Source organism: Aotus nancymaae, unplaced genomic scaffold, assembly GCF_030222135.1.
Source record: "Aotus nancymaae isolate 86718 unplaced genomic scaffold, 86718_ANA_hifiasm-v0.15.2.pri h1tg000008l, whole genome shotgun sequence".
NCBI classification, from domain to species: domain Eukaryota; kingdom Metazoa; phylum Chordata; class Mammalia; order Primates; family Aotidae; genus Aotus; species Aotus nancymaae.
The window spans coordinates 2019737-2157159 of record NW_026988419.1 but is presented as its reverse complement, the minus strand read 5'-3'; the positions used below and the strand labels follow the sequence as shown (position 1 = coordinate 2157159).

The 137423-nt window shown below is 53.1% G+C and overlaps 6 protein-coding genes across 11 annotated transcripts; 5 read left to right on the top strand and 1 right to left on the bottom strand.

Moving 5' to 3' along the window:
- Positions 1–11409: 11409 nt before the first annotated feature.
- ALPI (alkaline phosphatase, intestinal) lies at positions 11410–14501 on the top strand. Its single transcript, XM_064372792.1, has 12 exons — positions 11410–11476; positions 11557–11673; positions 11785–11900; positions 12104–12278; positions 12355–12527; positions 12767–12901; positions 12996–13068; positions 13199–13333; positions 13423–13614; positions 13838–13954; positions 14077–14315; positions 14442–14501. The coding sequence occupies exons 1-12, from the start codon at positions 11410–11412 to the stop codon at positions 14499–14501; spliced, it is 1599 nt and encodes a 532-aa protein (XP_064228862.1).
- A 23375-nt stretch (positions 14502–37876) lies between these two features.
- ECEL1 (endothelin converting enzyme like 1) lies at positions 37877–45856 on the bottom strand. 2 transcript variants are annotated; one of them, XM_064372790.1, is made up of 18 exons: positions 45741–45856; positions 43905–44791; positions 43224–43292; positions 43006–43116; positions 42828–42920; positions 42538–42662; positions 42067–42289; positions 41472–41570; positions 41127–41201; positions 40874–40977; positions 40575–40633; positions 40443–40494; positions 39819–39886; positions 39537–39661; positions 39123–39188; positions 38759–38854; positions 38443–38519; positions 37877–38300 (listed from the first exon to the last, which is right to left on the bottom strand). In XM_064372790.1, exons 2-18 carry the CDS (start codon positions 44688–44690, stop codon positions 38201–38203), a joined length of 2328 nt encoding a protein of 775 aa, XP_064228860.1. In that variant the 5' UTR covers positions 44691–44791; positions 45741–45856; the 3' UTR covers positions 37877–38200. The 2 variants fall into 2 exon arrangements, with proteins under 2 accessions (XP_064228860.1, XP_064228861.1); XM_064372791.1 differs by having other exon boundaries at positions 40880–40977.
- A 31001-nt stretch (positions 45857–76857) lies between these two features.
- On the top strand, positions 76858–82150 carry PRSS56 (serine protease 56). Of its 2 annotated transcripts, none has more exons than XM_012434049.2 (13): positions 76858–77165; positions 77810–77917; positions 78265–78315; positions 78420–78609; positions 78980–79079; positions 79166–79325; positions 79524–79666; positions 79889–80051; positions 80244–80417; positions 80511–80675; positions 80790–80852; positions 81205–81311; positions 81667–82150. In XM_012434049.2, the coding sequence occupies exons 1-13, from the start codon at positions 77069–77071 to the stop codon at positions 81955–81957; spliced, it is 1812 nt and encodes a 603-aa protein (XP_012289472.1). In that variant the 5' UTR covers positions 76858–77068; the 3' UTR covers positions 81958–82150. The 2 variants fall into 2 exon arrangements, with proteins under 2 accessions (XP_012289472.1, XP_064228859.1); XM_064372789.1 differs by having other exon boundaries at positions 76934–77165; positions 80241–80417.
- A 430-nt stretch (positions 82151–82580) lies between these two features.
- On the top strand, positions 82581–93071 carry CHRND (cholinergic receptor nicotinic delta subunit). Its single transcript, XM_012434040.2, has 12 exons — positions 82581–82687; positions 82948–83093; positions 83811–83855; positions 84257–84366; positions 84703–84858; positions 85065–85174; positions 86126–86326; positions 87471–87582; positions 87660–87774; positions 90294–90498; positions 90586–90704; positions 91559–93071. The coding sequence occupies exons 1-12, from the start codon at positions 82636–82638 to the stop codon at positions 91739–91741; spliced, it is 1554 nt and encodes a 517-aa protein (XP_012289463.2). The 5' UTR covers positions 82581–82635; the 3' UTR covers positions 91742–93071.
- A 4310-nt stretch (positions 93072–97381) lies between these two features.
- On the top strand, positions 97382–103400 carry CHRNG (cholinergic receptor nicotinic gamma subunit). The gene is made up of 12 exons (XM_012434047.2): positions 97382–97436; positions 97627–97766; positions 98012–98056; positions 98233–98342; positions 98889–99044; positions 100221–100318; positions 100680–100880; positions 101073–101187; positions 101381–101495; positions 102123–102336; positions 102526–102656; positions 103227–103400. The coding sequence occupies exons 1-12, from the start codon at positions 97382–97384 to the stop codon at positions 103398–103400; spliced, it is 1554 nt and encodes a 517-aa protein (XP_012289470.1).
- Positions 103401–108260: 4860 nt separating this feature from the next.
- On the top strand, positions 108261–136824 carry EIF4E2 (eukaryotic translation initiation factor 4E family member 2). 4 transcript variants are annotated; one of them, XM_012434169.2, is made up of 8 exons: positions 108261–108343; positions 114328–114442; positions 115479–115613; positions 120127–120231; positions 122356–122508; positions 122605–122741; positions 129720–129798; positions 136301–136824. In XM_012434169.2, exons 1-7 carry the CDS (start codon positions 108324–108326, stop codon positions 129763–129765), a joined length of 711 nt encoding a protein of 236 aa, XP_012289592.1. In that variant the 5' UTR covers positions 108261–108323; the 3' UTR covers positions 129766–129798; positions 136301–136824. The 4 variants fall into 4 exon arrangements, with proteins under 4 accessions (XP_012289592.1, XP_012289593.1, XP_012289591.1 ...); XM_012434170.2 differs by lacking the exon at positions 129720–129798; XM_012434168.2 differs by lacking the exons at positions 129720–129798; positions 136301–136824 and adding an exon at positions 124455–124720.
- Positions 136825–137423: the final 599 nt, after the last annotated feature.

Sequence of the window (137423 nt, the reverse complement as noted above, 5' to 3'; positions counted from 1 at the left end):
CCACAGTCCCCACCCATCCCACCTGACCCTGAGCACCTCCAGCAGCCAGGAGGGGCCCTTCGTCATCCTCACCCAGGTCATCGGGGAACTGGGCCACCACTGAGAACAAAGCCCAAATGTGTCTGGGCGTAGAGGCTGCGCCCACCTCCCCCGGAGACTTGCCCCAGACTTAACCCAGGGCCCAGCAGGGGCTGGAAGGGAAGCAGAGTTAGGGAGCTGAGCAGGTCACCACTAGCTGCACCCTGGATTCCAGGGCCCATGTGCACAGAGTAACAGGAGCCGGCTGTCTGGCCAAGGCCACGGGAGGGTGTGAGTGTGCACAGCAGCCAGGGAGCAAGGGAGCCAGCAAGACGCACGGGTGTGACCTTGGACTTCTACAAGGAACCGGTTCACTCGCTCCCAGGCAGCAGCACTGGCCTTGGCCCCCAGCCCTGAAAGCTCGAGGACTGCAGGATAAGCAGCTTGAGGGGCTGTGGCCCCAGCTGGGCCGGGCTCTGTGCTGGTCACTAGAGACTCTGGGTATCTCCTGCCCAGCACAAGGGCCTGTGGGACTCAGACCTCTGTGTGTCAGCCCCTGGGAGGGTCAGGTGGTTGGGGATGAGAAGGGCCGAGGCTGGCAGGCTGGAAACTGCCTCCCTTGGCTGCTGTGGAGGACTGGGGGGCACAGAGGTGCTAGGGTGAAGCGCAGCTTGAGCTGGGCAGTGTCAGTGCCAGAGGGGATGAGGTCGGTCTCAACCAAAAGTGGGCATGGGCTGGAGAGGAAGCGCCAGGAGCCCGAGGCTTGAGTCACACAGGGCAGGGATGGCATCCTGGGCTTTCTCTCCCACCACCCACTCTGGCCAGATAGAGCAATGGACTTAGCCTTGGCCTCCTTGAACAAAGACCCGCAGGCTCCTCAGCTTCCGTGTGTGTCTCCAGCAGACAGTGTCTGCAGCCCCTGGTCATACATGGCCGCAGGCTTCTCCCTCCTCCTTCCTGGGCCAGAGTGGCAGCCCCAGCCCCCTGCTGGGGAGGGACCAGAGACCGTTCCCTCCTGGTGGTGCCCAGCAGCGACAGTACATGTCTGGGCCATTCTCAGTGCTGCCACCTTGAGGGCATTTTTGAGGCCCAAGCAGGCCAGATTTGTCTCCTAGAGAGAAGCATGGGCACTCTTGGGCTCTGCCTAGCCTCCTGGCCTCCCCTTGGGTCCCTTTGTGGAGAAAGGGCCCCCTGCCCCGGTCCTCCCTGGCTTCGCTCAGCAGCCGGCAGCCTGTCTGTTCTGTGCACACCAAGGCTGCAATGGCGAGGCTGTGGGTGGTGTGGGCCCTCCCAGCCTGGCTGGGCAGCTCTGGCCCACCCAGCAGATGGCACTGTACTTGTGCTCGGGGCTTCTGTGGGACCTGGCGCAGTTCAGGCACTATGCGCTCAACGTGGCCCTGTACACACACTTCCCCCACAGCAGGTGCTGGGTGGCCCAAGACTGCTCTGCGGTGATGGCAGAGGTCCAACAGTTGGGACCCAAGTGCAGGGGAGCCCGGCCTGAGAACTCTCCCTACAGGCCAGTGCTGCAGAAGCTGCAGGGGGCCCACAGCCAGCCCAGGACATAGTGGGGAGGAGGGCACTGACCTCAGAGGTCTGCTTTCTGCTGCCCTGAGAGCTGGGTGCTGGGGTCCTAATCTGTCACCTGGCGCAGAGCACCATGCAGCCCATCCCCCATCCATCGCCCTTCCCCACTCCCCACCCTCATGCTCCATACAGCTCCTGCCATGACCCCGCCCCCTCTTCCCAGGCTATCGGGAGCGACTAGACTTGGCGCCCGATACCCTGCAGAAGCAGGCAGACCACTGCAACGACCGCCGCATGGCCTCCAAGCACGTGCAGGAGCTCAGCACCGGCCTCTTCTTTGCCGTTCTGGTCAAGGTGAGCCTTCCAGCCTGGTGCCCCTCACCTCCCTCTGGCTCCCAACCCTCCTGGCCACCAACTCACCAGGAGGCTTCAAGGAGCCCAGGGCAGTGCCAGGAGGTGCCATGGCTGTAGCACTGTCCCTGCAGGAGAGTGGCCCCCTGGAGTCAGAAGCCATGGTGATGGGCGTCCTGAACCAAGCCTTTGATGTGCTGGTGCTGCGCTACGGCGTGCAGAAGCGCATCTACTGCAATGTGAGTGCCCTGGGAGAGCCCGGGGCGGGCAGGGCAGCCCAAGCCGTCCCACACTGCAGGGGTGCAGGCTGTGATGGGTCCCACTCCACCCCTCGCTCCCCCAGCCCTAGCACAAAGCCTACCTGATGGGCCTTGCTGAGACGCCCACCTCTCCCACCTGGGATGGCGGCTCCAGGCCCAGGGTCGGGCCTGGCCCCCTTTCCCAAGGACCCAGGAACCAGAAAGCAGGCCCCTCCATGGGCAGTACAGCTCGGCAGGGTGTGCGGGCTTTGGGGACTGTGCTTATGAGGAACGTGAAGGAATGAAAGGCCAGTGAATGGAAACTGTGTCCCCTGAAGACAAGGGGGAGTACTGTCCCTGACATGGCTACCTCGCTGGGTGACTTGATTCACAGTCTCCAAGGGGACGTGGACCTGTCCTAATGCCGCCTTAGGGGCTTGGCTGCAGCTGGCCCTGGGGTCCTCAGGTCACCACCTGGCCCCTGTGCCTGGCTTGGAATTTCCTAATATCCAGAGTGCCCGGGGAGTGCAGCGTCCAGCCCATTGTGCACAGCAAATGTGGTGCTCATAACCTGGAGCCGGGCAGAAGAGTAAGCACGGAGTCCACCTGCAGAGCCTTGGGGCTCTCTGTCCTGAAGTTCAAGTCTAGGTCACCCTGCAGTGGGCCCAGCCCCGCCTGCACCGACAGATGGCACCAGCAGGGGGCGCAGCACTCCGCCGCCACCGTTCTCTGTTCCCACCTCAGTGCAGTGAGCCCTGGGCCCATTAGCACACACAGCCACGGGCCTCCAAGCCCCCGCCCTTGGCCCGTGGTTACTCTCACCTGCTGCCTCAGCCAGAGGTGGCCTGGCAGGGCCTCCCTGAAGCTCCCTCCAGCCAGGCAGGGGTGGGCCAGGATGGAGGGCCAAGGGCCGCCTCTAAGCAGTGAAGCCCTCCAGAGTGGAAGGGCAGGTGGCCCCCTGTGTGTCCTGTCTCCCCAAGTCCTGGCGAGCCCTCCCCTGCCTCCTGCAGCGCCCCCTTTCCTTCCTCTGTGTCCCCTGGGCTCCCCCAGCATTACAGCCTCCTGGGTGGGGTTTTGGGGCCCCCAGGCCCCCCTAGCTCACCCAGACCCCCTTCTGAGGGCCCTGCTTTCTGGTACCACCTTCCCTTCCTTGGGGACAACCACAGTTGAGAGAGGCGGGGCTCTGCCCTGACCCAGAGCGTTCATCCTGGAGCAGACCAGAGGCCGAGGGAGGGACCTGGGGTCCTGCTGCAGGGGTCAAGGTGGAGCTTCACGTCGACATCAGGCCCTGCCGTCCTTGTCCCCTCACGGCCGGGCTCTGCACAGGTCATCACCATCTTTAGCCTGGTGGAGGGGATCCTACGGGCGGTCATGGCCCTCTAGTATAGTGCTGTTCTGAAGCTGCCGGGCACCCAGGGCCTCCTGGGCCCTGAGGAGGAGGAGGAGGAGGAGGTCAAGTGTGACGAGGAACCTGAGGGCTGATCCTGCTGGCCGAGCTCAGCCCACCCTCCTGCCCCACCCCACTAGCTTTAGGAATAGGACCTGTTGACACCAGGGGGATTTTTAATTTGGATTTTAACAACTCAAAGGCTTGCTTTGGTTTTACTTTAGCATTTTCTTTAATGTTTGCAGCTCAGTTTTTAAACAAACTGCAAGGGAGAGGATGGGCTGGAAGGAAGGCTGAGACCCAGCCAGCAATGAGCCCAGCTCCCCTTCTGCCCTGGCCCCACTGCCCCCTCCAGCCCAGGGAATGGAGCCTTTTCTGCAAACCAGTGTCAGGGAATAAAATCAAGTGTGGAGTGCTGTCTGGTGTGTGGGGTGCCTCTGGGAAGCCTGGGCATGGAATGCCCCTTGCACCCAGGACACGGGACCCAGCTCAGGCTCCACCCCTCGCTGCTGAGCCGATGTCACCACCTGGAGCCTTCCTGTCAGTTCCAGCATGATTCAGAGCCAACCGCCTGGCAGATTGATGCCGGAGTCTCATTCTGCCTGATTAAAAATGTAATTAGTATGCAGGACTGAGAGCGCCCCCGTCACCCTGACGCATGTGGCCATGTCCAACCCTGTCCCCGCTTCCTCTCTGCACCAGCTCCACAGGGCCTGGTGGGGGTCATGGGTTCTGCAACACCCCCTCCCCCATTTTCTTGGCCAGCACTCTGAATGGCCCTGTCTATACCCTGGGTCTGAGTCAGTGCCCTGGCAGCTCCAGATCCGACCCTGTGCTCTGGGGACAGAAGCAGGTCTAGGCCTGGGGGAAGGAAGGAAGCCCTTCCCAACCAGGAGGGGAAACCAGCTCCTGGTGACACAGCCTGGCCCCATCCCACACCCAGTGTTCCGAGCACCCACGGATCCCACCTGCCTTGGGTCCCAGGCAGAGCTGGCTGCCACTGGGCAGTCCCTTCCCCAGCCAGCCGGAGCCCAGCCTGCTCTCCTTCCAGTCTCAGTGAGGGAAGCTCCCTGGCTTGGCTTCCCCGAGAGCTGCCAGAAACTAGGATGAAAGCCACGGTGAGCCCGGCCTCTGCTCCCCGCACCATTTCCTGGGGTGTCGGGATTAACAAGCTCATTTGATCTGGTTACAGTGAATTTTCTTCAAAGAAACGCTCAATAGGGTCCCTTGTCAGAGCCTCGCAGTGCCTGGACCACAGTGACTGGGCACGGCTGCCTTTGTTCTGCCACCATCAAATGGGGCTGGCTGTGGGAGGGGACCAAAGACATCCCACACCTGCCCTCGGTGCCTTCCCTCCTCCAGGGCTCAGCCGCCTCAGGTGGCCTCAGTCTGTGTGTCCTCACACCCCCGAGATGTCCCAGAGGCCACAGTCACCACATCTGTTCCTGTCCCTAGAGCCTTCTCCTGGAGCCAAGTATGTGCAGGGACAGGCGAGCATCTGAGGGTTTGGTGTTGGGGTGAAGGCTGTGTGTGGGGTGCTGCCAGGACCCAGGCAGCCTGTGAGAGCCCCAAAGAGGAGACACCCCAGCCCCCTCCCCTCTACACTCCCCACCCTCTGAGGAGACACCCCAGCCCCTCCCTTCCCCTCCCCTCTGGGCTGCCCACCGTCTGAGGAGCAGTGACCAAGTTCCTCTCTGAGCCTCTCAGGCCAGGCTGGTCCTGCTGTCCCCCAGGGCTTCTCACGGAGCCTGGGAGCTGCTCCTTTGCAGGCAGCACAGACCCAGACGGACACCTGTTCCTACATCCCAGCACCCCCAGGCCCTGGTGAGGAGTAGCCAGGGGAGTCAGCAAGGGGGCTCTCTGCTGCCTGGACTTGCTTGGGAGGCAGATGCTGGGCTCAAACCTTCTCCGGACAGCCTCGCCTCCCCTGCTGGCCCCAGAACATGGCGATTCCCTGGAGGCCATGTCAGACCCAGCCCACCCCATCCAATCTGGGGGAAGTGGAAACTGTATCCGAGAGGGTCAGGTCAGGTCTCTGCCTACAGTGACCTGGCAAGGCTGTGCCCAGGCTGCCCCCACACCCCCCCACCTTGGAGCTCAGAACAGACAGCCCAGCCTTCTCTCCACGCCACTCACATTCAGGCCCTGTCTGCGTTCCCTCCTTTAAGTAACATGGTTGACTCAGCCCGATGCCGCACATTGGCAAGACAGCTCTCCATGGTCCACTGGGGACCCAGCCTCTTATGTGGCCCCTCGCTGAAAGGACTCAACAGAAAGGGTGGGCAGGCACCGATCCTCACCTAAAGGAGGATTTGGCCACTCCCTGAGCTGTCCCGCAGCACCTGCCAGCCAGTGCCCGGCGCACAGAGGGAGACTCTGCCTTTTCCTCAAGGAGACACCATAGGGGAGGGAGGGAGCTGTACTCACCACCGATCTCCTTCTGTGACCAGGGACTGGCGGTGCTCAGAGGACAGGGAGTGTGTTCCCCACCCTGATGGGTCAGTGCTCGTCCCTGGGTCCAGGGGAAGATGGTGCAGGCAGTGGCCCGGCCTGGGGAAGGAGCTGAGGCTCCCAAAGCTTGCATCCACCTTCCTGGAGAGAAACTGACGTCTCCCCAGTTCCTGTTAGGAAGGACCTCAGGAAGGAACTGGGATCACGCAGCCTGGGGTGGCAGCCTCCTGGCCCCTAAGGAGGATGTCAGGCCGCAGAAGGGAGGGATGGGCATGAAGCTTGGGAATTGGGCACTAGAGGAGGCGAGGCCTGTGCAGAGGCACCACCAGATGCCACTCCAGCGGCTCTACCACCCAGCAGCGCCGCCATGAGGCAGGAAGCAGGAGGCCAGGCAGGAGGGGCTGTGATCACTCAGGTGCCAGGAGGAAGGCCTGAGGGGATAGTGCAGCTGTCCAGAGAGGCCTGGTGGGGACAGGCTGCAAAAGTCACAGGTGGGGATGGGCTTTCTCCAGAGAGGTCTGCAGCGCAGATGGTGCTGCTGGCCTGGCCATGGGCAGCTCTGCACATGAACCTGCCCCAGTCCTTGCTGGCCACAGACCAGAGTGGTTCGTAGGTTGGAATCACAGAATTCAGAGGCTGACGGCAGTCGGTATGGGAGTTGGGAGAGCTGAAGTGAATTAAAGATGTGAGCCCTGGTGGAGGCAACAGGATGTGATGCCTTTCACATTAAAGAACGTTCTGGAGAAGGGGGTGATTCTTGGAATGATGAGTATCAATTTGCACAGGCCTGGGTCTGGGTTCCGAATTTCGAACCATATTGTAAGACCATCTCTTTGAACCTTCTCTGTAATTGTGGGTTTTTATGGTTTGGAGGAAATTTTGCTTATTTATGTTGTTGGTTTTTTGGCTTTTGTTTTTTTGAGACAGGATCTCCCTCTGTTGACCAGGCTGGAGTTTGGAGGCTGGAGTGCTGTGGAGCAATCAGGGCCCACTGAGACCTGCACCTCCCTGGCTCAAGAGATCCTCCTGCCTCAGCCTCCCAACTAGGTGGGAATACAAGCGAGTACCGCCATATCCAGCTAGTTTCAAAAATTTGTTGTAGTGATGGGGTCTTACTACGTTGCCCAGGCTGGTCTCAAACTCCTGGGCTCAGGTGATCCTTCCATCTCAGCCTCCCAACATGTTAGGATTATAGTTATGAGCCACCATGCCCAGCCTATTTATTTTTTCATAGATAGAAAGTCATTTGAGGGGGAAACTGATCCATTTTAATAATTTATTTTACTTAAAACCAGTTTTTCTCAACCTCGTTCATGAGCTGTGTTGCATTCTCTAATGTGTATCAATAGTACATTGCTCAGTTCTGGAAAGCACTTAGCCAGATATTTAAAAAACAGCAGAATAGAAGATGGAACAAAAACTCTCCAATAGTGTATTCAGCTTAACAAGTTTTCAGCTCACCAGGGTGCTATTGGAATACAATCGTCCTCCGGGTTCCTGCGAGGCAAGATCAAAGTTAAACCACTAAACACAATCACAGCACCCTTGACTTCAACACATCCTTATACACGCCCGAAGCACCTTTCAGGGCAGAGCTGTCTTCTGTCCCTCACTCTCAAGGGACAACGGTGCACCAGGACCCACCTGCCAGCCACCCCTGCCACTGTCACTACTGCCAGGGGGTGAAGGGGTGGCCAGATCAGGGCTCGGGTGCCTGGCAGAGCTCCCCTTTCGCTGAGCCAAGCCCGTTCCTGTGCCCCAGTTTCCTGCAGGCTGATGCCCCAGGCCCTGCTCGTGCTGCTGTGGGGGCTCCACGGCCTGTTGAGAGACCTCCCAGGAAGCACATGGGGAGGAGGTGGCTGTGTCTTCTGCCTTGGGGGTGGGACAGTCCCTTCTGGTTCCCACCTCAGGTACCTGACCCAAGTTCTCCTGTGGGTGAGGAGTGCCTGCGTGTCTCTCCCTGGTAGGTGGGATGCGCCAGAGGGAGGTTCTGACTACACAGTCCTTAATTAAGAATTGAAGAGATTTGTGCTCTAGGAAGGAGTTACTTCCGTGACCATTTGGCCAACTGTGTGGTGTGCAGACCCTCAGCTTGGAAACGGGGTTTCAAGGATGTTCAGGACTTGCCTTGTGTTAATAAAGGTCAGGGTTTGCCTCTTCCCCCCTCTCCCCCTGCTAACTCTCCAGCAGGCCCTGCACTAATCAAGCCCCACAACGGCCTGGAGACCCAGGCTCTGTGAAAGTTTTCAGAACCAGAAAGAAGTCACTTTTGTCCACCCCTAAGAGCAACAACAAAATAATGCAGGCGGGGGGTTATGAAGGAGGAAGGAACTGGGATCACGCAGCCTGGGGTGGCGGCCTCCTGGCCCCTAAGGAGGATGTCAGGCCGCAGAAGGGAGGGACGGGCATGAAGCTTGGGAATTGGGCACTAGCGGAGTACCCTACGATCAGTGCCCTTATGAAGCCTCTGGGAAGGGCTCTGAGGCACAGATGCCTGTTAACAAGACCTTTTTCCAGGACTTTGCAGCTGGCTACGTGACTCACAAGGACGGCCAGCCGGATATATAGGAACACCTGCCTGATACGCTGTGTCTGCCCGTGAACCGATGTCCGCTCCTGGGATAAGCCCCTGGAACCTGGGCTCTCTTCCTTTCAAAACAACTGTGTAGCAGGACGCAGTGGTGAGTGCCTGTAATCCCAGCTACTCAGGAGGCTGAGGCAGGAGAATTGCTTGAACCCGGGAGGCAGAGGATGCAGTGAGCTGAGATCGCGCCGTTGCACTCCAGCCTGGGCAACAGAGTGATTGAAAAAAAAAAAAAAAACAGAAACAAAAAAAGACAAAAACACAAAACCGACCATGCACTGCTCCTTGTGCCTTTCAAAGCCCCCTTGCCTCCCCTCCGCCGACGCGCCCCTGGTTTATGAGGCCGGGGCTCCGCGTGCGGGGCTGCTGCTGATTCCCTATTAAACTCCATCGTTTCGGAGAGCCTCCCTCTGTTTCTTGAGGTTGACAAGACTCTCACGCTTCCCGTTCCCACATGAGGGAATTAAGGCTTGGAGAGGTTCCGTTCTGAAGGACACCCAGTGAGTGGTGGAGAGAGCGATTCAGCTCAGACCCAAAGGCTATTTAATTTATTTCTTTTAAATCCATGCTTCTCAGCACTCAGCTAGTCACGTATCACCTTGACAGCATTTTGCCATAGCCACTTACTGCCTATGGTATTATTTACTGAACATTTTTTGCTCCATAAGCTCAGTTTTTCCTTAAATCTATTAGAAAAGGAAGCTTGTAACTACAAAACACGGAAGACCCCCATCTCTTGCCATAAACGGAAGGCAACTGTGTGTTCCCAACAAACCGAAGCCACGTTCACAGTGTCCTTAGACGCTTTGAGCTTTATCTTGTTAAAGGGGAGATACCAGAGTGAGGGTGGTAGTGAAACTAAGCAACGTCCACAAGGCATTTCTTTTTCTTTTTCTTTGTTCTGAGATGGAGTCTCACTCTGTTGCCCAGGCTGGAGTACTGTGGTCGGGTGTCAACTCACTATAACCTCTGCTTTCCAAGTTCAAGAGATTCTCCTGCCTCAGCCCCCTGAGTAGCTGGGATTACAGGTGTCTGCCACCATGCCAGGCTAATTTTTTATATTTTTTTGTAGAGACGGGGGTTCCGTAGTGTTAGCCAAGATGGTCTCAATCTCCTGACCTCGTGATCTCCCAAAGTGCTGAGATTACAGGCATGAGCCACCACATCTGGCTTGTATTATTTCTTATAACTACATGTGAATCTGTAGTTCTGTCAAAAATTCCAACTTAAACATGAAACTCAGGGTGGCTGTAACGCCTCCTGACTCACCTTGACTTTGGAATGAATCAATGAATTAATTAATTGCCTGCCCAGTAGTGAGTCTCCTCTGACCTTTAGCCAAGGATGTTCCTGACTCAGCAAGATGAAGCAGGAGGTATTGGGAACTAGGAGGGCAACTACCAGAGGGCAGGAAGGCCCCACGAGGGCGACATCTTCCCTGAGAGCCCCAGGACGACAGTGGGAAGCCAGGCGAGCTGCAGGGAGGAGGACTCCAGAAAGCTCGGCCTGAGGGGAGGCGCATGGCTTGGTGGGGAGTGGGGTGGGACAGGCAGAGGCTGGGCAGCAGGTGAGGTCCCCTGGGCTCTGGGGACCAAGCCTGGGGCTCGGGGTGAACAGGCCTGAGCGGAGGAGGGCTGCTGTGGTTGAGCTGGGGCGGGTGGAGCTGGAGGAGCCTTTTCTACTCAGACCAATTTCTGGATTGGGCTACAAGACACAGTACATCACATTTACCTCCTTCACCATCGCCAAGTGTACGGGGCGGCCGTGCTGAGTACACGCGCATTGCTGTGCAGCTGATCTCCAGAACGTTCTCACCCTGCAGCCCTGAAGCTCTGTCCCCGTTAAACTCCAGCTCTAACCCTAACCCCAACCCCAGCCCTAACCCGCTGCCCCTCCCCCAGTCCCAGGTAACCTCCCTCCGCTTCTGTCTCTATGAATTTGACTCCGCTGGGGACCTCAGAGAAGTGTGTTCATGAGTATTTGTCCTTTGGCACTGTGCATTTCACTGAGCATAATGTCCTCAAGTTCATCCACGTTGTAGCAGGTGTCAGCGCTCCTTCCTCTTCAAGGCTGCGTGGTACTCCACTGGACACGGGTCCCTGTTTGGTTTCTGCATCCCTCCATTGATGGACACGGGTTGCTTCCAGCTCTTGGCTGCTGTGGATGCTGGGAGCATGTCCCCGGCTCGCATTCCTTTGGCTACACACTCAGAGTGGGATGTCTGGACTGGAGCAATACTTTTGAACTCAGCCTGAGGTTACCAAACTCTCAGAGCCCCACGTGAGAGGCCACAGTTCTGGGTGTGCCCTGGGCCCATGGAAAACAGACTCGCCCCAGCTCCGTCTACCTGTGCAGGGAACAGGGGTCAACCTCAAGTGCACAAGCTGCTCTGGAGACACAGCCCAGGCCTGGCTGGCCCGGGGCGCTGGCCCTTCCCTGCACCCCGCATCCTCACGACATAGGTGTGGGCACCCACACACACCAAGTGGGTTCCAGGGCAGCCAGGCCACCGAATGTGCCTCCTTTCATGCTCCTCTGGGGCTCGTGGGCTGTGTGTTCCCAGTCTCACCTCTCTTCACACCAGAACAGAGCCAGGCAGTAACTGGGAAATATGAACCAATGACGCAAAGGAAGGAGTGGCACTGTGAGCCACACCCTGTCCCTTCCCTTCAGCAAGCTTGGCTTCAGGTCACAGGACTGGGCGGGGTCAAGATGGACACCAGGGGCATGAGGAGAGACGTGGAGCATTTATAGCCAGGGGCAAAGTCCTCCCCTGATTTAAACCCAGATAGCCTGCACTGTAGCTGGTATCTGGTGTCCCCACCTCGCCTCCCTCCTGCTGCCCCCAAGACATGCAGGGGCTGTGGGTGCTGCTGCTGCTGGGCCTGAGGCTGCAGCTCTCCCTGGGCATCATCCCAGGTAATGAGGCTCCCCTGCTGTTCTGCACACAGGGCTTCCGCTCACCATGCTGACCTGATCTCTACTCTCCCCCTGGCCAGTTGAGGAGGAGAACCCGGCCTTTTGGAACCGCCAGGCAGCTGAGGCCCTGGATGCTGCCAAGAAGCTTCAGCCCATCCAGAGGGTCGCCAAGAACCTCATCCTCTTCCTGGGCGACGGTGAGTGAGCAAGGCTGTCCAGCCCGCAGCCCTCACAGCCCCGGCACCCGGACCGTTGGTGGTTCCAGGACAGCCCTGGGGCCCAAGCCTCACACATTTCTGCTCCTTCAGGGATGGGGGTACCCACAGTGACAGCCACCAGGATCCTAAAGGGGCAGAATAATGGCAAACTGGGGCCTGAGACGCCCCTGACCATGGACCGCTTCCCATACGTGGCTCTGTCCAAGGTGAGGCCTGAGCCACCTCGGAGTCCTCCAAGTAGAGGGGAGGGGTCAAGGATATGGGGGGTGGCAGGAGGGAGCGACTCCAGACAGCTGGGGCCTGAGTTAGGAGCTGGGGGCAGTTAGGATTCCAGAGGACCAGAACCAGGGCTCTGCTTGGGGTCTGTGTATCTGCCCCAAAGTAGAGCTCAGGGTGTCTCCGTCCCCAGACGTATAATGTGGACAGACAGGTGCCAGACAGCGCAGCCACAGCCACGGCCTACCTGTGTGGGGTCAAGGCCAATTACAAGACTATTGGCTTGAGCGCAGCCGCCCGCTTTGACCAGTGCAACACGACCCGCGGCAACGAGGTCGTCTCCGTGATGAACCGGGCCAAGAAGGCAGGTGAGCTGGGGCCCGCTGTGGGGTCAGGGCCAGGTCACAGACCTCTGTCGCATATCCTGACCTCTGTCACCCTCAGGGAAGTCAGTGGGAGTGGTGACCACCACACGGGTGCAGCACGCCTCGCCAGCCGGTACCTACGCACACACGGTGAACCGCAACTGGTACTCAGATGCTGACATGCCTGCCTCGGCCCGCCAGGAGGGCTGCCAGGACATCGCCACGCAGCTCATCTCCAACGTGGACATTGACGTGAGACCCCAAGGCCAAGGGCTGGGGCTGGGCAGAGGGGAGGGTGGGAACACAGGCTCAGATCCAGGCAACCAACAGCCTGATGGGGCCAGCAGGGTCTGGAGGTTGGAGACCTGGAAGGTGCAGCACCGGCGGGGCCCTTCCCACAGCCCTGGGGAGGGAAGCCAAGGGCTGTGCATGAGGAGGGGGCACGGGGCCAGCCAGACCCCAAACCCACCTGCCCCATCCTCTGTGCCCAGGTGATCCTGGGCGGAGGCCGAAAGTACATGTTTCCCACGGGGACCCCAGACCCTGAGTACCCAAGTGATGCCAGCCAGAATGGAATCAGGCTGGATGGGAAGAATCTGGTGCAGGAATGGCTGGCGAAGTACCAGGTGAGGGGGCTGGTGGGTGTGGGGGGCACAGCAGGGGGAACGCAGGGGTGTGGGGATCGGAGCTGTGGGCTGAGGCCTGGCTGTGTCCCTGCAGGGTGCCCGGTACGTGTGGAACCTCACTGAGCTCATGCAGGCTTCCCTGGACCCGTCTGTGACCCACCTCATGGGTAATGACCCCCTTCCTGCCCTGGCACCCTTTGGACAGCCTCAGATGGCACCTTCTGAGCCTGTGTGCACATCTGCCAGCACCCTCCCACCCCCAGCCTGCCAGTCACCACCGAGCCCCTTGTCCCACAGGCCTCTTTGAGCCCGGAGACACGAAATATGAGATTCACCGAGACCCCGCACGAGACCCCTCCTTGATGGAGATGACGGAGGCCGCCCTACGCCTGCTGAGCAGGAATCCCCTTGGCTTCTACCTCTTCGTGGAGGGTGTGTGGTGTCCCCTGGGGAGTGGAGCAAGGCGGGGCAGGGCAGGACAGGGCAGGTTCAAGCATCACGCCGTTCTGGCCTTCCTGCAGGCGGCCGCATCGACCATGGTCATCATGAGGGCATAGCTTATCGTGCGCTGACGGAGGCGGTCATGTTCGACGACACCATTGAGAGGGCGGGCCAGCTCACCAGCGAGGAGGACACGCTGACCCTCGTCACCGCTGACCACTCCCACGTCTTCTCCTTTGGTGGATACACCTTGCGAGGGAGCTCTGTCTTCGGTAGGCCTGGGCAGAGGGGCAGGTGCTGCTGCATCAATTACGTGGGTGAAGTCGGAGTCTCGGTTTTCTCCTTTGTCAAATATGCGTAATGCTGGCACCTGCTTTGTAGAGATCTTGTGAGGACCGAACCCCTGAACAGGAAAAAAGTGGCGATGCCTGGCACTTGGGAGGCACTCCCACAGCTGCGTTCAGCTCAACCAGAGAGACCCCCATCTCCCTACAGGGCTGGCCCCCAGCAAGGCTCAGGACAGCAAAGCCTACACGTCCATCCTGTATGGCAATGGCCCAGGCTATGCGTTCAGCTCAAGCGTGCGACCAGACGTGAATGACAGCGAGAGCGGTGAGTGGGGCTGGATGGCGGCTCGGCTCGGGTTGCCAGGGGGCCAGGGGGCCAGGGATGGGGGCATTCTCGGGAGGGGGACGCCACCCGCCTTCCCTGAACTGCACTCACCCTCCTACCAGGAAGCCCCGATTACAAGCAGCAGGCGGCGGTGCCCCTGTCGTCCGAGACACACGGAGGCGAAGACGTGGCGGTGTTCGCGCGCGGCCCGCAGGCGCACCTGGTGCACGGCGTGCAGGAGCAGAGCTTCGTAGCACACGTCATGGCCTTCGCCGCCTGCCTGGAGCCCTACGCGGCCTGCGACCTGGCGCCCCCTGCCGGCACCACCAACGCCGCCCCTCCCGCCGGCACCACCAACGCCGCCCCTCCCGCCGGCACCACCAACTCCGCGCCTCCCGCCGGCACCACCAACGCCGCCTCTCCTGCCGGCACCACCAACTCCGCGCCTCCCGCCGACACCACCAACGCCGCCCACCTGGCTCCCCAGTCGCTGCCTCTGCTGGCCGGGACCCTGCTGCTGCTGCTGGGGACTGCCGCTGTTCCCTGAACGCCCCACCCTGGAGTTCTCCTGCTCCCCACCTCCAGGGGTCCTGCCCTGGTCCCCGTCCCCAGCTGCCACTCCCAGAGATCACACACCGGTGTCCTGCCACTGGACCTTCACCTCCTAGAGATAAAGCAGCCTCAACTGGTGCGGCGCTGCCCTTCTTCGCTCCGTATCCCCTCCAGGGAGCAGAAGCACAGGGAGCCGGGGGAGCTGAGCCTGGAATTCCCAGGACCAACCTCCCCTCCACCCCGCCCCCAGCTGCTCTCCGATTCTTCCTCCCAACCCCAGAGACTGCAGATTTGTGCCGTGCGGCTGCCACCCAGCCCCCACCCCGCCTCTAGCCTGAGGAGGACCAAGCAGGCATGGACCCAGAGATGTCCTCCCAGCCGGGACACGACACACTCAGACCGTGTGCCCCACCGTTCTTAGCTTCAGTCCTGGCAGCTAAGGACTTGAGTGCATCAGGATACCTGGAGAAGAGCAGCTTCCCACCACCCTGCAACCCACCTTCTAACCCTGTAACCCACCCAAGGAGGCTCTGGGGTGGGGGATCCCCGGAGGACCTTGACGCAGTCCTCTGCTGTCTCCCCACTGGGATCATTCCACAACCCTGCACCTGACCAGGGGACCAATGAGGCAGATGCTTGTCCCAAGTCGAGGCCACTCAGATGCTCCCAGCCCCACATGCCCATTCCAGTTAAGGAGATCCAAGGAGCACTTGGGGAGCTCTGGGTGCAGGGCAGCAGCCCAGACCCAGAGCCCATGGCCCCTCCCAGGACATCTGAACTCTGGGCATAGATTTCTCAACAAGGAAGACTCCCTGCCTCCTCAAGGCCTCCATTCTCCTGGGAGACAAAGCAATAAATAATAAAAGGGAGTGTTAGACAATGCAATGCCAGTACTACTTCCTAGGAGAAAAATCATGAGTGCCTGTGGGCACGGTGTCTGGAGGAGTGGATAACGCAGGCCAGGAGGGGCTGCTGAGGAGCAGACGGCTGAGCAAGAGACCTGCACAGAGTGGGGGCTTGAGCAAGGCGGCACGGCAGTGCCAAGGCCCCGGGGCAGCACCAGCAGGTGCTCTGGGAGGCCGGTAGCTGGATCAGAGTAGGTGAGTGGGTAGGTGGGTAGAAGGGGGGAAAGCCTGTGGGTCAGGAGAGTGGGGGGCATAGGGGACCGTGAAGTCTGGGTGGAGGGGGGTGGTTGGAGGTCTTTGAGGGGGCTGTGGCCCTCCCTGGTTGGGAAATGAGCGCTCTGGCTGCTGCCAGAAGAAGGGTCTGGTCTTTTGGGTGGAGGGTGTGGGTGGTAGAGGGTAGAGGGCAGAGGTGAGAGCTGGTGAAGGAGCAGACTCTGGTGTTTCTGACCTGCCTCCGAAAGCATTCTGGAGCACCCATCCCAGTATACCCATACTTAGTACCACACCTGCCCCAAGAGAACACTGAAAAGAATTAAATAAAGGTGAAATCAACCACATATTCCAGCAAATTCTACAGTATTACAAATGTATTTGTACATTTACAGAGGTGTGAAAAAGCATCTTGCTTTTGCAAGAAATAGTACCATGATTCAATATGATCTCTTATTTACTAAAACCTTGAAATAAAATTGTAAAACATCAGTTTGAAGATCTGGCTCTCAGGGTAGTTTTCTTAATCCTTGGTTTTAGTGGCTGTCACAAAAATATTGGAGCTGATTGGAGGAGCCCTGATCGCACGTGTGAACAGCTGTAGGACTACAGCCTGGGAAACGAGAATCTATGTCTAAAAAACAAAATAAAATCATTAATTTTATGGTATGGAAATTACATCTAAATTTTTAAAAACAGATTCGAATATATAATCTGCTTTCAAGTTTTTTTAAATGTGTGGGGCTGAGGATTTTATCAGACACATACATTTTTGACCACAAAATTCATATATCAATGAAAACACTCTCAAACTTCTGTTCTAAAAAAATGCTCTTTCCTTGGCATGAGTTTTCATTCCAAGATGATTACTTTCTCATTTTTTTCATTGAAAGGACATCTTTACCTTGGAGCAGATGCAAGAAAATACATTTATTTTTCAAGCTTTTTCCTGATTGCCTAAAACAAGTAGCTCTTGTCATCTCAAAAGTGTAAGCACTTTGGTCTTTAGGAATGAGGAAGGCTGGGCACGGTGGCTCACACCTGTAATCCTAACACTTTGGGAGGCCAATGGGGACAGATCATTCGAGGTCAGGAGTTTGAGACCAGCCTGGTCAACATGGTGAAACTACATCTCTACTAAAAATACAAAAATTAGGCGCAGGCACCTGTAATCCCAGCTACTCAGGAGGAGGCTGAGACAGGAGAATCACTTGAACCCAGGAGGCAGAGGTTGTAGTGAGCTGAGATCATGCCACTGCCTCCAGCCTAGGTGACAGAGGGAGACTCCCTTTCAAAAAAAAAAAAAGAAGGAGGGAGGTGGGAGTGGGGGCGAGGGTTGAAAAGTTACCTATCAGGTGCAAGTTCACTTTATGGGTATTGGGTTCACTAGAAGCCTAATCCCTACCAGTATGCAGTCTACCCATGTAATGAACCAGCACATGTACCCCTGAATCTAAAATTTAAAAAAGAATATTCACAAGGAAAAAAAGACTCAATCACAGGGAAACAGAAACAGAGACATACATTAAAATTTACTGATAAATTTTTTAAAAAATAAGGGGGGAAGGAAAGTTAAGCAGAGAGGGAGGGAAACTTGGGACAACCCTCTTCAGTATTTTGCCATAAAGATAGGTCATTCTGTGTGTCTGGAAAGTTTTCATGGTCACACCTAATCTCCTTACTAAGTATAGTAAAGATTCTACTCTAACACTACAGGCTTGGCTTTATAAAATTAGCCCACTGATGGCCTCCTGCAAAATTCTATGTGCCCTTCAGGCTTCCACTTCCTCCCTACACCGATTAGACTGGGGACGAGCCAACAAGTGAGGGGTAAGGACGAACCTACCCCTGCACCCTGATTCGTATCCAGAATCCTTTTTGAAAAAATCCTTTCTGAGTAGGTATTCCATCCATGGTTGCATTTTTACCGTTTCCCATATGACACTGCTTTTTGTTTAAAGAAGACATTTACTATCGGCAATATATCTTGTCTGCTGTATCTTCCCTCTAATGGCTCATGAAAAAAAAAGCAAAGAAAGAAAAGAAAGCAGCAGCATGTGTATTTCATTATCGGAACAGAACCTGGCAAATACCTTCAGCTGAGCCACGTTGGGAACATCTGTGCTTTCAGCCCACTGCAAAGCAAACCTCCCACACTGCGTAATTTGCTCTAACACGAGTTTCTTCCAATCTTCGGCAGTGTTTTCTCTACATCTTCCAAGGTGTTTGCTGACAAAGAAATACCTTTCGGTTTGTCAGCAGATCATTTACTGCTCATTGTTTCTGCCATGTTTCCCGCAGCAGAAAGAGTAAGTGTCTGCTTGGTGGTAGGTGTTTTTAGTCTCATGCTATCAGGCAAAAACTTTAAAAGAGCTTTCCAAATATTCATCATTGCTTAGGGAAATACTAAGAAGTACTGGGCTGAACTGTACAGAACTTTAAACATTGCTGGGAAAAAACTGCACAGGTTTCTCTTCGGTTCTGAAAGCTTAGTTTTAGACACCTTGCCAACCACGAGGATTTCACACTGCTGAAGACCAATCCTCCAGGCACAAGGCACCCGTGGCAGACTTCAGCAGCAACCAGAGTGGGAGAAATTCAAAGAGTTGTGTTGCTTATTTTATTTATTAGGGGCCAACTTCTGTTCAGGGCTGTGCCCTGAGCTCAGCCAGGAGTAATGCGGAGTTCTCAGCTCTCCCTTCTGCTGTGGTTCACCTGCTCTGGGTTTTTCGTGCTAGTTGCAGATTCCTTACAGTAATCTTGTGTGAGCCACTTGGCCATTTTGGAGGATGAGTTCAGTTAAAACTAGATCATATAATCCGTCAATCCACTTAGACAGACACACTAAACTCTAATAATCCTTCGCAATCCGCTGAAAGCGTGCAATCCAGAGTGGGTACTGTGTCAACCCCTGGCCTGGGGCACCCAACTCCCTTCCTCCGGGACACCCGAGAACTGTGTGGAGTGGGTGCCTGCTTGAAGGGTGAAGGTGCCAGCACACAGCTCGATATTAAGCATGAGCTCTTGGGGCACCCACAGCCCAGGGCTGTGGCAAGGCATGTGGTGAGCTCAGCAAACAGTAAGCACTCAGGAGGGCCTGACACCCCTTAACCAAACCCCAAGGTCCAGGTTAGTTCTGAAGTGCTTGAGTATTGGGCAGGATGCTCAGGCTGAGCAACTCCCTGTGAGCAGGGGCGTCTCACTCCCTGCAGAGCACAGACTCCAGAAGGCACTACAGGTTCAGTCCCCACCAGACTCAGAGCCCCCTGCCCATTGAGTTCCCTAGAGCCCCTGCCCCAGTGATTGGCACAGGAAGCCTCGTGATCTAGGGAGAGGAGCACACTCCCTGTAGCCTCTTGGGAGGACTCAAGGGGAATCCCAGCTGAGCCCTTCTGGCCTGGGTGCTGATGTTGCATCTGATTGTGACCTGGCCCCACTGGTTCCAGGAACAAGCCTCCCCACCAGGTAAGCAGCTGTGTAGCTGGCTTTGCCCCTAAAGGAAGCCTCCCTGAATCTCAGTCTCCCAGAGGGGCTCCAGAGGCCTGCAGGGAACTGTGTGGGATTTGCAGTTGCACCCCTTCATCTAAGGCAGCCCAGGGTGTGCTGACCCCAGCTGACCCCAGCTTCCCCATTTGCTGCCAGTGCACACACCAGACCCCTACACCAGCAAGCAGCTGGAAGCTCCCCTTGAGAGAACCTTGCCACTAGAGATGCCAGTCTTTGCCAATGCACTTGGCATGGTGCCTGGGAACCAGTCACGTGGCTCTTGACCTACCCTTCAAGGAGGAAGCACCAGCCCCCTGTCAAAAGATGAGGCCACTACCCACCCTTAACAGGGAGGTGGCCAGGCCCTGGTGCCCTGTTCTGGCCCTTGCTTTGTTCACTAGATTTGCAAATTTGTTGTTATCAGCCAGCATGGTTTCCCCACCTCCACCCACCCTGTCTGGGCTCCTTAGAGAAAAGGAAAATTCTCCCCAAGGAGCTACCTTCAGACCTCTCCACACAGATTCCTGACAGCAGTCCCTGCAATGGTTTGGTTCCACAGGATGGAAGGAGCTTTTTAAAATTATTATTTATGCAAAATCTAGACAAGGAAAGATGCGATTTGACTGCACCATGTGACTGCTTCTTGGGGATTTGAGCTGCCTGCTGATCCCATGAATCAGCCATGAGCTTCTGCCAGAGGCTGCGGGATCCTGGGTGGCAGCTGAGGTCGGGGAAGCCAGGAAACATCTCACTCCCTTGCAACCTGATGAGCTCATGCTGGGCACAGGCCCAGCTTGGGACGGAACCATGCAGCCCTCTGGGCACCTTGAACCTTGCAGCAGGGTAGTAGGGAGGCTGGGGAGGAGGCATTCTGCTTTATGTGTGGATGTGTTTATAGATTTTATTTTATTTTACTTTATTTTGTGTGTGTGTGTGTGTGTGTGTGTGTGTTTTTCTTTTTTATTTTTGAGACAGGGCCTAGCTCTGTCTCCCAGGCAAGATCTCGGCTCTGTAACCTCTGCTTCCTGGGCTCAAGTGACCCTTCCACCTCAGCCTCCCAAGTAGCTGGGATTACAGGTGCACATCATCAGGCCTGGCTAATTTTTGTACTGTTTGTAGAGACGGAGTTTTGCCATGTTGCGAAGGCTGGTCTTGAACTCCTGGGCTCAAGCAATGCATCTGCCTTAGTCTCCCAAAGGGCTGGGACTGCAGGCATGAGCCACCACGCCATGGCCAGTTTTATTTTATTTTTAATTGATAAATAATAATTGCATATATTTATGGGGTACAATGTGATGTTTCAATACATATATACATTGTGGAATGATCAAGTCAGGCTACTTAGCATATCCACCACCTCAAATATTTATTATTCCTTTGTGATGAGAACATTCAAAATCCCATCTTTGGCTGGGCTTGGTGGTTCATGCTTGTAATCTCAGCACTTTGGGAGGCCAAGGATGGGGAGTCACCTGAGGTCAGGAGTTCAAGACCAGCCTGACCAACACGGTGAAACCCCATCTCTAATAAAAATACGAAAATTAGCTAGGCGTGATGGCACATGCCTGTAATCCCAGCTACATGGCAGGCTAAGACAGGACAATTGTTTGAACCCAGGAGGTGGAGGTTGCAGTGAGCTGAGATCATGCCACTGCACTCCAGCATGGGCAACAAAAGCAAAACTCTGTCTCAAAAAAAAAAAAAGTAAAATCCCATCTTTCAGCTGTTTTTAAATACGTCATAATTATTATTAACTATAGTCACCTTGCTATGCAGTAGAGCACCAGAACTTATTCCTCCTACTAACTGTAACTTTGTACCTGTTGACCAACCTCTCCCCTTCCCCATTCACCTCCCCTTGCGCCTGGCTTGTTTCACTTAATATCCTCTTGGTTCATCCATGTTTTTGAAAATGACAGAATTTCAGCTGGGCACGGTGGCTCACACCTGTAAATCCAGCACTTTGGGAGGCCGAGTCGGGTGGATCAAGAGGTCAGATCAAGACCATCCTGGCCAACATGGTGAACCCCCATCTCTACTAAAAATATAACAAATAGCCAGGGGTGGCGGCGTGCACCTGTAATCCCAGCTACTCAGGAGGCTAAAGCAGAAGAATTGCTTAAACCTGGGAGGTGGAGGTTGCAGTGAGCCGAGATCGCACCACTGCACTTCAGCCTGGGTGACAGAGTGAGACTCCGTCTCAAAAAAAAAAAAAGAAGAAGGAAAGAAAATGACAGAATTTCCTGTTTTTATAAGGCTGACTGGTGTTCCGTTATGTAAATACACCACATTTTAAAAATCAATTTATCCATTTAGGAACACGGGTTATTTCCATATCTTGACTATTGTGAATAAATCTGCAATGAACATGACAGTGCAGACACCTCTTCTGCATACAGATTTCAATCCTTTGAGTATGTACCCAGTAGTGGGGTTGCTGGATTATACGATACACGTAATTAATTCTCTTTTTTTTGGAGATAGAGTCTCACTATGTTGTCCAGGTTGGTCTTGAACTGCTGGTCTGAAGTGGTCCTTCCCGCTTGGCCTCCCAGAGTAGAGTGCTGAGTTTACAGGAACAGGCCACAACACTTAGCCCTCCAGGTAATTCTATTTTTCTTGAAAAATCTTCAAACTGTTATCCAAAATGGCTGTACTAATTTACAACGCTACCAACAATGTATGATGGTTCCTTTTCTCCATATCCTTGTCAACAGTTACTATCTTTCATCTCCTTTGTAACAGCCAATCTAACGGCTGTGAAGGGATATCTCATGTGGTTTTAATTTTCATTTCTCTGATGATTAGTGATATTGAGCACTTTTTAATCTATCTGCTGGCCATTTGTACATCTTGTTTTGAGAAATGTCTGTTCAAGTCCTTTGCCCTTTTTTAAATAGAGTTATTTGTTTTTTTTTATTGAGTCACTTGAGTTCCTTGTATGTTTTGGATATTAGCCCTTTACCGTGTGTGATTTGCAAATATCTTCTCCCAGTCTTCGAGTTGTCTATTCACCCTATCAACTGTTTCCTTCGCTGTGCAGAAGCTTCTTAGTTCGATGCAATACAATTTGTCTATTTTTGCTTTTGTTGCCTGTGCTTTTGGGGTCATATCCAAGACATCTCTGCTCAGAACAATGGCATGGAGCCTTTCCCTATGTTTCTTCTAGTACTTTTATGGTTTCAGGTCTTGCACTTAAGTCTTTATTTTGAGTTGATTTTTGCATAAAAAGTGAGATAAAGGCCCATTTTCATTCTTCTGTAAGTGGAGATCTAGTTTTCCCAAAACCATTTATTAAGAGAGAGACTGTCCCTTCCCCATTGTCCAAGACCAGGTAAGTTAGCTCATGCCTATAATCCCAGCCCTCTGAGAGGCCAAGGTGGGAGGATCACTTGAGACCAGGAGTTTGAGACCAGCCTGGGCAACATAGCAAGCCCTGTTTCTACAAAAAAAAAAAAAAAAAAAAATTTAATTAGCTTGGCGTAGTGGCATACACCTGTAGTCCTGGCTACTCGGGAAGCTGAGGCATGAGGATTGCTTGAGCACAAGAGTTCAAGGTTACAGTGAGCTATGATTGCATCACTGCCCTCCAACCTTTTTTTTTTTTTTTCTTTTGAGACAGAGTCTCACTCTGTCATCAGGCTGGAGTGCAATGGTGTGATCTCGGCTCACTGTAACCTCTGCCTCCTGGGTTCAGGCAATTCTCCTGCCTCAGCCTCCCAAGTAGCTAGGACTACAGACGCATGCCACCACACCCAGCTAACTTTTGTATTTTTAGTAGAAACGGAGTTTCACCATGTTGGCCAGGATGGTCTCGAACTCCTGAACTCATGATCTACCCACCTCGGCTTCCCAAAGTGCTAGATTTACAGACGTGAGCCACTGCATCTGGCCACACTCCAACCTTTTTTACAGTCTCGTAAGTGGGATTGTTTTCTTAATTTCTTTTTCAGACACTTAGTTGTTAGTATAAAGAAACAATACTGCTTTTTCTAAGTTGATTTTGTATCCTGCAACTTTACTGAATTTATTAGTTCTAACAGTTTTTTGGGGGAAATCTTTAGGATTTTTATATATAAGATCATGTCAGCAAACAGACAATTTCACTTCATCCCTTCCTATTAGGATGCCTTTTATTTCTTTTTCTTGCCTAATTGCTCTGGCTATGACTTCCAGTAGAACAAAAATGGTGACAGCAGGCATCCTTGCCTTGTTCCGGATCTTAGAGGAGAAGATTTCATCTTTTCACTGTTCAGTATGATGTTAGCGATGGACTTGTCATGCATGACCTTCACTGAGTTGAGGAACGTTCCTTGCATACCTACTTTGTTGAGAGTTTTTTTACCATGAAAGGATCGAACTCTGTCAAATGCTTTTTCTTCATCTATTGAGAGGAATATATGAATTCTTGTCCTTCATTCTGCTAATATGGTGACTGACATTGATTTGTATAGGTTGAACCAAACTTGTATCTCAGAGATAAATAATCTTTTTCTTCCTTTTATTTTTATTTTTTTTGAGACAGAGTCTCACCCTGTCATCCAGGCTGGAGTACAGTGGCATGATCTTGGCTGACTGCAACTTCTGCCTCCTGGGTTCAAGCAATTCTGGGACTTCAGGTATGTGCCACCACACCTGGCTAATTTTTGTATTTTTAGTACAGACAGGATTTTGCCATATTGTCTAGGCTGGTCTTGAACTGCTAGGCTCAAGTGATCCATCCACCTCAACATCATGCTGGGATCACAGGCGTGAGCCATCACACCTGGCCCATGGTGAATGATCTTTTTAATGTACTGGTGAATAGGTTTACCTAGTATTTTCTTGAGGATTTTTACATGCATGTTCATCCATGATAGAGCCTGTACTTATTCCTTTTTGTTGTGTCTTTGTCTGGCTTGGTATCGGAGTAAGCTGGCCTTGTAGAATGAATTTGAAAGTATTCTTTCCTCTTCAATTTTTGGGAAGGGCTTGATAAGAATTGGTATTAGCTCTTCTTTAAATATTTAGTAGAATTAACCATGAAGTCATCTCATCCTGGGATTTTTTTGTTGTTGTTGGTAGACCTTCAATTACTGATTCGATCTCCTTATTAGTTATCAGTCTGTTCAGATTCCCAGTTTTTTCATGATCCAGTATTTAGGTTATATTTCTAGGAATTTATCCGCTTCTTATAAGTGTGCAATTTGTTGGTGTACAATCGCTTATAGTAATCTCTCATGATCCTTTGTACTTCTGTTATCAAGGTAACTACTCTCCTTTCATCTCGGATTTTATTTGAGCCTTCTCTCTTTTTTCTTTATTAGTCTAGCTAAGGGTTTGTCAATTCTGTTCAGCTTTTTAAAAACCAGCTCTTAGTTTGGTTGATCTAGTATTGTTTTTCTAGTCTCTATTTCACTGGTTTCTGCTCTGATCTTTGGATCTTTGTTATTTCCTTCCTTCTGCTAATTTTCACCTGAGTTTGATCTTTTTTTTTTTTTCTTAGATCAAATTTTGCTCTTGTTGCCCAGGCTGGAGTGCAATGGCACAATCTCGGCTCATTACAACCCCCACCTCCTGGGTTCAAGCGATTTTCCTGCCTTAGCCTGCCGAGTAGCTGGGATTACAGATGCCCACCACCACGCCTGGCTATTTTTTTTTTTTTTTTAGTAAAGATGGGGTTTCACCATGTTGGCCAGGCTAGTCTTGAACTCCTGACCTCAGATGATCCACCTGCCTCAGTCTCCCAAAGTGCTGGGATTAGAGGTGTGAGCCATCACACCCGGCCTAGTTTGTTCTTCTTTTTCTAGTTCCTTGAGGCATAACATTAGGCTGTTTATTTGAGATTTTTCTTCTTTTTTGATGTAGGCATTTATTGCTATAATCTTCCGTCTTAGAACTTCCCTACTTAATCCTTTTTAGGAATACCTTTTTAGACTGGGCATGGTGGCTCATATTTGTAATCCCAACATTTTGGGAGGCTGAGGTGAGAGGATTGCTTGAGGCCAGGAGTTTGAAACCAGCCTCGTCAACATAATAAGACTCCATCTCTACAAAAATAAAAAGTAAAAAATTAGCCAGGTGTGGTGGCACCTGCCTGTAGTCCCAGCTACTTGGGAGGCTGAGGTGGGAGAATTGCTTGAGCCCAGGAGTTCAAGGTTACAGTGAGCAGTAATCGTGCTGCTGCACTCTAGCCTGGACAACAGAGACTCTATCTCAAAAAAACAAAACCAAACAATGCTGCTTTTGCTGCATCCCACAAGTTTTGGCATATTGTGCTTCTGTTTTTGTTTGTCACAAGATATTTTTTAATTTACCCTTTAATTTCTTCTTTGACCCAATAGTTGTTCAGAAAAGCTTATTGTTTAATTTCTACATATTTGTTAATTTCCCATAGTTCCTTCTGTTACTGATTCTAGTTTCATACCAGTGTGGTTGGAAAAGATACTTGATATGATCTGAATCTTTTTCTGGTTTTTTGAACAACCCAGGCTGGAATGCAGCGGCACTGATCACACTCACTACAACCTGCAACTCCCAGGCTCAAGTGATCCTCCTGACTCAGCCTCCCTAGGAGCTGGGACTACAGTCATGCACTACCACATCCAGGTAATTTTTTAAATTTTTTGTAGAGACAGGGTCTCCCTAAGTTGCCCAGGCTTGTCTCAAACTCCTGGGCTCAAGTGATCCTCACGCCTCAGCCTTCCAAAATGTTGTGATTGTAGGAGTGAGCCACTGCGCCCAGCCAATTTCAATCTTCTTAAATTTAAGACTTGTTTTGTAGGCTAATATATATGCCTTGAAGAATGTTTTATGTTCACTTGAGAAGAGTGTGTGTTATGTTGCTTTTAGGTGAACTGTTCTTTATGTATATCTATTAGGTCCATTTGGTCTACAGTGTAGTTCGAATCCATTGTTTTCCTTATTGACTTTCTGTTTGGATCTGTCCAATGCCGTAAGTGAGGAATTGCAATTCACTGCTATTACTGTGTTGTGGTCTGTGTCTTCCTTCAGATCTCTTAAGGTTTGATTGCTCGGTTGCTTGATTGACTGGTTATAGGGATGAGGTTTTGCTATGGTACCCGGGCTGGTTTCAAATTCCAGGCCTCAAGCAATCCTCCCTCCTTGGCCTCTCAAAGTGCTAAGATTGCAGGCATACTTCATATATGTAGGTGCTCCAAAGTTGGGTGCATATATATTTGTACTCGTTATACCTTCTTGATGAATTCACCACTATAGAATGGCACTATACAATGATTTTGTCTCTTTTTACAATTTTTTATCTAAAGTATATTTTGTCTGGGCCAGGCACTGTGGCTCACAACTATAGTCTCAGCACTTTGGGAGGCTGAGGTGGGGAGATCACCTGAGGTCAGGAGTTCGAGACCAGCCTGGCCAACATGGTGAAACCCTGTCTCTACTAAAAATAAAAAATTAGCCAGGCATGGTGGCACACAACTGTAATCCCAGCTACTTGGGAGACTGAAGCAGGAGAATTGCTTGAACCTGGGAGGCAGAAGTTGCAGTGAGCTGAGATCGCATCACTGAATCACAGCCTGGGTGACAGAGCAAGACTCTCTCTCTCTCTCTCTCCGTATATTTTGTCTGAAATAAGTAAAGCTACCTCTCTTCTCTTTTTTAATCCTATTTGCATAGACTATCTTTTTCCATCCTTTCACTTTCAGTCTGTAAGTGTCCTTTAAGGTGAAGTGAGTCTTGTGTAAGCAGTATATGTTGGTTCTTGTTATTTTATCCATTTAGCTACTCTGTGCCTTTTAATTGGATAATTTAACCATTTACATTCAAACTAATTATGGATAGGTGAGGACTTACTAGTACCATTTTGTTCATTGTTTTCTGGCTGTTTATAGATCTTTTGTTCTTTTCTTCCTCTAGTTTTTTTTCCTTTGTGATTTGATGGCTTTTTATACTGCTATGCTTGGGATCTGTTCTTTTTTATCTGTTGTGTATCTATTATAGCTTTTGCTTTGTGGCTATTATACTTAAACCATTTTACATAAGCCATTTTATACTTAACTGGCTATTTTAGGTTGACAAACTTAACTTTGATTTGCATATATAAACTCTACGCTTTTACTTTTCCTTATTTTATGTTTTTGATGTCACACTTTACATCTTTTTATAATTTGTATCTTTTAACAAATCACTGTAGCTCTAGTTGATTTTAATAGTTTTAACTTTTGTACTGGAGATTTAAATGATTTACCTACTGCCATTATAGTATTAGAGTGTTTTGGATTTGACAACGTACTTACTTTTACCAATGAGTTTTATACTTTCATATGATTTCATATTACTAATTAACATCCTCTTCCTTCAGCTTAAAAAACTCCTTTTAGCGTTTCTTGTAAAGCAGGTCTAAAACAAAAACTCTCTCAGTTTTGTCTGAGAAAGTCTTTGTCACCCCTTTATTTTTGAAAAACAGGATTACTGGGTATAGTATTATTGGTTGACTTTTTTTTTTCCCTTCAGGATTTTGAATGTATTATCCCACTCCCTTCTGGCTTGCAAGGTTTCTGTTGAGAAGTATGCTGATAGTCATATGGAGATTCCCTTATACATGATGATTCACTTTTCCCTTGCTGCTTTCAACACTCTTTTTAACTACTGACAATTTGATTACAATGTGTCTTGTTGTGGATCTTTTTGGATTCATCTTAACTGGCGTCCTTTGGGCTTCCTGGATCTGGCTTTCTATTTCATTCCCCAGGCTTGCAACGTTTTCTGCCATTGTTTTCTATCCCTTTCTCTTTCTTCTCCTTCTGGCATGTCAATAATGCATAAGTTGTGAGCCTCTTAAGCTATCTCCAATCCTTTTCATTCTTTTTGCTTCTCATATTAGATGATTTCCAGTGGGCTGTCTTTGGATTTATAGATTCTTTCTTCTGCATGATCTAGTCTGCTGTTGATCCTTTTTCAGTTTAGTTATAGTCTTCTTCAAAGCTATGATTTCTGTTTAGTGCTTTAAAACAATTTCTGTCTCTTTGTTGAAATTCTTGGTTTGTTTTTGTATTGCTCTCCTGACCTTGGTGAGTATCTCTATGACTGTTATTTTGAATTCCCTGTCAGTTAAATCATGTATCTGCACTTCACTTGGATTGGTTCTTCACCAGAGATTTATATTGTTCTTTTATTTAGAATATCATCTCCTGTTTCTTCATTTTCCTTGACTCTCTGTGTTGGTCTCTTTGAATTAGATAGGACAACTACTTCCCTCAGTCTTGTGAGAATGTAGAAAAATCTCAGCAATCTATCTAACCAGAGATTTTAAGATGTCCCTCAAATCTTTGTGTTTGTCCAGACTGCTGTCTCTGTTTGTGGTGGCCCCATAGAGCTTAGGATGTACTACATCATGTTAGTACCCCAGTACCAGTAAGATGGGAGCCAGACTCTCTAGATATAGCTGGAAGGGTTGGGTATTGGATACGGGTTCCAGTTCCTTCTATCTTTACAGTGAAGCTGAGTGCAGGCATTTGTCTTCCACTTTCTCTGCATTAATCTGGGGATAAACTCTGTGGCAAATCCCTGTACAGGCATTTGTACAGGCTGCACTCTCTGATCCTGGGGCGATAGCTGCTGACATTGGGTCCACCTCTTTGTTTTTTTGTGGTCTAGGGCCACTCAGGAATGCAAAGCCCCATTGAGTCCCAGAGCTGGTAATTAAAAACACAGTCCCTTAGGTGGGAGCTATAGAAGTTCTGGCTCTTGGCACGTGGCCAAACTCCTTTCATGAAGAATGGGTAAGCCTGGATTTATCACCAGCATGAGCCTGAGGGAAGGCTTATGAAGCTCCAAGCTCTCGTTCCAGCTGTCAAAGGGCTCCTGTTCTCTTCCATTGCCCAGTTAACTGGTTTATGCAAGTTCATTTAGAAGCCAGGCCATCAAGTAGCCACTGGAAGTGTGTGCGAAGAGCCTCTTCTGGAAAGCAAATGGGAACTGCACATTCCTGCCTCTTTCTGCACTGCTCCAAGGGGGTGTAGCCCATGAAAGTGTTTACACACTCATTTAAAACCACTTCTTTGTTCTGTGATCCAAGGAGACTCACATATGCCTGGTCCCTTCTGTTCACAGAGCTAAGAGGTTTAGGATGGAGTCCTTTGGGAGGTAGCTGTAAAAGTTGGAGAACTCAATTTTTGGTATAACCCCTTTCCAGGGACAAAGAGGGGGCTGTATTTTTTAAGCCCCTTCTCTGTGCTACTTCTGGGGGATGAAGACCCTGGAAGTGCTTGTGCACCTGTATAAAACTGCTGCTTTTTTCCTGTGGTCTAGAGAGACACATTCGTGCCAGTCCCCTTTGCCCCCAGAGCTAGGGGGTTTAGGATGCAGTCTTTCCAATGGAAGCTGTGAAAGCGGGGGTGCTCTATCTGAGGAAGAAACAGGGGGCTGTTCTTTTTAAGCCCCTTCTCTGTACTGTTCCCAGAGGATAAAGCCCCTGGAAGTGCTTGTATGCCCGTATAAAACTGCTGCTTTGTTCCTGTGGTCTAGAGAGACTCAGAGGCATCTAATCCTCTCTGCTCCCAGAGCTGGTGAAATAAGAGGCAAACTGTGGGGAACTTTAGAGTTAGGGTGCTATATTTAAGGTCCAAACCCTCCTCTCCACAGGGAGAAGGAAGCTGGGGTGATTCCTTCCCAGCTAGGTGGTGAGGTGCCCTGGGCCATGCCCGAATGTGCCTCCACTCTCCTAACCATTCAAAGTGGCTTTCTCTGTTGCTCAATGGGTAGGAGTCTCCACTGGTCTCTGACTTTCTCTTGAGGAAACTGACCTGTGAACAGACCAATCTGGTGCATTTGTGATCGGGGGAGAGTCAGGAGCTTCCTATTCTACCATGCTGCTTGGGGTTGGTTCATTTCTGCTGCAGCAGACTGTACCAGTTGTCAGGGAGTGGGGTGGCCTGAGTCAGTGACAGAGAGTAAAATAAGCCACACTTGATAGTCAGGGAGTAGGAACGGCCAGGGGAACATGTGGGACAGCACCTCTAAGATGGGCTGCAAACAAGTGAGGGCTGAGAACCCCCAACCCAGGCAGATGGAAAGGAGGCCCCAGAGAGAAGCCCCAACATGAGCTACAACCCATGTCACATGAACAGCAGTAGGGACAAAAAGGGGTGTTTGCCTAGACAGGAGAAGGACCTGTGACTCACCTTGGACCATGTGAAGAGGAGTCACGGTGCAGGGACCCGCACGAGGACACTAAGGTATGGATTCCTGCTCATTATAAGGACTCCGCAGGAAAGGCCAGGTCAGGACACAGCTAAGGTTTTCCCCAAGGGGAAGGGGTCTTGAGAAATGGTGGTTCCTGCCCCTGATGGTTTTTTAGACAAAGCTGAGTGACCGCCTGATGGAGGCTGCAGAGAAGAGCTGCTCTTCTCAGATGAGGATGAAGAGCACAGCCACCAAGGGCGCAGTCAGTTAGTGTCTTCCAAATCCGTGGACTCTAAAAGGCAGCGACAAGTGAGCTTACAGAGCACCGGCTTCCTTGGGGTGCATGAGCTGAGTTTTCCATTGTCCCGAACCCTTATATAAGCAATGGGAAGGAACTATATATAGCGTGATTGGTGGCCTGGGTTCTTCTCCATAAGATCCTCTCAAGGACAGCCTCTTATGGATCAATTGCTATGCGGTGACTTAGACCTGGGAGGGCCAGCAGCTGACTCCAAAGCCCAAAGGGTCTCAGCTTCTTGGTGGCTCATGCCTGTAATCTCAGCACTTTGGGAGGCCGAGATGGGAGGATCATCTGAGGTCAGAAGTTCGAGACCAGCCTGGCTAACATGGTGAAACCCCGTTTCTACTAAAAATACAAAAAATTAGCTGGGTGTGGTGGCACGCACCTGAAATCCCAGGTACTTGGGAGGCTGAGGCAGGAGAATTGCTTGAACCTGGGAGGCAGAGGTTACAGTGAGCCGAGATCATGCCATTGCACTCCAGCCTGGGCAGCAAGAGCAAGAAACTCCATCTCAAAAACAAACAAACAAATAAACCAAGAAGCCCCTTTCACCCCCTGCAGGCTACAGGTAGCTGATGAACGTGTCCTGTGGCCCCTTGTAAAGGCAGCAGGAAGGGAAAGATACTAATTGAAATAAAAACAGATTCTAGTCCCTTCTAGAATCTGCTTCTTTTTTTTGTTTCTTTGTTTTTTGTTTTTGAGATGGTATTTCACTCTTGTCACCCAGGCTGGAGTGCAATGGTGCAATCTCAGCTCACCACAACATCCGCCTCCCGGGTTCAAGCGATTCTTCTTCCTCAGCCTCCTGAGTAGCTGAGACTACAGGTGCCCGCCACCACACCCAGCTAATTTTTTGTATTTTTATTTTTTTTTAAAAAAAAGGAAGACAAAAGAGAGAAAGAAAAAAAAATGAAGGAGAGGAAGAAAAAGGAAGAGAAAGAGGGAGAGAGAATGAGAGTATTGCTTTATTGCCCAGGCTAGAATGCAGTCTAAAAATGGGAATTGAAAACCTCTTTTATGCCAATAATTGTGCTTGACAATGGAGACAGGAAGGAATAAGGGAAGAAAATAACAAACAAGCAGCCAACCAATATTTCATTTAAACCTATGAAGTGCTATGCAATTATTGAGGAGTGATTTACTTCCAATTATGTAGTCACTTTTGGAATAGGTGTGATGTGGTACTGATAAGAATGTACGTTTTGTGTATTTGAAGTGGAGAGTTCTATAAATGTTTATTAAGTTTACTTGTTCCGGGTCTGAGTTCAAGTCCTGGATATCCTTATTAATTTTCTATCTCGTTGATCAGTCTAATATTGACAATGTGATGTTACAGTCTCCCACTATTATTGTGTGGGAGTCTAAGTCTCTTTGTAAGTCATTAAGAACTTGTCTTATGTATCTGGGTGCTCCTGTATTGGGTGTGCATACATTTAGGATTGTTAGCTCTTCTTGTTGCATTGATCCTTTTACCATTATGTAATGTCCTTCTTTGCCTCTTTTGATCTTTGTTGCTTTAAAGTCTATTCTATCAGAGGTGAGAATTGCAACTCCTGCTTTTTATTTATTTATTTATTTTTGCTCTCCATTTGGCTGGTAAATCTTCCTCCATCTCTTTGTTTTGAGTCTTTGTGTATTGTTGCATGTGAGATGGGTCTGAATGCAGCATACCGATGGGTTTCGGCTTTTTATCCAGTTTGCCTGTCTGTATCTTTCGATTTGGGGATGTAGTCGATTTAAATTTAGGATTAATAATAATATATGTGAGTTTAACACTGCCATTTGATGCTAGCTGGCTGTTTTGCCCATTAGTTGATGTAAATTCTTCATTATGTTAATACTCTTTACTTTTTAATATATTTTTGGAAAGGCTGATACTGGTTGTTCATTTATATGTGTAGTGCCTCTTTCAGAAGCTCTTGTAAAGCAGGCCTGGTGGTGGTGAAATCTCTAAGTACTTGCTTGTTTGCAAAAGATTTTATTTTTCCTTCACTTGTGAAGCTTAGTCTGGCTGGATATGAAATTCTAGGTTGAAAGTTCTTTTCTTTAAGGATGTTGAATATTGGCCCCCACTCTTTTCTGGCTTGTAGGATTTCTGCTGAGAGATCTGCTGTAAGTCTGATAGGCTTCCCTTTGTGGGTAACCTGACCTTTCTCTCTGGCTGCCCTTAGTATTTTCTCCTTCATTTCAACCCTAATGAATCTGACGATTATGTGCCTTGGGGTTGGTCTTCTTGAAGAATATCTTTGTGGTGTTCTCTGTATTACCTGGAGTTGAATATTGTCCTGACTTACTAGGTTGGGGAAGTTTTCCTGAATAATATCCTGAAGAGTATTTTCCAACTTGGGTTCATTCTCTTCGTCACATTCAGGTACACCTATCAAACGTAGATTAGGTCTTTTCACATAGTCTCATATTTCTTGGAGACTTTGCTCATTCCTTTTTATCCTTTTTTCTCTAATCTTGTCTTCTCATTTTATTTCATTAAGTTGGTCTTCAACCTCTGATATCCTTTCTTCTGCTTGATCAATTCGACTGTTTAAACTTGTGCATACTTCACGGAGTTCTCCTGTTGTGTTTTTCAGCTCCATCAATTCACTTATATTCCTCTCTAAATTGTCTATTCTCGTTAGCATTTCATCAGACCTTTTTTCAAGGTTCTTAGTTTCTTTGCATTGGGTTAGAACAAGTTCTTTTAATTCACAGAAGTTTCTTATCATCCACCTTCTGAAGCCTACTTCTGTTAATGGAATGCACTCATTCTCCATCAGGCCTTGTTCCGTTGCTGATGAGAAATTGTGATCCCCTGTATAGGGAGAGGCATTCTGATTTGGGGTATTCTCAGCCTTTTTATGCTGCTTTCTTCCCATCATTGTGAATTTATCCACCTGTCGTCTTTGTAATTACCGACTTTCAAATTATGTCTCTGAGTGGACGTCCAACTTGTTGATTCCCAGCGCCAAAATCTGAGCAATCCACTGCGCTGCCAAAACAATGGTGTTAAGATTGATGGTGCTTTTCTGCCCGGGAATCTCCGGTCTGGCTCCCTTCTTGAGTCCGTCCTTCAATCAGCTGAATAGGTGACTCTGCCTTCCCAGAGCTCCAAACAACATCGGCCAAAAGGGGACCCAGTCCCACTTACTCTGCACCAACAACCGCTGCGCCGGCCACAAGAGTCGTGCTGGCCACCTGTGGGGCTCCTCCGCTGGGAATCCCCTAGTCCATGAGCAACAAAAATTCGTCTGAAAGTGTGGTGTCCTCTCATTCTCTGCGCTTTCACTGGGAGCTACAATCCCGAGCTGCTAGTGATCAGCCATCTTGGATCTCTCTCCAATTTTTTGTATATTTAGTAAAGAGGTTTCACCATGTTAGCCATGATGGTCTTGATCTCCTGACCTCGTGATTCACCCACCTTGGCCTCCCCAAGTGCTGAGATTACAGGCATGAACCACTGCACCTGGCCGTCCCTTCTGCTTCTTGATGGATGGTAGACAGTGAAATTCATATCTGTAAAAATAACCCCCTGCAGTCTCACTGGTACAGAGGCCATGGGGATGGAAGAACGAAAGCTGGACCTGAGCCCTGTCCTGCCCTGTCCTGCCCCTGAATGTCCCTGAAAGCCCACCCACGGGGACAGAGACAGTGCTCAGGCTCTGGACAAGTCTGGAGCAGGCAGGGGGAAGGGGAAACTACTCTTCATAATCAATGCTGGGAAAGTGGGTTCCTCCAATCAGCTCGGCAGGGGGAGGGAGGAGAGAAAGACAGCAGATCTCAGCAGCTAATGGGTTGCACCCACTCTGGTGTCCTGAAACTTCAGCAAAGCCTGTGACTCCACCCAGGATTGTGTGGGTGGGACCTGGGGAAGGAAGGAATCAGGATGCTGCCGGCATAGGGGGCATGAAGTAGGAAAGAACCGGCCCACCCAAGGGGCCATGTGGAGAAACCCAATCTCCTCCCACCCCGGAACCTGTCCCCCAGAGGCATTTGCATATGAAAGACTCTGGGCTTCCAACATATTTGCAAATTTAAAAATGTTCAGCCATTTAAAAATACTGCATCTGTGGCACTTACCAGCTGGGCCCCATAGGGTGCTGGACATCAGGGTCAGCACAGAAGCAGCCATAGGAGCTGTGGGAACTTAAATCTGGGCTCCCTGGAGATAGTTAGAATGGCCTGGGGCTCAGGGTTGCTCAGTGGCACCAGATGCCTTGTGCACCGTCCTGGGATCCCAGAAATCCCAGGGCCACTAAGCTGGAGCTGGGCTCAACCCCCACATTCACCAATGTCCCCTTTTTGGCTCTAGGGTGGGAAGCTTGGGCACAAACGCCCCTCTCTGCTGGCTTCAAATCCTTCCCAAATCTGCACAGCAGAGGCACCCACAGGGCCCCTGGGGCTGAGAGTCCCCCCCCACTGACATCCTAGGCCCTGAGAACTCTGAGGCAAGTTCATGTGTTGCAGCCAAGGCGGGGGAGCTGTGTAGACCTGGGAAGGCAGGAGTGAGGCAGGCATGCCGACCCTTCATTGTAGCAGCTGCAAGCCAGGGCTTGGGCACCCCTTATCTCTTGCTTTTGATGGCAACGCTGGGGCCCACAGAGGGCTCCTCCCTTGCCAGGTCACCCGGCAGTAAACCCCTGGGCTCAAGGCCTACTCACAAAGCTGTGGATGGCAGAACCCGGACCTGGTGCGGAGGCCCAGCCAGCCCCTGAGGACACTGCTAGGGACAGCATCGCCCTCTGAACTTGGGTACACAGGTGGAGACCTGGAAGATTTTTTTGTTTTTCTGGATTTTTGTTTGTTTGTTTGTTTTTGAGACAGGATCTCACTCTCACCCAGGCTGGAGTGCAGTAGCACGACCATGGCTCACTGCAACCTCTGCCTCCCGGGCTCAAGTGATTCTCCCACCTCAGCCTCTCAAGTAGGTGAGATATCGGGGGCATACCACCATGCCCAGCTAATTTTTGTATTTTTTGTAGAGACAGGTTTTGCCCATATTGCCTGGGCTGATATCTAACTCCTGGACTCAAGTGATCCACCTGCCTCAGCCTCCCAAAGTGCTGGGATTACGGGCCTGAGCCGCCTCACTGGGCCAGACGTCTGGAAGTTTAAGCACAGCTATAAAGCATCCCAGCTCCTTTATTTCTCTGCTCTTAAGTGCTTGGCCGAAGATTGTCTTCTGTCATCCCAGGGAGCTGTGCTCGCTGTGTGGGAGAACCCACCCAAGGGGGTGGATGGAGCCAGTCCAGCAATGACACACCCCTCAGCCACTTCTAGAATTGCCCGGGAAGGGCCTTCGCAGCCGGGCTGATGTCCCCTCACTGAACACAAGGGAAATGGAAGCCAAGTGCGTAGCTGTGCTGAGCTCATTCACACTCCTCAACCCCAGCAGGATCACAGTCAGTGACAGCCCAATGCAGATCCTAGGACAGGGCCTAGTAGACCAAGAAATGGCTGGGACGACGCCACATGCCTGGTCTCCCAGCAGAACGGGTGATGCACCCATCCCAACACCTGCTGGCACCCGAGCTCCACAAGACCTTGACATCATGAACAGTGTGACCTTGGGGGTGGCACGTGGCCCATCTGTTAAAGGGGCTGTCCCTGCCTCTCTGTCCACCTCACTGGGTCGCAGTGGGAATGCCCCTAGGGCCTGTCTGAAAAAGCAGTTTGGGAACTAACGGGTGGCACACGGTGTTGCTGGGCATCAGGCCACTTGCTCTGGACCAGCCAGGAAGCCAGGAAGCCAGGAACCTCATGTCCTGTCCCAGGCCCCTCCCGGCACCCATCCTCACTGCATCCTCAGCGGGGCACAGAGGCAAGCAGCCTGGCCCCAGGAGGGTCCTGGCCTCACTGCATTTCCTGAGCCGGGCAGAGGGGACCCCTGTCTGATGGCTCTGCTGGACACTCACCCCACAGGCTCCCCTGATGCCGAGGCCTCCCCTAAGCTGGTGTAGAGACAGGAGGGATTGGTCATGGTAGATCTGGGAATCTGGGGGGCCCTGGGATGACGGCAAGAGGGGCTGGGCCTGCAGAGCCCTGTTCTAACCAAAAACCCAGGTCAGAGGGACAGGGTGGGCCTCAGGGTATGGAGGGTCCCAGACACCAGGCCCCACCCAGGAGGGTGGCAGAAAGATGACTGTCTTTCTGCTCCAGCTACCCAAGAAACATGTGTGTGCCCAGCTCAGGAGGCAAGGTCTGGAAACAGCACCAACATGGGGCCTGGGGTCCTCCGCAGAGCATACCGTGAAGAAGCCCTCGACAGGCAGCTCCGAGCCAGGCCCGGTGACCAGGACCGAGCCTCTGCAGTCTTCCCTGACACCTTGGAACCAGTGCCAGCCACCTGCAAACTGGGAGGAAGGGCTCCATCCCATCCCGGACCTGCCACGCCCCTAGGTGTCCTCAGTTCCCGCCTCTTCCGCAGGGCCACGCGTGGTTGTCCTGCCCAAGGCTCGGGTAACAAGGACTTTTTAAAGCTCTCTCAAGGCTAGGGACAGGGCACAGGCAGGCACTGTCTAGGCAGAATGACAAGAGCTGGGCTGGCAAGAGATTCGCCACTTCAATTCAAGAGATGGGGATGGCCACATCGGGCGGTGCTCAGGGAGGGTTAACCCCTCTAGGCCACCCCCAAAGGAAGGAAAACAGACCTGGGAGGAAGGGCAGGTGCCCACTGGCACCCTTCAATGCAGACTCAGGATCCTTGAATGGGGCTGCCCAGTAGGAGAGTCTCCCCTTCCCCTGCCGCCTCTTCTTGGTCAGGCCAGGCCAGCCGGTGGCCTCCAGCCTGGGCAGCACTCCCCGCCTCAGTCCACCCTTGTCATGCCAGAAGCCTACCATTCCTACTAGACTTCTCCTTTCTACACCCCAGGAGCCCACCTCCACGCTGGAGGAGAGGCCGAGATGTCCTGTGGCTCGGCCCCACCTCCGTGTAAGCGTGGGTCACAATCCCCCTCTCCAGGGAAGCTGAGGTCAAGGGCCAGGCCAAGACAAGGCAGAAGCTTCTCCCATTTCAGACTTGCAGGGGACATGAGTCCCAGCATCACCTTGGAATGTGGGTCACCAGGCCATGAGGCTGATCTAGGGGTGTTCCAGAACTGGGCAGGAAGCCCTGGGCAAGGCTTTGGGGGAAGGCGGCCGGGCCAGGGAAGTAATGGTGGAAAACAGAAAACGTAGAGGAGCAGGGGCCGGGGGGCGGGGGCTGGACACAGGCGGCCGAGGAGGAGACGAGCAGGTCCTCTCCACAGTCCGGGTCGTGCTAAGCGCCCCAGCCTCCCTGCAGAGGGCTCTCTACAGCTCCGCCTGCCCTGGGGACCCGTGAAGAGGCCAAGGCAGCAGTACAGTGATTTATTGACCAGACTTTGCAGCAAGAACACAGCAAAGGTGGGGCCCGTACAGTCCAGCCTGGCAGAGGGTCTGGCCTCCTTAGAGCAGAATCTGGGGACCCCAGCATATCTCCCCCACAGCCCCCAGAGTCCAACCTCACCCCTGCTCCAGGCACCTCCTGAAGTGAGGGGCAGCAGGGCGGCTGGGTCCTGGAGGGGCTGGAAGGCAGGTGGTACCCAGAGCGGGGCTGGCACCGGGTGCATGCTTGCCCTGGTAGCCGGCAGGAGGCGATCCGTGCAGGGGCAGTGGGAGTGTGCAGGTGGGCAGCCAGGCTCACCACACGGAGCACTTGTGGGCAGGGTTCATGGGCGAGTCCTTGGGACAGTGGAAAGCCCGGCCGAACTCCTCAAACTGGGACACGCTGCCCAGCACCCTGGGGTGGGGAGAGACCCACACAGTGTGGGGCCCTGCAGCCACCCCGACCCCAGCCACCGGGGGTGACTTCTGTTCCTTCCCATGCTCTCGTCCCACCCAAATAGAGGGAGTGGACGAGGCCAGGCTGGCAGGTGGCATACCTGTAGTGCTCAGGGGCGTGCTTGTCAGTCAGCACCTGCAGGTAGATGGACTGCGACCGTCGCTTGATGCACCAGTTCTGGATCCAGGAGTGGGATGGAGGGAGGAGGGGGAGATGAAGCCAGGCACCACCCCCAGCCCCCCACCCAGCACGCAAGGCCTCAGGCCCCCTCAGCGCCACAGGGCCATTACCTTTGAGGGGACAGGTGATGAGAGACAGGCTGGCCATGCGAGGCCTGGGCAAGGCAGGGCTGGGACCGACCCTGGATGCCATGTCCCCACCCCGAGGCTCCCAGTCCAATCCCACACCTGGCCCACCTGGGCAAAGGCGATGAAGAAGAGCTGGTCATGTGTGTACTTGAGCCGGGGCAGCGGGTGCTCTGGGCCATGCTCCCGCACCCACTTCTGATAGGCCTGGGGACAGACAGAGCATGAACCTGTGCCCACCCGCCCTGGGCACTGCTCCCTCTGTCCTCCATCCAGGCAGCCCTTCCCGCTCTCCCTGTGAAGCGGGGCCTGTGAATACCTCCTCTTCCACTGGATGGTATCCCCAGCACATGCCTGCCCCGCCCCAGGCCAGAGCTCTGCAGGGTGGGCAGGGAGGGGCAGCTCTGTCCCTCCTGGAGTCCTGATCCACCCCGCCCCTCCCACAGCAGGGGTGGAGCACAGGCAGGCTGCTCACGTGGTAGGCCAGCTTGAGGCCGCCCATGTCTGCAATGTTCTCCCCAAGTGTGTGTTTCCCATTCACCTGCCAGGAAGAGAAGAGGCCGGGGGCTGCTTGGGGCCCGGGTGGCCTCGCTCAGGCATTGATACCCTGGGCCCTAGCCCCTAATTCCCACCATCCTTCTCCTTCCTTTGCCCAGAGTTTGAGGGGGGCTCCAACCCTCCTCTTTCCCCCCGATGCCCTGGTGCTCCATAAGTCTGCGCACACTCATCATGTATCCACGTGAGTGTGCGTGGGAACTGAGTGTGTGTGCAGGGTCCTGGGCACGTGTTTTATTTGGACACGTGCATGTGTGCAAGGGTGTGTGCGATGCTCCCAGCCCGTGCCCCACCAGGCCTGAGGGCCACAAGGGGCAGGTGGAGTCTCACCCACCCGCTGGTTGTAGACAGTGAAGTTGTCATAGAGACGGACGATGCACTCGGCCTTTCGCAGGAAGCGGCTGTAGGAGGCCTCTGTCCACCAGTGCAGCAGGTTCCCTGAGCGATCGTACTGGCCCCCTGTGGGCAGTGCAGCCGGCTGAGACCCACCATCACCCTGACCTCCCTCCCCTCCCCTCCCCACCCATCAGCCCCAGTTAACTCATCCCCCACCCTGCCTCTCCACTGCCTGTCCTGCCCCCTCCCGGCCATCCATGTGGGCCCCAACAGGCCTCACCCCAGTCATCGTAGCCGTGGGTCAGCTCGTGTCCAATGATGGTGCCGATGCCCCCATAGTTGAGAGACCTGGGCCCACGGCAGCAGCATTAGGTCCAGCCCTCACCACCCTCTGAGAGCCCCATGCTGCTGCCCAGGACCCAGATATCCCCTGGCCAGGCCAGAAGGGGGCCCAGGGAGGCCACAGAGGCATCCGTGTGGTCCAGGGGCACTTGTGCCTCTGCTTCCTCATGGGCTATATGATTGCCAGTGGAACCTAGCCAGCTGCCTTTTAGGAAATCACATGTAACAGAGCTGACTGGGCGGTAACACAGAGCTGGAGGATACAGGAGGGAAACGGAGGCACCCACGTGGGGTTTAGCCTCCTACCTCATCATGAGTGTTGCCCCACCTTTGAAACATCTAAACAAGCCTCATACAAGTAAGGAAGACCCCAGGAAGTTACAAGTGACAAACCTAAATAACCAAGGATGCAGTGGGGAGCCAGGGTCCGCAACTGTCCTGACTCTTGAACCCAGCTGGGTCTGGGGCGGTCGTAGCCACAGTACGCTGGCACACACCGGGTAGACAAGGTCTGCATGCCAGCCCTGCCCTCAGCCACAAACAGGGCAAGCTATGTACTCACTGTGGGAAGTCAGGGTCGTACAGGGTGGGCTGCAGGATGCCCGCGGGAAACACTATAAGAAGGGGGTGCTCAGTGGGAGACCCACCCACTTTCAGAGCCTGCCCCGCCCGGCGTAGGGACACATTCTCTTACCCATCTGGTTCTTGTTGGGTAGATAGTAGGCGTTGAGCGCCTGTGGGGGGAGCAGCCAGCTGTGGAGGGAGGCTGGGGTGAACAGGGGCACACACTCCCTCCCCATGACCCTCACATCACAGCTTCCTCATCAGCCATCTCCTGACAGTCTGGGGGTCACCCTTCCACCCCCACCCCATGCCCTGTGCTGGCCCATGCACCCACCCACATCTGCATGGCTGTGAGGTGATGTGCCCCACCAGCTCCTGCCCTCTCCCCACAACCCTTCTCTGACCCCCAGCTCTGGGTCAAGCACCCACGTGGACTTGTCCACCTCCTGCCGAATCTTCTTGACTGACAGCTGGATGCTGAAGCGGATGCTGTTCAAGATGTTCTTGAAGTAGGTCTTCTCGTGGACCTCAAACTGCGGGAGGCGGGGCAGCACTCAGCGGCAGGCGGGGCGGGGCTACCTGCAGACCGGGCCACAGCCTGGCCATGCAGGACACCTGCCCTCCTGAGAGCCATTAGTAGAGGGGCCGTGGACAGGCTGGGCAGGCAGGGTCAGGGCCCCACCTCATACTCCTTGTCCACAGCATCGGGTTTCAGCAGGAAGTCTGGGTAGCCGACCATCACCATCATGTACTGGAGCTGCAGGCCGAGGGCAGGTGAGGGTGGCATGGGCCCTCGGGATACAGCACTTCCCCGACCCCCCAACCAAGAAAGGGACGGCACCCCCCCCACCCCCACCAAGAAAGGGAGCACTAGGCCAGCCTGGGAGTGGGCTTCACCGTGGGCTTCACAGTGGAGGCAGGCCTGGTCAATTCCTCAAAGCCTCTTTGCTCCTTTTGTCCTCTTTCATTGGCACACAGCAGGTGCTCAATGTGTGTGGGACCGACACATGGCACTGAGTTCCCTCACCTTGGCCCGAGCGGCAGCCCTGGTCTCAGCGTCCATCCAGTCCAGCTCCTCCAGGCGCTGGCCCAGGATGTACTTGATGTCTTCCACCAGCTGCTGCACCTGCAGGGTCAGGGGTCAGGGAGCAAGGGTCAACTCAGCCATCTTTCACTCTGGTCCATCACTCCTGGCAGGAGGGGTACCCCCATCTTTAAGCAGCACTTTCTAAGCCCAAATCTCAGTGCTGGGCACCAAGAGGACACCTTGGAGGTGTGGATCCAGGCCTTGCACCCCCAACAATGAGCTCACAGGATAGAAGAGGAAACTGCCCCAGCAATGACCACAGACATCCCTGAGGCCACGCCTCCTGAGCACTGCTGAGGAGGGCTGGGGCCTGGCAGGGAGGTCCACCTGCAGTTCATAGTCCACATGAGCTTCCTGGAGGAGGAGGCTTGCGGAGGAGCAGTCTAATGCCTCAGAATGGGTTGAGTCCTTAGCAAGGCCTGGTGCCCCTGCCTGCAGGGGGACAAGTGGGGCTCCCCATGCTAGGACCATGGCCTCAGGAGGGGTCCACCCTCAGTTCAGCACCATCCTCCCCACCCAAACTAGGTCAGCCCACCTTGGCTTTGCTGGCAGCTGAGAAGTGCTCATGTACAAAGAGGGCACCAAGTGCCATGCCAAAGTGGCGGTTGGCCTGGCCCAGGCAGACCCGGGCCAGCTCCTGTGGCTTGTCGCTGCCCTCCATCTCCCGTGCCAGCTCGTGCAGCGCCTCACGGAATGGCGGGGACAGGTGCTCACTCAGGACCACCACCACGCGCCACACCAGGTAGTTGTGCAGGACCCTGGGGGACAGATGAAGCCAGTGGGTGTCCAGACAGATGTTCATATGAGCCATCAAGGGCACCACCCCCACCTGTTCCCCCCAACCTGCGGCTGGACCCAGCACCCAGACAACCACACAAAGATGGGGCAGGAGGTCATCCCAGATATGCAGAGCAGAAAATTTAAAGCCCACCCAGCAGATAGGTCCAGGGTGCAGGGGAGGGACCTAGTGGCCGCTGGGCAGAAAATGCCAGATCTGCAGCCATACCGGCGGGGTGTGGAGCGGATGAGCTGGGACACCTGCTGCATGTAGTCTGTTGCCAGCAGCACCACCTCCTCTTCCTCTGAGAAGTCCTCCTGGAAGATCTGGTCTAGCAGCCACTTCCACTGCAACTGTGAGGCCAAGGACAGGGACAGTGAGGCTGGGAGTGGCAGGGGCCACAGAAGATGGGGGAAGGCAGAGAGAGGCAATGAGGGAACATGAGAGTCCATGGCCAGGGAAGGGCTTGTCCAACTGCCCCCAACCCTGCCTGCCCACAAGGACTAGGCCACACTCACGTGGGGGGTGATCTTCTGCAGCTGCCCCAGCGTCACTTTGTTGTACATGGAGCTGACATCTCGCCGTAGGTCATCATACTCTGACACAGTGATCTGGGAGAAAGATCACAGCTGACCCAGCCCTGCTCCATGGTGGCCTCCCCCCAGTCCAGGGCAGCCGCCAACCCCGCCTGCTCACATTGGCCAGCCGCTGCTCCACCTGCAGGATCTCCTGGGCCTTCTGCTCCACAGCGTCTGCACCCAGGAGGCTAAGCACTCGCTCCATGAACACCCTGTATGCTGCCAGGATCTATACCAGGGGAGGGGGCTCATCCAGGGACAGGGACAGGCCTAGCCTGGGTCCACCCCTCCTGGGGCCCCAGGCCTTCCCTCCCTCCCCATCCCACGCCCCCGCACCTTCTCACTCTCCTCATCCTGAGCTAGGTACAGGGTCCTCTCTGGCAGAGTGAGCCCATCCTGGTCAATCTGAGGAGGGAGACAGGGGCCAGAGGTCAGAGGTCCATGCCATCAATTTCCCTAAACAGAGGGAATTCCCCCCTCAATGCCCAGAGTGCACTCAGACATCCATGGGTACAGCCCCAGAAGCACGCAGACCCCAACCCCTCTTTCCACCCAGATTAAATGGCCAAAGCCCCCATCCCTGACTGTTCCAGCCTGGGGACGCCTAATCTTACCCCTGTACTCCTGCATTTTCCTTATCTGTCGGAGACATTCGTAGATCCTCCACTGACTGTTGGGACCCCTAGCTTTGGGGCCAGCCCCAGCCCTCACCGAGATGTCCACCCAGCCCGCCGGCGCGCCCCTCCCTCCTGGCCCTCACTGCCTGCCAGAGGGCTGGGAAATTGCGGCTCCCGCGGCTCCGCTAAACCCCGCAATTACCCCAGGGAAATTACTTGCGCCCTCCTCCCGCGCTCTGCCGCTGTGAGCTCCCCTCCCCTCCCCTGCTCTTTTCTCCCCTAGTCTCCTCTCGCGCACCCGCCTCCCGCGCGCAAGAACCCCTGGGCAAGGCCACTACGCCCCGGGTCTGCGGCCGCTGGCGGTGAGCTGGGCGTGTGGGGGGGGGGGGGGCGCACTCACGCGGATGACGTAGCGCGAGGAGTTCCTGTCGTCCAGGCTGACCGTGAGCGAGAAGAGTGCGGCGGCGCTGTACTCGCCCTGTGCCTTGTACAGCAGTCGGTTGAGGTCCCATCGCGCCGAGACCCCCGGGCGCTCCGCCGCGCCGCCCAGGTCCCAGCCTCCGCAGTCCTCGATGACCTCCAGCATGGGCCGCGGGCCCAGTCGCTCGATCTCGCGCATGTCGAGGCAGGAGCGGAAGAAAGCGCGCACCTTGCGCTGGGCCGCGCCGCCAGGTCCACCCCCGGGCCGCGCCAGCAAGCGCCGGAGGCGCTCCTCGTTCTGCTCGCCGATGGCCGCTATGGTGCCATAGGTGAGCTTGTCGTCGGGGATGGCGTGGCGCCGCAGCCAGCCGCCGCAGGCGAACGAGTAGAAGTCCTGGCATGGGTCGATGCTGGCGTCCAGGTTGGCGGCCAGAAAGCGAGCGGCGCGCGCGAAGGCCTTGCGCTCAGGACAGCCTTCCGGACAGGTGCTGCTGCCCGCTGCGACCGGGCCCAGGTACTTGAGCGCCAGCATAGCCGCCAGGATGGCGCAGAGGCCGGCGGCGAACACCAGCCCCGACAGCAGGCACACCTCGCGCCGGTTCCATCGCGGCAGCCCGGCCCGGGACCCCGCGGCGCTCCGCGTAGCGCCCAAGGGAAAGCCCGGGGGCAGGGAGGCCCCGCGCGCGCCCCCAGCGCCGCAGCGGCTCACGTACTTGACCTCCTGGAACTCGTCGTAGTGAGCCGTCAGCGAATACGGCGGCTCCATGGCGTTGAGGCCGCCGCGCTGCAGCCCTGGGCCACCTGGGCTACGGGATGCTCGCGGCTGCCGGCCTCCTCGTGGTCCTCCACATGGCCCCGGGGCCGCAGCTGCTGGAAAGGCAGAGGCAGGCTCAGGAGGCGCCGCAGCCCGACGGGGGTCCGGGGCACCAAGAGGAGGTGCGCAGTCCTGGGTGCTGAGGCCCCAGCACTGGGCCTCGTTCACTGCGGAATCCAGGGACAGGGAGAGCTCGGCGGGGCCACCACCCCTGCGTGCACAATGGAGTCTTCTCCCCTGTCCCCTCCCTGAACACACGTGCGGGCCGCAGGGTTGGGAGGTCCCCGATGGGAAGCAAGAGGCGCTGGGCACGGGGCCTGGCACGTAGTGGGCCTTCACTGGAAGGCTGTCCCTCTTCCCTTCGTCTTTCTTGTCCACGACCTGCCCCAGCCAAGGCCGCGTGAGGTAGGGGAAGTAGCGGAGGCTGGAGTGAGGAGGTACGGTCAGGGGCGCGTCTATGCGGCACTTCCAGCTCTCCGCGCTGGACCGACATACGCTCCAGAAAGCGGCCAAAGAACCAAACTTCGTCCTCGCGGAAGTCCGCGGGACCCAACACTCCAACCCCTCTTGCTGGTTCCTTCTGCTTGGTGGCCCGACGGCCCACTCACCCCTTCCCTAGGGGCGCGCGCCAACGCCCCAGGGTCTCGGACACACAGCCCCCCCACTGGATGGCCCTGATGGAGAACCCAAGACCAGTTTCCTCCCCCCACCCCCACCATCTCAGTCCCCGCCCCGAGCCACTCCTGGCTTCAACAGGTTCTCCCCAGAACCCAAACTTGGGCGAAGTTTCACCCCCGGCGGGGCGCGAGCTGGTCGGCGAGCCACGAGTCCTGGCGCTGTGCCGCGCAGTCCGCGGAGCCGGAGAGCCGAGCCCGGGAGCCGCAGCCTCAGCCGCAGCCGAAAGGACGCAGACAAAGCCGGGAGGCTCCGTGCAGTGGCGGCGGCGGCGACGGAGGTGGCCGCGATGGTGGCCTCAGCGGCAGGGACTCGGGCGCCACTTACCCGGCAGGTGCGCGCCGGAGCCGGCGGGGACCGAGAGGGTCGGGCCTGAGCGGGGGCCTGAGCCGGAGCGGAGCGGCGCGGGCGTCCGGTGCCTCCCAGCGCCCGCCGCCTCCTCTGCCGCCGCGCGGAGCCCGCCGCGCCGCCCGCCCGCCGGCCCGAGGGAGGGGGCGCGCCGGCGGCTCCACCCTCCTCCGCCCGCCCCGCGCACCCCTCCTTCCTCCTGCGTCTCTCGGGCCACCTGGCAGCGGGGCGGCAGCGCGGACGTGGGTCGGCTGCCGCGGAGACAGGCTCCCGGGGGTCGTGCGCGGGCTGCGGTCGGGGACTCCAGGGTCCAGCCGCGTTCCGGGACGAGTAAGGGCAGCGGGTACTCCAGCGAGGGGTCTCCTCCGATCCAGCGTCCCCACTCCCAGCCGGCTGGAAAGAGGCTGGAGCTGGAGATGAGGAGCCGAGGACTCCTCGGAAGGGCTGAGGGCGGTGTCAGTAGCGTCTGTATCTGCCAGCACAGTCCCTGGCGCAGAGCGCACCTTCACTACCGGCTTCTTTGTCCTCCTTGGAACCCCTGGATCAGCTCTCCACCAGGGCTTCTGGCTGGCCTCTCCCCCTTCATCTATACCCTGGTGAAGGCAGCTCAGTGGGGACTCCTGCAAGAAGAGGGCTTGCAGCCCCCATCCCCATCCTCCCCAGCCTTGGCTAGCCTTGGCTGGACCTGGCACCATGGCTCGGGAAGTCCCTGGCCCAGGTAAGAAGAAAAGGCCAAGACAAGAAGAAGAGAAGCCTCCCTGCTGGCGCCAGGAAGGGCTGGAGCCTGCCCCCTCTGCCCAGCAGCCCCAGGCCTCAGACAGGCCCTGAGCCTCAAGACCTTGGTATGTGGACTGATGAGGGGTGGGCAGGCAGGGAGCAGAGACTAAATTCACCCACCCCCTGCTTTCTTCCAGGTGAACTGGCGTTTTAAATGTAGGGCCTCCCCGCTGCCTGTAGCCAGAGCCTCTTCTACCTGCCTCCCTCCCTTGGCCAGAGAGCCTGGCCTTCATGGGACATAGAGAACCTGGGGTCCTTGGAAGACTGATACTGTTTCTGGAATCTCTGCTTTCTCTGCCCTGCCCAACCCACCCCGTCTCCATCTGGTATCTCTAGCAGGGGACCCCACAAAGTACCAGCCCTTCCAGGCCTGCCGGCTCCAGCCCACAGGATTGGCCTAAACAATGGTAAGAGTCAAGGAGCAACATCTGATAAAAATCACGACAAGGTAGGGACTCTGCTAACCTACCCATCCTCCCATTCCCGTCCTCTGGGGCTGTGCATCTGCCCAGCTCCTGGGCCCTGGCCCCTGTCTTGCCTGTTGCCTGTGTGTTCCCCTCTCCATCTCTAAGCCCCCACTCTGAATACTCTGCCTCCATCTCTGGCCACCCCAGGGTCATCCTCTGCCCAATGCATCCTTCTCGGGTCCTATTAATTCTAAGGAGGAAAAAATGGAATTACTTAAATATGGTGATTCCATGAGGGGGAGGGGAGGGCAGGGAGGTGGCAAAGTGGCTCTTTGTGCTTTTAATCTGCATTTTTCCCTCAACGTTCCTGTCTCCAGGAGGATAATTTTCCAGCCTTTTCAGGCCCTGATTGGTATCATTTCTCCAGCAATGACAGCTTTTATTTTCCCCGAAATGAATGCTGTGAAATTTCCAAGAAATATAAAAATGGATATTGTCTCAGAGAGCCGACTCTTCCGACAGAAAGGCACAGAGGCAAATATGCTTCCCTAGGGACACTTCTACTCCAGCCACAGGGGTGGGGTGGGGGCAGCCTCCAGGCCCTCAGTCTCTCCTCCCTCCTTTCTCCCTCCCTCCTCCTTTCCTCCTCCCTCCCATGTCAGCTCTGGGACCCCCTTCCAGCCACCCTCTCCCAGACTCAGCTGCTATTGATCTGCTCATGGGCCTCACGACTCCCAGGCGGGTGCCCTGCTGGCTCCACCTCACCTGCTCTGTTCACTTCTCATCCCCCAGCCCTGCCCCAGAGAGCAGCAACCAGGGCCTACAGGAGTTGACTTGGAATTGGGCCCTCTGACCCCTCAGTCCTGGTGGCCCTCGCAGACTGACAATAAAGAGAGGTCGGAGGCCCACTTCCTTGACTTTGACACCTTCTCTGTAAGGGAAACTGACGCTGTAGGGGAGTAGGGCACCAGCGGTCTGGCCTGTTGCTTGCTCACTCTTTGGGGGGCTCTCTTCCTACCCCTAATTGCCAAGGTGACCCCATGACTCATGAGCAAGAGAACGACAGGCCACAGCAGTGCCCAACAAAACCCAGCCAAGCCCTGAGTGAGGCAGCTGGGTGCCCAGCTTGGGGGAGCAGTGGGGTGCCACCACAGCTGACTTGGAGAGCAAAGGCCCGAGGGGATGCAAGGGGCATAGATGAGGGGTTCAGGACCTGACCCTCTATCTCCTCCCTGACTAAAGGCAGATCCCAGCCATGCTGTAGAGCGGGGCATCACTCGGTTTGGGTTCTGGGCATGGAGCCCTCCCTGAGGACCGCATGCTATCACCAATAGCTTGCATCTGTTGCCCATTCACCAAGTGGGTGGCTAAGTGCCTCGCTCTGAGGTGGGGCTGCCACCTAACACCAGGCCTGGCCCCATCTGGAGCCTGTTTGTGGTGGGACCCGCTTCTCTCCTCCAGCCTGCATGCGGGTGGGGATGGACCCCTTGTCCTGCCTCAGTGTGCCGCCACAGGGCGTCAGCTCCGGGACCTGCCCTGCCAGCCTCCACCCTGTCCAACCAGGCCCCACACCTCTGCAGATCTGTGGTATCCTCTGAGCTGAGCCCTCAAAACAGGCCCTAGCCAGCTTCCTGTCCTCCACCCGGCCTCTCGGGGCTCATCCCATCTATTATTCACGGCACAAAATGGATTTTTAATTTGAGAAATGAAATGACTCTCCCAAGTGGCCGGGTGGCAGGGAGGGGGCAGAGGAAGGCTGGAGCCGCTGCAGCCGCCACGGTGCTGACTCAGGTTTGCCTTGGAAATCTCAGGGCCACAGTTGAACTGAGAGACCCCAAAGCCCCAGTACCCCATCACTCTGCCCCAGGCCTCCACTCCTCCCTGCTGCTGTGACCAGGTGGGGTGACAGGGTGCCCATCGGTCCTGCCTGGGCTTCCAGTGAGGCCTGCCTCTGGCCAGGCAGTGGGGTCTCTGTCCCCCACTGACTTTAAGCTTCCTGTGCCTCAAGGCAGCCCTTGGGCTCCCAGGCCTGGCCTCTCACCTTCCCACACTCCCCGGCCCTCCTGGGATGGCTTCCTCCACCGTGTCCAGACCTCCAGCTGAGCTCCTTTGCTAGGCCCTGACCCCGAACTAGGCCCACTCCACCCTGGACTACTGCCTTGGCCTCCACTCTGGACTCCACTCCAGGACCCCTCCTCACCCCTCACAGTGGAGCTCGCACACCTTAGCGTGGCCCACGAGGCAGGTCCTCTTCCCAGCTCTTCTCTTTGTCCCTCTCCGCGTCCCCGCCCCCACACCTCCCTCTTTCCTCTGGTCACTCAGATCTATTTCCATTTCCCAGAATGTGGCTGGCTATCTCCAGCCTCATCCCTCAGGCCTTAGCACTCGCTGTTCTGGCTGCCTGGAACCCCCTTCCTCCCTCCCCTCCTCCAGCCAATCGCCACCCATCCTTCGGGGCCACCTGGGAGTGGCCTCACCCCTCTGATCAGATGCTGCCTCCACAGGCCCTACTCCACTGGATGCATAGGTCTCCCCTACGGCAGCCCCTGTTCTTCACCTCCATGTGACCCACAGCCCCTTCTGGAGCCCAGGATGAGGGACGCATGTGATCACTCATGGAGATGCCCTGCGTGAAGTACCTCTGGGCTCCAGGCCATACACCAGACACAGCACCCAGACAAACCTGCTCAGGCTCTCGGGTCCTGAACCCACCAGATGACAAGAGGAGCTGTTTTTCCACTCTCCCGCACGGCTCACCTCCACTCTGAACCCCGTGGTTCACTTCGTCCTGCCATGCACAGACTCCTCTCTGGGTTGCCTCCCAACCTCTAGAGCAATGCTGTTTTTATACAGGAAACATGTAAATATACTCTCCCAGCCTGGCATACTCACAGCACAGCCTTTGTTCAAGCTGTCCCCCTGCCCAAGTGTTGTGTCCCCTGACCTGTGTCCCCCCTTTAGGTCCATCTCAAGCTTCCAGGAGCCCCCTAACAGCTCCCACCTGAGGAAGGTGCCCAAGGGTGCCTGGCAGGGAGTGATGCATGCCCCACAGTGCCCAGCTCAGAGCCTGGCACATGACCCCAGAGCAGGCGTGTCCAGAGCTTGGGCCAGGCTGAATAGAGCAAGCCCCAGATCCAACCTGGACAGGCTTGTCACAACTGTGGGCAGGACAACCACTGTCACATGCAGAGCGGCTCCCAAGTGCCATGCTGTGCACCAAGCCCTCTAGCTCCTCCACACTGAGCCTTGTGCTGAGTAAGCCCATGAGGGAGCCCTGTCGTTGGCCCCAGTTTACAAAGGAAGAAACTGGGGTGCATGGAAGGAAAGGAAGATGCCCAGGTTCATGCAGCTACTTGGTTTTGAAACAGAGACTTGACCCTCTGTGTGCTGGATTCAGAGTCTCCGGGCCATGCACACTGTGAGCGGGGAGATGGAAGGACAGCTCTGCAGGGGGCAGCAGGGCACTCGGGGACCCAAGTGACAGCAGCTCGGAGCCAGGGGCCCAGCCTGGGACCTCAGGCCCAGGAACTGCATTGGAGATGCCAAGGCTGGCTTTGCCCAGAGACCTCAGGAGGCATCTCAGGGCAGGGCTTGCAGCCGGGACCTTGGCCTCCTTTCCAGATGTCCCCACCTCCATGGGCCCTTCCTGGATTTCCCTATCTGAAGAGGCCAAGCCATTTTCTGTCTGTAGCACTGGGTACATCCTGAACTGCATGTGTCCCCACTTGACGTTATCTTATGACTCGGTATTTTCACAGCAGCCTCTCCTCCTCAGCTCTGCTGGGACACTAGATTTCCCCATTGCCTCATCCTTCCTGCCCAATCTAAGTGGCAAGGCCTTGGCCACAAGGCAGGGAGTCAGGAGTGGGGTTCAGATTTGCAGAGTGAAAGTCGGATGGTGGCGAAGGGGGACAGGAAGGAGGGGGCGGTGGAGAGTCTCCAACCGGGCGGCCTTGAGCGCTGACAAGCAGGCCCCTTGGGCTCCCCATCTGATGGACAGGCCAAGACAGAAGCTCGGCTCCTGCAGCAAGAGCGATGCAAATACGGCTGTGGGGGCTAGGGACACGCCTTCCTGCCAGGGTCTCCATGGTGCATTGCCTGGGAATGCAAGGAGGGGCGAGCCTGGGACAGGCAGGGAAGCCTGAACTGCCTGAAAGACCTTTTCCTTGGCTCACAGGGACCCCTGGGCCTGCAGCCCCTCCCCCAGTACTCCATCATCATTTCAAGTGATTGGAGCTGAAGGGGATCGTTAGCTAATTAAAGCTGAGGCCACTAATTGTCCCTTGTAGGAGAGAGAGCAGGGCTGTGCAGGGGAGGAGACAGAGGGTCTGGGGAGGCAGATATTGGCAGGAGGGGGCTGGGCACAGGGGCCTGGCCCTGGTGGGGCCTCCTTCCAGACTGTGTGTTTGAGGGTCAGGCATTGTCGGAGGCTCCTTCGAGTGGAACTGTGGGATAAAGGACTGGAGAAGTAGATCTGGGCTCTGGTGATTCACCCTGATCCCTGTGAATATCAGTGCCCACCTCTGCCCCACCTCTGCCCACTGCCACCCACTCTGGGGGTGTGGGCTGGCCAGTGCATGGCAGGGGCTCCCACAGACTTCCTCCTCTGTGGTGATGAGAGGTCAGATTGGAGGACAGGCCACTGGGTACAAGTTTCCCCAACTCCTGCGTGGCCCCGAGCGGGAAGCCTGGGTGCCAAGTTTCTGCCTTCCTTTCCACCCGTGGCAGCCTCTTGGGCCTGCCAGGAGTAGCCAGCAGGAAGGTGCATATCCACACGTCACCGGAGAGTGCCAGCCATGCCTGGGGCTGCCCTCAGCCTGGCACCAAGCTCTCCTCTTGGCAAGATGTCCCAGAGCCTGTGACAGAACTACCAAAGAGGGTTATAGTTTGCTGCTGCTGCAAAACAAACGAGCACGAATGCAGCTACTTAGAACGCACGCCCTTCGAGCTCACAGCTCACGTAGTCGGCCGTCCAGGCACGGCGTGCGATTCTCCGCCCATGGCCTCACTGGGCCAAATCAAGGTGTCGGCTGGGGATGCGGCACTCATCTGGGGTTCAGGGGCCTCCTCCAAGTCAGGGTTTGTGGCAGAATTCAGTTCCCTGAAGTGGTAGAATCAAGGTGTCTCCTTTGGGGGTGCTGCTGTCAGCCCCCAGAGGCCCCTCGATTTCCAAAGCCAGCAACGGAGAATCCCTCACTCCAGTGGACTCTTCCACTTACTTCAAATTTCTGTTTTCCTCACATTGACCAGCCAGGGAAACTCTCGCTTTTATTTATTTATTTTTTAAGAGATAGGATCTCTCTGTGTTGTCCAGGCTGGTCTCAAACTCCTGGGCTCAAGCAATCCTCCCAAAGTGCTAGGATTATAGGTGTGAACCACTGCCCTTGGCAAAATGCTGATTTTGAAGGGCCCATGTGTGTAGGTCAGGCTCACTCCAATAATCTCCCTGTCTTAAAGTCATTTGGAACCTTAATCACATCTGCAAAATCCCTTCACAACAGTCCCAGATTTGTGTTCAGTTGAATAATGGTGGGACGTGCATGTGTACACCAGGGGCTGGGAATCTTGGGGCATCTTAGGATTCTGCCTCCCACAGGATGTGGGTCAGAGAGCAAAGACAGTGCTGAGGGCAGAAGTAGCTGACTTCCGGGCCAGGCCCCAGGCAGTAAGTGCTGAGTTACCTCATTCACTCCTCAGGACAAGCCTAGGAGTAGGTGCTACTATTATCCCATTTCACAGAGGAAGAAACTGAGGCCCTGAGAGATTGACTTTTACAGTCAGACAGCTGGTGATTGGCCACGCTGAGAGACTAGGGCACGTGCGATGTGACCCAGCCCTGGCTGTGTTCTGGGGAAGTCATGTACCTGCTCTGGGCCTCTGGGAAATGGATGCTGAGGTCTGTTCCCCATGGACAAGTGGGTCAGACTTGGGGACACATTGCAGGTACTCACCAGGCTAATCTGTGGCCCCACCACAGGTAGTTGGCATCTGTGACACCCAGTGAGCTGCGGTCCCTCCTGTCAGCTGTCCATTCACGGCCAGTCTGACTTTTTTTTTTTTTTGAGACAGAGTCTTGATCTTGTTGCCCCGGCTAGAGTGCAATGGCTTGATCTCGGCTCACTGCAACCTCTGCCTCCCGGGTTCAAGCGATTAACCTGCCTCAGCCTCCCAAGTAGCTGGGATCACAGGAATCCAGTCCGGCTAATTTTTGTACTTTTAGTAGAGACAGGGTTTCACCATGTTGGCCAGGCCAGTCTGGAACTCTTGACCTCAGGTGATCCACCTGCCTCAGCCTCCCAAAGTGCCAGGATTACAGGCGTGAGCCACAGTGCCCGGCGCAGTCTGGCTTCTACAACCCAGTGATGGTGTTCCTTGGCATTGGGGCTGGGAGGCTTCACAGTACAGGAACCCCAAGATTCATGGCCAGGAAACTGCTGCTCCTCCGTGGGGGTTGGCCCCTAGACAACTGAACAGAGGCTTGAAGACCTTTGCCCAGGGGTGGGCGTATGTGTCTGTTGTTGGGGGGGGTCCCTCCTACCCCTAGGGCCTGGCTCTCCCCACTCATCAGGCTGCAGCTCTGGAAGGTAGGGGACTACAGAGGTGTCAGTGGCTGCCTGCTCCCCCTCCCATGAGAAAGGCTGTCAGCCCCCAACAGGCGGCCTATCCCCAGCCCCCACCCCCGCCCCCATGCTTCAGCAGCCTCCCTCAGTAACGGGGCTTAATCATAGCATGCATTAGCTAGGGCCTGCCGCCTGCAATTATCCCTTCAATCAGCCACCCACCACCCGCCACCCCCAGCCTCAGGCCACCCATGGGGACACCTCACCCGCCCTCCCTGCCCCATCCCCAAGTACAGCACAGGTGCCCCAGTCTCTGCAAATGGACAGAGCAGTGACCCCTGGCAGCAGGGGCCTGGGGCGGGGGCAGCCAGCGGACAGAGAGCTACCGCTCAGGGTCACAGGCAATTATTTTAAAAGCCTGTTGCAAGAGAACACGCTGCCTGCTCAGCACAGCCTGCTCATCCTGAGGGCTGCACTGCCCCAGGTTGCTGCCAGGTTCACATGCACACACGGGTGTTCACACATGCCGGCCACACACACAGGGACAGGCATTGCCAGGGCACAGGCGGTGTGGATGGAAAGCCCTGTGGTCCACACACAGACCCCAGAGATGGGGCCCTGGCCATCCTTGAGGTGTGCACAGAAGGAGGCTCCACTTCCCCAAGCAGCCCTTGTCATCTGGGGGTTTTCCCTACAGCCCTTGCACCCTCCCGCCCCCATCCCCAGCAGAGACCACCTCCTGACCTTTGGCTCGCCCACCTCACGCCCGGGGCACACGGACTGGGGCCTGAGCTGAATGGGAGGACTTCTTGTCATATCCAGCCTCACTCTGGGGTTATGGGGAGAGGAGGCGAGAAGGCGGACCTGGCTGGGGTAGTGGAGGAGGGGACCGCTGTTGTGCTGTGATTCTCTCTAATTGCTGTTTTGCTGAGAGGTAATTAAAATCTCTTTTTATTTCACACGTCAGAGCCTTCGCCAGCCTGTGGAGAGGGCACAGGGGGAGGCTGGGGGTGGGGGCAGTGGAGAGCCGGGCATCTGGCACATGGAGGGGTCAGGGAGGTGAAGCATCCGAGCCCAGCCTGGGTCTGGCCCATGACTGTCCCGGGTGCAGCCCAGGCCAGGGTCTATGCAGCCCTTGAGAGCCAATGGCGGCCATGATAATGAAATCAGCAATATCTCCAGGGTACCTCCCAGGGGCAGGTGTTCTGCTGACCGCCCAACCTGCAAAAACACCTTCTGCCAGGTACGATCATGACCCCATGTGTCAGGACAGAGATAAGGTGAGACTTGGGTGGACTACGAAACAGCCAGGTTTTTTTCATCTCTTGCTTGTCAGTGGTGGAACTGGATGTGAACAGATCTGACTCCAAACTCAGAAGCATGCAGCTGCCTGCCCATCCAGCCCACATGACTGCCTTCTCCTGTGGAGCCCACCTGAGGTCCATGGCCCTGCCCTGACCCTCCTCAGAGCCCACAGGATGGGCCACAGCCTTAGGACTCCTGCTCAAGACCCAGGCACCAATCCGTGCCTGCCGTGCTGGACCCCATGGTCACCTGCTGACAGGTCCTTTGGGTCGGGAGAACCGGGACTCACAGCAGCCGCCAGGGCTCGTGGATGCTTCCCAGAGACCTGGGTGGGGCCAGGGGGCCGTGGCCAGACGAGAGCCCAGACCAGTGCCCAGCCAGAGTCAGGCAGGAAGAGGAGAGACCTTGGCCTTCTCCCAGGCTGGCTGGAGGCAGGGGGGTTAACAGCAGGTGGGGGAGGCTCAGGACCCACAGAGAAGCACCTTCGGTTTCACACCCCTGCACCACCGAGCTTCCCATCTGCCTTGCTGTCGTGCTTCACTGGGCCTGAATTGCAGCACCCTGTCCTTGTCATCCTCCCCTATTCTACCACCATCAGCACCGTCACCTTACCCCCTCATCCTTTTCACTGACTTCCTCATCGTCAACACCGCCACCACCACCATCATCATCCCTTTCAACAAAATTTCACCTCCATCATTGCCCTCAGGACTCACACTGGACTGGCACTGTTGCATTTCACTGACTCCTGGCAACACCACCCAAGGGGCAGGTACCATATTATCCTCCCGCTTTGCAAGGTGAGACCACAGCTTACAATGAAGGGGCTTTTCCCAAGTCATGAGCCAGGAAGTGTCAGAGGCAGGGCCTGAACCTAAACTGCTGGACGTCGGAGCCCAGAGTCGTGACCACTATGCCTCAGCACAGTCAGTCCAGCGGTTCTAAGGAATCAAGCTGGGCGGGGGAGGGCAAAGCCCAGAGTCATGACCACTACTCAGCACAGCCAGTCCAGCGGTTCTAAGGAATCAAGCTGGGGGCGAGCAAAGGGGAAGAAGTAGGAGAGAGTCACTTGCCACCTGGACTACTCAGGGAGCAGCAGCATCAGAGGCCGGCCCTCCCCACAGCAGTCTGCGCTCCACCCCTGCTGTGCATGCCTGGCTACCCTGCCGTTGCAGAGAGGGGATGTTAAAAGGGCGATGTGGACTTGAGAAGCTGAATCCTAGTTTTGTCTCCAGACATGGAGGCCGGGTTGCCCCATGTCCCTCAGCATCCCCTCACCTCTGGGCTATGGCTGGCTCTCAGGCGCCCACTCACCTCTCGTGGGGAGATGGCATGTTCGTTCAGGCTGCTATAGAGAACATGATAGGTTGGGTAGCTTTGACAGGAGCGTGTATCCTCACAGTCCTGGGGGCTGGGCGTGTGAGACCAGGGTGCCAGCACAGCCGGCTTCTGCTGGGGCCCTGCTGGTTTGCAGGTGCTGTCCCCTGGTTGTATCCTCCCATGGCAGAGAGCAGAGGGAGGAAGCAAGCTCTCTTCTTAGAAGGGCACATGTCCCATCCTGACGGCTCCACCTTCATGGCCTGATCACCTCCAGGTGCCGTCCCGCTAGGGATTAGGGCTTGAACATAGGAACTGGGGAGACACTATGCAGTCCATAATAGACAGTGGGGCTGGGGCCATGTGGCAGCCCAGCCAGACCTTTGGGTGGTGTCTCAGGACAGGTTATGGCCAAGAGAAGGCTCTTTCCCCAGCCTGCCAGCCTCCCCTGTCCCCAGTCACAGCCCAGGGCATTGGCCTTGAAGTATTGTTCCCTTAGGGCGGGTGGAGTGGGCAGCTGTATCCTAGTCACCAGCCAGGTCCCTATCACCCATCTGGTGTGGGTGCTGGGGTGGGAAATGGGGGGCCTGGGGAACTGCAGAGCAAGAATTGGTTAGGTCAGGTCCTGAAGTCCACTAGCTGGTGCTCACCTCTTACAGGCAGGGATGGGGGCCCGTGCGTGCCAGCAGCTGGGCGGACTGACTCGGAGTTAAGTAGATCTGGGAAGCAAGGAACAGAGGGAGAGAGAAGCAGCGAGGATTGCTGAGCAGCCCCCAGAGGAGAGGCAGGGCTTCCTGGGGCTGCGGGAGTGGGGTAGGGGCTGCCTAGCTGTGTGCAGCAGCCCGGGCCTGGGGGCAGGGAAGGGGCTGGTTCGTCTCTGGGTCCCCAGTGCACAGCGCTGGCACAAGAAGGTACTTCATATGCATGGAAGGAAAGAATGAATGAACACATTCTCAGGATGCAAACTGTCCTGATAGGACACAACACCCAGAGAGGTTCTCCCCATCACTGGAGCAGAAGGATTGAAACCCCAGTCTCTGGAGTCAAATTGCTGTGGATTCAGTCCCATCGCCACCTTCCACTAGCTGTGGACAGGTTACTTAGCCTCTTTAGGCCTCAATTTCTTTGCCCCAAAATAGCGACAGTAATATCTACCTGGGCTAGATTTAAGTGAGATGACTTCCAAATAGGACAGGAGGCTCAGAGACCAGAAGGGCTCGAGCAGGGTCGCTCAGCAGGTGTCAGGGGAGAACTCACCCTCTGCTCTATGATCCCACTGGCCTCTGTGGGGCCCCTTCCCAGATGTCCCAGTGGCCTAAAACACTCCATAAGCCTAGATTCTGAAGTCTCCGCCCTCATCCCTGCCTCCTGGCCCTGCCCAGGAGGGCAGCCACGGAGTGGCCCAGTGTGGGCGGTCCTTGTCCAAGCCCACCCCTCCCGCCAGCCAGAAGCCCTGAGCTTCCCTCCCTGTCCTCCTCCAGGCACTGATCACTTCCCACACCCATCATTTCTCCCCACAAGAAGCAACTGGGCATGGCTGACCCCAACATGATAAACTTCCCCAGCCAGCTGCTCCCGGCAGTGAGAAGCGCCCCCCCCACCCCCGACCCCGGGGCAGGGCCAGGAGGCAGGGATGAGGGCAGAGGCTTCAGAATCTAGGCTCATGGAGTGTTTCAGGCCACTGGGAGTTCTGGGAAGGGGCCCCACGGAGGCCAGTGAGTTGCAGAGCAGAGGGTGAGCTCTCTCCCTGACACCAGCTGAGCGACCCTGCTCAAGCCCCTTTGGTCTCTGAGCCTCCCTTTCCTCATCTGTAACATGGGAATAATAACAGGACCAACCACTCAGGGCTGTCTGGGGTTTATGAGGTGATGCTGTAAACGCCCCAAGTGGTAGCACATCTGGCACACAGCCGGGCCCAGCACCCCCCCACACACGTGCACACACATATATGTGCAGAAACACACACAGGACTGGCTCTGGAGTCCCTTCCCCCTACCCCTGGCACATCTGTGGTGGTGATGCTCTCCACTCTCCCCTCCTGTCAATGTTCCCTGCCAGCTAATGGACCAATTTTTTAGCATTACGGAGATTTGGCCAATTTGGCGGCCTTGACAGAAAGGCGCACAGAGTGAACCACTGCCTGGGGGTGGGGTGGGTGTGGAAGCCAGGGTGGGAGAGGAGGAGGAAGACGGGAAGGAGAGGGGCTGTGGGCTGCTGCCAGCCCAGCCCCTCCTAGTCCAGGCAAGTCAGGGTGGAGCCACTGTGGAGATTACAAAGGTAATTAGTCCTACTTACATGGGCCCCTCCTGTGCACTGGGCCCTGTGCTAAGCACTTTGCATATATTTTCTCTTTTAATCCTCCAGTAACCCTATGAAGCTGGTTCTATTATTTGCTCTATCCTTCCTGGTGTGGAAACTTAGACACAGAAGGCTCAGAGCTTGCCCAAGGTCACAGAACCAGGAGGTGAAGGAGCTGGAATGGAAGCTGAGGCTCGAAGCCAGGCCTCTTAACATTACTGAGCTCTGTTTTTAACTAAAGGCTGAAAATCAGGCCATGACACCCTCCACCTATCCCCTCACCTATCCACCCTCTGCCCCCACACATGCAGTCTCCAGGAGCCTCAGGTGTGTCCCCAGCCTCTCAGGGCTCCAACGGCAGGGGATCCCAATCAGTGACACAGGGTCCTCATTTCCCTCTCGGGCTGAGGATGCTGTCACACCTCAAAGACCCCCAGAGCCAGCACTTTCTCTGCAGGGAGACAGCCGTGGGCCTCACAATTGCTGGACATGGGCAAGATTCCCAGCCCCTGGCTGGGCTGTCCCTTCCTGCCCAGGCTGTCCCTTCCTGCCCAGGCTGTGGACTGGGGTGTCCTGGCTAGCTGTGGCTTTCAGGGTCCCTCCTGGGGTCAGTGCCAGGGTGGATCTGGGCATCAGCTCTGCCCTCCATTAAACATTCAGGGCCCTTCTGGGAGCAAGGAGGCAGATCTGTAAGGGAAGAAGGGGAGGGGGCGGGAGGAGGGTGAGGGGAGGGGAGGCCTGCCACGGGCAGGGGGAGGGGGCTGCAGAGCTCCGTGCATTATGCGATCAGAGAGCACAATATTTCATTGCCGGCAATCGCAGCCAAGACATCAACTACTTGGGGAGAGCAGCCTTAAAAGCCTTTTGATTTTATTTCTTCCACTTTTTTTTTTTTCCTTTCTCTTGCTGGTGTCCTTGACAAGGCTTCCCTTCCCCCTATCCTGCCCCTTCCCCAACCTCAGTGGTAATGCTCCCCGGGGGCGCAGAAACCTGGCTGGGGAGGGGCTGAGGCTAAGGGCTCTGCTTCTCCAGGGCTGAGAAGGCCCCCTGGACCTGCAGCACCCCCAGCCAGATCCAGGTCTGCGTGTGGGCGCGCGTGCGTGCAGGTGTGGCTTGGAGGCTCCTGTGCCCTTGCGTGCATGTGTGTGTCCCTGGGCACCACTGTGTGCACGTCTGAAGTATGTTCCTGCTGACACACACCTGTGTGCGCACAGGCCCCCGTGTGCACACGTGTGTGCATGCTTGGGTATCAATGTACACGCGTGTATGCGTACGTCCTCACCGTGCACGCGCCCACAGAAAGTACCACCGAAGTAAGAGGCGGAAGAGACGGAAGGTGGGGGGAAGGGGAGGTGGGGTGGTGATGGGGGAGGAGGGGGGGGCGGGGAGGCAAAATCAGAGGAGAAAGAAAGGGAAGGCAGAGGAGTGGGCTAGGGGGAGGAGTATCCGTAGGAGTCAGCCCAGTTGGGTCAAACTAAGGACGCAGTGCAGACCCCCGAGGCCCAGAGACACAGGTGTGCGCACAAACACGCACTCTGCGGAAGGCCGGGGCGGGCCGGGCCGCTGCGGGACTCCTGGCCCGGTGCCCTTGACGTCAGCGGCGGGGCCGTGACGTCACCGCACCGCCCCCGCCGCGCTCCCGCCCCCGCCCCCGCGCGCTCAGTCTCCGCTCCTGGCAGGCGACTGGGAATGGCACATCTGTCTTGCCGGGAATTAGTTCATTGAATCAGGCGGCCGGAGCTGCCGCAGCAACCTCGGCCCTGGCCCCCGGAGGGGCCTGGGCAGGCTGCGAGGGGAGGTTCAGGCTGGAGGGCTGCGTGCGGGGACTGGAGGAGGGGACTCACCTGGACTCGGGAGGGGGACTGAGCGATCTCCAAATATAGGTCAATGTCCCGTTCAGCCTCCCTCCCCCAGCACCGTGAGGACCGAGGCCTGGGGCCTGGCGCCCGCTGGGTGGACCTTGGGGGATGGCCGGGGACCCGGTCCCTTCTTTCTGCACCTGCCCCTCGGAGTGGGTCCCCCTCTTCTACCCTCGCTTCCCCCCGAGGGTGCCGAGAAAGGCTGCGAATTCCCGAGCCCGGGGAGGGAGAGGGCGGCTGTTCTCGTCCCCACTTCCCGGGGCTCTTCCCCGACCCTCCGGAGCTTTCCCGCGGCTCGGGGCGAGAAAGCACCTTTTGCCAGGTGCATGAGGAGGAGCCGCAGGCAGTTTGTTCTCGCGGTTTAGGAAGCAGGGAGGTTTCCTCTAGCCTGGCGCTCTGGCTGGGGTCCTCGGGCCCCAACGCCTTCCCGCTGAGCCCGCGGGCCCTGTCCCTGGGTCTCTCTGCGTCCCTTTCCCTCACCTCCATTCCGGTTATCCCTCCCCTCTCTTTCTTTCCTAACCCACGAGAGCACTGGAAAGGTGCTAGGAAGTCAGGCTCCCAGAGCCCCAGCCCTGCCTCTTGTTCCTGCGAGACTGTAGTCAGGGAGCTTAGCCTCCCAGCCCCTTTCATCTGACACTGGGAAGTAATGAAGAGACCCCACCTGGCTGGGAAGTTCAATAATATGTGGAAAGAGCTTAGAATTAGCAGATTCTGGTAGGCTGTACTTTGCAGTTTTACACTGGGGAGGCGGAGCTGCCGCGGGGGTGTGGCTTCTCTAGGAATATCCCTGGGAACTTAAATGATGAAAGTACCACATTGAGGATTGTGATGATGCAAAGGGCGGAAGAGTCTGGTGGGGCTGCCCCGTGGGCCAGACTGGGGTCCTTCGAGATGGGGAGGCTCACTCACACCAGGGATCCACACACCCTAGCTCTGTGACCTTGGACAAATCACTTAGCCTCTCTGAGCCTCCCTCTGCTACTACCAGGGCCCAGCAGTGACCCACTGGGCCTTTCTCATTAATTCCACACCTTTGCCTGGCCCTCCCCTATTTCACCAATTGGCAACTTAATTTTGAATGCTTAATCCATGAACAGTATCAACCCCATTTCACAGACAAGAGAAGGTTCAGAGAAGCAGAGGTTCAGAGAGGTTAAGTGACTTGCCAAAGCCCTCACAGCTACGACATGGCATAGCTGGGATTTGAACCCAGTGCTCCAGCCTCAAATGTCAACTACTCTTTAATACTCTGCCTCGCCTCTGAGGACCACTTAGTTGCTAGGAGACAGCAAGCTGGCGGTTACTATGGGAACTAGGCTGATGTGGGAAGTGGAAAGAGGTGGTGTCCAGGCAGCAATGAGAAGGCTCCAGGTAGGTTCCACGCCCCTCCCCTGCCCCTTCCACGGAGACAACCCTTGGCATTCAGCTCTGGGCTCCAGATGGCAGATGTCCTGATGGGACCTAAGGGAGGGAGGCACAGTGATGGTGAGTTACGCTGGACACTGCCCTTACAAGCCAACAGCCCTGGTGGAGGATGTGGTCTCAAAGACAGGTCTGAGCGGCAAGACAGGCCAGGAGGCCTCCCAATCCTGCTTCCCAGTCATTTGCTGCAGTCACACCTGCCCTGCAGACAGCAGTGCATAGCAGATCCTCTCCTTGTGAAATAAGAAGGGAGTGCAGGACCATGGTGGGGCACAGAGCTATGCCAGAGAGTTCCGGACTGGAGTGAACACCTCAGTTCTCTCACCTTTAAAATCAGGATGGTACCAGCCGCTCTCTTGAAGTGTGTTGAGAAAATTGACAAAGATGCAAAGCACTATGCCTGACACATAGACTTCACTAGCTATGTGACCTTGGATAAGTCACTTATCCTCTCTGAGCCTCTGCAAAATGGGGATATTAATAAGACCTACTTTATAGGGTTGCTGTAAGGATTCAACATGTGAATACAGGTAAAGGGCTTAGAACAGGTCCTACCAGGCTTTAAGGACTATCCACAATGTTTGCTGTTCTGTTTTTGTTTTTGAGTCTCACTCTGTCACCCAGGCTGGAGTGCAGTGGCGCAATCTCGGCTCACTGCAACCTCCACCTTATGGGTTCAAGTGATTTTCCTGCCTCGGCCACCTGAGTAACTGGGATTACAGGAGCATGCCACCATACCCAGCTAATTTTTATATTTTCAGTAGAGACGGTTTTTCACCATGTTGACCAGGCTGGTCTCGAACTCCTGGCCTCAAGTGATCTGCAGCCTTGGCCACCCAAAGTGCTGAGATTACAGGCATGAGCCACCACCCAACTGGCTGTTCTGTTTTTACAGCAGATCTTCCCAGCCCCAGGAGTCCAGGTCACTCTGAACCCGCATCCTTTTCTCTCTCCCAGTCTCAGAGGGAAAGCCTCCTTCTGCCCCTCACCTTTTGCCAGGTGCATGAGGAGGAGCCGAAGTGAGAAACAGGAGCCTCTGACGCCCCAGGCCTCCCCTACTCCAAGGCCTGAGGTCTCTCCAGGCCACACTTCAGGGGCCTGGAGACTGGGCGGCTGGGGCAGCAGGGAGCGAGGAGTGGCGGCGGCCACAACTCCATTTGCTCCTGGCCAGCCTGTCGGTCCCTTAATCTGATCCCTGAGGAGCAGCACAGCGGCTTCTCTCTAGATGACAAACGAGGAGGGGGGAGTCCTGCTCTGCCTGGACTCGGGTGAATAATGGCCTTGCATTAAGATATTAGGTCTGGACGATAAGAAATGTGCCCTCCGCAACACGGCTAGGAAGAGCCCCGAGAGGAAGGGAGGCTTCCTGAGGACCGAGCCGCTGGGAAGGGCCAGGGGAGCTGAGGGATTTCCAGAGAGGGCTTGGGAAGGGGGAGGGCAGGGTGAGGGACACAGAGACAGGCCACAGAGATGCCCAGAAACAGAGACACTGCAGGGAGAGAAGAGAGAGGGTGACAGGGAGAGACCGAGGCTCCCTGAGAGACAGAGAGAGGAGCCGGGTGTCAGAGGGAGACAAAGGCAGAGGCCCAGATGGTGTCGGGGAGGGAAAGGGAAGGACAGGGACAGACTTAGAGGGAGAGGAGCAGGTGGAGGGGAGGCCACGCACTCACACAGGGCAGGGATGTCTCCACTGGGGCCTTCAGACTCCCGCTGGGGGCTGTGTTCCTTTCCCTCCACAGAGGGCCAGGCTGGAGACAGGCCTTCAAGGCTGGCCCCTCGATGTCCCTCTACTCGACCCTGAGCCTCCTGGATGGGGAGGCACTGGCTGGGGGTGGCTGTCCTTCCAGAAGTGGCTCGGGGAAGGTGCTGTGCCTCCAGCCGCAGGGGTAGCACCCTTCCCTGGGCAGCCTGCTTCTGGAGGAGAAGGGTCCTGGCCCCCAGGGAGCGGGGACACAGGGGCCAGCACAGAGGGTGAGCCCCAGCTCCGAGCTCCTGCACTGCTCTGCAAGCCCCAGATCCCCAGGGCCCGAGTTCTGAGCTTCAGGACCGCCTGGGTCAGGGGCCTGTGGAGAAGATGAGCCAGGCCCTGAGCAAGGCGTGGAGACAGTGCAGGGAGCCGCACAGGACAGAGGGGAGTCCTGACAAGCTCCGGGGGCAGCCTGCCTCTCTCGCATGACAGTTCAGCCTCCCTGACTCCCACAGGCCTGGGTGCAAGTCCTAGCTCCATCCCTTTTTGTTCTGTGACCCGGTGCAGGTTGTGGGACACACTGTGGCTCACTCAATGGCCCCCCATGTAAAGGGAGTGATTATGATGACAACCCCTCCTGCATGCAGCTCCTGTGGGGGTCACTGAGTCTGTACCTGCAGGATTCCCAGAGCCAGGCCTGCCACGGCCTAACGGTCCAGTGAACCCCACAAATCATCATCCATCTTACCTCCCTAGGCCCCACCATGTCCATGTCAACAACAGGACACCGAGAACAAGCCCCTGCACTTCCTTTTTCTTCCTCCTTTTTCTTCCTTTCTCCCCAGTGGCTCTTGCCCAGACCTGGGAATCCTGACTCCCCTTGCCGAGCCATCCACCCATCTGTACCTCAGTTTCTGCATCTGCAAAATGGGCACAGTGAGACTCCAGGGACCTGATATGCGTCAGCACCAAATGAGGCCCACAGAAGCCTGGTTCGGATGTCCTCTGCTCTGAGGACCTCGCCACCTCATGTGCATGTATGTCCACATGTGCACACAAATGGGGGAAGGGCTGGGAGCTCCCACAGTGGAGATGCTCAGCCACAACTGTGAGGTCAGGGACCCCCAAATCCAGGCTTAGGGCGCCATGTGCTTGGGAGTAGAAGATTCCCTTCCCCTGCAGCCCTAGCCCCCACGCTGCTCAGCTCACAGAACTGCCTGCTGCAGATGGCCCCCAGCTGGTGTCCCGCTGTGCTGTCGCCCTTGTGAATTGCTTAATAACTTGACCACGGAGGCCTGCAACTTTGGTAGTGGGCCCTGCACCGGGATTGTGCGCGTGGCAAAGCTGCCTGGCGGGTGGCTTGAACAGGAAGGAGGTGATTGGGAAACAGGAAAGGCAGTGTTGAAGAGGGAGTGAGGCAGAGTGGAAAGATCATGGGGAGTCAGGAAAAGCAGAAGCCTCACCTCTCTGCGCCCCAGAAAACTCCGAGGCAGAGACACTGTGCCCTTCTGCTGGGAAGGCTGAGGGAGGAGGCTTGGGCTTGTCACGGGGGGATAGGTACTGGGGCACCCACAGCCGCCGAGACCTTCCTTCACCTGCCCCAAGCTCTCCCCCTGAATTGCCCGGCTTTGACCCCTTGGTTTCCGTTAGCTCCCAGCCCTCATGGGATCCTGGAATTTGGCCCAGGATGGCCCAGGACTTCCTAGTCCTTCTAGGCCTGTGACTCTCAATGAGCACCACCAGGAGGCACCGCCACACCTGCTCACCCAGGTGGGCCCCTCCAGCCTGGCAGGTGGGGAGGAGGGGCTTCTCTGGGTAGAGGCGGGGAGGGTCTTCGGGCCTCAGGCCTCCCGGCTCAGAACCCAGTGGTTCAGCGGGGAACCAACATGTCCCTGCTTATCGCTCCTGGCCCCCCAGCTCTTCTTGCCCTGACCACAGACCCCTGCCCCACTCCACCAACCCACACACACGCCCACAGCCACACCGGGTGAGTGACAGGTGTCACTCAGAGACTCACTCCCCAGCACCACTGCAGCTCCATCCACCATCAGCCTTTCTGATCACGCCTTCAGTCCCCACCCTCCGAGTCCTCCACCTTAGTGTGGGCGCAGGGCCAAGTACCACACCTGCTGCACACCCTCTTCTCTCTGAGCCTCCATCGCTTCCTGAAGGTTCCATGGACCAACTGTTCGCAACATGGTTTGTTCCGACTCATCTGGCACTTCGATTCTCACTGCAGGGTCGTCCCAGGTTGAGGTAAGGCCTGGCATCGCTGTTTATCCCTGAACCAGCTCCCCGCTCCAGCCCCTCCAGTCATGTGCCCTCTGCCCTCCAGAAAGAAACAAAGTCCCTGAAATATCTTTAAATTTTTTTCCTGTAGATAATACACCCATATGATTAAAAAATCAAAGCAATTCAAAGTGCTACTCCCATTCCCAAGCACCTGGTTTCCTCTTCCACCCCATAACCCCGGGGGCTACTATAATTCTGTGTGTAGTCTTCTAAAACTAATTAAAATACTTTCTCACACAAAAACTAGAATGCCATGTACACTGTTCTTCGTTTTTTCACTTAATCTGTCTTGACATTCTTTCCACAGCAGTAGAGTCCTTATTCCTTTTTCATAGCTGTGTAGTATTTCACCTTTCTCTGTCATGCAGACTGGAGTGCAGTGGTGCAATCAGAGCTCACTGCAACTTCAAATTCCTGGGCTCAAGTGATCTTCCCACTTCAGTCTCCCGAGTAGGTCGGATTATAGCTACATGTCACCATGCCCAGCTTCTTTCTTTCTTTATCCATTTATTTATTTATGTATTTATTTTGAGACTGTGTCTTTCTCTTTCACACAGGGTGGAGTGCAGTGGCACGGTCTCGGCCCACTGAAAAGTCTGCCTGCTGGGTTCAGGCAATTCTGGTGCCTCGACCTCCTCAGTAGCTGGGATTACTGGCGTGCAACACCACACCCGGCTAATATTTGTATTTTTAGTAGAGATGAGGTTTCACCACGTTGGCCAGGCTGGTCTTGAACTCCCGACCCCAAGTGATCCACCTGCCTCAGCCTCCCAAATATCTGGGATTACAGGCATGAGCCACCACAGCTGGCCAATGTCCAGCTAATTAAAAGTTTTTTTTTTTTTTTTTTGGCAGATATGAGGATCTTGCCATGTTGCCCAGGCTGGTCTCAAAACTCGTGGCCTCAAGTAGTTCCCACCTCAGCCTCCCAGGATGCCGGGATAAGAGGCATGAGCCACCGTTCCCAGCCTTGAACATAGTTCATTCAACTCAGCCTTTCCTCCATCACTACCTGGGTCACTGCTACTTTTCTTTTTTGCTCTTTCTAACAGTGTCGTGGTGAACATCTTCGTACATCTGTCATTTTGTAACTGTTTTTGTGCCTATCTGTAGGATACAGTGCTCTGAAGTGGGAGTACCAAATAAGAATGCGTGAGGCCAGGCACAATGGCATGACAGTTTGGGAGGCCGAGGCAGGAGGACTGCTGGAGCTCAGGGGTTCAAGACCAGCCTGGGCAACACAGCTAGACCTCTTCTCTACAAAACATTTTAAAAGTTAGCTGGGTATGACAGCACATGTGTGTGGTCCCAGCTACTCAGGAGGCTGAGGCAGGAGGACCACTTGAGCCCAGGAGGTCGAGGCTATAGTAAGCCGTGGCCACACCAGTGCACTCCAGCCTGGGTGACAGAATGAGACCCTGTCTCATTAAGAGAAAATAAAAATTAAAAGGAGAATAAGAGTGTGTGTACTTTGGGTAGGTATTGTGTAGGCAAAGTCAACTTTCATTGTGACTCTTCCACAAGCAATGAACGGGACTGTTTCTCAACAGCCTCAATAAAATCAAACTGTTGAATTTTTGCCATAAATTCACTTGTGTTCAGTGCCCTCTCCCCCAGGAAGCCTGCCCTGACCTCCAGACTACAAGCAAGCCCCATCCCCGCACCCCCAGCACTCAAGGCTTCTCTCACACAGTGCCATGTGCATTTCAGATGACTTACATAGAGTCCTTACTATTAATATTTCTTGAGCATTTGCCTACCACCAGGCTATAAGCTCCATGAGGGAGGAGAATGTGCCCCAGTCCCAGTGCAGCACGGGCATGTCATAGATGCTGAGCACACCTTTGTTGTCTGGGACAGCCCCCAATGTGCCCGTGCTTTGGCTGGGTGGCCTAAGCTGAGCCCCGCAGCAACCTTCTGAGAGAGGCCCTGGTCTTAGCTCCACTGAGCAGATGAGAAGACGGAGGCTCAGAGACAGGAGGTAATTTGCTCAAGGACTCACAGCTGGCAGCTGGGAAATCCTTACCCCTCACCCTCATCCCTCCTCCCAAGACCCAGGCTTGATTTCTTCCCTGCTCTGGTCCTCGAGGTCCCCAATCCCCAGGAGTAGTCAGGCCCAGGTCACCCAGACTAGAGTGCAGTGGTACAATCATTCCGCACCACCTGCAGTGACGCAGAGCCGAGCTGGGGGTCCAGCCTGAGTCCCTAGAGGCCTCGCCAGCCTGCAGGGTCAGGTCTCCTGTGCAGTGGCAGTGGCAGGGACCACAGTGACCTTGGTAGCCATACAGTTGCTATAGCCCTTTCCCAGAGGCCCCGTGGCTGTGCTGGCTTTGTGCCCAACTGTCACTCTGTCCCCGGTAGCTCCTCATGGTGGCTGCCTGCCTCTCTGCCTCCCATTAATCATGTGTGCAGGATTTATTTTCTCCTGCAATTTATTTCAGCAAATGCAATCTGGGTGTGCCCGCAGGTGGGCAGGACGCTCCATTGCTGCCAGAGTCACAGAACCCAGCTTTATTGTCAAGCGGACAGGTGTGATTCACCAGCAAGCACCCCCACCGCAGATGACAGGTCTAGCCAGGCCCTGGGGCAGGAGGCTAAGGACCCCTGGGACTGTTCCCACCCCCCACCTCACTGTGAACTTCAAAGTCCCATAGGTCTGGGAGTCCAGCTTGCCCCGCTCTCTTTACTGGGGTTTCGCTGCCCCTACCAATGCTAGCTGGCTAAAGGGGCATAGGGGGAGATTAGCCCCTCTGTCCTCGGCCTAAAATGGGCAGGCAGAGTTCTTTTCCGAAGATCCAGGTGGTGGCTCTTTCCCCAGTTTCCTGACCTGGGGAAGGGGGAGGTTCTTCCTCCGGAGCCCCCTCCTCCCCAGCAGGACTGGGCAGCCCAGCCCTAATTCCCATGACAGTCACGGAGGGAAACAATCGCTAATGCAAACCGTGCCGCCCCCATCATCACACCACACACACACCCTCCTCTCCGGGGCTCCCGTTCATTCCTTAGTCACCCCGTGGCCCTCTCCATAGGCCGCCAAGTGTGGCCCCCTGGGGCTACGGAAAATGACATGGCTTTCGGGCCAGGACAGGAGCAGGTGGCTGCGCAGTCATGATTCAGGTCCTGAGTCATTCTGCTCCCAGTTATCTGCCCACTCACAGGCCTTGGAAGTAGAAAGCGAAAGAGCTGCGGGCAGGGGTGGGCAGGGGCCCTCACCCGGCCTGGCCCTCACCAAGCCCTTTGCACTCTCACCACCAGCCCTGCAGTGTTTCCCGGGGCCCAGACCCTAGCCTGCGGGCACCTGCTTCCTTCCTAAGTATGCCCCAGGTTCATCCTAAGGCCCGCCCCCAGCTTGCCCCGCCTGGCCAGGCTGCCTCTAAGGCTGCAGATAATTTCTCCTGTCGCAAAGCCATTACCCTGCAAATGGGCTGGCTCCAGCATGTGTGTGTGTGTGTGTGTGTTCCTGTGTGTGTGCATGCGCACGTGTGTGCACGGGAGGGGTGGCTGCGGCAGCCAAAGCACCTTGTTTATGCCTCGCTCACCGCTGTAATTGCCTCGGGGGATTTATTGGCTTTGTAAGCTCTCCCTGCACCCTCCATGGCCTCCACCTGGCCCTGGGTGATGAGGCTGGAGCTCTGGGCAGGGGGCCGGACACGCCCAGCCTGAGGGTAGGTGAGGCATTGCGGAGGGCCCCCGACCTGTGTACCCACCCCTTCTTGCTCCATACCTGCTGGCTGGACACAGAAGGAGAGAGTAGCTGGGGCACCCCCACAAGGCCTCTCCAACCTCAGGGGCTCTGAGGAGGTTGCCAGTCTTGGGGTGCAAAATAGCTGCAGAAGGGACACTGGAGGCACTTTGGTGGCAGCCATGTCTCTGGTTTCTCTTCCCTTTAGGTCCCTGGTCTCCCATCGTCTGCAGGTCCCAACCCCATTCCTAGGTGTCTTCCCAGCTGTTCTGCGCCACCCCCTCCTGCCTCACACAGCTGAGTCCCCCTCGAGGGGAGACAAAGCCTTTGCCCAATCCTTTAATCAGTTTCAAGAACCTTTGACCTTTGAGTGGATACCTCAGCAAACCCCTGCAGGGTTCGCAGTCAGAAGGCCCCTGTGGACTCCCGAGGCTAGGCTGGACAGAGGTGGAGGATGTGACCTCTGGCACCAGGCAGAACAGCCTTCCATCTCTTCTCCAGTGCCTAGCAGCGTGGTCTCAGCTGCATCCATCAACTTCTCTGAGCCTCGGTGGCCTCATCTGTAAAATGGATCTGACAACACCTGCCTCAAACAGTTATTGTGAAGATTTGATACATTGTAATACATCAAACTACATGAAATTCCCTTTACTCAACCAGCTTTTGACATTCATAAATACGTATTCGGTGAATACTGCATCAATAAACTCTGTCTCGTTGACAGGATTTCCACCTGGTGCTGTACTGTTCCTTTTCACTCTTGATGTTTCATGTCTGTATAAATGCTACCTGCTGATTTTAAAGAAATCAGCAGGTAGCTGATGTTCAAACAACATTGAAACACTACCTGTGTTCAAACAACACAGGAAAGCCCAGAGAAGAAAGTAAAAAGCAAACCACAATAAAAATCAGTCTCATTTTCAAAAATTAGGCCGTCATTAATAAATAACCACCATTTCCAGAAATTCTTTTTGCATCGATACAGATAAAGGTTTAGAGAGATACATTGCTAGAAACTTGCTGTAAGAGGGATTCTATCGAAAATTTTAATATGACTTTTTAAATCTAATTTGAGTTTATGTCGGCAGCAGTAAATGACTGGAAGTAACCATGAAGAGAACCAGACGACTCCAGAAAACGTCTCTACATCAGAGAGATAGGGTTTTCTAAAAAGATATCTAAGGCCAGGAGCAGTGGCTCAAGTGTGTAATTCCAGCACTCTGGGAGGGTGAGGTGGGCAGATCACTCGAGATCAGGAGTTCGAGACCAGCCTGGCGAACATGATGAAACTCCATCTCAACCAAAAATACAAAATTAGCCATGCGTGGTGGCACATGCCTGTAGTCCCAGCTACTCAGGAGGCTGAGGCATGATGGGAGGCAGAGTTTGCAGTCAGCCCAGATCATGCCACCAAACTCCAGCCTGGGTGACAAGAGTGAAACTCCATCTCAAAAAAAAAAAAAAATTATCTAAGTTAACAAAAAGATTTGAAAGCAATAGCAGTGGGAAATATTGATCAGGGAGAGTCTACTATGTAGGAGGAGGGGAAATGTGAACAGTGACATAGAAATTGAAGGGGTTGAACTAGCAAATGTCAAAGAAACACAGCCATCAGCCAGATTTTAAAAAGGGAAAGAAAACTTACGGAGATCACAGGAAAAAAATAGACAAAAGACAAAAAAAGAAGAACAGGAGAGGAAACAAGCAGAAGTGTGAAATGGTTTCATTCTTTTGTCACAGGATTGAACAGTGGTCTTCAGTGGCATCAGTGGTGGCCCAAAATATTGTGAGGAGAGCACAGGGAGGTGGCAGCGGGGGGCGGGGGTCTCACGTTCTACTGAAAGCCCTGGTTCCAGGTTCCAGGATCACTCCATTCTCAGAGATCCATGGAGCCTGCAGGAGCCCCAGCTTCAGCAGTGCCCCCTCCCAGGCCAGACAGCACCCCTGCCTTTCTGGGGCCCTCTTAAAGTCAAGTACAGGCCACACATGGTGGCTCATGCCTATAATCCCAACACTCTGGGAGGCTGAAGCAGGAGGATCGCTTGAACCTAGGAGTTCAAGACCAGCGTGGGTGATATAGCAACAACCCACCTCAAAGAAAAAGAGCCAAATTCAGCCCATGGGGGATAGGGAAGATCAGAACACAAAGCAAAGCTGATGAGCTGAAAGAGACATGCAATCAGTGAGGAAGTTCCCATGGGTGAGGCAAGCCCCTACTCAGACATGCTGGGGTCAGGCTACACACAACCTGGGGTGCCCCTTCCCCTTCTGCAGTTTCGCGTCCCATCCTCTCCCATTCTCTGAGCTCCCACAGCACCCTTGCTGTCTCTCAAGCTCAGGCCCTCCCTGCCCTCTCTTATGTTCGTGTAGGGAAACAGCATCCATCGATCCTGACACATTTACAAAGTGCTGACCTAGAGCAATGACCACAATCCCTGGCAGCCCTCTGCAGGAGGTCTAACTGCATCAGCTCCTTTAATCCCCTCAATGAGATGGGGCTTACTCACCCATTTCCCAGGTGAGGACGTGGGGTTAAGAGAGGAGAACGAGGGAGAAGCCCTTGTTTCTGAGGGCTGCTGTTACACGTTATTACACAGTAGGTGGCTTCAGACAACAGAAATTTATTCTTTCACAGTTTTGGAGGTGATAAGTCTAAAAACAAGGTGTAAGTAGGGCCCTATTCGCTCTCTTTTTTTTTTGTTTTGAGATGGAGTCTCGCTTTGTCATCAGGCTGGAGTGCAGTGGCGCGATCTCAGCTCACTGCAACCTCTGCCTCCTGGGTTCAAGCGATTCTCCTGCCTCAGCCTCCCAAGTAGCTGAGACTACAGGCATGAGCCACCATGCCTAATGTTTGTATTTTTTTTTTTTTCTTTGTAGCGATGGGGTTTCACCATATTGGCCAGGATGGTCTCTATCTCTTGACCTCGGGATCCACCGGCCTCAGCCTCCCAAAGTGCTGGGATTACAGGCATGAGCCGCCTCGCCTGGCCGAGGGCCCTGCTCTCTCGAAGGCTCTCCAGGAGGATCTGTCCCACGCCTTCTCGTAACTCTGGTTATTGCTAGCTGTCCTCGGTCTCGCCAGCTTGAAATGCATCCCTCCAGTCTCCACCTCTGTTGCCACGTGACATCCACCTGTGTGTCTCTGTCTCCGTGTGTCTTCTTGTAAGGACACCAGTCGTACCGGATGAAGGGCTCACTCAACTCCGGTGTGACCTCATTAGTAACCAGCTATGACCACAGCCACCCTATTTCTGAACAGGGTCATAGTCTCAAGTACCGGGAGTTGAACTTCCGAGTGTTTTTTTAGGGACACGATTCCACCCATAACAGGAAGCAATTCACCCAAAGTGACATAGAGGTACAATCGAATCTCCACGCCAAGCTCTGAATAATGGTCTCATGCCAAGAAGACCCTACTTCAACCTCCCCTCACACCTCCATGTGCCAGCCACACTGTGGTCAGCAGAGCTGGCCTAGCGGCAGGCCCCACCCTCCCACCTAGGGACACTGCCCCAAAGGCAGCCTGCTCAGCTATTGCTTCCACCCCACTTTTTTTATTTGTCTTGAGACCATGTCTTGCTCTGTCTCCCATGCTGCAGTGGCGTGGCACATTCTCAGCTCACTGCAACCTCTACGCCCAAGCTCAAGTGATCCTCCCACCTCAGCCTCCCGAGGAGCTGGGACCACAGGCACACATGCGCATGCCCAGCTAATGTTTGTATTTCTTTTCTTTCTTTTCTTTTTTTTTTGTAGAGACGGGGTTTAACCATGTGGCCCAGGCTCCTCCTGTGCTTCTGTGCACTTCACTGGAGTGGCCTAGGAGGTCAGGGGCGTTTGGAAAGGAGGGAAGGACGAGCCCTCCATGACACGGGGGTCCTCAGGGGCTTGGAAGAGGAAGGTCCCTCCCCAGAGGACAACTGCAGAGATGCTGCATCATCGGCACGTGCCCTTCCGGGTGCCAAGTCTCTCCTTTCCACTTCCAGAGGCCCAGCTCCTCCCACCCCATTCCTCCTCTGAGGAGGCTTCAGGGCCGACTCAAGTCACCTGCCACCAGCCTGCTGGGGTTTTCCAGAGATAACAGTGACAAGGTCCAAGGTTCTTTCCCTGCCTCTTCCTGAAGTGGGAAGGCTGGGGCCAAGGCTTGCCTCTGCCTGTGAGAAGGATGGAGGTGAACAGCTGTGGCCTCGGAGGACACCCAGGGGTGAAGAGAGGACCTGCAAGTGACAGAGCAAGGAAGAGACGTGGGAGGCTGGAGGGGAGCAGCAAGGGAGGAAGAGGAGAACCAGGGACTTTCCTGCTCACCTCTGCATCTCTCCAACAACCTGGAGTGTCACCAGACCCCGTCCAAAAGGAGGAGAAAGAGGGAGAGCCTGGGACAGCAGGGTGGGGGTGAGCTCTGCGCCTTCTGGCCTTCTGAGACCTGGGACTGGACAGGCCAGGTGCGGCCATGAGAGCAAGGGCGGCAGAGCATGGACAGGGAGCTGGCGGGGGAGGGGAGGCCCCAGCAGTGTTTGGGGCAGCTTGAGATTGAAGTGCCAGGAGGCAAGAGATACAGCCCTGGAGCAGGGGAGGGGTCTGTGCTGATGTGTTTTTTTTGGCTGGGGAAGGGATGAAGTCTCGCTGTGTCGCCTGGGCTGGAGTGTAGTCACATGATCTCGGCGTACTGCAACCTCCGCCTCCCGGGTTCAAGCGATTCTCCTGCCTCAGCCTTCCGAGTAGCTGGAGTTACAGGTGCCCATTACCAAGTAGGCTAATTTTTGTATTTTTAGTAGAGACGGGGTTTCACCATGTTGGCCAGGCTGGTCTCGAACTCCTGAAATCAAGTGATCCGCCCGCCTCGGCCTCCCAGGGTGCTGGGATTACAGGCTTGAGCCACCATGCCTGGCCTTCAGGGCTGATCTTTCATTCTTTTAGCACATGAGTGTGTCAGACTCTGGTCTAGATGCTGGGACAGCACGGAGCCAGACTGACAAGTCCTGCCCTCCAACTGGGCACTGAAATGCGAGCCTGTCCCTCTTACCAGCTTCCTTGATTCCTAATCAAGGAATTCAAATTCCATGATTCCTCCTGTCCTTTCCAGCTTGGTTGGGGAAGCGAGGGAAGATGCTGTGCTGTACCAAAGCCCCCTCCCCTGTCCTGTGTTCCTATTCACTCAGGGAAGGGGCCATAGAGGATGGCATGGATTCCGGCAGGTCCCTGGCATCAAGCTGCTCACTGGGAAGAGGTCTGGGGCCAACTGCTGGTGCCTCTTAACTGGACTATGGGAGACTGAGCCCCTTATAACAGACAAGAACCCCCTTCAACATCCTGTAACATAGGAATAAATGCTCTAAAGAAAATACAAGTCCACGCCAGGTGCAGTGGCTCACGCCTATAATCCCAGCACTTTGGGAGCCTGAGATGGGCAGATCGCTTGAGCCCTGGAGTTCCAGACCAGCCTGGGCAACATTGGGAGACCCCGTCTCTACAAAAAATGTAAAAATTAGCTGGCGTGGTGGTGCATGCCTGTGGTCCCCGCTATTCAGGAGGCTGAGGCGGGAAGATTGCTTGAGCTGAGGAAGTCAAAGCTGCGGTGAGCAGTGATTTGCACCATTGCACTCCAGCGTGGGTGACCAAGTGAGACCCTGCCTCAAATGTAAAGAAAGAAAGAAAGAAAAATAAAGAAAATAGAAGAGAGTTATGTTATGGTGAATGTGACTGCAGGGATAGAGGCCTGGAAGTCATCTCTTCATTTTCTGATGGGGGAAGCAGACAGGGAGAGAGTACACACTTAAACAATAATCGCCAAGTAATTTCATGAGTGAGATTTTGATGTGGTTTCTAAGAGGTGACCTGTGGGAATGGACATTATTGAGCCAGACTTGGGGGTGGGTCCATACAGAAGAGAGGAGAGGGCTCGGGACCCAGCTGCGGGCACAAGAACTGGAGAACAGGAGAACGGGATTGAGCAGAATGCAGTCCATGCTGAAAGGTCCCTCCATTTTCTTTGGCATTGGCTGGCTTCTCACCCTGCCTCCCACCTGAAGACCAGAGGCAGGAGGGAGCCCCAGAGGCTCTGTGTGGGCTTGCTGTGGCCTGGCCTTGGTGGCTTGGCAAGAATGGGCAGGACGCACCTTCCTGGAGGAATTCCCTAGGGGAGCTGCCTGGGGGGCTGGCTCCATCCCCTTATCCCCTCAGCTTGGATGCCGTCATCTGCAGGGCAGAGGCTCTGTCGACTCTGTGGCGCCTCCATCCAGAGGCCGGTGAGACTTTCCCACCCACCTTCTCTGTTCCTGGGTCCCCTGCCTTGGTTGCTGTTACTGGGAACCACAGGTGATCTTCCTTTGGACACTTTCTCTGTTTATACTGAAATTCAAGCTGTGCTGAGCTAATGACCTGTCCACCAAGATATTGGAGGTCATGGATAACTGTAAGATTAACAGATACTTTCGTGAATAGAGTCCTTTCCAACTTCGCCAAATTCACTCACTATAATCATCCACAGATAGTATTTTTGGGGCATTCCTGAAGCCGCAGTATTGTCATGAGGTGAGGTGGTAACTGAGGGGAAAGGGGTCCTTCGCCTGGTGTGCTGGCGACTGTGGAACAGCTGGCTCTCTGAGGGGAAAGAGCCCTGGGTCATAGCATTTGCTAATAAATATTCCCATCAGTTCACCTCCCATGAATTGGGGAGCCTGGGCAGCACAGGAGGGCACTACTCTGCCCCACGTGGTAACTCCATCCTAGGAGAGCTGTGTGGCCCTGCCCACAAGACTCCAGAAGACTCCAGAAGAATCCCCACTGCTAGAGCAGGGTCATGGAACAATGCCAGACAGGCAGAGCGGGCACCGTGCAGGGCCAGGGGGTCTGGGAGAGCGTCAGAAGCTGCTAGGGCCTGTCCTCCCGGAACTGGGCCACTGTGGGCCTTTCATCTCCTGCCTCCCTTTCTGCGCCATTCCTGCGGCTGCCTGCCTCTGCCCCTTCCCACCCCACCACCCCCAGTGCGGCAATTACGGCGCTAATTAGGCTGCTTTGATCATCTTTAGAAATGACCACATTGGGGAGGGACTCTGCCAAGCAATTAGGGGCAGAGGGGTGGGGAGCTCCACGGCTTCCTCCGAGGGTGGGACTGCTGAGAAACCCCAGACACCCTCTGCCCCCCTCCCTCCAGGAGTGTCTGCCCCCGTCATAGCTGCAGGCTCCTCAGGGGGCAGAGGCAGATGGGGATCCACCCCCATCCCAGCCCTGGAGCCAGGGCCCGCCCCCACCCAGCAGCCCCCCTCTGCCTGGCCCACAGCCCAACCGTCAGCTCTTCTTCCCTGTCTTGGCCCCTTTGATGGAGCCGCAGAAACAAGGGCTCCTTTGACAGAAGGGGGGCTCAGAGCTGGGATGATGAGACTTCAAAGGTGAAGGTCAAGCCCACTACCCCACTCCTCCCCCAGTCTTGGCCGCCCTCCCGTGCTCCCCTCCCCCAGGCTGTCCTCTATAAAGACCCTGCAGCCCCATTACCCTGTGGGCTCCTAGGAGTTAAGGGCCAGGTGAGGGCTGACCAGGGAGGCGGGTAATTTTGATGTAAGAGAACGGGGTCATATGATTTGAGGGACAAGAATTCAGTGCCCGGGGGCAGAAAGGCAGCAGAAGGCGGGCACCAAAGGATAGGCACCCGGAAGGTGGACTCCGAGGAGGAGGGAGGACGGGGGTCTCTTGCCCCAGCTCCTGGTCACCATGCTACTGGCTGTGCTGCTGCTGCTGGCTCTCCCAAGCTCATGGTTTGCCCATGGGCACCCGCTGTACACACGCCTGCCCCCCAGCACCCTGCAAGGTAAGCCGGGCTGGTCTGAGAGCTGCGGAGTCGGGAGAAACGTAGAGGAGGTCGGACCCCAGGCAGGCGGGGACAGGAGAGCTTGTCACCCCGCTCATAAGGACCTTTGGCCCCTTCTGCCCACCCTGCTGCAAGAAGGGGCAAAGAACTGAGATCTAGGTGGGAGAGGAAGGGGGGAAGGTGCGGCGGGAAAGAAAGAGGAGCTGTCAGGCTCTGTCCAAAGGAACCGAGAGAAGGCCCTGCGGGACAGACAGGAACGCCCGGGACAGCACCGCGGCCTCGGCTGTCTGGGCCGAAGGTGGGCCACGCAAACACAGCTACTTTTAGTCAATAAGCCTGAGTTCTGTGATGTCCGTATCTTTGGAGCGGTGTCTTAAAAAAATTTAAGGAAAACCACTTTGCAAAGATTCCAGTCCAGCTCAGTGGAATCAGGCAGACATCTCAGGTGAAAACCTGGAACCATGGCTCTGAGTGCTGGGCCCAGCGTCCCGGGGACTCGCTCCCCTCCTCGTCCCATCCCAGGCTCGGGGAGCCCAGCTTGTGTCCCCGTGGGACTCCCGAGGCAGGGCTGAGGGCTGGGGCCAGGAGGCTGAGGCTGAGGCTTTTCCCCAACCACGCGTGACTGTGTGCCCCTGTCCCAGCAGTTCTGTCGGCCCAGGGGACTCAGGCGTTGCAGGCGGCCCAGAGGAGTGCCCAGTGGGCAATAAACCGAGTGGCGATGGAGATCCAGCACAGATCGCACGAGTGCCGAGGTGCCCACCCTGCCCCCTGTGCCCCAGTGAACTTGCTGCCTACCCTGGGCCCATGCTGCTGCCCCTGTCCCTTCCCTTCAGTCTTCACGCCCCTCTTGGGGGCAGAGACTGACTTGGGCTGCAACCAAGGCCACTTTTGTGAAGGTCTGTCTCTCCAAATGGAAACCACATGCGAAACACTCGGCTCGTGAGGTGACCAGGAGAAGTTCATGGTTGCTGAAACAGAACTCGTGTGGGTTGGAGGGCTGAGCGCAAAAGGAGAGATGGGGAGAGAGATACTCGGCCCAGCCTGGCCTGAGGACAGGCGAGAGGTCGGCAGTAAGTCTCAAAGGTGTGTTTCTCCGCAGGATCTGGGCGCCCCAGGCCTCAAGCTCCCCTTCAGGACCCACCTGAGCCAGGTGAGGCTGAAAAGGCTGGAGGGGGAGGGCCTGAGAGCCGGGTGGGCCTCGAAGGCGAGGATGGCCAGAACGTGTCCCTCGTGACACCCCTTGCGCCTTTCTAGGGCCGTGCGGCGAGAGGCGCCCGAGCACTGCCAACCTGACGCGGGCCCACGGCCGCATCGTGGGGGGCAGCGCGGCGCCGCCCGGGGCCTGGCCCTGGCTGGTGAGGCTGCAGCTCGGTGGGCAGCCTCTGTGCGGCGGCGTCCTGGTGGCGGCGTCCTGGGTGCTCACGGCGGCGCACTGTTTTGTAGGGTAAGTCAGACCCCCAGACCCTCCCAGCCGGGGTTCCCAGCGCTGGGCCCCGAACCTGCCGGGTTGTCCAGCGGGCGACGGGCGGGAAAGCTGGTCTCTGCTGACCCCTGGCGGCGGCTTTGCCCTGGGCTTCCCCGTCTCAAGGCGCCGCGCCCGCCCCACCAGGATGCCAACCCGGATGGGGTGGCACTGCCGGGCGCATTCGCCTTCTCTGGGACGAGACCCCTCCCTGGCCTGCCTTCCCTGCACCCGGGTGGAGAAATGCCCCGTCCCCAGTGTCCCGGCGTGCAGGCGGAGGGGTAGGGTCCCTAAGGGACCCGCTGGACGCGCCTTTGTCCTTCCTGAGTCCCAGCCGCCTCTCGCCCCGCAGCGCCCCGAATGAGCTTCTGTGGACTGTGACGCTGGCCGAGGGGCCCCGGGGGGAGCAAGCAGAGGAGGTGCCAGTGAACCGCATCCTGCCCCACCCCAAGGTGAGAAGGCAATCCCCAGCCCCCGGAGCTGGGCAACGCAAGCCCACCCGCGCCTCCTTGACCCTGAGCCGCCTCCCCCTCCTCAGTTTGACCCGCGGACCTTCCACAACGACCTGGCCCTGGTGCAGCTGTGGACGCCAGTGAGCCCAGGGGGGCCGGCGCGACCCGTGTGCCTGCCCCAGGAGCCCCAGGAGCCCCCTGCAGGCACCGCCTGTGCCATCGCGGGCTGGGGGGCCCTCTTCGAAGGTACTGGGTCTGGGTGAGCCGACATGCGGTGGGAAGAATTGGGGGTCCGAGGTGATCGAGTGTGAGGAGGCCTGCTTACCTTGGAAAAATGCTGCCTGTTCTTTCAAAGGGGGAGGAATTAAGGAGGGTGGCGGGAAGGGGACTCTCAAGGCGGGGCTCTTGCCTTCCACCCCTGAGCCTTCCACCCCTTCTCTGCAGACGGGCCTGAGGCTGAGGCAGTGAGGGAGGCCCGTGTTCCCCTGCTCAGCGCCGACACCTGCAGAAGGGCTCTGGGGTCCGGGCTGCGCCCCAGCACCATGCTCTGCGCCGGGTACCTGGCAGGGGGCGTGGACTCGTGCCAGGTATGAACCCAGTCTGATGAGAAAAGGCCGGCTGGGCCTCCCCAGGGCCAGGACGGCCTCCTTTCCTTCCATGTACGGCTGTCACTTGACTTCTCTGAGCCTCTCTGTCCTCATCGCTGAAATGGATATAAGTGGCAACCTCAGGGGAGCTCACACCTGCTAGGTGTAAGGCGCGCGCCACGGGGGCAGGCGAACGCAGCGTCCTCTCTCTCGGCTCCGCAGGGTGATTCCGGAGGCCCCCTGACCTGTTCTGAGCCTGGTCCCCGCCCTAGAGAGGTCCTGTTCGGAGTCACCTCCTGGGGGGACGGCTGCGGTGAGCCAGGGAAGCCCGGGGTCTATACCCGCGTGGCCGTGTTCAAGGACTGGCTCCAGGAACAGATGAGCGGTGAGCGCCCTCTTTCCAATGCCCCGTCCCCAGTGTCCCGGCGACAGCCGTGGGACAAGCCCGTTTCCACCCGGCCCGTGCCCATTCCCAGCTCCCTTCTGCCTCAGGAAAGCCTGTCTCCATCCGGGGAAGGAATGCGGGCTCCAGGGCCCCAAACAGAGGGTGAGCGGACCCCTGTCCCTCCCGCAGCAGCCTCCTCCAGCCGCGAGCCCAGCTGCAGGGAGCTTCTGGCCTGGGACCCGCCCCAGGAGCTGCAGGCAGACGCGGCCCAGCTCTGCGCCTTCTACGCCCGCCTGTGCCCAGGGTCCCAGGGCGCCTGTGCGCGCCTGGCGCACCAACAGTGCCTGCAGCGCCGGCGGCGATGCGGTGAGTCCTGTTCCCCGGGATCCTGACCAGGGGAGGAGGGGAGGGGGCCTGGCCCGCCTCTGACCGCCGCTCCGACTCCTGTCCCGTCTGCAGAGCTGCGCTCGCTGGCGCACACGCTGCTGGGTCTGCTGCGGAACGCCCAGGAGCTGCTCGGCCCGCGCCCGGGGCTGCGGCGCCTGGCCCCCGCCCTGGCTCGCCCCGCTCCAGCGCTCGCGGAGTCTCCCCGGCACCCCGCCCGCGAGCTGCGGCTGCATTCAGGTACCCCGCTCCCTCTGGTCCAGCCTAGCCCCGGCCCGGCCCGCCCCCACCCGACCCGCGCGGCGGAGCTACTTTCTCCGGCCGAGGCGGACCCCTAACCCTGCGCCTCTCCAGGATCGTGGGCTGCTGGCACTCGGTTCCCGAAGCGGAGGCCAGAGCCGCGCGGAGAAACCAACGGTAATGACGCCCCCTGCCGACCTTCGGGAGGGGATAGGCCCAGGGCCTGGACGAGGTCGGAAGCGCTTCTGCGGGGGAGGGGTGCCAGCTCTGGGAAGCACTTGCCCCGTGGGGCCACAGGGTAGACTCGCTCTCCCCGCCCCGCCATAGAGCGGATGACTGTTTTGGAGGACTTGCGGTTTTAGCCCTCAACAGTATCAGAGATGCTCTGCCTGGAGTTACTGCTTAGCTTCTCCGAGCCTCAGTTTCCCCATCTATAGCGGGAGGCTGTCCTGAGGTGCTGGTGGGAGTACCACCCCCGGTTCCATACCCCTCCCGTTCCTTATTCCCGGGGCCTCTCCTCTTCCTGCAGGTTGCCCTGGGCTGGAGCCCTTGCGACAGAAGTTGGCTGCCCTGCAGGGGGCCCACGCCTGGATCCTGCAGGTCCCCTCGGAGCACCTGGCCATGAACTTTCACGAGGTAGGTCCCCAGGCTTCCAGACTCCTCCACGGTAGTGCAGAGGGCCCAAACCCCATGCCCTCCCAGCAGCCTGGGGTCGCCTCTGCCCCAGCTCTGGGGGGAGGTAGAGGGTGCCAGGGGAAGGGAGTGGGGCCTGCGGAGTGTGGGCCAGGCCACTGTGGGTGGTGGTGGGGACAGTGAGCAGAGGGGAGGGTTGGGGTGTCCAAGTGAGCTGAAACAGCAGGGTTGTGGGGAGAAGGGGAGGAGCATGGGTCTAGGTGAGAGTTTCTGGGGCCCAGGGGGAGGGAGGTGACCTCTGGGATTCCCACTCAGGAGTGAGTTTCTGGGCCCCTGATCCCCCCTCCTCCCTCTGTAGGTCCTGGCAGATCTGGGCTCCAAGACACTGACTGGGCTTTTCAGAGCCTGGGTGCAGGCAGGCTTGGGGGGCCGGCACGTGGCCTTCAGCGGCCTGGTGGGCCTGGAGCCGGCCACACTGGCTCGCAGCCTCCCCCGGCTGCTGGTGCAGGCCCTGCAGGCCTTCCGTTTGGCTGCCCTGGCAGAAGGGGAGCCTGAGGGACCCTGGATGGATGTAGGGCAGGGGCCTGGGCTGGGGAGGAAGGGGCACCACCCACTCAACCCTCAGGTTCCCTCGGCCAGGCAGCCATGAGCCATGTCTGGGCCGCAGCCCCTGGGGAGGACTTACTGCTCCTAGGGACTGAGAATGACAAACTGTCGCTGCACAGCTGGCTGGGTGTGTGCGGGTGGGATGGGGTGGGGGTCCTGGGTCCCCCATGTCTTCCCAGGTTTACAATCAGAGAATCACAGCTGCTTTAATAAATGTTATTTATAATACATGGAAACAACTCTGGAGCTTTCTTGGGATGGGGCCCAGTGGGTGGGCATTCAGTCTCAGGGGTGGGGCCCAGGCAAGGCTGCCTCTGGAAGCAGTTGGCAAGGGTCACAGAAGCTGGAAAGGGGCTGGAGGCCCCATCTGAGCCTCTCTCCTGCCTCCCGAGAAGTGGCAGCAGCTGGCCTGGCTGCCGCCCCGCCCCCGTGCATGGCTACCCTGTGCTGGCCCCAGTGCCCTGCATCTCTTCCCAGCGCCCCACCCCCGCCGCCGCCTGAGCTTCAGGGAGTCCCAGGCTGGGATCTTTGCCTCCTCATGTCCTTGGGCTTCTGCCCTGGCTGGCCCGCTCCCCACCACCATGAGGTGTCAGATTGTGCTTCCGGCAGCCTCTTCCCATTGACTCCCTCCTCCCCGCAACACCTGTCCCCTCTCCGCCCACCCTCATTCCACAGCCCTTAGACTGGAGGGGCAGATGCAAGTCCCAGTCAGAGGGTTGGGATGGAGGGGCCAGTGCTGACGCTGGGGCTGCTGGCTGCCCTGGCCGTGTGTGGTAAGGGTAGACATCCTTCCCACCCTGGGATCCCCCGTGATGCCCACTCGGCCCCACACTGCATGGCCTCCTCTCACTCTCCCCACTCCCACTCTGCCATCTCTCCCTGTAGGGGCCGCCTTCTGGGGTCCCCACTCCCAGGGAGTGGTTGGATTCCTCCCCCCATCCCAACCTCATGGTCCAGCAGGACCTGAGGGCAGCTTCCTCCCTGAGTCCCCTGCCCAGGGCCCCATTTAGTCCTTGTCCCTAACCCTCCCCAGGCAGCCAGGGGCTGAACGAGGAGGAGCGGCTGATCCGGCACCTGTTTCAAGAGAAGCGCTACAACAAGGAGCTCCGGCCCGTGGCACACAAAGAGGAGAGTGTGGACGTCACCCTGGCCCTCACGCTCTCCAACCTCATCTCCCTGGTGAGAGGCCCTCGTGTGCTGGGTTGGGAGGGAGGGCAGGGACAGCTTCCCAGGACCAGGATAGCCATGGAGGAAGCTGGAAGCCCCCAACTGGCCTATGGCCGCTTCTCCCTGGGAAATGTGTTTCGGCTGCTCTGTGCCCTGTGAGGCCGCTGTCTTTCCCCTCCAGCGTCAGCTCTGGGGTGTCCCCATCCACACCCACAGCATGCCACATCCGTGACACACTTCAGAGGCCACTCGTCCTCTCTGCTTCCTGGCTGCCCATCTACTCCTGACTTTTGAGTTTTCAGAGCCCAGATGCCATGGTTTCTGAGGGTGCCAGTTGAGAGTGGGTGAATGTAAGCTGGGTGCCATGGCTCCCACCTGTAGTCTCAGCACTTTGGGTATCTGAGATGGGCAGATCACCTGAGGTCAGGAGTTCGAGACCAGCCTGGCCAGCATGGTGAAACCCCATCTCTACTAAAAATACAAAAATTAGCCGAGAGTGATGGCATGCGCCTGCAATCCCAGCTACTAGGGAAGGTGAGGCAGGAGAATTGCTTGAACCGGGAGGCAGAGGTTGCAGGTTGCAGTGAGCCAAGATCATACCACTGCACTTCAGCCTTGGCAATTGAGCAAGACTCCATCTCAAAAAAGAGAGAGAGAAAGAGAATGGGTTAATGTGTGTGGGTAAAAGAATGATGTGGCCTGAAGGATGGCCCTCCCATCTGATTACAGAAAGAAGTCGAGGAGACCCTCACTACCAATGTGTGGATAGAGCACGTAAGAATACCTCTCACAGAGCTGCTGACGTGGTGGGGGATTCAGGGCTTCCTTCACCTAGTGCCCTCACCAGCCCTGATGGCACCTTCAAGTGGATTAGGATTCATGTGTTGGAAAATTGCTACTTTATCTTGATTTTTATTAGAAAACACTCTCCCCCGGCCTGCCAAAAGTCCACAATACAGACACAGATCGTCTATGCCTGCAGTGGAAATAATGCTCCCATAGTTGTGCAGTGAGCAGCCTGCATGGCTGTCCATGACAGACCTGAATCTGCTCTCTGTACCTGCTTTCCAAAGTCACGGCTCTCAGACCCTGTTCAGTCTTCTCTCGGGGAAGTGGGGGGACCAGGAGGCTGGCCGGCTGCAGAGCACACTGCTGACGTGCCTCCGGGCTTCCAGGGCTGGACAGACAGCCGGCTGATGTGGAATGCTGAAGAATTTGGAAACATCAGTGTCCTGCGCCTGCCCCCCGACATGGTGTGGCTCCCAGAGATTGTGCTGGAGAACAAGTTGAGCAAGCGCCCCCGACCTCCCCTCTGTCACCCTGCCTCCTTGCTCCCCGACCTCCCCTCTGTCACCCTGCCTCCTTGCTCCCCGACCTCCCCTCTGTCACCCTGCCTCCTTGCTCCCCGACCTCCCCTCTGTCACCCTGCCTCCTTGCTTCCCGACCTCCCCTCTGTCACCCTGCCTCCTTGCTTCCCGACCTCCCCTCTGTCACCCTGCCTCCTTGCTTCCCGACCTCCCCTCTGTCACCCCGCCTCCTTGCTTAAGCCTCCTCCACCTCCCACAGCTCTGCCAGTCCTGAGCGGCCAGAGCTCACTGTGGGTCTCGTCCCTGTCCCCCAGCAATGACGGCTCCTTCCAGATCTCCTACTCCTGCAATGTGCTCGTCTACAACTATGGCTTTGTGTACTGGCTGCCACCTGCCATCTTCCGCTCCTCCTGCCCCATCTCTGTCACCTATTTCCCCTTCGACTGGCAGAACTGCTCCCTCAAGTTCAGGTGTGCCCATTTCTCCAGCCACCCCTCACCCCAAGGCACCCTGCCAGGGGCCAAAGGAAGTGACTGAAGTGTCCTCAGGCAGAGCCCCCTGCCCTGTCTGGATGAGTGCCGCCCTCCCCCATAACCGTCCTCCCTTACCAACCCTCCCCTACTCTGCGGCCCCAACCAGTGGCCGAGTGTCACTGTCTGCCTATTGCCCTCCCCAGCTCCCTCAAGTACACGGCCAAAGAGATCACCCTGAGCCTGAAGCAGGACGTCGAAGACAATCGTGACTACCCCGTGGAGTGGATCATCATCGACCCTGAAGGCTTCACAGGTGCTGGGAGCAGCCGCTGGTGGGCAGGCAGGTCCCTCAGACATACACGCACAGACACAGACACACTGGCATTGCCCACCCCAAAGATACACACATGCACACACACACACCTAAGACACAGACACACAGCTACTCACACATGCAGCTAGATACAGACAGGCAGACACGTTCCTGCCCACAGAGAGGCACCCAGACACTCACACTTCCTGAAGGCAAAGGTATACCAAAGGCAGAGAGAGATGGTGCCAGGGCCCTCCCCACGTCCCTGCCCAGGCCTGGAAGTCATGCTTGTCATTCAGGAGATGCCTGTGGCTGATGGGTTTCGTCTTTCCTGGGCCTGGAGAGCCCAGGGGTGTGGTTGGCAGGGGTGTGTCATCCCGATGGGGGGTATGCCAACCCTCCTGACATCCTCATCCCTAGTCTGTGCCCAGGCTCAGATTCTCCATGGGGCCTACCACTCACCCCATCCATCAGAAGGGTCCTGTTCCACTGTTCCAGGCTGGCACATCATGGCAGGAATAGTTTCACTCTCACTGGCTCGTTATTATCCCCAAGGCCCAGGCCGAGGAGGAGCAGCTCAGTTAATGTGGACGAGGCTTTCTTTGTCTTTGAAGACAGGCTCAGCATCTGAGAGCATTTGTTTGACTCGGTATCTCTAATCTGCAATACCTATTGTTGGCTCGGGTATCTTTTGAGCCAAAACACATTCCTTATTTGAGCCCTGTATGAACTCAGCTTCTATTTTTTCCAAAAAGAGGAAATAAAGATCAGTCACAGAGGAAAATTTCCCCCTCACAGATGGAAACTTCCATCCCAACCCCCCAGTCAATGATGCCCATCAACGGGACCCCAGACAGCCCTGCCACGTGTCTGGACTGCCTTGCCCCGCCCAGCCCCTCATTCTGTCCCAAGGCCTGGCCTGAGCCTAAGGTGTCCATGTGCCTCCCACAGAGAACGGGGAATGGGAGATAGTCCACCGGCCGGCCAGGGTCAACGTGGACCCCAGAGCCCCTCTGGACAGCCCCAGCCGCCAGGACGTCACCTTCTACCTCATCATCCGCCGCAAGCCCCTCTTCTACATCATCAACATCCTGGTGCCCTGCGTGCTCATCTCCTTCATGGTCAACCTGGTCTTCTACCTCCCGGCCGACAGTGAGCCTCCAGGCCCCACCCCCTGCTCCCCGCCGAAAGCCCACCCCAGCACAACCAGCCCCAGCCCTGCCCCTCACTTCCTCCTGGGAACCACCTGGGGTCTCCATTCCTGGAGCTCCCTGCCCCCAAGGGGTCCAAGTGTGAGGGCCAGGTCGCTGCCCAGGAGGAGGGCTGTAGGACCCTGTGCGACATCCCCAGATGGACAGGGCAGGGTATCTCCAAGATGCTACTTCCCCCGACTCTCAGAAGAACTGCCAAGCTGTCCCGCTGTCAGGACAGAGACCAAGTCTCTCATGGTCACCAGTGTGTGACCGTGGGCCCTGAACACAGGAGGCCCTCAACTGTTGAACCAGTGGGTGAATAACGGTCTCTAGGACAGCAGGGTGCGAAGCAGAAAACTCCTCGATGCCCCCCCGACTCCAGGAGGCGGTGGTTTACAAGTTCAGAATATTTACTAAGAGCAGGGCACAGTGAGTCCCAGGGTCAAAGGCCACCCATCCCCTGCCCCTGGCAGACAGGGTAGAAACCTCAGGACCTGAGGAGGGAGAAGGGGGCACGTTCCATCTGCAGTGGGGTGGGAGGGCTCCTAGAGGAGGGGGGGCGTGAGTGGACTTGAGCAGGACGGGGTGGGCCACCCCAGGCAGGAGGAGCAATGCCGATGAGGAGGGGCCGGGCAGGGGCTGAGGGGACCTCATAGTGGAGCCCCCCTTCCTGCCCTTGCCATCACATGCAGGAGCTCAGGTGGGAAGAGGAGGACGGCACTGGCCTGGGGTCTCTGAGTGAGGAGCTGGGAGCTGGGGTGTTATCCCAGTGGTGTGAGGACAACCTGGTGCTTTCTGAGCAGGGAGTGACACACAGATCTGTGCTCCAGGAGGGTTCAGTGGCGGGGGTAGGCTAATGGTGACAGCTGATGTCTCTCTCACCAATTTAACAGTTGAGAAAACTGACGCACAGAGAGGTTGGACTACTTGCCCAAGGTCACCCAGCTAGTAAGTGGCAGAGCTGAGATTTGCACCCAGGCACTCTATCTCCATAGCCCATGACTTCCATCAGGGTACCATGGTGCAAACAGAGGTGCCAGGGGCCACAGTGGGACCCTCTAGGACTGGGGCCCCAAGGACACAGCTAAGTCTGGCTTCCCCAGGTGGCGAGAAGACATCAGTGGCCATCTCCGTGCTCCTGGCTCAGTCCGTCTTCCTGCTGCTCATCTCCAAGCGGCTGCCCGCCACATCCATGGCCATCCCCCTCATCGGCAAGTGAGTGGCGCCCAAGCCCAGCCCCCACTGCTGGCCCAGCCCAGCCCTGGGGCTCCAAGCTGAGTGTGTGCCCACAGGTTCCTGCTCTTCGGCATGGTGCTGGTCACCATGGTCGTGGTGATCTGTGTCATTGTACTCAACATCCACTTTCGAACACCCAGCACCCACGTGCTGTCTGAGGGGGTCAAGAAGGTGAGTACTCGGCCTGGCACAGTGGCTCACCACTGTAGTCCTGGCACTTGCGGAGGCTGAGGCAGGAGAATTGTTTGAGCCCAAGAGTTGGAGACTAGCCTGGGCAGCATAGTGACACCCTTGTCTCTACAAAAAATAAAAAAAAAAATAGCCAGCTGTGGTGGCACATGCTTGTAGTTCCAGCTACCCAAGAGGCTGATGTCAAAGCTGCAGTGAGCTGTGATGGCACTGGGACACTCCACCCTGGGCAACAGAGTGAGACCTGGTCTCAAAAAAAACATAAAGAAAATGAGCACTCTCAATAGTCAAAAGCTGGAGATTGAGCCGGGTACAGTGGCTCACGCCTGGAGTCAGCTACTCAGAAGGCTGAGGTGGGAGGATCAGTGGAGCCCAGGAGCTGGAGGTTGCAATGTGCTATGATCACACCACTGCACCCCATCCTGGGCAACAGATCGAGATCTTGTCTCTTAAAAAAATAAAATTAAAAAAAAGCTGGGGCCAGGCACAGTAGCTCACGCCTGTAATTCCAGCACTTTGGGAGGCTGAAGCAGGCGGATCACCTGAGGTCAAGGAGTTCGAGATCAGCCTGGCCAACATGGTGAAACCTACTAAAAATACAAAAATGAGCCAGGCATGGTGGTGGGTGTCTGTAATCCCAGCTACTCAGGAGGCTGAGGTACAAGAATTTCTTGAACCCAGGAGGTGGAGGTTGCAGTGACCCAAGATTGCACCACTGCACTCCAGCCTGGGCAACAAGAATGAAACGCTGTCTCCAAAAAAAAAGCTGGAAGTTGTCCAAAGGCCATCTGCAGAATGGGTAAAGAAACTGGGCATATCTTCCCACGGAGTGCTGCTCAGCAGTGCAGAAGCACCAGCGGCTGCTGCACCCCTTCACGCGTGAACCTCCTGGCACAGTGTTCCATGAAACAAACCAGAGGGAGGCCAGGCACAGTGGCTCACACCTGTAATCCAGCACTTTGGGAGGCTGAGGTGGGTGGATCACCAGAGGTCAGGAGTTCAAGACCAGCCTGGCCAACATGGTGAAACCCCGTCTCTACTAAAAATACAAAAGTTAGCTGGGCATGGTGGCGAGTGCTTGTAATCCCAGCTACTCAGGAGGTTGAGGCAGGAGAATGGCTTGAACCTGGGAGGCAGAGGTTGCAGTGAGCCGAGATTGCACCACTGCACTCCAGCCTAGGCGACAGAGTGAGACTCTGTCTCAAAAAAAGAACAGAAAAGAAACCAGATGCAGCAGCGAACTGCAGGGCTCACTTTGTAAGAAGTTCAAGAAGAGGCAAAACCAACGCTTGGTGACAGAAGTCAGAATGGTGGCTATATCTAGAGCTGGGAGGGAACTGAGCTGGGGCAGGTGTGAGGGAGATTTTTGGGGATCATGTTCACTATCTCATCTGGGTGGTGATTACCCAGTAGAACGCATCTGTAAAAAGTCACCTAGCTGTATACTTAAGATTTGCTCATTTCACTGTAAGCTGCAACTCAGAAGGAAGAAGGGGAGGACTGAGCAGCCAGGGTGCTCGGGAGGGGATGCCCTTGCCTCTTGGCTACTACGGGGCAGGCTAGCTGTTCTGAAGGCAGTTTAGCAACTCTTTGTTTTTCCTTTTTTTTTTTTTTGAGATGGAGTCTTGCTCTATTGGACAGGCTGGAGTGCAGTGGTTCAATCTCAGCTCACTGCAACCTCTGCCTCCTAGTTTCAAGTGATTCTCCTGCCTCAGCCTCCTGAGTAGCTGGGATTACAGGCACCTGCCACCACACCTGGTTAATTTTTGTGTTTTTAGTAGAGACAGGGTTTCACCATGTTGGCCAGGCTGGTCTTGAACTCCTGACCTCATGTGATCTGCCTGCCTCGGCCTCCCAACATGCTGGGACTATAGGCGTGAGCCACCGCGCCCGGCCTTAGCAACTCTTTTTGTCTTTCAGCATTTGATGGGGGACAGCCTAGCATTTGGGGCATTTACCCTACTTTTCGGTCTTTAATTAATCATTTTTAGTGAGTGGGTTCTGCTCCACACCGTGGGTGATGTCGGGGAGCTGGAAGCAACCTACGTGTGCATCAGCAGGAGTTTGGGGACATCAATGACACAGTCAGACTGGGGAGCACCTTGTGGAAGCCAGGAATGAAGTCACAGATGTTAGGACATGTAAAGGTCACCCCATGTTTGTAAAATGGCCTTTCTTGGACGGGCGTGGTGGTTCACACCTGTCATCCCAGCACCTTGGGAGGCCAAAGTGGACAGATCACTAGGTCAAGAGATCGAGACCATCCTGGCTGACATGGTGAAACCTGTCTCTACTAAAAATATAAAAATTAGCTGGGTGTGTTGGTGCATGCCTGTGATCCCAGCTACTTGGGAGGCTGAGGCAGGAGAATCACTTGAACCCGGGAGGTGGAGGTTGCAGTGAGCCGAGATCGCACCACTGTGCTCCAGCCTGGCACCAGAGCGAGACTACGTCTCAAAAAAAAAAACTGCCTTTCTTGTGGCCCCTTGACATGGCCCCAGCTCTTCCTGGAGACGCTGCCGGAGCTCCTGCACATGTCCCGCCCGGAGGAGGATGGACCCAGCCCCGGGGCCCTGGTGCGGAGGAGCAGCTCCCTGGGCTACATGTCCAAGGCGGAGGAGTACTTCTCGCTCAAGTCCCGCAGCGACCTCATGTTCGAGAAGCAGTCAGAGCGGCATGGGCTGGCCCGGCGCCTCACCACTGCACGTGGGTCCCCGCTGGTCCTGGTTTCAGCCCATCTGTGGGAGATGGGTGGGGGCAGGTCTCACACCCTCTCTGGCCCCTTGTCTATAGGCCGGCCCCCAGCAAGCTCTGAGCAGGCCCAGCAGGAACTCTTCAGTGAGCTGAAGCCAGCTGTGGACGGGGCAAACTTCATTGTTAACCACATGAGGGACCAGAACAGTTACAATGAGGTAAGGGGCCACAGGATTGCCATGCACAGGTGTTCAAGCTGGGCGCTGATTAAGTGTATCCTATCTTTTTGTTGTTGCTGTTTTCTTTCTTTTTGTTTTTTTGTTTTTTATTATTTATTTCTTTGCTTCTTTTAAGTGTATCCTATCTTAAGAGGGCTGGGTTCCCCTTAGAGACACACAGCAACTTAGATGAAGGAGTTAATGCGACACAGATTCCAGGCACGCCACACAGCAGCACTGGGGCCAGGCACACACACATAGGCACAGCCCCACCCTGTCCAGGCCACACTCCGAGCATCCCTTAGGGTCCCTTCTTTCTCCCAGCTGCCAATCATTTTCCGTCCCTACTCAGTTTCAAGCCTGATGCTCCCAGACGGAACCAGACATTTACAAGGTAGCCATGTATGGCTATTCAATATTATACAACTTCTAAAAATTCTCTCTTGAGAAAAGGGCACCTTTTCCCAATTCACATAGGGACTGGCAGCAGACCTGACTTGCTGGGGTGGGGGAGAGAGAGGAGAGGGAGGAAAGGGGCCTGTCCACCTTCCTTGCCCCGCAAGAGAGACCCCTGGGCCCCAGCTCCTCTCCAGCCCCAGAGCCCTGTGCTAGAGTGGAGAAGGAGGCTAGGGTCTATTCTCTGCCTCCTCAACAGAGTGACCAGTTCTGTCTGTGGCCAGAGGGGCCTGGGCCCTTGCTGAGACAAGTTGGCATATCCTGTCTGCTGCAAGCCCAAGGCAGCCTCTGCAGACACACTGAGACATGCCTCTGCCTCCCTGGCTGGCCCCAACTTGGGGGTGGGGTTCTGTGGTCTGAACCCCTTCTCACCCGACTCTCTTTGCCCCCACCCACAGGAGAAAGACAGCTGGAACCGGGTGGCCCGCACAGTGGACCGCCTCTGCCTGTTTGTGGTGACACCTGTTATGGTGGTGGGCACAGCCTGGATCTTCCTTCAGGGGGTCTATAACCAGCCCCCACCGCAGCCTTTCCCCGGAGACCCCTACTCCTACCATGTGGAGGACAAGCGATTCATCTAGGGTGGGCTGTGGGGGAGCCAGGAGACAGCAGGTCTGAGAGGAGCCACAGTCCCTCATGAGACTGACTCCTAGCCCTGAGGCTCACACCCCTTAGGCTGGGCAGAGTCCAAGGACGGGAGGGAGCAGCCACTCCTCAAGGCTCAGTGGTTCCTCTGCAAATCAACACAGGGGCCACCTGAGATGGTCTGAGGGTGGACGTCGGCTAGAGGGGGTGGGCAGGAAGATTTGGGGGGAAGCAGGAGACTGGCTTGGGGGCCAGGGGGGAGGCCACTCGAGGTGGCCTCAGGGGGAGAGCTCTGATTGGGGTGAGACAGTTAGGGCCCTTCTCTGCTCCCCCTCCTGCAAGGCGTGGGGTAGAGCAGGCAGGAATCTGCGCCTTCACTCTCTGGCTCCCCCAGCCTCCCTCTTCCCACCCACCCTTCAATTTCAGGCTTCTGAGGCCTTACCTGGGACTGAGGTTGAGGACACCTCCCTTCCTCCAACCCCGAGTGTCCTTTCCCAGCTCTTTCTGCCTTGACCATTCTGCCCAGGTCCCTTTGGGAAGCTGAGGACTGGAGTGGAAAGGTCAGGATCAACATCCACAAAGACTTGGGGTCAGCCTGAGGTCGCATGCACAGTTCTAGAGGACCGGAACTCAGCGCCCTGCCCCCCAGCACCTACTCCTCCCCAAAGGAGGGTTGTCATGCATTATTTGGGGGCATACATATTCTAAAAAATCATTTGTCATTTATCTGAAATTTGTCCTGTGTTTTTATTTGCTAAATCTAGCAACCCTATCCCAAAGGCAGCCTCCACTCAATCCTATCCTGAGGGCTAAAGGCCAAGGCTGCAGGAATTGGGAGACAAGGGTCTGTTTGTATGGCAGCCCACTTCCAAGATGGCCCCAGCAATGCCCAATATTCACACCCTTGTGCAGTCCCCTCATTCTGTACCAGGGTGGGTCTGGGTAACCGATAGAATGAGGCAGAGGTGACGGTACCTCACTTCCCAGATTCAGTTAGGAAAGACATCATGGCCTCTTTCTTGCTCATTCACCCTCATTCTCACATCAGTTGGATCTCTCACTTTGGGGAAGCCAGCTGGCATGTTGAGGAGCCCTATGGAGAGGCCCACATGGCAAGGAACTAAGGCCTCCCACCCACAGCCACATGAGTGAATGTGGAAGTGAATCCTCTGCCCCAGTAGGGCCTTCAGATGAGATCACGGCCCAGTAGACATCTTGTGTGCATCCCCATGAAAGTTCCTGAGCCAGAACCACCAGCTAAGTGACTCCTGGATTCCTGACCCCCAGAAACTGTGTGAGATAATAAATGTGTGTTGTTTTAAGTGACAGAGTTTTGGTGTCATTTATTACACCAGCAATGTGACTTTGAGCCACTCCTCATCTTTTATCTTCCATTTTCTAATCTGCAAAATGTGTGTCTAATAAGTCCTAGTCATGGGGTGTTGTGAAAATTGAATTTCTAGTAGGAGTATTTTCATATGACCTGCACATTTAATGGGTGGTGATTTAACCCGTTTCCCTCAGGGAGAATTGGTGACCTCATTAACTCAGATACTCAGAAGGTGAGATTTTTAATGTTTGGATGTAACCAAGGAAAAAGAAAAACCATTTAAAACCAAAACAGACCCTAGTTACTTCTGCTTTCTAGCATGAACTATTCACAAAATTCAAAGTACAAAGCTTTAATTTTCCTGTCTAAATAGGAAAGCCAGCTTGTTCTCACACCTGTCAGGTGAGCAGGATGTCCAAGACTTCCCAGAAACAATCCATCAACTCAGGGAGGGCCTGTCTTATGCACAGAGATGAGAGAGGGTCAGCCAGGCGCAGTGGCTCATGCCTGTATCCCACTGAGGCGGGCGGGTAACGAAGTCAGGAGATCGAGACCATCCTGGCTAACACAGTGAAACTCTGTCTCTACTAAAAATACAAAAAATTAGCCAGGTATGGTGGTACATGCCTGTAGTCCCAGCTACTCAGGAGGCTGAGGCAGGAGAATCACTCGAACCTGGGAGGTGGAGGTTAGAGTGAGCCAAGATGGCACCACTGCACTCCAGCCTGGGTAACAGAACAAGACTCTATCTCAAAAAAAAAAAAAAAAAAAAAGAGTGTGCCTAGGACCCTCAGTCACAGTCTTTGCTTCTCTCTGCCTTGCGGTGGCACTGATGGAAGCAGGTCTTGGTCCACCAGGCGAGTCCTCAGTTCTATTAGGCCCTGCTCAAGTGGCTGTGGACTTCCAGAGGAGACAACCCCAAAATGTCACACAAAACCAGAGGGAGTGTCTCTTGCACAGGCTCCCAGGGTCACCGCAGTTGCCACCAGCGGCACCTGCTCCCCCAGCACCATGGTGCTGTCAGGACCGGTCCACTCTGACTGACATGGAACTCCATCTTCTGCCCCAGGAAGTCATGCCCACAGGTACAGCTTTCCAGGAAGCCCGAGAGAATTCCTTACTCTCTCCAGACCAACAGGGCTACCTGGCCTCTTTCAATGGACAGCGAATCAGTAATACATTGGGCTGCAAGGAACAGAAAGCTCAAGGAATTGTAGCTTAAACACAGAAGGTTTCCTTTTTCTCACATAATAATAATAGAGAGGAGGAGGTGACCACGTTGGCTCCACTGTCTACCAAAGCTATCAGGGACCCAGGCACTTTGCTCTCTGCCCAGCCCTGCCTCCGTGGCAAGTTGGCTTTTGTCCTCAGACCTGTTGGCCCCAGGTTGCGAGCTGACAGCCACAGCTGCACACTTAGCACCTATGTTCAGGCAGAAGAGGGGCAGTCATTTCTGATCGCTGACATCAAGAAGCAAAACTTTTCCATAGGCCAGGCAGAGTGGCTCACTCCTGTAATCACAGCACTTTGGGAGGCCGAGGCGGGTGGATCACCTGAGGTCAAGGAGTTCAAGACCAGCCTGGCCAACATGGTGAAACCCCCTCTTTACTAAAAATACAAAAATTAGATGGGCATGGTTGCAGGTGCCTGTAATCCCGGCTACTCGGGAGGCTGAGGCAGGAGAATTGCTTGAACCCAGGAGGCGGAGGTTGCAGTGATCCAAGATCACGCCATTGTACTCGAGACTCAACAAGAAGAATAAAACTCCATCTTAAAAACAAAAACAAACAAACAAACAAAAAACAAGCAAACAAAAAAACTTTTCCATAAAGCCCCTGCAGACATCCCACGGGTTAAAACATCACATGGCTAACCTATCTGAAGGGAGACAACGAAATGAGTATTTTGCTCTATCAGCCATTACAACAGAGGGTGGCAAAGGAGAAGCAGCCTTAGACAATGAGTATTTCTACAGATGATTTTCTCTGAATGGGTCCTGTCCCTGCGCACGTAACCCCTCCAAGGAACTGCCATTCCTCACAGATGATTTACCCTTCGGAAAACACCAAGGAGGCTTCTGGGCTGCCTCTCCCAGAGCAGAGAGAGGAAGAAAATGGGAGGGTGGGGGATAGGGGATGCAGGGACAGATGGTCCGCTCGGTGGCAGTGCTTCCTGATCACGGAGGCCATTGATGAATTTGGCAAAGTGTGGGTATGGAGGAGAGTAAAGAGGTGGAGAGAAACTGGTCTGCAAAAGAGGATAAGAAAATTGCATCTAGGAGCACCAGAGGGCAAAATGGAAAGGCTCAGAAGTGAGAGGGAAGCAAGGGCTTTGTAAATTCCAGGGAAGGTGGGTCACACAGAGAGAAGCTCAGTGCCGGGCAGCGGTCGGGGGCGGAAAGCCCAGGGGGAAGCTCAGGGAGGGGGATGCCCAGTGAGGGAGATGCCCAGGGAGGGGGAAGTTCAGAGATGGAGATGCTCACGGAGAGGGATGCTGAGTGAGGGGATGCTGCATGAGGGGGATTTTCAGGGAGGTGGAAGTTCAGGGAGGGGGATGCCCAATGAGGGGGAAGCTTCGGAAGGTTTAGGGGCTGTCAAGAAATGAGAGTGGGGCTGGAGTCAGACTGAACACAAAGATGGTGGCAGAGGAGCCACCCACAGAGTGACTCAGTGCAAGTGCCCGACTAGAGAAGGCAGCTGCCACCACTCCTGCTTCCCCACCCCCACCTCTGGAAGTCCTGACCAGGGCAGGAGGGACTTGAGACCCTGCTCCAGGAGGTGGGTTCTGAGCCAACCTTTCTTGGGTCTCCAAGGACAGGGCTGACTTCCAATTTACTGACACATATGGAAATGCTACAGACATTCACTGGCCGGAGGAAGATGTCCTCACAGGGCACTTTCCCTCCAGCCCTGAGAGGTCCCTGTCACACTATCCCCTGGACACTGATGGCAGCGTCAAGGGTGAGTGACAGGTATCAGAACCTGAGATTTCTGTTTTGTCCTGGTACTGAGACACTCTGACCTGTCTGCTTATAATAGGTGGTCGGGATGTAGGTGGCCTTCCTTTGCCTGAGGCCACAGCCGGCAGCAGGGCCCCTAGCGCCCAGATCAGCCTCAGCCCTGCCCTTTCTTGACCACAAACCAGGAAGTGTTAATAGATGGAGCTCATTTTCCGACCTTTCCTTCCCCTTCTGGATCCCCTCATCTGACTCTCTGGAGGGCCCCATAAGGCTGTTGGATGATTTAATCAGCATTGAGACCTCACTGAGGAGCACCTAGTCAGGGGCTGTCCTAGTCTCAGGAGCCCTGAGTTCCAGATCTTTCTCAGCCCTTCTTACTTCAAAGCTTACCGGGTCTACGTCCTGTCTCAGGGCAGGTATCTGTTAAGGTGTTAAAGTCCTCCGGGCATATGCCTCTTTCTCCTAGGCACTTTTCCCTCAGTGTCTTGGCACAATAGAATGACCCATGAAAATGTCAGGCTGGTGACAGAGGTCTGGGGTCCTCAGCCATGTCACAAAGAAACTCACACACAAACTCACATGCCAGCTGGGCATGGTGGCTCATGCCTGTAATCCCAGCACTTTTGGAGGCCAAGATGGGTAGATAACTTGAGGTCCAGAGTTCAAGACCAGCCTTGTCAACATGGTGAAACTCCATCTCTACTAGAAATCCAAAAAAAAAAAAAAAATTAGCCAGGTGTGTTGGTGCATGCCAGTAGTCCCAGCTACTCAGGGAGGCTGAAGTAAGAGAATCGCTTGAATCCAGGAAGTGGAGGTTGCAGTGAGCCAAGATCACCACCACTGCACTCCAGCAAAAAACAAAAACAAAACAAAAATCTCATATGCCTACCCAATAACCTTCACACCCACCCAAATCCTGACTCTCTGGAGGGAGCAGGAGGGAGTCCACCTCAGCCCTCTCTGAAGCCACCATCAGGTTCCTCAGTGACCTGCCTTCCCTACCACACCCAACTGGCCCTGGCTGTGTCTTCGGCCCCCATCTGGAACATGGAGGTGGGGCTGGGACAACAGCCTGAGTTGGGGCTGGAAGGTGGATCTCTCTGTTGGGGCAGACGGGGCCCCTGTCTCCCCTCTCCAGCCCAGGTAACCTGAGCTCAGCATTGTGACCATCCTGGAACAGCTGACAAGCTGTGGTCAGACAGCTGGTGGGGCTGGGCTGGGCTGGCTAGGCTGGCCGGGACGGCCGGGGTGGGAGTGTAGGCTGTTATACGACACCCAGAGCCCATCTCTCTCTGCCCCAGACCTTGGAGCTGCTGTCCCACCCGTCACTGAGAGAGCTGAGGCGCCATGCATGGGGCCCAGGGGCCGCTGCTCCTCCTGCCGCTGCTGGCTGTCTGCCTGGGTGGGACACAAAGGAATCTCAGCCTGGGGAGTCCCAGAGCCGGGGTCCACAGCCTCAGGGGACAGAGGGTCTGAGGGCTACTGGGGCCTGCCCTGGACCCAGTTCCCTGAGTCCCCACTTCACACCCCGGGGCCTCCCTGCTCTTTCTGCCTCCAAGCTCCTGCACTGGGCTCACACCTGTCTGTTTCAGGGACCCAGGGCCGGAACCAGGAGGAGCGCCTGCTCGCAGACCTGATGCAAAACTACGACCCCAACCTTCGTCCCGCCGAGCGAGACTCAGATGTGGTCAATGTCAGCCTGAAGCTCACCCTCACCAACCTCATCTCCCTGGTAAGCTGGACGGAGGAAGGGTCAGCGCACCAGGCCCTGGGACCTGCTGGGGATAGCACGGGAGGGCTCCAGCCACCAGGAGTTTGGAGCGCCCCACAGGGGACAGGCTGGGGTCTGAAAAACCCCCATGGTTGCTGGCTGGGTGCTCTCAAGAGGCTGGGGGCTGCTTGGCCCCATCGGTGGCCTATGGGGACTGGCACTGAAGTCAGGGCTGAGCCCTCCATACTGCACACTTACACCCCCAGAATGAGCGAGAGGAAGCCCTCACCACCAATGTCTGGATAGAGATGGTAAGAGGCCATCCTGCCACCCTCCTTCCATCAGGGGCCCCACCCTACCACCCCAAGGCCTCCTGAGAGCGGCCTGCCCCCTCCCTGCCTCTTCTTTCCCCTTGGGCTGCATGCCCACTCCTAGGGGTGCAGTGTACCAGAAGGCAGAGGCCTGGCAACTGCCCCTCCCCCTGCAGCAGTGGTGTGACTATCGCCTGCGCTGGGATCCGCAAGACTATGAAGGCCTGTGGGTGCTGAGGGTGCCGTCCACCATGGTGTGGCGGCCAGATGTCGTGCTGGAGAACAAGTGAGGAGGGGGTACAGGCAGGGGTGCGGGGGACAAAGGACACAGGGTCTGGGCCCAGCAGAACAAGGGGGCTCTGGGAAAAGAGAAAGATGAGCAGAGGGTGCAAATCGGGCACCTGTGGGGCTAGGGAAGAACTAGACGGAGCAGGTGCCGAGGGCAGGGCCCTGGGTATGGCCAGTAGACCAGACCCTACGCCAGGCTGTATCCCCTCTGGGCTGGGCCACCTCTGGGGTGGGCTGCTCCCTTCCCTATAACATGGGGCCGTTGACAGCTCCTACAGAAGCTGGCAGAAGTCAACAAGACAGGTATGAAAAGTGGACCACTGGGGGGCTGGCACATGGTGTGGGCTTAACACATTAGTCTCTATGACTAAGCAGAAATTAGGAGGTGGTGCCTGAGGCAGTCTGTCTGGGGTGGGGGGTGGCAGGCTGGTAGGGACGGGTGTCTCCAGGCCCCTATCCACACAGGGAAGAGGGGCTGCTCTGGGGCTGCGGTGTCAGGGACTGAGCCCACAGCCCCGTGGCCTGGACTGTTCTGTGCATGCAGCGTGGACGGCGTCTTCGAGGTGGCCCTCTACTGCAACGTGCTTGTGTCCCCTGACGGCTGTATCTACTGGCTACCACCCGCCATCTTCCGTTCCGCCTGCTCTATCTCAGTCACCTACTTCCCCTTCGACTGGCAGAACTGCTCCCTTGTCTTCCAGTGAGGCCATTTTTGGGGGAGGATTAAGAGAGCCACTCTCAGAGGGGCCTGCGCAGGGGTGGGGCAGGGGTGGGGCAGGGCCTGGGTAGGGGTGGGGCAGGCCTGGGCAGGGGTGGGGCAGTGCCTGGGCAGGGGTGGGGCAGGGCCTGGACAGGGGTGGGGCAGGGCCTGGGTAGGAGTGGGACAAGCCTGGGCAGAGGTGGGCAGGCCTGGACAGGGGTGGGGCAGGGCCTGGGCAGGGGTGGGGCAGGGCCTGGGCAGGGGTGGGGCAGGGCCTGGGTAGGAGTGGGACAGGCCTGGGCAGGGGTGGGGCAGGGCCTGGGCAGGGGTGGGGCAGGCCTGGGCAAGGCTTCTAGCCTTGGCTCCGGCAACACCTAGAGGCCAAGGGCCTGGTTCCATCTCTCCTGGGCCTCTGTGCCCATCTCAGGCTAAGACGCCTGAAGGTGCCCAAGCTCTCCCTGCTAAGCCCGAGACCCCTCACTCATCCTCCTTCACTGCCTCAGTTTCCTTGCCTGTGGCCCAGGGGTAGACAGTCATGTGTGGGGTGTGTGGGTGAGAAGGCACACAGCATGCATGTCTGTGCACACACGAAACCTTCCGGTTACTGCACACTCCAGGCCCACAGGGAGGCAGGCTGTCCTGTGAGGGAGGGGTCCTGGCTGGGAATCCAGAGGAAGCATGTATGCCTCCAAGCCACCCGTGGGGGTCACTCGGTCTGTTTCTTCAAACCCAAGTGTGGGGAGGAGGGCCTGAGTGAGGGTTCTCCCGTATCTTAGAGGAGCAGTATTTCTACAAGACAACCTGGCAGGGAGACTCCCCTCTGTAGACACTGGGGCCCTCCTTCAGTAGGCATGTATTTTCTACATTGCCATCATCAGCTCCTCCTGCACGACAGCAGTGGGAGGGACAAATGCAGAGTGGCCCTGGGCCCGTTAGCCACGTGAGGGCCCTGAGCTGCAGCCTCCTGGCCCTTCAACTCAATCTTCCTGACTCCAAAGGGCCCTGGGTCTCCCTGCCCTCCACATCTCAGCCCCAGGGTTTCACGGAGAACTCAGAAGCATGGGGCTGCATTTTGTTGAAGCAAAGCTACCCAAAATTGTCCCCAGATGGTCATCCCCAGGCACTCATGGCAGGTCTACCCACTCACATTTAGCCTCTTTCCTCCATGACTCCCAGGTCCCAGACTTACAGCACCAATGAGATTGATCTGCAGCTGAGTCAGGAAGATGGCCAGACCATCGAGTGGATTTTCATTGACCCTGAGGCCTTCACAGGTAACCCCCACCCAGGGGCTCCCCAGGCAGCCTCATCCAGGGCTCCTGTCAGACCCAGCTGCGGTCAAGGCCAGACCAAGGTCAAATCCCTCCCATGTAACTCAAAATGAAGACTACAGCAAACCATAAAATATGTTTTTTAAAAGATCCAACTAAGTTCTGACTTTCCTCATGATAATGACTCCAATTTTGGAAGGAGGGGCTCAAGTATCCAATCTCCCACCCCAGTTTTGTCCCCCAACGGTGCCTTCCCGGCTGGTGCTTCTTAGGGTGCATACTGCCCTTGCAGCTGGGTCAGTCAGGCTGTAGGGATCTGCCTGGCCCACAATCCCTGTGCCCACTCCTGCCTGCCTGCCCATAGAGAATGGGGAGTGGGCCATCCGGCACCGACCGGCCAAGATGCTCCTGGACACAGCAGCGCCAGCCCAGGAGGCAGGCCGCCAGAAGGTGGCGTTCTACCTGCTCATCCAGCGCAAGCCCCTCTTCTACGTCATCAACATCATCGCCCCCTGCGTGCTCATTTCCTCCGTCGCCATCCTCATCTACTTCCTTCCTGCCAAGGGTACCTGGAGCCTATGGGAGGGAGCTGTCCAGTAGTACAGGGTATACCTGGGAGGCTGGGGCGGGCCCTGCCTGGGACACAGAGTGGCACTATGACCCAGGACAGAGGCAGTGGGCTGCTTCTGGGGTAAGGGGTTCCTCCGTGGGTCAGGGAGGTAGGGACCTGCTCTGAGAGCCTCTTGGTCATGGGCAGCCGGAGGCCAGAAGTGTACCGTCGCCATCAACGTGCTCCTGGCCCAGACCGTATTCCTCTTCCTTGTGGCCAAGAAGGTGCCTGAAACCTCCCAGGCGGTGCCACTCATCAGCAAGTAAGGCTGGTCTTCATGCCCGCACACCTACCCCACTTTCCCTTCTTGGGAGCACAATGGCCTCCAGCACTGCCCTCTTGCCTTCCCTCCACCCCACCATCCTTAATTCAGGAGGCCTGAGGTGGGCAGCCACTAAGGGTGGGGGTGGCATCATGGTATGGGCTGCCAGCTCCTGCCCACCCCACCCCGACAGGTACCTGACCTTCCTCCTGGTGGTGACCATCCTCATTGTCGTGAATGCTGTGGTCGTGCTCAACGTGTCCTTGCGGTCCCCCCACACACACTCCATGGCCCGAGGGGTCCGAAAGGCAAGGACCCTCCCTGCCCAGTCCCCCATGCCTCCCTCTCGCCTGCCCCTGGCCATACTCCTCACCTGCAGCATTCCACAGCAAACCCATCTGGGGTGTATCCTGAAGCATGGACCAAAATTGATTACAGTAATACAGTAATAAAATTGCTTACTAGGCGCCAGGGATATTACCAATGTAAACCTATTTCATCTTCATAAAAGCCATATCATCTCCAGTTATAGATGAGGAAATTGAGGTGTACAGAGTAGCCTGCCCAAGGAAGTCGAAAAGGCAGGAGTCTGCCGGGCAGTCTGACCGCAGCCTGTGTGACGTGCAGCCCACCTGCAGCCTTCAGCTGGGGCCTTCACTGCACACGTGGATTCCCAGGCCTGCCCCAGGCATTCTAGGCCAGAACAGCATGAGGGTGCAGGGCAGAAATCTGTAACAAGCGCCCTAGTGATTCTGACATGCGCTGAAGTTTGGGGATCCAGGCTCACGTCCAGTACGGAAAGCTTTACCAAGGCCACGTCACTGCCCTGGTGTGCTGCCTCCACGGTCCCTAGCTGCACAAGCCCTTCACGCCAACCTCCAGCTTCTGCTCCGAAGCTAGGCCTGGCTGCCCTAGCAAAGCCACCCCCTCTCTAGGTGTTCCTGAGACTCCTGCCCCAGCTGCTAAGGATGCACGTTCGCCCGCTGGCCCTGGCAGCTGTGCAGAACACCCAGCCTCGGCTACAGAATGGCTCCTCGGGATGGTCGGTCACCACTGGGGAGGAGGTGGCCCTCTGCCTGCCTCGCAGTGAACTCCTCTTCCAGCAGTGGCAGCGGCAAGGGCGGGTGGCGGCAGTGCTGCAGAAGCTAGGTGAGGCACAGCAGGTGTGCCTGAGGACACTCCTCCCCCGGGACCCCAGCTGGGGAGCCAGGCACAGCAGGAGTGCAGGAGAAGTGTCCAGGTCAGGGAGAGAGGAGCTGGGGTCCCTAAGGAGAGGCCATCTTCTCTGCCTGTTTCTCCTCCATTCTACTCCCAAACCTTATCCTCTCTCTTCATCAGAGAAAGGCCCGGAGTTAGGGCCGAGCCAGTTCTGTGGCAGCCTGAAGCAAGCCGCCCCAGCCATCCAGGCCTGCGTGGAAGCCTGCAACCTCATTGCCCGTGCCCGGAACCAGCAGAGCCACTTTGACAATGTAAGCTGAGTCAGGGTGGGATGGGGGTGGAGTGAGTATCTGGGCTTGGACCTGTAATGGAGACAGGATGAGTGGGGTGGCCAAGGTAGGGGAGTGAGATGGAAAAAGAGGAGGCTGGGCGCCGTGGCTCAACGCCTGTAATCCCAACACTTTGGGAGGCCATGGCGAGTGGATCATCTGAGGTCAGGAGTTTGAGACCAGCCTGGCCAACATGATGAAACCCTGTCTCTACTAAAAATACAAAAAATCAGCCGGGCATGGTGGCAGGCACCTGTATTCCCAGCTACTTGGGAGGCTGAGGCAGGAGAAATGCTTGAACTAGGGAGGCAGAGGTTGCAGTGAGCTGAGCCATGATCACGCCACTGCACTCCAGCCTGGGCAAGAGTGAGACTCCATCTCAAAAAAAAAAGGAAAAGGAACAGTGAGTAGGGAGAACACCTCGGGGGCAGGGGACCATGCAATTAGCCACCAGTTGGGACACAGCCCTGCTGGAAGCCCAAAGATGAGAACGGGACCCAGGGAAAGCCTGGTGCCGCCGCTGGTCAACCCATACCTGCCTCCCACCCTCAGGGGAATGAGGAGTGGTTCCTGGTGGGCCGAGTGCTGGACCGCGTCTGCTTCCTGGCCATGCTCTCGCTCTTCGTCTGCGGCACAGCTGGCATCTTCCTCATGGCCCACTACAACCGGGTGCCCGCCCTGCCCTTCCCTGGAGATCCACGCCCCTACCTGCCCTCGCCAGACTGAGCCAACCAACCACTGCGGGACATGTGGGAGTCACACACGTGGGTCACACGGAGTCTTGTCAGCCACGTTCTCCTACTGAGGTCATAAGCGTGCTCTTCGGGAAGTGCCCTTCAGGACTGTGTGAGCCAAACAGCCCTGAGAAAAGCTGGGGAAAGAGTCCCAGCTGCAGTCCTGGAGTGGTTGGGGGTGGGCTATGGTTAGTGTGCTGCTGTGGTCAGCACCCACGCAGCATTGGCTAGCTTGTCCTGGCACCAGCCACTCCTGTACTCAGCACACCCCCTCACTTAGGCAAAGCATTATTAATTCCCATCAATCTGAAGCCCAAAGGACTCTGTTTTGTATGACACCTTCAGGCTTGGAACTGGCTCCCTTTTTACAAGTTCTCCCTGAAAGAGAGCAGGCAAGAGAGGTGTGAAGAGTAGCAGCCGATGCTTTCTCAAAAGCAGGGCAGCAGCCCATGCCAGCTGGCATCCCCCTCCCCTGCCTGCTGGTACAATAAGCACCCAATTCTCAATAGCCCCAGGCCTTTCCATTCATGTGCATTTTTCTGCCACTGACCCGAAGACGATGTCCTGAGTTTTGTGATCCTTTTTCAGTTTTTGTTGTTGTGTTTAGTTTTGGGGCAGACTGTCACTGTTGTCATGCAAGCTGGAGTGGAGTGGCACCATCACGGCTCACTGCAGCCTCAACCTCCAGAGCTCAAACGATCCTGCCTCAGCCTCCCAAGTAGCTGGCACTACAGGCATGCACCACTACACCCAGCTACTTTAAAATTTTTAGTAGAGATGAGGTTTTGTATATTGCCTAGATGGTCTTGAACTCCTGAGCTCAAGTCATCCTCCCACCTTGGCCTCCCAAAGTCTTGGGATTACAGGCATTTTTAATTAAGAGCTCCGCACAGCAGTATGGACAAGTGAGAGTCATTATTCTCCATGTTATATAGGTAAATTGAGCCTAGAGTAAGAGAGACTCCACAAAACACTGGTGGTTAAACAAGATTTGAAGTCCAAAATTCCTGACTTTGACCCAATCTGACACTCTAAGATTCTATGGCCTGAAAAACAGGCCCTTCTTCCCAAAGGATGCTTAGGACAAGGAAGAGCTAGGCAAGGAGGCATGGAGTTAACACAGAGCCACTGAGCTCTTCATTCCAGGAGGACACTTTGACTGGTCTCCCTTGACCCCACTAATCAGGTAATAGGGCAGTAAGCTGAGGTCTTCCTGGGGGAGAGGCAAGGTCCTGCTCTGAGATTACAGCTGGCACTTGAGTTTGGCTGGTGACCAGGGGACACCCTTGGGCAAGTCACCTATGCTCCCTGAGCCTGTTCCCTTATCAGTGATGGCTAATACCTGTGATCCAGGCACCTTGGGAGGCCAAGGTGGGTGAACTGCTTGAGCCCAGGAACCCAGGAACCCAGTCTGGGAAATATGGGGAAACCCGGTATCTACCAAAAAATACAAAACTTAGCCTGTAGTCCCAGCTACTCAGGAGTCTGAGGTGGGCGGATCGCTTGAGCCCGGGAGGTCTAGGCTGCAGTGAGCTGTGATCATGTGACCACACTCCAGCCTCATGACTCAGCAAGACTCTGTCTCAAAAAAAAAAGAAAAAAAAAATTACAAAATTTTTTTTTTAATGTGAAAGTGCCACATAAAGGCTTGACAACAGGATATGCTGGCAGAAGGAAGCTTGGAAATATGCCTTCCCTCCAAGCACAGGACTGCTGTCTTTGAGGTTCAATCACCAACAAGTTTATTTTATTTACCCCAGTGTGTGTCTGTGGGGGTGCATGTGCACAAGTATGAGCAGAGTCAGAGTCTAGAGCCCTAGAGGGGTTAGGGAGAGGGGGAAGAATTTCGGTCAGGGAGGGAATCTGATGACAGTGGGGCCATTTCAGGTTCCCATAAGCCCCTAACTAGCTGTGTTATCTGACACAAATCTCTCGACCTCTCTGAAAGCCTCAGAGGGCAGAGGATTAGCTCCTTGTACAGTAAGCACTCGAAGGTTAACATTAGCTGCCATTACTATGGGTTACTGTCTCATGGAATCCATACGGCAACCTAAGGAGGTAGGTATAGGCATACCTCAAAGATATTGCAGGTTCAGTTCCAGACCAGCACAAGAAAGCAAGTCACATGAATGTCTGTGGTTTCCTGATGCATATAAAAGTTATGTTTACACTATATTGTAGACTAGTAAGAGTGCAATTATGTCTAATAAAACAATATACATACCTACATTTAAAAATTCTTTATTGCTAAAAAATGCTAATGCTCAATCTGAGCCTTTAGTGAGTCATACTCTTTTTGCTGGTGGAGGGTCTTGCCTTGATGTCGATGGCTGCTGACTGGTCAGGGTGGTGGCTGCTGAAGGTTGGGGTGGCTTCGGCAATTTCTTAAAATAAGACATCAGTGAAGTTTGCCACATCAATTGACTCTTCCTTTCATGAAAGATTTCCCTGTAGCATGCAATGCTGTTTGATAGCATTTTGCCCACAGTAGAACTTCTTTCAAAATTGGAGTCAATCCTCTCAAACCCTGTTGCTGCTTTATCAACTAAGTTAATGTAATATTCTAAATCCTTTGTTGTCATTTCAACAATGTTCACAGCATCTTCACCAGGTGTAGATTCCATCTCAAGAAACCACTTTCTTTGCTCATCCATAAGCAACTCCTCATCTGTTAAAGTTTTATCATGAGATTGCAGCAATTCAGTTACATCTTCAGGCTCTACTTCTAATTCTAGTTCTCTTGCTATTTCTACCACATCTGCGGTTACTTCTTCCACTGAAGTCTTGAACCCCTCATAGTCATCAATGAGTGGGAATCAACTATTTCCAAACTCCTGTTAATGTTGACATTTTGACCTCCTCCCATGAATCACGAATGTTTTTAATAGCATCTAAAATGGTGAATCCTTTCCAGAAGGTTTTCAATTTACTTTGCCCAGATCCATCAGAGAAATCACTATTCATGGCAACTAGAGCCTTATGAAATGTATTTCTCAAGTAATAAGACTTGAAGGTCGAAATTACTCCTTGATCCATGGGCTGCAGAATGGATGTTGTGTTGGCAGGGATGAAAACAACATTAATCTCCTTGTACATCTCCATCAGAGCTCTTGGATGACTAGATGCATTGTCAATGAGCAGTAATATTTTGAAAGGAATCTTCTTTTCTGAGCAGTAGGTCTCAACAGTGGGTTTAAAATATTCGGTAAACCATGCTGTAAACAGATGTGCTGTCATCCGGGCTTTGCTGTTCCATTTATACAGCACAGGCAGAGTAGATTTAGTATAATTCTTAAGGGCTCTAGGATTTTCAGAGTGGTAAATGAGCATTGGCTTCAACTTAAAGTCACCAGCTGCATTAGCCCCTAACAAGAGAGTCAGTCTGTCTTTTGAGGCTTTGAAGCCAGGCACTAACTTCTCCTCTCTAGCTATGAAAGTCCTAGATGGCATCTTCTTCCAATAGAAGGCTGTTTCATCTACATTAAAAATCTGTTGTTTAGCGTAGCCGCCTTTGTCAATGATCCTAGCTAAAGCTTCTGGGTAACTTGCTGCAGCTTCTACATCAGCACTAGCCGCTTCACCCTGTGCTTTTATGTTATGGAAACGGCTTCTTTCCTTAAACCTCATGAACCAACCTCTGCTAGTTTCAAACTTTTCTTCTGCAGCTTCCTCACCTCTCTCAGCTTTCATAGAGTTGAAGAGAGTTAGGGCCTTGTTTTGGATTAGGCTTTGGCTTAAAGGAATGTTGTGGCTGGTCTGATCTTCTATCCAGACCACTAAAACTTTCTCCATATCAGCAATAAGGCTGTTTCGCTTTCTTATCATTCGTGTGTTCATTGGAGTAGCACTTTCAATTTCCTTCAAGAACTTTTCCTTTGCATTTACAACTTGGCTAACTGTTTGCTGCAGAAGGCCTAGCCTTCAGCCTATCTCGCCTTTTGACATACCCTCCTCACTGAGTTTAATCATTTCTAGTTTTTGATTTAAAGTGAGAGACGTACGACTCTTCCTTTCACTTGAGCACTTTGAGGCCATTGCTGAGTTATTAATTCGCCTAATCTCAATATTGTTGTGTTTCAGGGAATAGGGAGGCCCAAGAAGAGGGAGATGGGGAACAGTCTGTGGGTGAAGCAGTCAGAACACACACAACATTAAGTTCGCTGTCTTATAAAAGATGCAGTATGTGGCACCCCAAAACAATGACAATAGCAACATCAAAGATCACTGATCACCATAACAGAACAGAAATCATGAAAAAGTTTGAAATATTTTGCAAATTACCAAAATGTAACACAGAGACACAAAGTGAGCACATGCTGTTGGAAAAATGGCGCTGATACAATTGCTGGGCTCACAGCTGCCACAAACCCTCAATTTGTTTTTAGAAAGCCCTATCTGCGAAGCGTAATAAAACGAGGGATGCCATACTACAGTGGCGCCGCCGCCAAAGGAAAGCCTCGGGGAGGTTAAGAGAGATGCCGGAGGGTGCCTTCTGCACTGGAGAAGGAGGAGAAGGAGGAGAAGGAGGAGGAGGAGGAGGAGGAGGAGAAGGAGGAGGAGGAGGAGGGTTTTACCAAGCAGCGAGTCCAGAGCCCGCGCCGTCAACGACCGCGGTGCTGCCTTTTTTCCGAGCCGCTGTAGGAGGGTGCCAGGACACGCTCCCTTAGGAGAACTGGCGGCTCACAAACACCTGGACAGGGAAAGAGCTGAGGCCAGCAGCTAGATATGCCGCTGAGGCCAGCCCTCTGCGCAGCCGCCGCGGGCTGGCGTCCCGGGATAGCAGCTCCCTAGCGGGCCTGCGCGCCGACGTTCCGGTGCGCCTCGCGCAAAACCGGAAGTACCCGGGCCTAAGGCTGAGGGACCCGGTGGAGCGGAAGTCACTCTTTGAGGCAGTGGCGACAGCGGCGGCGAGAGGATGAACAACAAGTTCGACGCGTGAGTGGCTCCTGGCCGGCCTCGGGGCCCCTTCCCCCAACCGTTCGCCCGCTCCCGCCCCCACTGGGGCTGGGGCGGTGCAAAGCCTGCGGCACCGGCTTCCCTCCCGGGATCTGGCAGCGGCCGGACCTGGCCTTGGCTGGCGGGGAGGAGGGGGCTGGGGAGCGATGGATACAGGGGTTCCGGGGACCCCAGGGCCGTCCGGACCGAGGGCGAAGAGCTGGGCGCGGGGAAGGGGTGGCTCTGCCACCCTGTAGGGGGAGATTTTCGGACGCCCCGCCCCATGATGCGGGTTGCCGGCGACGTGGAGGGGTGGGGACCTCGGCGGTTTGGGTGTTTCCGCAGTCTGGCCGCGCTGCCTTTGAATCCAGCTTTCCTCACACACTCACTCCCTCTCCCTTCTGAGCCTCAGTTTTCTCATCTGCAGAGTGGGGACGGTAACAGCCTGTGTCGTAGAGTTTGGAGGATGCAATGAGGTAATGTGGCTGCTGCGCTCTGCGCAGTGGAAGGCTCGCTTAGGAATTATCTTCCTGAGACTCTGCTTTCTTTCTCCTCCCCGTCCCGTTCCCGTCTTCCTGCACACTCGCCCAGAGCTAGGTATACTTGTTGCCCTCTCCGGTTCCTAGTTTCAGCATCAAACAGTTTGGAGGTACAAAGAGAAAATGCAGAAGTATTTTTACTTATCCTCCTCCAAGGATTGTATCTTGGGGTAGAATATGCTCCTACTGTCTTCTAGTAAATCTGTCTCTTCATCCGAAAACCTGGATTTCTAGTCCCAGACTTACCGCTTACCAGTTGTTTGCAGAAAAGTTACCCAGTCTCTGAGCCATTGTTGCTTAAACCACATTAGTGGTTAGTACCCTGCTGCCACACCGGGGTGTGAGAAGGGTCAGATCACACTCGGCAATGCTTAAAGATACTTGTGAACTTTGCGAACTATTGTGATCTAACCGTGAAGTGGAATTACTGTTAGTTTAGGTTGTGACCTGGTGCTATTGATGGGAAATTGGGTTTTTTTCCAATACAGCGAGTACTGTGCAAATTCAGGGAGTACTGGATTTCCAACACTCCAGGCAGATAGCTCCTCAGGAATATTTCCTGGTTGCCGAGACGTCTCTGCTACTTGAGAAAGTCTTTTCTGTATCCTGCTGTTTAACTGAGCCCATCCTATACGAACCTCTCCCCCCACTCCCACCCCATTTCATCTCTGTTGTAAACCCTGCAACACCCAGTTTCAGATCCAAATCCTGCCTAAGTGGAGATTTCTGGGACCCTTGTCCCCCTTCCTCCACTGATTTGAACGAATCAAATTTCATCCTAAGAAGACGTCTTATGGGTCATCTAGCTTAAGCCTACCCAAATCATTTGGGGGTCTGCAGTAAGAATGGTAATAATGGACTTCCACAGGGATCTTGCTAGGTACTTTTCATATAAATATATTTTTAGAGACAGGGTCTCACTCTGTCACCCTGGCTGGAGTGCAATGGTGTGATCACAGCTCACTGCCCATTTGACCTCTCGGGCACCAGCAATCCTCCCATCTCAGCCTCCAGAGTAGCCAGGACTACAAGCATGTGCTACCCTGCCTGGCTAATTTTTTTTGTATTTTTTGTAGAAACAGAGTTTCACCCTGTTGCCCAGGCTGATCTCAAACTCCTGGGCTCAAGAGATCCACCCACCTTGGCCTCCCAAAGTGCTAGGATTACAGGGGTGAGCCACCGCCCCCAGCCTCATGTTATTTCTATTCTAACGATTCTGAAGGGGATCTTGTTATCTCTTTCATGGATAAGGAAAATGAGACTGAGGTTAAGTAACAGGAAGGGCTATCCCAGGTTTGTGGTGTAACCTTGGTTCAAGCATCTTGAGACAAAAATTAAACTTGGCCTTTTTTTTTTTTTCTTATGTCTTTAATGAAAAACCTGGGTCATCTTAATTACTTTGAATTATTTGCTATTATATTGAGCCAGAATCTTTTAACATCTGCCCTCTAGCATTGCAGGAAAGAAAAAAAAAACAAGCTTTCTTTCGTTTGAAATTAGCAATTGAAAACAGCACTCCTGGCCCTAGTTTTATTTTTTTATGTTGTTTTTCATTCAGAAATTCTGTGGTGTTTAGGCCATTGCTATATATATGGAGTCTTTACCACATTACTCTCCTTACTAATCTTCACTCTTTACCACATTGCTCCTAAGGACATGTTCCAGTTTGCCAGAAGCTTAGAAGTCCAGTGGCTGGAGCTTAGTACATAATCTAGTGGGCTCAGATTAAAGAGTAGCTCTACTCTCCATGACTGTATAGACTCAACTTCTCTGAATGACACCTTTGATTATGATTGCTTTCGTGGAGAAGGGGTAGACTTGTCAAGTCCTTAGGTCGCATTCCCATTAATCCTATTGATATGTAAAACCCTAAGATGCTATCACAAAAACTGCAGTCCTGACTTTGTTAAACATGGTTTTCAGATCTAGACAACTATACTGATTTTGTCACTGTACTATGTCATTTGCTTTTTATTCTATATCGTTAACTTTGGGCCCCTTCCTAACTCTTGTCTAAACCACTTATTTGGCACTCATTGCTTTGATTCTAGAGACCATTCATTAAATAGAGATTTGTTTTATGCCACTGTCTGATGGTGGGGGTATAAAGATGAATTGAACCAAGGTCCTACCCACAAGGAATTGGTCTAGTTCAGAGGGTGAGGAAATACCTGGGCAGAAGCTTAACAAGCTAACTTAAGTGCCTCTCAGTCTGGACAGCCTCAGAGATGCTAACTGAGTGCCTGAGCTCCTGGAGCACTGATTTTTTCAGTCTGAGTTGTATCTTGACTGAAATCCAGCTTGAAGCTGGGAAGAGTAGCTTATGGAAAATTGGATATAAAAGATTTGCCTTAAACGTACGCTCAGACGACAGAGTGGTTGGTTAGCTCCAGCCTCAAGAAATAAAAGCGCTAGATGGAGGTCCATTAAGATTTCCGTTTACTGCCTTAGAAAGGAGTCCAAAGTGGTCCAGGGATCACAGGAACATTGTTTCTTCTCTGACAATTATTTTTCTTATTTTTTCCCTGTTTCCTGGTGGTGATCAGCAACAAAACCACTAAAAAGAAAGGAAGGTATATGCTTTTCTTGGAGCTAGCAAAAACAAATTGCTGGGATGACTGTACCCCGTTTCAACCAAGATCTAATGGCAAGGGACCCCAGAGGCTATAGTGGGACTTGGAAGCTAAGAAGAGAGGAAAATGGTTTACATCCCAGGGGTGTGCCCCAAAGAAGAGAGTTAACAGCTGCTGTCCTGGGCCTAAGCAGAAGAACCCTTGAGATGTCAGGAGACAGAACTGACCATGATCATATAGCTGGAAAAGGCACAAACATTTATATGGGGAAGTTCCAACTCACCCTAGGTCGGGAGAGGTTAGGAAGTATTTGCAAGAGAAAGTGGCCCTCGATCTGAGCCCTGTAGGACAAGATAACTAGGCAAAGAGGGACTTCCTGAGGAGAGACCACATGATGAGCATAACAGAAGGATAAAATTGGGGCACCACAATTAGGGTGATACAACTGGAGTGAAAGGAGTTTGCTGGGACCAGGAAGGAGATGATGTTGGGACATGTGAGCAGAGCAGGGGCCTTTGACCATGCTGAGGCGTGGGTGTATCTGTGTACCCTTTCTCCTCAGCTAGGTCCTTGGGGGCAAGCACTCTAGTAGCTCATACACACCATAGGTGCTTGGTAGATGTTGGTAATTTTTAATCTGTCGATCTTGTGTGCTAGACAGGCTCCTTTTGAAAAGGAAACCAAATGGATTCAAGTTTAATAAAGGGGAAGGGAATAACATAAGCACAGATGATGGTCTCCTGGATGTCCAGGGAGGCTGAATAAAAGCCAGAGAGATGGTAGCAGTATCAGCAAAATGAAACTCCCCTCTCCATTTTCTTTGCTCATTTGCTTCATTCTCTTTCCTCCTGTTGGCTTTCTCTGCTTTTGCTCATTGTCTTAATTCTCTCAGGGCTTTTCCTGCATGGGGCCCATATGGCAGCCTCAGCTCTTGAGTCTATGATCTTTCATCTTCTGGATGAAATGCTGAGGGGACAAATCTGCTCATATTTTTGAGCAAGGCCCTGGGGCATAGATTATTGCCCAGACTGGACTACCATTTGGTCAGGTGCCCTTCCTAGTTGTGTCTTGACCACGGTGGGGATGGGAAGGTTCATGGCACAGAACATCCTCCTGAGCATGTTCTACAGCTAGGGCTGTGAAATGGGCAGAGCCGGCATGCTGTGGGCATGAAATGGGCAGAGCTAGTCAGCCCCAACATGTGACTAGCTCATTCATTCTGATATTTATTGGGTGCTTTTAATGTACTAGGCACTGGGGATACATGGGCAAAAAAACCAGACCACAAATACAAAATACTCTGCAACATGTTTATGTATCTGCATAGGATAGTATCTGAATTATAATTGGAGCATTTCTAGTACCATTCTTGAGAACTGCCTAATTTCATTTGACCACACATATAGTCATTGGGGCGAGAAAGATGATTTCAGAGAAGATCTGTGATGAGTTAATGGTCCAGCCCTAGAATAAATGGCTTTCTTACTATCTTTCCATTTATCTTTTTGTCTGGATCCAGTGATTTTTTAGGTGTACCTGAAAGCCTTGGGGTAGTTTCGCTGCTCATAAAAGGGTAATCCCTAAAGTACGTTTGACTGCTTATGAAGTAAGAACATATTCACACCTTTTTCAGTCATTTATTTTTCCTTTTGATTTAGCATTTATTCAGCACCTTCTAGTGCTGCATGTTAAGGCAGCATCTTGCCCTGGGTGCTGGAGATACCGAGATTAAATAAGACACTGCTCTAAAGGAACTCTGTCTAGTAGGAAAAACAGACATAGGAATGGCGTGGTAGACTGAAGGGGTGGTGTTTGCAAATGGCACCAATATGGGAATACAGATTGCTAGAGGAGGCAGGAAGGAGGATCCTGGCTGGCGGGAGTCAGATTCTAGAGGATCTTATATTTTGCTATACTTTATCTTAGAGGGTAGGCATGAAAAGGTGAGAGACAGTTGCAAGTTTAAAGCATGGAAGTTAAATGTCAGATTTGCACTTAAAAAGATAATGCTGGCTGGGCACAGTGGTGCGTGCCTGTAGTCCAAGCTACTTGGGAGGCTGAGGTGGGAGGATCGCTTGAGCCCAGGAGTTCTGGCCTGTGGTGCGCTATGCCAATTGGGTGTCCGCACTAAGTTCGGCATCAATGTGGTGACCTCCCGGGAGTGGGGACCACTAGGTTGCCTAAGGAGGGGTGAACCAGCCTAGGTCGTAAACGGAGCAGGTCAAAACTCCTGTGCTGATCAGTAGTAGGATCACGCCTGTGAATAGCCACTGCACTCCAGCCTGGGCAACATAGCGAGACCCCGTCTCTTAAAAAAAATATGTATATAAAACAAAGATAATGGTGGTGAAAGGATGGATAGAGAGTGAGAGATTTGTGTCTGGAAGACCACTGAGGAATTTATTATATGATTGAGGTGTCAGGAGAAGAGGGGCTAAAGTAGTAACAGTGGAGAGGTGTAGAAGAAGTGGTAAGAAGTGGCAAAGCGGATAGTATGTTTTTAACCTTCATTTGAAATGCCAAAGCAGTTAGTCCTCTAGAGACTCTTCTCATTTTTTACTCCATTTTTGTCAGGGAAAACAATCCCTTAAACTGTATACCTCTGGCAGTCAATAACTGGTTCTTTGTGTGGCTTTTTAGAAAACTGAAAGGCAGTGCTTTCTGGAGTTCACAGGTTAGCCGATGGGCATTTCATTGTTGTTTAATCTTCCTAACTTGCCTGTCTGTATTCTTTTGCCCTTCTCACATCTCAGAGCCTGAATTTGAGTGACTTTGGGTTGTTTACATAGTAGTTCATATGACCTGGTGGCTTTGTTCGGTAAGTAAGAATTGACTTAGTCACAGAATTGTATTGTTTTCCCTTTTTATTCAGTTTGAAAGATGATGACAGTGGGGACCATGATCAGAATGAAGAAAACAGCACACCGAAAGATGGTGAGAAGGAAAAAACAGAACGAGATAAGAATCAGAGCAGTAGCAAGAGGAAGGTGAGTTGTGCACTGCACAGATGTAGTTGCCTTTGACCTTGAGATTTGATTATCTTATGGAATCTGTTTATCTGGAAGATATCAGATTAACTTGACAGCATCCCGTGTTGGAATATCTGACTTTGTTCTCAGAAAAACACTGTGCGATCACGGATGTTCATTTTGAGACCTAGAGCTTTTCTTTCACCACAGGATCTTGAGATGGTGCCTTGCTTGCAGCATTCTCCTAGCCTGAGATAGGGAAATTAGCCCTGGAGCTTCACAAGGTTGTTAGCTGCTTCATAAGCCACTGCTGAGGATTTCAAATCCTACACACTCCTTGAAATTTTAGTCAGCATTAGTCTAAGGTGAAAGTGATTTGGAAAAGGGAAAACTTGGTGAATGAGAGAGAGATCAATTTTTTCCTTAAAATATCAAAGCAATCACTAATTCATTTATTCTACAACATTGAGTAACCCTCCAAGGGCAAGCCATTTTATGCTAGATGCTAAGAGGACACAAAGGTGAATGAGACTGTGGCAGGGGCTTACATTTAATAGTACCAATAATAACAATACTGACATCTGTTGTGCACTTACTCTGCGCCAGGCACTGTGCTCAGCATCATGTATCCATTAATTCATTTGCTCCTCTCAGCAGCATTGTGAGATGGTTGTTATTATTTTCCTTGTTTTTCAGGTATGAAGATTAGACACAAACAGGTTAAGTAACTTGCCAGTGATGAATCTTATAGAAGAGGCAGTGCTTGAACTGGGTATATGCTGAGATAAGATACAAACATGAATACCTATTATTATATGAGGGAGAAAATTACAAAGGCCATAAGAACACAAGTAAAGTGTTACAGGAATTTAGAATTGGTTAACCACTGAGGAAATGTACTATGTAAGCAGAATCGTGGGCACATTGCAGGTAGTTGAGGTTGTATATCCTATTTTAATTGTGAGGGTGGTAAGGATTGACACTGTAAATTGTTCTGTCAGTCTCAGACAATGTGGCAAATGCCCAGGACTAACACACCTTCTTTACTTCCCAGGCTGTTGTCCCTGGACCGGCAGAGCATCCCCTGCAGTACAACTACACTTTCTGGTACTCCAGGAGAACCCCCGGCCGTCCCACCAGCTCACAGAGCTATGAACAGAATATCAAACAGATTGGCACCTTTGCTTCTGTGAGTTCTTGATGGTTTAATGGAGTGTGCCTTGATATTTCATTCATGCCTGTATTGATATGATGTTTATTTACCTTCCTAGTAACCTATTTAAGATTCTGGTTTCCTTGATTTACCGACCTGAGTCTCCAAGGTCAGATTTGTTCATTCTTAGGTTTCTCACTAGATATCCATGGTTAACGTGTAGTTATCAACAAATATGAGAACTGTGGAGTTGATCAGAAGGGCATAATACAAAGGTACAGGTTTGGGCTTTTTTATTTTTATTTTTATTTTTTTAACTGAGACAGAATCTTGCTCTGTCACCCAGGCTGGAATGCAGTAGCGTGATCTCGGCTCACTGTGATTTCCACTTCCCAGGTTCAAGCAATTCTCCTGCCTCAGTCTCCCGAGTAGCTGAGATTACAGGCATGCACCACCACGCCCAGCTAATTCTTGTATTTTTAGTAGAAATGGAGTTTTGCCATGTTGGCCAGGCTGGTCTCAAACTCCTGACTTTAGGTGATCCACCCACCTTGGTTTCCTAAAGCGCTCAAATACAGGAGTGAGCCGTAGCACCTGGCACTGTTTCTTTTTGTTTTTCAGGGTTTTTATTTAAAGTCGGTATTTAGGGAGTCCTTACTAAGTTAAAAGTGTCATGAATACAAAAGTTTATAGTACATGGTGTCTATCCTCATGAAGTTAGACAGTAAAATGAAAAATTTTGAAAGTTTTGTAGTTAAGAACCTCTCATTAGGGTTTTGGCTGTGTTAATGATAATGCATAAAATATCTTTTTCCTGTGTTCAGAAAGAAAATGAAATCTCTAATAATTGTTTTTGTGAATAATGTCAGTATAGAGAGCCCAGACTGTCTCATCTCACTCCCAGGTGACTTGGTTTGTGTACCCCAAGAATCCATCTACAACTAACCACTCTAGTTGAACAAATGTTATTATGTACCCCCTGTGTGCTGTACATTCGATCTCTAGGCAGAGTCAAATGTGGGGTTTGTCATTTTCTTGACATTACTGAAGTATTAGTCCTATTTGAAATGCAGAAATTAGAAAAGAATTCTTCAGTAGGAAATACTACAACAAACTGCTAAGGAGGAAGGGCATATAATACATATTTTGTTTATGTAATTTCCTTTAATCATTATGATAGCCCTATGAAGTCAGTGGTATTAATCTATATTTTACAAATGAGGAAAGTAAAACTTGGGTTATGTATCTGATCTAAAGTCTCAAATTGGCGGGGCATGGTAGCTCATGCCTGTAATCCCACCATTTTGGGAGGCTGAGGTGGGAGGATTGTTTGAGCCAGGAGTTTGAGATCAACCTCATCAACATGGTGAGATTCTGCCTCTACAAAAATTTTTAAATTAGCTGGCTTGGAGAGAAGAGGAACATTAGGAAAAAAAAAAAAGGCCGGCCATGTTGGCATGCACCTGTGGTCCCAACTACTCAGGAGGCTGAGGCAGGAGGATCACTTGAGCCCAGGAGGTTAAGACTGCAGTGAGCCATGTTTGTGCCACTGCACTCCAGCCTGGGCAGCAGAGATGACCCTGCCTAAAAAAAGTTTTTTAATTTTCATAATTCACTGGATTAAGTGGGGGAGCCAGTATAATTGAAACTCAAGTATAGAAGCTTCCGGATAGCTGAATGCATGGAGGTGCCTGGAGGGTGTCACGCCTGTGGGGGGCATGGAAGCTCCCTGTACCTTTCTCAATACCTTCCCCCATACCCTGCCCTTCACATCTCTTCATCTGTATCCTTTGTTTATAATAAACCACTAATGTAAGGTACCAAGAAAGAATAGTCTTTTTCAACAAACAGTGCTGAGACAACTGGATCTCCAGGTGCAAAAGAATGACTTTGCATTCCTTCCTGACACCCTACACACAAATTAACTAAAAATGGATCATAGATCTAAATGTAAGAGCTAAAATTACAAAATTCTTAGAAGAAAAATAATGACCTTAGGTTAGGCAAAGCCTTCTTAAATAACACACTAAATGCACAAGAGCAAAAGATTAAATATTAGGCTAGGCATGGTAGCTTATGCCTGTAATCCTAGTACTTTGGAAGGCTGAGGCAGGAGGATCACTTCAGCTCAGGAGTTCAAGACCAGCCTGGGTAACACAGTAAGACCCCATCTCTATAGGATTTCATCAAAATTCAAAACTTTTCTGCTTCAAAGGACACTATCAAGAAAGTGAAAAGATAACCTACAATATGGGAGAAAATATTTGCAAATCACATCTAATAAGGAACTTGTATCTGGAATACTCTTACAACTCAGTAATAGTCTGCTTAATATGAAATCAACATCATTACTGTGCTGAGCAGATAAAATTTCAGCCCAAAGCAAAGATATTGTTTAGTTCACCAGTGCTATCTTAGTATCGGTAAACAGCTTTCTTAAAATAATATAACTAGCTTGTGCACTGGTTCATATTTGGTTCAAGAAATACTTGTTGAATGAATTCAAGGCCCTAGTAGGCTTCTAAAAGGAATAAAGGCGCAGATCCTGTCCTTGGGGAAATAAGATGTGCCCAGGAATTTCTAATACAGGGTAGACAATAAGTTGTGCTATGGGAAAGCATGTAGAGTGCTCTTGGAGTTTGGAGGAAAGAAGGATTTGATTCCAGTTTGGGGACTATTGCCTTGGAAGATACAGGTTTACTACTGATTTTAAAGAATTTGGTCAGGCCTGGTGGCTCATGCCTATAATGCCAGCACTTTGTGAGGCCAAGGAGGATTGCTTGAAGCCAGGAGTTCAAAACCAGCCTGGGCAACATAGTGAAATCTTGTCTCAAAAAAAAAAAGATGGGCTGCAATTTTATTTCCCTTTTGTGCAAATGCATTTATGAATTTACCTGGCTTGTACAAGGAGGGTTTTTCTTTGCTTTGCTTTTGACATATATGTTAAGGAGTGGTTTATCATCAGGACTGTCTTGGGTTAAGGTTTTATCAGTGCTCACTGGATGTGTGACAGTATTTAAAGTCTGTCATTTTGACTCTGTAGGTCTGGATCTGAAAAATAGAAATACAGTCTGTCATGTAATTCAGACCTCATTAGGAAATGGCTCATGATATTAAATTCATCACAAAGAAGTAATTACATGATGAATCCTTTTATTGAATTCAAAGCAGTGTTTCCCAGTGATTCTTAGCCTAATCATTAACAGCATTTCAAAGTTCTTGAAGTCAGCGTGACTAGGAAGGCATCATCTTGAAATGGAAAAAGCACTGGACTTGGTCATCAGAGCTAACCTGTTCTGGTGCTTGACTGTCTCGGCTACAGCAACTCTTGTAACTGTTTTCTCAACTATAAAATAAGTAAAGTTGTTGAGATGATTTCTGAGGTCCTTTCTACACCTCATATTCTGAGTCTGAATGCTTATTTTTGGTTTCAGTTAGAACTATCCAAACAAATCTTTTAAAGTTTAATACTTCTCAGGCCAGGCATAGTCCCAGAACTTTGGGATGCCAAAGAGGGAGGATCACTTGAATCCAGGACTTCAAGACCAGCTGAGCAACAGGGTTAAACTTCATCTCTACCAAAAAAAAAGTAAAAAGTTAGCTGGGCATAGTGGTGCCCACTTGTGGTCTCAGCTACTCGGGAGGCTGAGGCAGGAGGATTGCTTGAGCCTGGGAGGTTGTGGTATAGTTGTAAGATTGGAGAAGACTAAACTGTTGAAGTGATTATTGACTGGGGAATTGGAGATGGTTGGTATACTTTCTCCTCACCAAGCCCCTTTCAGTTCCTTATTCACAGTGAGACACTAGTGGGTGTACTTGGTTCTGGTGGATATATGTGGTTTTTCTTCAACTATGTTAGGGTGGATAACGGTTTAGATTATTGCCGATTGTATTCATATGACCAGTTACTATCCCAAATCACTACATGCAGTTAAGCTTAGCAGTTGCTGAGATATGAAGCACTGCCTTGAAATCCTATAGTTTCTGACTTCTATTTAACATGTAAGATGTATCACATGTTCTTGTGCCAGAGAGGAACTAAAGGGACAGCCATTTCACACAGTGTAAGGTTGATTTCTCCTTGGGTGCTCCCCAGATCTACAAGTATGACCTGAATCTTTTGTCTTCTCAATACCCATTGTCAGCTCCACAGTTATGGTATCTTGCTATATGTTGATATAGAGCCTCCTCAGCAGGTTGGCAAATACTAGCTATTTCTCATCAGACTGCACCATGTTTTCTCTTTCCTCCTAAAGCATGCCTCTTCACTGGCCAGTACTTAGTAGGTATCCTCTGTGAATAAGGAAGTTATCTCTCCTATCAAAACACTAATCAGCCTGTAGTCCCAGCTACTCGGGAGGCTGAGATAGGAGTGTCACTTGAGACCAGGAGTTAGAGGCTGTAATGAGCTATGATCATACTGCTGCATAAACCCTGTATCTTTAAAAAAAAAAAAAAAAAAAGAGTGGAGGGGTGACACAAGAAAAACGGGACTACTGTGATGAATACAAATAAGCACCTTTTTTACTCTAGGGTCTTCTCCCTGCAGGTGGAGCAGTTCTGGAGATTTTATAGCCACATGGTACGTCCCGGAGACCTGACAGGCCACAGTGACTTCCATCTCTTCAAAGAAGGAATCAAACCCATGTGGGAGGTAAGGACTGACAGCCTCTGATTGCTTTTTTGAGCAAGTTTGGGTTTTTTTTGTTTTGTCTCTTAGCCCTCCCAAGGTTAAAAGTATTTTAAAGTTTTCTCTCAAAACTGCATCACTATCTGGTATATCCTTGGAACTTGAACCTCTAGAGAAATACACTGATTCTATTTTTTGTATGTGTGGGTTGGTGCTGGGTGTTTTTTAAAGATGGTTTTATGACTAAAATGGTATTAGAACATTAAAGGATTTTTTTTTCAGTTACCCTTATCCTTATAGAACTAGTCTGTATGTGTGTGCAATTTTTTTTGTCTGTTCGTTTGAGATAGTGTTTCGCTCTTGTTGCCCTGGCTGGAGTGCAATAGCATGATCTCGGCTCCCTGCAACCTCCACCTCCCGGGTTCAAGCAATTCTCCTGCCTCAGCCTCCCAAGTAGCTAGGACTATAGACGCGTGCCACCACACCCAGCTAGTTTTTTTTATTTTTCATAGAGATGAGGTTTCACCATGTTAGCCAGGATGGTCTCGATCTCCTGACCTTGTGATCCACCTGCCTCGGCCTCCCAAAATGCTGGGATTACAGGCATGAGCCACTGCGCTTGGCATTGCGTGCAATATTTTTATGTAGTACACATACGATTAAAGTGGGTAAGAAAATAAGCTTAAAGGCAGTAACTGGAGACCTAGAACTGTTTGCAGAGCCAGTATTCAGCTGTGCCCTGGTGTAATGCATCTTCTATTCTGATGTCATGGCATTTTTCTAGAAGACAAATGTGGTCATGTCCACACTGCCCATCTTACACAGCTCCTCATTGCTCACATGATCTTGCACCTAATTTACCTTTTTTTTTTTTTTGAGATGGAATCTCACTTGTCACCCAGGCTGGAATGCAGTGGTGTGATCTTGGCTAACTGCAACCTCCGCCTCCCGGGTTCAAGTGATTCTCCTGCCTCAGCCTCCCAAGTAGCTGGGACTACAGGCGCATGCCACCACACCCAACTAATTTTTGTATTTTTAGTAGAGACTGAGTTTCACCATGTTGGCCAGGATGGTCTCCATCTCTTGACCTCATGATCTACCTGCTTCAGCCTCTCAAAGTGCTGGGATTACAAGGGTGAGCCATCATGCCTGGCCTCTAATTTACCTTTCAAGCCTCATCTCCCACCATCTCTAAATCTTCCCTTCCCTGCAGGTGAACCCTTCTGTTTGCATTCCACAACTCACAATCAGTTTGTGCACAAACGTGTTCCTCCCAATGCCTGCAGTGCCATTCACCTGCTTTTCCTGACTCACTCCTGTTGCCCTTAAGGCCTACTTCTTGGTGGGGTGTGGTGGCTCACACCTGTAATCCCAACACTTTGGGAAGTCGGGGTGGGGGGCATCACCTGAAGTCAGGAGTTTGAGACCAGCCTGGCCAACATAGTAAAACCCCGTCTCTAATAAAAATAGAAAAATTAACCGATGTGTTTGTGCATGCCTGTAATCCCAGCTACTTGGGAGGCTGAGACAGGAGAATCACTTGAACCCAGAAGGCGGAGGTTGCATTGGGCTGAGACTGAGCCACTGCACTCCAGCCTGGGTGACAGAGCAAGACTCCATCTCAAAAAAAGGAAAAAAAAAAGACCCACTTCTTGACTTTTCCGACTGTCTTGTACTTCCTTAATTTAGTGTGCATATCTGTTACAGCAGCACTTGTAATTACAGTAGCATTACTGTAGTTAAGATTCTTGGCTGTCTCTTCTACTAGACTGGATCTGAGTAGAGATTGGGGCTTTGTGTCCGTGTACTTGGTATGTAGTGTCACTCAGTACTTTTAGCAAGTGAAGGGATGATCTGTGCTTGAAATATGATATCATTTCATTTTGATTCCTAAGTCTTTCCAGTAAAGGGGATTATTTTTAAAAGGTCTGTTTAGCCATTTTAATAAATGGCTTATCCCGAGGATCTCAACCTTGTTTTTCTATTTTTCCTCATTTCTTCTCTCACTAGTGCTACCATCAGTTTTTCTATAGAGTTGAATAATTGGACTTCTTAGTGTTTAAGAGATTCTTGGCTTTTTACTGCCTTCATACAAAAAAAAAGCTGTGAAACTGTATTTTAACTTGAGTGCTTTTTGTCTTTTTACAGGATGATGCAAATAAGAATGGTGGCAAGTGGATTATTCGGCTGCGGAAGGGCTTGGCCTCCCGTTGCTGGGAGAATCTCATTTTGGCCATGTTGGGGGAACAGTTCATGGTTGGGGAGGAGATCTGTGGGGCTGTGGTGTCTGTCCGCTTTCAGGTAAGACACCCACGGGTCAGGCTAGTTTCTTGTGTCACCTTTGTTCTCCTCGCTGCCTCTGGTTTTCTTTGATGATTCCTTCTGTTCCTCTGGTAGGAGGACATTATTTCAATATGGAATAAGACTGCCAGCGACCAAGCAACCACAGCCCGAATCCGGGACACGCTTCGGCGAGTGCTTAACCTACCTCCCAACACCATTATGGAGTACAAAACTCACACCGACAGCATCAAGTACGTGTTGGGGGCTGTGGGAGGATGTGTCCCTAAGCTTAGCAGAAGTAGAGCTATAGTTGGGCCCAGAGGAATATGGCCGGACAGGAGACTTACTTGTGGAGAAGGGACAGACCAGGCCTTCCCTCTAGGGCTTCTGGCTACTTGCTGCAGTTCTTTGTCATCGAGGCTCCCTGCCACCTTTACTACGAGGTGCTTTGTAGCAGAGAGAGCCCTGCAAAAACCCAGTTACACTGCCTGGGCTTGCTTAATTTCTACAGGCTGTCTTGTCTTTCATACGCTAACCATTGTCTTAAAATGAAAGACAAGTGCTTTTCTTTTTCTTGCTGTTTTTTAAGATAATTTCACTCTGCCCACCCTCACCCCATTTATGCATGTCTTTTTAACCTGTTAGCTTCAGTCTGTTTTCTTTGTCCTGGGATATTGACTACCTATCAGGAATGACTCCATTTCCTTGTGAATAGCGCTGACTTATAGAAGAAGGGGGATGGTGTGTGTGAGAGAGCAGAACCAAAGGGAAGCATGAAGGCCACAGGGAAAAGAAGCTTTGCAATCTCACTAGGACTCAGGGAAGTAGAGCTCTCTGTCCACAGTCAGAATCACTGTTAGGCTTCAGTGATTGAGTGTCAGAAGTAAGCTCAGGTTCTTGTGAAAAAGTTGTGGGGAGTGGCTGTCAAATTGTCTGAAAACTGGAGGGAGAGCTAGTCAGGTAAGAGGACCCTTAGGTTTAGTTTTCTCCTACGGCCCCGTACCAATAGGTGCGTTTGACAAGTGTCTTTGCAACTTTGCTTCAGTTTCTCCATCTGTAAAGTGGGAGACAGTACTTTATCTAACAAGGCTATTGTGAGGCTGATTTAATCTTTAACTGAGGGTCCTCAGATGGAGAATGCTCTTACAGGGCCAAGTAGTAGTATTGCTGTCATCCTCATCATCATTATTAAGAATATCATCATGTTGTTATTATTGAAGACTATTAGTGAGCCCAGTGATTGTGTTCACCAGACAGACCATTTGGGAATCTCTTTCCCATGCATCCACGGATAATGTGATGAGTGGAGTCGGCTTAAACCAGCTAAGTGCCAGGTTTTAAGTGGGAACCCTGCTATGGGAGTTGGTCCATGATCAAACAGCTGGTGATGACTCATCATAGTCACCAACAGTTATTAGTCAGCTGTGGCCCTGGTTGCTTGCCTTAGCAGTCCTATGTTAGCATTGTTTTTCTTTAGGTACATTTTTCTTATTCTCTGTTCTGGGAAAGAAGTAGCTTCTGACCTCTAGCCAGGTTCAGTCCAGGCTGGAGATATCTACACCTTTTTCTAGGATTCTTGTTTTCAAGGTTTCTAAATATCCCCCACTCCCACTCACCCCAAAATAAGCTGTTCACCTGGATAGGAGAGGGAAAGAGGTATTTTTCATCAATTCTCCCCTTCTCTGCTGTTCTCCCTTTCTAATACCATAAGACAGTTCTTCGTGACTTTTGTAGAAACATGTGTACACGTCCTTACAGAGTTTAGGAGAGCCTGTGGGCTTTTTGCCTGAGTCTGCTAGGAAGACTGGCCTGCTGCTGTCTGCTTTATCCAGCTGCCTCTGGGACTTCAGCCCTGTAGCTGTAGAGACCAGAAAACCAACCCTCTTTGAGACCCAGATGCTACTTTCCCTTACATCCCCCTCTCTTTCCTCTCCCAATGAGCCAACCTTTTGCACTTCCACTAGAATGCCAGGCAGGCTGGGCCCACAAAGGCTCCTTTTTCAAAACCTCTGGAAGCCGCGGTTGAATGTGCCATGACCCTCTCCCTCTCTGGATGGCACCATCATTGAAGCTGGCGTCATCGGAGTCTCTTGTTCTGTTGGCGTGCTACCTGGAAGATCCTTCTGTCCTGGACAAGAGGAATTGGAAGAGCATTTTATGTTTTAAGAACAGGCTGACACGCAGCAGCTACAACAACAGCTGAGATCGCTTAATAAATGGTGCTAAACTAGCTTGTCTCATGCTCTTGCTCTTTATGGTGCATCAAAGATGTGGCCTTTCGGACTCACTGTCACCATATTAAGGGATGGCACAGACTTTTCCATGGAGGGCCATCCGGGGAATGCAGCCTCATTTCCATAAGCCCATTGTGTAGTGTCATGTGGTATTTTGTTCCAGGACTGCTGAGGCCTGACATAATAAGGTGACATCTAGCTTTCAAAATAAGACCCCATTTTCTGGTACTTAAATTTGAGTTTGCATCTAGTCACGCTGATGACCAGAACAGAGTGATTTCTGACTTAGAATTCAGCTTGAAAGTCTGTTCAGGTTGGAAAGGGGGATCCTTGGCCTTTGCTTCGCTGACTTCCATTCACCTTTACTTCAAAGAAATCTCTTACTTGGAGGTAAATCCCTGCTTCCGTCTGTGTGGCTGTGTGTATATAGCTTCCTTGCTTTGTGCTAATGGGGTTCTCTCGCTGGTGCCAAAGCTGCCCAAGCCACAGCTCTTTTCCAGCCTTCTCCCTTCTGCTTTCCCTTTAGAGCCAGGACATCTTCCTCTTTGAGTTAGCCCTGCTTGCAAGATCTCAAGGTTATAGCCCTTCCCTTTCTCCTGGGCCCGGTGTTGCTGTGCATCAGGATCTGGGGTAGGGCAACGTCTTCATCCCGTGTGAGTTTGCTCTGTAGGATATCTGACTGTAGCACATACGGACCCCTTGTGTGCTTTGTGGCTTTGGCTTGTATGTGCTGCAGCTTGGCCTTTAGGCCCCTAACCTGCATGTAGAGTTTCAGCAAGCTTCATGCTACTTTAGGCTTTCTTAGGAGCTACCACCAAAAACAAAAATAAACAATCTTTTTTTTTTTTTTTTTTTGCAAACACTGGGTCAGGCTGCCTGAGAGGATCTGTGAAAGTGGCTGTGGATTTAAGGTTGAGTTTTCCAGAGTGGCTGTTCCACTCTGGCAGTGATACCCTGTGCTTGTACCATCCTGACTTACCCCTGATCTCCATGTGGCCCAAGATCCCGCATCACACCTATTAGGATTAGCACTGTGGTCTCAGCATTCTAGGGGTGTTTGTGTCATTGCATCTTTGTTTAGTACATATCCAAAACTGGTTGAAGTACCTATAAAATGAGAGATTTGCTGGAATATAGAAAGGCCCATTCTCTATGTTTTAGTATTTGTCAAAGAATTACCCTGTCTGGCCCTTTCCCTTATGCTTTCAAAAATCATGTTACGTGCATTGACCTTCATTTCAGCTGTACTGTAACTGCTCCAGGGGATAGACTTGATGTCACCTCCCGGAGTAAGAATTGATTAGAAAGCACCAAACTGACCTCGAGACCCTTCTGACCCTTGCCAGTGTGAACAAAAGTCAGAACTAGTTCTGCTTTGTCTATTCCTTGTGGCTACTGTGTCTTATGAATTCGAAGGAGGTCAGACGAGGTGGCTTACGCCTGTAAGCCTAGCACTTTGGGAGGCCGAGATGGGTGGATAACCTGAGGTTAGGAATTCGAGACCAGCCTGGCCAACATGAAGCAACCCCATCTCTACTGAAAATACAAAAGTAGCCAGGCGTAGTGGCGGGGCACCTATAATCCCAGCTACTCAGGAGGCTAAGGCAGGAGAATCGCTTGAACCTGAGAAGGTTACAGTGAGCCGAGATTGTGCCAGTGCACTCCAGCCTAGGCAACAAGAGTGAAACTCTGTCTCAAAAAAAAAGAATTCCAAGGAAAATGAAGGAAGAAAGAGCCAACATTAATTCTCATCCAAGTACTTTGGAAATAGGGCTGCTGGTGGTGAGGGGAGTTTTTTTAGGAGTGGCTTAGATTTTTCAGTCAGGTGTTCCTGATTCCTCTTTGCTATTTTTGGCCCAGTTTTCAAGGTCCTTCTTCAACCGTTGGGTTTTTCCAGCCTTTCCCCAGTCACACTACTTGTGGCCTTTCCCTGCTGCACCCCTCAGTGAGCTACAAGGCACTGCAGGCCACACAGAGCTGGTGATGAGCTGCTGTGCTGCAGAAGGCTCCTGCTCTTGTTTATTGCTGACAGTTCACCCCTAAGACATAGACAACTTGTTAAACTGAGTTTTTGCTCAGGTCATGGCTCCTTTTAGTGAGGCCAACTTTTAGTCGAGTTTTCATAGATGTGAGTTCCCCATATTCTCTGCTTTGAGGAGAAATCTCATAATACAGTCAGAATGATGGGGCCACCAGGATCAAACTGGGCTTGGAACCATGTGAAGCAGCACTGTCTTTTGTGAAGAAACGCCTCTTTGGATTAGTCCCACTGATTCCTTTTGTGCATCTAGCCTGGAATGGAAAAGGGAAACAGGCCAGCTTCCCATAGAGAGCTCCAGCAGTGGGAAAGACTGACCCGGGTTTTCTGCAGAGGGAGTGGAAGGTGGGTGATTCCTCTTTATTCCTTTATCTTAGAGGAGAGACAGGTCAAATTGTGGGGACTTCCCCACATCTAGATACCATTGCATTTCAACACTAAACTTTAATATATAGGCAAGGATCAACCCATCCCTTCTGGCATGGCTAAATCATAGTCCAGTAGCACCAGGTTACCCCAGCATAATTGCTGGCCTGGCTTTGCATCTGTGATATGTACCACCAAACTGGTAGTCAAAGCTAAGAGAGCCCAGATTAGCAGGAAGCTGAGCCCCTCCCTAAGTATTGAGAGCTGGTGAGTGCAAGGCTACGAACCTTGCAGGCTTTTGGGCAGAGGTGGGGGGTGTGTAGAGTTTGCTTTCTGGTACGTGAGATGGGACAAGAGTCGTCTTAAAAGAGCTCTTTGTTCCTCTGTCATTTGGATCTCTTCAGAATTCCCTGTTGGCTATATTAATCTCAGTAATTTTTTCTGTTTTTAGAAACTCCAGTCATATGACACTTTTTACATTTAACTTGTTCTTTGTTTACCTTTCAAAGAAGAAAGTTTTAATATTACCTAATATGCCTGGAATGCCAGATGGAAAACAGCTAGACTATTCACACCTAGTTTTAGGTGGTAGATTTGCCTCTTGGCTGAGCTATTGGCCTATGAGAATAAGAGGGATTACACCAAAGATTATGGCCCACTGTTTTATTTCCACCAAATCCATGTGAAGACATTTCTTTCTTTTTTTTTTCTGAGACAGAGTTTCACTCTTGTCACCCAGGCTGGAGTGCAATGGCACAATCTTGGCTCATTGCAACCTCTGCCTCCTGGGTTCAAGCAATTCTCCTGCCTCAGCCTCCCAAATAGCTGGGATTACAGGTGTTTGCCACCATGCTCAGCTAATTTTTTGTATTTTTAGTAGAGATGGGGTGTCACCATGTTGGCCAGGCTAGTCTCAAACTACCCACCTTGGCCTCCCAAAGTATAGGATTACGGCATGAGCCACCACACACAGCTGTGAGGAAATTTATTAACCCAGATTCTTCATGTTGAGGTTTAACATGTAGTGAAGATACTAAAGAAGAAACTGGGAGGGAAATGTAATACTGGAATGGAGTAGAAGGGAGCTGTGAAGTCTGTATTTCTTCAGGTTCTTGATAGAGAGAACCATTCTATATAGGCTAGTGTAAGGATGGCCCTTCCTGGAAACAAAAGGATAAATGACACGAAGCTTCAACACAGCCATGTAATTTCTTGTTGACACCTAAGTGGTTTAAAAAGGAATTTAAATCTCACCGTTAGAGTGAGGGGTTTCCCTGGGTCATTGCCGAAGCATTGGATTTTGCTTTGCCCTTGTCTTCATTTGGAGAGACAAGGGCATGAGATTGCCTTCTGATGTCACTCAGGGATTCACAAAGTGCATCACATCACCATCTTTCCAGAAGGAGCTCTGAAGCAGGTGTCAGGTGTCTTGCTGTGGACACTGAGTTTGAGAATTGACGAAGACTGGCACGCTCATTTGGCAGTCTTAGATTTTTCCTTAGTTTAGTTAGCACATACGGTAGAAGCTCTGGTAATAATTCTCTGAAGAAACCATGAACTGCAGTTCTACCTCCTGTAAGAAGTAGATGATTGACTTACAAATGTAGTGGATTGTCACACTGGGTACTGTGTCACCAAATTAAGCCAAGGATGGAGTTAATAATAATGAGGAACTTCAGACTTGGAAGCACCGTATTTTATATATAATTCCCAAGGAACTCATCAGATTTTGGGGCTGAAAAGTGGCTAGGCCTTAGGAAATCACCTCCCCTGAGAGCACTTGAGTTGGGTTAGAGCCTCCAGAAGCATAGGGGGTCTAGTTTTCTCCTGTGACTGGTCCGACAGTCACCAAGGGCCTATTCTCTGGAGCACCATTCTGAGAGGCCACATACCCCTTCTGTCACATTTCTTAACCCTTCCTAACCCTAATTTCTGAATTAAGCTAATAAGCATGAAAGTTGTAATGGCATTGTTCCCTAGAAATTTTGAACTGCCATGACTTTAAATTTTCAGATAGTAGTTGCACAGGTACTTAAGAAGCAGGTGAAACTGACACATTTAAGATTTGAGCTTAGAAGGGTTAGAAGGTTGGAAATATGAAAGCAGAGAATGTGTATACTTTCCTCCTTGCATCTTTAGACATCATAATGTTGTTGGGAACTGGCCTTTACCCTCAGAGTGAGGCCTGATGAGGAAAAAGTTTCTACCACCTGTGCCCACATACCCAAGGCAGAAAGGACAGGGAGTACCAGTGTAAATTGGAAGTGTTTCCGGTGACAGTTGAGCTTCAGCTCTGACCTCATTGGCCTCCCCTGGAGCCTTGTTGAAGGAATACTGGTGCAAATCCTTGAGGGCACAGGGGCAGACTTCCCAAGTGAAGCAAGCAGAAGTGCCCGCTGGCCCTGAAGGGTAGGCTGCCCTGCTCCTCGGAAAGTCCAGTTGGGACCTCGCTGCTCTGCTCCCAGGTACCTGTGGCTCCACTTGGCTTGGAGGGCATCTGAAGGGGGATGTGGGGGTTATTGTGTCTGCTCTCTGTGTTCAAAAGCTTTTGATCTGAATGTGCTGTTGTGTTTTTGTCTCTGGTTTGCCAGGGCCTGGGAGGAGTTTCATGGCCTGGTGAACAGCAGCGGCCGCTGATCGGACGCTCCCCCTCTGTCTCTCACACTCAGGGTAGGGCCTTGTCTATCTTCTCTGTAACCCTGTGTCATACCTCTCATCCATAGGACCCCTCTTCCCAAGGGGATGCCCTCTTCCCATTTACCCCCAAACTTGCCTCTGCCACCATAGAGCCTCAGAGAAGAATGTGAGTCCCAAACCGCTGGATTCTCGTCCTCCCTGGGTCCCATGTCTCCTGGTGAACCCCTGAGCAGGCCACTTCACCTCATTATGTCCCTACTTTCTCTTCTGGAAAATGAGGCTCCATGGATGAACAAGTCTCTGAGCTCTCTTTTGATGCTAACATTTCATGATGGTAAAAATGTGCCACAGATGGGTTTTCTTTTGCTCAAATGTGGCCATTTTTAAGCCATCTGGCAATGTCCTGTGACTAAAAGGGCAGTTCCACAGGCCCCAACATGAGTTACATGAGAGGTATGTCTCCTGTTTGCTGGTGTCATTTGTCAGTTGTGAGGAAACAGTAAAATAAATTCAGGGTTTCGGCAGTGTCAGTAGCAGGGGCTGGATTTCAGGGCTGTGTAAGTGACAGTTCCAAGCTGTTCTTTCACTAGACCAGCACAACTGTACTGGCAGGGAGAGGCACTGAGATTCAAAGGCTGGGGCAACTAAAGCATTGACTTTGGGAATATTTGTATTTCGGTTAGGAGAGTATCAAGTCCATGTTTGTCTTTGTAGCAGAGGGAGCTGGGTAAATTTATTCTGAATGAGAAGAATGGATGCAAGGCCAGTATCTGCATGTGCTGGAGATGAGAGCCTTTTCTTGGACATCAAACTACCCCCGCCACTACCATCTCTAAGAAACTGAGTATTTCTGAAATTGGAACAGAACATGTTAACTGCAGCAGCTACCGCACAATTCCCCTTCCCAAGAAGGAGCTGACAGTTTTCCAGAAAGGAGGCCTGCATCCCTCACGTGGACTAGAAGAGACAAGATGACACTGAGGGACAGCAGCAGGTGGCCAGGGGCCTGAGAGCTCTGGGGTGTGGATATGATATACAGATAAAACACAGTTGCAGAGTTCCTGCACACACAAGTGATGCCATCCATACCTTTTTGTTTTGATAGTTTGATTTCTTTATTATAAATTCAGTCTTCTGATGGTTTAAAATTTAAAAGGCTTCTCTTTAAAATATAGTCACCATTAGTGCCTGGTATCATGGCACATGCCTATTGTCTCAGCTACTTGGAGACAGAGGTGGGAGGATCACTTGAGCCCAGGAGTTCAAGGCCAGCCTGGGCAACGTAGTGAGACCCTGCTTCTAAATATATGTGTATGTGTATGTGCATATATATAAGTGTCTGTATACATATCAACATAGAATTCCAAGAGGGCTGCCAGTATACACAAGGAGGGAGGAACAAGGTACGAGCCCTAATAGTAGATAAATCATTGATTTGTAGGCTAAAAAATTGTCAATATTTGAAATAAGATATTAAGTTAAATTTTCAGAAGCCTGGTGCCATAATGGAGTTGTTTTAAAAAATACTGCCATATTTAATTATTTCTAAGATTTTTTTGGGTTTTAATATATATATATTTTCAACCCTGTTCCTTCTGTAAGGCTTTGAATATTCTTAAAATTGGGATGCTGGCCGGGCACGGTGGCTCACGCCTGTAATCCCAACACTATGGGAGGCTGAGATGGGCAGATCACGGGTCAAGAGATCGAGATCATCCTGGCCAACGTGGTAAAACCCCATCTCTACTAAAAATACAAAAATTAGCTGGATGTGGTGGTAGGTGCCTGTAGTCCCAGCTACCCAGGACACAGAGGTTGTGGTGAGCCAAGATTGTGCCACTGCACTCCAACCTGGCAACAGAATGAGACACCATCCCCCCTCCCCACCCCCAAAAATAGGATGCTTACAGTGAATGTGATTTAAAAGGGTTTTGTTATAGTGTAATGGGCAGTGTTTACTTCTCAAAATACATAAAATTATGTACTTTTAAAAATTGATGGCATCTGAGGTTAAATGAAAAAAAGTTGTTAAAATGAAAGTGGAATGGTCAGAATGGAAGAAAACTTAAAATGGCTTCCGCCCCTCTTGGCAGACACTAATCCCCCAGGAAAAATATCTTTGAATTGCTGTAAAAAGTCATATATTTGCATAATTGCCATTGTGTGGTCTCTTTGTGGCCCCCCATATCTTTTTAATACAGCGTGGGAGGCAGACGAAGGGAACACTCATGATTTAGGTATTTTCCTTAAAGCACAGGCTTGGAAGTCCATGAGGAGTGTTTGAATTTAAACCAAAAATTCTGAAAATAGGGGAAAAAATGAATTTTAAAAAATCCACTCACTTCATTGTCTTAATAGACTTGAAAAGGACTTCACGTTCCATCTCTTGATTTAACCTCACTGTAAGTGAGAGAGAGATTCCGAGAAGATCTGCATGCCTAGCTTATGTTTGTTGGGTCTGCCATTTTAAAGGCCCCTTAACATTTTAGCCCTCTCTCCCTCTCTCCCTTTTCTTTTTCTTCCAAATAGATCATGATCTCTAAAGAAATTTGGTAGAAAAACTGCTATTTAAATAATTCTTCATGAATCATAAATGCTTTTTCTGAATTTATCTGCTATTTTATGTAATTACACATGATTGCTAGTATTTTAGGACAATTTCATTTGACTTCCATTGCAAATAAGTATTGCCCTTTTAACTGTGACTTCAGTGAAAGTCTCAGTGAGCTGCTCGGAAAGGATTCTGATTACTTAGCCGTCTGGGCTTCTATACACAGAACAGTGAATCTATATTGTTGGGAAATGAAATTGGAATAAAATAAAGTTGAAGAGGAGAGACTGGAATTTGCCTCACTGAAACTAGAAAGAGTTTGCAGCATTACCGAAAATGCAGGGAAAGAAGAGGAAGCCAGAACTGGCCTGGGGTGGACAGTTGATAGCCAAAGAATGTTCTCCTGAAGACCATATGCACTTAGGTCTACGGCACCCCCTCACAGCCACTCTTCAGAGCAGAGACATAGGTAGCGTTCCTCCTTGGATGACTCCCAGCTTTCACTTGAGAACCCAGAATCACTCAGGTGCCCTCGCCAGGCACCAGCACAGTGGCAGGTAACTCCAAGAGAGGGGAGGCATTCTGAGTGATCGCTTTGCCCCTCTGTTGTCCATTTTCAGGAATTAATCTCTGCCTTAGCTCATTGTTTCCAGAGTTGGAACTTGTCCATTTCTGAAAAGTACTAAAAGATGACCATTTTGAGGTAGAGCAGATTAGAAAGCTGTTTCCGAGTATTTGGACAGCGATTTTCCCCAAGATACCTGGGTACGTGAAGTTGGAAGCCATTCTGAATGGGGCTCTTGGATGTTTCTGAGACATCATCAGGACAAAGGAATACACAGTAGAGAAAGAATTCTTTTGATTTCTTCCAGCATTTTGGGATTGTCAGCTTCTGTGTCCTCTTTGGCGTCCTAAGCATAGCCCATGCACTATCACAGCTTCGCCAGATTGCTAGAGGGCTAGCTGTCAGGAGCTCACTATGGATTTGCTCAATTTTAGTTTGCTTTTAAAAGAACAGAAGCACATTGTTTTTTAAAGGGTCACCTGTGGTCTCTGCCCCTTCCTGTCTACATTCTCCCTTTCCCTGCCTCCTAATCTCTGTGTGCACTGAGCCCAGGGTGAGAGGTGTGATGGAGTATCACTTCCCAGCTGGCCTGAGGTGAACACGTTCCTCAGACTAAATTTGGCATCAGGCTGCTCTCAACCCACTTTTTTAAAGGCTGGACCAAAGCCATAGGGCCTCACTGCCACCAGCCTGTGTTAGCCTGTCACTGTCAGGAGCTGGCCACCCCTACTTGCTGTTCTGTTTTCCTCCTAAATCAAACTGGAAAAACTCAGCTGGGTTCTCCTGGCTTTTCCTTTACTCTTCTCCCCTTTTCACGTTGCAAATGGACCTCAGAATGATATGACTTCTTAGGTTTTCTAACTATAAAGTTGTCTATAATAACAAAAATATTAAATATCTGAATGAGAAAGTATTTTTAGAGCTCTCCAGTTTATCTGCTACAGAGTAAGAATTTATTTCTGGCCCACTTAACACAGTAGAGGAATTCCAGAAGGTAAGATGACCTGCTTATGGTAATGATTACCCTGAAAATCCTCTTTCCATCACTGAACAGCTGCAAGAGCTGAGGCCAGACACTTGGCTGCCATCTCCGTCACTCCAATACGGAGAATTCTCGAAGTCAGCACATTTCTGCTCCTACCTTCCATAGCCCTGCCTTTCTAGTCTCTCTTCTATTTTTTATTTTTTTTAAAAGATGGGGTTTCACCATGTTGGCCAGACTGGTCTCAAACTCCTGACCTCAGGTGATCCGCCCACCTTGGCCTCCCAGACTGCTAGGATTACAGGAGTGAGCCACCACACCCAGCCTCTAGTCTCTCTTTTAAGAAGAGTGGAATCCCTACTGATAGACTTCTGGTGTCCAGTGATTAGATGGGCATAGGGGTGCCAGTAAAAAGGAAGAAATGGAACAGAGCCATCTGCTCCTGTGTAATCACTTTAGTATTAAGTGTAGGTATAAAAAAAGTGTCTTTTGTAATGCATTCTAATACAGCACATTGTCCCTAAGAGAACTCAGAAATCAAACACACACACACACACACATCAGTTATGCTTGCTTTTCTCTGTGTTATGATCAGATACGTTCCTTATCCTTTGCTAGCTACTTGTGGCATCTCAGAAGGGTCTGTCCTTTTGAAAGGAGTTTTTTAGCTGGGTGCTGTGGCTCACACCTGTAATCCCAGCTCTTAGGGAGGCAGAGGCGGGAGGATAGCTTGAGACCAGGAGTTCGAGACCTGCCTGGGCAATATAGCGAGACCCCGTTCTCCACAAAAAGGAAAAAACAAAAAGACAAAAAAATAGTAAGCATGAAAGGAGTTTTTAAAAAATATCATTGGCCTTTTAAAAAGGTGACCATCCTATTAATTTTATTTTCAACCTTCAGCTCTTTAGTTGAAAATAGTTGAAGTGCTAAGTAGCCATTGATAAATGAACCGCACAGTCATGCATGCCAGCTATAAAATACCAGTGGACTTTTGAGATAGCATCAGTTTCTTCCCAGCCCAAGCTTGTCTATACCAGCTCCAGTTTCCTGTCTCGGTTCTTGTCTGGAGTCATTCTCTTTGTGTAGTGGGGGCTGTTGGTCACTGTCAGCTGACCGTCATCATGGAGAAAGCTTTGTTAGCCAGTAACAGAAAGAAACTGCTGTTTGGCTGGGCTGAGCATATTCTTTCCTTAGTACATATTTACTCTGAACCAATTGCCATATGTCCCGTTAATTATAACAATTTTAAGATAGGTCAGGCTGGGCTTGTAATCCCAGCACTTGGGGAGACCATGGCAGGAGGGTCACTTGAGCGCAAGAGTTCAAGACCAACCTGGACAACATAGTGGGATACTATCTTAAAAAAAAAAAAAAAAAAAAGTCAAAGCCAGAGCATCTAGAATGTCCCTTTAAAATCAAAGGGAAATAATGACTCCAAAATCCAGGTAAAAATTTCCGACAAATTGAAGCCCAAATCACTGGGCAAGGGCAGCAACTCATGACCTTTATAGTCCCTGCCAGCTCTGAAATTTTGAGATTCAGATGGTGACAGGACCTGCTAAGATGTCATTAGATTTCTAGCGTGGGACAGGAAGGGTCACTGGTGGCTGGCCAAGCCTGTCTATATCCAATAAAAGGCAACTAAGAGAACACATATTGAGATACCCCCACACACACTTTCAAGAAGTAGAGCCATGTTTCTAAAGTAAGATAAAGTGAAAGGTACCCAGATTTTACCTCCTAGAATAGCCTTTCCTTCTGTAAGCAGCTCTGAGCTCTAAACTGAGGATTTTTATTTGGTTGGTTGGTTGTTTTTTTTGTTCATTTAAGATAATCACCTGGTTCAGTTTTTTCAAAAGTGTGTGTTAGAGAAAAAGAAAGAGGGAGAGAAAGAGAATGTCTCCTGAGGCTTCCTCCATCTGCCCGGTTTCTAGTGTGCCCCTTCCACCTCCACTGCCCCAGGTAACCCCTGCTGTTGGTTTCCTGTGTAGCCTTGCAAAGTTTCGTAACATATATGTTAGCAAATATGAACCTATAACCTTGTTTCTGTACCCCACTTACACAGGTAGCATAGCATGTGTACACACTGCACCTTAAGCTATCAGTTTATCTGGAGCCCTTTGCACAGAAAAGTAGAGAGCTTCCTTGTTTTATTTCTATGAACGTGCCCTAGCATTAATATTTAACCAGTCCCCTCTTGATCTGCATTTGAATTGTTTCGAACCTTTTTCTGTTGCAAAAAATTGAATTGAAGTTGTACAAGGGACTTGGGAGGTGGATTGCCGTTTTGGCATTAGATTGGCAAGTGAAGCAGGTCCCGGGATATGTCATGGAGACCCTGAGGGCTGACGAATCAGTTTTCCCCCTGTGTATGTGTAGTTCTGTATAGATGATCCTTGTATTGAACACTGTATTTTCTCTCATTTTTTTCTTGCAGGGACAATTCAAGCTTTCGAAATACAAAAATCACATTGTGAAAGTACACAAGCTGGCAATAATCCTTTTCTGTATGTGTGTATTTGTCCGAAATGGATGGGAGGCCTCCAGCCGGTCCTTCCATTGCTCACTGAAGGGACGTCCCTGAGCCGTGCGCTCCCCTTTTGCACTCATTCCTGGAGGACGGATTCCGCTAGACACCCTCCAGCATCGCTGACTTTATAAAGCGGAAAAATGGAAAACGTGACTTTGTAATAGACAAACATTGTTTTTTAATGGGATTCCGTGGAGGGGGGCGTTCAGCCTTTCTATTCGCTGTGTGCTGTCCAGATGCCTCTCGGGCGTCTTGGTGTTCTCTTCCTGTGCTGTACGAAGGGTACCATGACCACGTGTACATGCCAGAGCTGTTGATGGAGAGTTACCAGTATTATGAATGTCTGTGCATCCAGGAAAAGCATTCTGTTGGAGAGTCCTAGAATAGCTGTAAATGCTCTCTTGTAGCTCTGCCATTAAATTATTGGGACATTTTGTTTCTTTCTCTCCCCTCCCCCAAGCCCACCACTTTCTGAAGCTGTGTTACTGATGTGATGACTGTCCAGGAGTTCATATCATCTCCTGCCTTATTGCCTCCATTCTCCTCTCCCGTGGGACTCTTTCCTTCTTAGGCACTGCTGCACTTAGAATTGTAATCCAGTGGCTCTTACTGGTTTCACTGAGGCAGCTTAGAGGGAATGCCCTAGAAAACTAAGCTGGAGCAGAAGCCAGTCTGATTAGGAGCTAGGTTATAATGTAGGTTCCAAGTACAGAATTTGAAGCTGAGGGCAGTGACTGAAATCATTTTCTTCTATGAGCAGAACCTATGTGTCAAGCCTGTTTCTGACATGTCCCTCATTGAGGAAAAGAAGCAAAAGCTGGTTATTGCCAGGCCTATTAACACTTAATATGCAAATTCTATCATCCTGAAACTGGGACATCTGAAGAAAAGGTGACCTTGCTGGGTGGCTTTATTTGCATGGCTCTGCCTGTCTGCAGTAGTTGAGTCCTCATCACCTGGTATGTGTGTGAGCAAATGTGTGCTGATCTGTGATGCCCAGGCAGAAACCTCCTGAAGACTACTGCAGGCA

What these genes read in the sequence shown, in the direction of transcription:
- ALPI (XM_064372792.1), top strand. Translation starts at nt 11,410, where the DNA reads ATGCAGGGGCTGTGGGTGCTGCTGCTGCTGGGCCTGAGGCTGCAGCTC. An exon ending in CATACGTGGCTCTGTCCAAG is followed by an intron (nt 11,901 to 12,103) that starts GTGAGGCCTGAG and finishes CTCCGTCCCCAG; the next exon opens with ACGTATAATGTGGACAGACA. An exon ending in AATGGCTGGCGAAGTACCAG is followed by an intron (nt 12,902 to 12,995) that starts GTGAGGGGGCTG and finishes GTGTCCCTGCAG; the next exon opens with GGTGCCCGGTACGTGTGGAA.
- ECEL1 (XM_064372790.1), bottom strand. Translation starts at nt 44,690, where the DNA reads ATGGAGCCGCCGTATTCGCTGACGGCTCACTACGACGAGTTCCAGGAG. An exon ending in CAGCTGCCAGCAAAGCCAAG is followed by an intron (nt 41,571 to 42,066) that starts GTGGGCTGACCT and finishes CTGACCCTGCAG; the next exon opens with GTGCAGCAGCTGGTGGAAGA. An exon ending in CTGTGGACAAGGAGTATGAG is followed by an intron (nt 40,978 to 41,126) that starts GTGGGGCCCTGA and finishes CGCCTCCCGCAG; the next exon opens with TTTGAGGTCCACGAGAAGAC.
- PRSS56 (XM_064372789.1), top strand. Translation starts at nt 77,069, where the DNA reads ATGCTACTGGCTGTGCTGCTGCTGCTGGCTCTCCCAAGCTCATGGTTT. An exon ending in GCCCCCCAGCACCCTGCAAG is followed by an intron (nt 77,166 to 77,809) that starts GTAAGCCGGGCT and finishes CTGTCCCAGCAG; the next exon opens with TTCTGTCGGCCCAGGGGACT. An exon ending in GCTCCAGGAACAGATGAGCG is followed by an intron (nt 80,052 to 80,240) that starts GTGAGCGCCCTC and finishes TCCCTCCCGCAG; the next exon opens with CAGCCTCCTCCAGCCGCGAG.
- CHRND (XM_012434040.2), top strand. Translation starts at nt 82,636, where the DNA reads ATGGAGGGGCCAGTGCTGACGCTGGGGCTGCTGGCTGCCCTGGCCGTG. An exon ending in CCAATGTGTGGATAGAGCAC is followed by an intron (nt 83,856 to 84,256) that starts GTAAGAATACCT and finishes CCGGGCTTCCAG; the next exon opens with GGCTGGACAGACAGCCGGCT. An exon ending in CCGGCGCCTCACCACTGCAC is followed by an intron (nt 90,499 to 90,585) that starts GTGGGTCCCCGC and finishes CCTTGTCTATAG; the next exon opens with GCCGGCCCCCAGCAAGCTCT.
- CHRNG (XM_012434047.2), top strand. Translation starts at nt 97,382, where the DNA reads ATGCATGGGGCCCAGGGGCCGCTGCTCCTCCTGCCGCTGCTGGCTGTC. An exon ending in TCACCAACCTCATCTCCCTG is followed by an intron (nt 97,767 to 98,011) that starts GTAAGCTGGACG and finishes TTACACCCCCAG; the next exon opens with AATGAGCGAGAGGAAGCCCT. An exon ending in GGCAGTGCTGCAGAAGCTAG is followed by an intron (nt 102,337 to 102,525) that starts GTGAGGCACAGC and finishes TCTCTTCATCAG; the next exon opens with AGAAAGGCCCGGAGTTAGGG.
- EIF4E2 (XM_012434168.2), top strand. Translation starts at nt 108,324, where the DNA reads ATGAACAACAAGTTCGACGC. An exon ending in AGAGCAGTAGCAAGAGGAAG is followed by an intron (nt 114,443 to 115,478) that starts GTGAGTTGTGCA and finishes TTTACTTCCCAG; the next exon opens with GCTGTTGTCCCTGGACCGGC. An exon ending in AGATTGGCACCTTTGCTTCT is followed by an intron (nt 115,614 to 120,126) that starts GTGAGTTCTTGA and finishes TTCTCCCTGCAG; the next exon opens with GTGGAGCAGTTCTGGAGATT.